This window comes from Megalops cyprinoides, chromosome 3, assembly GCF_013368585.1.
Source record: "Megalops cyprinoides isolate fMegCyp1 chromosome 3, fMegCyp1.pri, whole genome shotgun sequence".
Lineage (NCBI taxonomy): Eukaryota > Metazoa > Chordata > Actinopteri > Elopiformes > Megalopidae > Megalops > Megalops cyprinoides.
In genome coordinates, this window is record NC_050585.1 from 39,138,133 (window position 1) to 39,280,657 (window position 142,525).

At 41.4% G+C, this 142,525-nt stretch overlaps 9 protein-coding genes across 11 annotated transcripts; 6 read left to right on the forward strand and 3 right to left on the reverse strand.

Moving 5' to 3' along the window:
* Nucleotides 1–1,182: 1,182 nt before the first annotated feature.
* On the reverse strand, nt 1,183–7,874 carry ctdnep1a (CTD nuclear envelope phosphatase 1a). Its single transcript, XM_036524924.1, has 8 exons — nt 7,475–7,874; nt 4,509–4,575; nt 4,125–4,243; nt 3,689–3,760; nt 3,219–3,335; nt 2,791–2,902; nt 2,102–2,186; nt 1,183–1,967 (listed from the first exon to the last, which is right to left on the reverse strand). Exons 1-8 carry the CDS (start codon nt 7,577–7,579, stop codon nt 1,907–1,909), a joined length of 738 nt encoding a protein of 245 aa, XP_036380817.1. The 5' UTR covers nt 7,580–7,874; the 3' UTR covers nt 1,183–1,906.
* Nucleotides 7,875–8,973: 1,099 nt separating this feature from the next.
* LOC118775545 (PHD finger protein 23B-like) lies at nt 8,974–13,885 on the forward strand. The gene is made up of 5 exons (XM_036525517.1): nt 8,974–9,256; nt 10,437–10,468; nt 11,511–11,603; nt 12,359–12,959; nt 13,601–13,885. The coding sequence occupies exons 1-5, from the start codon at nt 9,229–9,231 to the stop codon at nt 13,792–13,794; spliced, it is 948 nt and encodes a 315-aa protein (XP_036381410.1). The 5' UTR covers nt 8,974–9,228; the 3' UTR covers nt 13,795–13,885.
* Nucleotides 13,886–20,578: 6,693 nt separating this feature from the next.
* On the forward strand, nt 20,579–32,295 carry senp3a (SUMO specific peptidase 3a). Of its 2 annotated transcripts, none has more exons than XM_036524647.1 (11): nt 20,579–20,656; nt 21,636–22,347; nt 23,939–24,121; nt 25,173–25,284; nt 25,830–25,977; nt 26,511–26,558; nt 27,491–27,568; nt 28,043–28,180; nt 30,141–30,224; nt 30,309–30,359; nt 30,823–32,295. In XM_036524647.1, exons 2-11 carry the CDS (start codon nt 21,678–21,680, stop codon nt 30,931–30,933), a joined length of 1,623 nt encoding a protein of 540 aa, XP_036380540.1. In that variant the 5' UTR covers nt 20,579–20,656; nt 21,636–21,677; the 3' UTR covers nt 30,934–32,295. The 2 variants fall into 2 exon arrangements, with proteins under 2 accessions (XP_036380540.1, XP_036380541.1); XM_036524648.1 differs by having other exon boundaries at nt 21,640–22,347.
* Nucleotides 32,296–35,560: 3,265 nt separating this feature from the next.
* On the forward strand, nt 35,561–46,414 carry eif4a1b (eukaryotic translation initiation factor 4A1B). Its single transcript, XM_036525229.1, has 11 exons — nt 35,561–35,679; nt 37,341–37,389; nt 38,002–38,134; nt 39,659–39,798; nt 40,361–40,529; nt 41,706–41,815; nt 41,964–42,107; nt 42,577–42,714; nt 43,434–43,523; nt 44,117–44,196; nt 44,493–46,414. The coding sequence occupies exons 1-11, from the start codon at nt 35,654–35,656 to the stop codon at nt 44,635–44,637; spliced, it is 1,224 nt and encodes a 407-aa protein (XP_036381122.1). The 5' UTR covers nt 35,561–35,653; the 3' UTR covers nt 44,638–46,414.
* Nucleotides 46,415–48,027: 1,613 nt separating this feature from the next.
* Nucleotides 48,028–52,221, reverse strand: LOC118775133 (mannose-P-dolichol utilization defect 1 protein-like). The gene is made up of 7 exons (XM_036524873.1): nt 52,115–52,221; nt 51,056–51,121; nt 50,540–50,672; nt 49,850–49,935; nt 49,494–49,612; nt 48,558–48,665; nt 48,028–48,291 (listed from the first exon to the last, which is right to left on the reverse strand). Exons 1-7 carry the CDS (start codon nt 52,209–52,211, stop codon nt 48,169–48,171), a joined length of 732 nt encoding a protein of 243 aa, XP_036380766.1. The 5' UTR covers nt 52,212–52,221; the 3' UTR covers nt 48,028–48,168.
* A 4,949-nt stretch (nt 52,222–57,170) lies between these two features.
* si:ch211-137i24.10 (uncharacterized protein LOC565274 homolog) lies at nt 57,171–59,228 on the forward strand. Its single transcript, XM_036525467.1, has 5 exons — nt 57,171–57,534; nt 57,736–57,801; nt 58,319–58,464; nt 58,570–58,756; nt 59,083–59,228. The coding sequence occupies exons 1-5, from the start codon at nt 57,340–57,342 to the stop codon at nt 59,089–59,091; spliced, it is 603 nt and encodes a 200-aa protein (XP_036381360.1). The 5' UTR covers nt 57,171–57,339; the 3' UTR covers nt 59,092–59,228.
* A 1,335-nt stretch (nt 59,229–60,563) lies between these two features.
* Nucleotides 60,564–66,010, reverse strand: slc25a15b (solute carrier family 25 member 15b). 2 transcript variants are annotated; one of them, XM_036524904.1, is made up of 7 exons: nt 65,852–66,010; nt 64,451–64,584; nt 63,600–63,858; nt 62,919–63,056; nt 62,222–62,397; nt 61,898–62,056; nt 60,564–61,764 (listed from the first exon to the last, which is right to left on the reverse strand). In XM_036524904.1, exons 2-7 carry the CDS (start codon nt 64,503–64,505, stop codon nt 61,643–61,645), a joined length of 909 nt encoding a protein of 302 aa, XP_036380797.1. In that variant the 5' UTR covers nt 64,506–64,584; nt 65,852–66,010; the 3' UTR covers nt 60,564–61,642. The 2 variants fall into 2 exon arrangements, with proteins under 2 accessions (XP_036380797.1, XP_036380796.1); XM_036524903.1 differs by having other exon boundaries at nt 64,451–64,587.
* Nucleotides 66,011–66,858: 848 nt separating this feature from the next.
* Nucleotides 66,859–74,422, forward strand: mrps31 (mitochondrial ribosomal protein S31). The gene is made up of 8 exons (XM_036524717.1): nt 66,859–67,023; nt 67,581–67,889; nt 68,688–68,840; nt 69,279–69,425; nt 69,676–69,752; nt 71,127–71,270; nt 71,410–73,004; nt 74,243–74,422. Exons 1-7 carry the CDS (start codon nt 66,908–66,910, stop codon nt 71,643–71,645), a joined length of 1,182 nt encoding a protein of 393 aa, XP_036380610.1. The 5' UTR covers nt 66,859–66,907; the 3' UTR covers nt 71,646–73,004; nt 74,243–74,422.
* Nucleotides 74,423–76,913: 2,491 nt separating this feature from the next.
* Nucleotides 76,914–117,043, forward strand: LOC118774831 (forkhead box protein O1-A-like). The gene is made up of 4 exons (XM_036524369.1): nt 76,914–77,894; nt 112,335–112,526; nt 112,924–114,143; nt 114,517–117,043. Exons 1-3 carry the CDS (start codon nt 77,295–77,297, stop codon nt 114,106–114,108), a joined length of 1,977 nt encoding a protein of 658 aa, XP_036380262.1. The 5' UTR covers nt 76,914–77,294; the 3' UTR covers nt 114,109–114,143; nt 114,517–117,043.
* The last annotated feature ends 25,482 nt before the right edge of the window (nt 117,044–142,525 follow it).

Sequence of the window (142,525 nt, forward strand, 5' to 3'; positions counted from 1 at the left end):
CCAAAATCTTGTGGAAAGCCTTCCCAGAAGAGTGGAGGCTGTTATAGCTGCGGGGGGGGGGGGGGGGGTGGGGCAACACCATACTAATGCCCATGGTTTTGGAATGGGATGCCCAATAAGCTCATGTAGGTGTGATGGTCAGGTGTCTACATATGTTTGGCCATATAGTGTATAACATGAACTGTAGAAAACTATAGATTGGTTATAAAAGGTATGGAAACTACTGAAACAACTCAGGTCCCTTACACAATGCTTCAAATGGACTGAAATACTTGGTTCTTTTAATAAATAATAATGAGGTACTGTGTATTACAGTACAATTAAATCAACCCATGAAATCCCTGTTTCATGAACTCCAGCACAGCTCATAGCTCAATATAGCAGAACAGTCTGCGAGCCCAGTCTGTGGGGGGGGGGGGATCCCACAGCAATTGAAAACACGTACAGTCAAAACATGTCTTCTGCCAAGAAGTATAATACAGACAGACAACATTTGAGCAAAGACAAATATTAAAGCATTGATAAAGCATGCCCTCCAAAAGCAAACAGAAACTAAAAAGCAGTCACGGGACCAAGTGATAGTGACGAGTGTTTTATTGGTAACAACACGCACAGACCTGGAGACTGACCCAAAGAAGCCGCCTGGAGCCTTGACAAATTGTTCAGTAGGCATTACGATTGAGTGGGGAGGCACAGGGCTCATAAATGGATGGGGAGAACAGGGGTAGGGAAGGGAAGGGGTCAGTCAGCTTAAAACGAAAACAAAAAACTTCAGTTCAAGGTAATGAAGTGCAAGTCTTTAAAAATTGAATAATTGAAAACAAATTGCAAAAAGAGAGAGCACTCTAGGTGTGGGTGACAAACGTTTGTAAGTGTACAGCACTGTAGTTCCTTGGTTATGGAGGCTCGAGGTTGAGGAGGGAAAAGGGAGGGCTGCAATTCTTCCTTACAACTAAAAGAAAAAAAAAATTCCGCCACAGAAAAAAAAGCATCTATTTTTAACCATCCTGTTACACTGTGGTTTAATTTGTTCTTCCAGTCTTCCACAGAGAACCATTCTGAGGAAATTAAATCATGAGTAAAAATATATTTTTCAATCAATCAAGTAATGAGACCTCTTTAGATCAAATCCACTGTGCAATTTCCAGAATGTTATGCACACCCCACCACTCCCCTCGCCAAATAAAATCAATATATTCCAAAATCTGATGGGTACTGCCTTCAGCAGACCCCGCATCTCCGCTTCTTAGCCACAGTTCTGCTTCAGCTCATCACATCCAGCTGCTCTATGGCTCTTCATGTTATTCAAGTGAATCAAAATCCACCGACAGTTTGCTGAGGGCTGTGAGGGTAGGAGCGTCCACTCAAAATGGAAAAAGGGAGGATACAGAGATAGCAAGAGAGAGGGTGGGCTTGAGGGAGCAAAAGACACCGCTAAAACACCTCTGAACTGAGAGGAAGTATCAGAAAGCAAACAAAAGGGGTTAGAGTTTCTGGAGAAAAAAGGGCGTGAGGCAGGGGCTGGCTTCCTGGTTTGCCTTCTCTCACTTTGTTTGATGACAGTTAAAAATGTTTTACTGAAAAGCGAAAAACATTGCAGGTGTACTCCCACACATGTACAGATGTATCCAACTCACACACTCAGGATCAGTATTGGGGAACCGTAAGGCAGAGATTCCATTTTGAAGGGAAAAAAAAAACACTGGCCTCTCCACTTGTTTCCAGTTTCCCCTATTGCCCTCACCCCATCTTCACCTTTGTCCTTTCCCTTCTCCTCACTCCTCCTCTCCAAGAGTCAACGGGAGAGATGCATCCTCAACACAGTGCTGGGAAAGGGGGCCAGCAGCCAGCGGGGAAGGCGTTTTAAAAAATTGAGCTAGAAGTAGCGTGAGCCGCAATGGACCCATCACCAGAGTCGATGCTGGTGAAGGTTTCGACTGAGGACGGACCTGACATCTGCAGTGAACCTGAAAGAACCAGAGACAATGAACCAGACTGAGAGATCAAAAGACAGAGAGAGTGTGGGGATCACTGTGAAGGAGCAAGATGCTGATAGACAGGACAAAGTGTACGTCAGGAAAATGAAATTTTTTACACTCACCTTAGCGCATCAAGCATGGGCAACAGATTAAGAAGTGCCGTGTCACTGGGGTCACTGAACCATGACTTTATAGGTATTGCATTGTCTGTAAGGCAAAGACACATACAAATGTGTAGAAAAAACTTACCTACATTTGATTCTAAATATTCATGTTTGCATGGATTTTGCGGATCTTAAAACGTATTAAGATTTATAAATAATGTGCATGACTCAGAAATGCAAGTTTTTAGTATCTGTTATTAGATCGGAAACTGCCCTACTATTGCACATGAGACTATGCTTTGAAATTCAGCACAAGCAATGATCCTAATGAGCCATTTTTGCTATAAAACAAAGTGAATTGGCATTTCAAACTCTGACTGGAGAACTATGCAGCTAAAATACATCCTGGCCTGGATTACAGTTTGTGTCATGCAGTATCAGTGGAGAGAGAGGGTACAGCCTGGTATTGAACAGGATATAAACGAACACCTGATTTCCCCCTTGTGTTTAGTGCTAAAAAGGCACAAAGCAAGCTGGATAATACATGTGTAATCACATGTTATGCTAATGTTCTAAAAGCAGAACTGTTTTCTCAGGGACCAATACTTAAGTGGGCCAAAGCTTTGGTGCCTCTGGTCTTGAATGCAGAGGGTTAAGACCTGGGCCTGAGACACCAGGCAGGACAATGTGTAAGTGACTGCACTCACCTGGGTGGCTACGATAGGCTCCAGGTGAGTTGTCCAGGATAACTATACTGGAAAGGTCATTGTGAACCACCGACAGGTCTTTTATATAACTACCCAGGTCCAGTGTACAGTGCTGCAGAGAAAGAGCAGGGATTGACAAAGAGCAAGGGAAAAAGATTGCTATTACTGTCTATTAAAAAACAGCTATAAATGTTTTATTTCATCACTTACACTTAACCCTAGGTGTGTGTATAGGCCTAGCAATATAACTATAGAGCCCATGCACTGGATGTAAAAAAGTATATATTGTATTCATAAGCATCAATGTACTGTCTATTAAGACACAGACACAGGGACACACAGAAAGACAGACAGAAACAGAGACAAGGGAAAAAGGTGAAGGAGATATGACAGACAGTGGGGAGACAGTGGAGGCAGGAGAGGTTTACCTGTCTGTAGTATCTTCGTTTCAGGATACCCCTGTTGTTGTCCAGCTTGTCTGCCACAGCCGAACCATAGATCTCCATACTGGCAGTGAACACCACCAACTCATACCACTGACTCACCTGAGAGAGGACAGTATGTGTCATGTTAGGATGTAACTGTAACCAGTGAAGAACGTGGTGAAAAATGAGAATTAATGGCAAGTGAACCTGGCATTAAGAATTAAGAGATCATGACAGCACCCTTAGGAAAAAAGCAATCTAACAGCAAACCAACACGCTGCTTACAAAAATCACACACAGATAAACAGGCAGGGCCGTTTTTTTACACCAAGAGATGAACTCAATAGACATATCTGCAAAAATTACAAAACAAGATAAATATCTTAAAACAAGATAAATATCTTAAAACAAGATTCCGGCTCTTATACCCATCACCAACAGAATGCAGGCAGAAGAGTAGGCCTTTCACTCACCACTTCTAAGAAGAAGTCAACGTGTGGTCTTTTATGTACAAAAAACCTGACTGGGTGTTTATCTATTACCACCTAGGAGAAAAAAGAAAGACTATTAAAATAACATCTTGAAATTATGTTACTGCTTGATCAGTACTTATCTACAACTTGACCATGACTGTCTTTGCACATATTTATCTGTATTGTGTGTTACTTGATTGCTTCCTAACCTACAGCTGTTCTTCAAGAGTTAATGAGAGATGATGGGAGTAGCCTAAGTATAAGAGCCAATGCAATCTTTGTGGCGGATATGGTGTGATGACGTTATTGTGAAGCTGTAGCACAGTCCTGTGTGTGGGAGACAAACCAGTCTACGCATGTGTAGCTTGTGAGTATTTATTTGAGACAGGGGCATGTTTGTTTGTGTGTGTGGGTGTGTGGGTGTGTGTGTGTGTACCTTGAGAATGAAATCTGGTGGAGTCCCCGGCCGCACTGTAGGTCTAAGGACCCCATCATGATGGGAGTGGATCAGCGTCTCATCCAGATCCAGCACAAGAATTTTCCTCTTCACGGCATCTGAAAAGCAATGATCAGAGTCCAGTCACCCTCACGCACAGACAGAACTAGCAGACAACACATGCAGCTGGGTACAGGTGGTTTAGGGTAAATGATACAAACCCCTTTAGGAGATAACTGAAAACAAAGCACCAGGCAATGGGAGATTCTGGTGTTGACTGTTGTCAATTTATCAGATAACATTCAATGACCTCAGACTCAGCTCCTGAAACACTTGCTCTGCTGACCCATGTACAGAAGACAGGATGTAGGAAGAGGAACTTACTGAGTCTGTTTCTGGAGATGGGCGATAGAGGTAAAGTGTCATACCGCACTGTTTGGTACTGGATTATCTGCAGCAGGAGAGACAGAGGAACAAGGTTTCTGTTAAATAAAACTAATCCAACACCTCGTGATCACCATGGAATAAGTACTGCTTTTGGTTGTACCGATTTCCTCATCAGACAAAAAACAAATGCTGCATGCCAGGACTCAGGCTGTCATATGAATTCAGCTCAAGAATGCATGACCTGGTGTATGATTTTTGTGGAAGTGATTGGGACAGGTAAGACTGATACAGCCCATCCTATGAAACTTTGCAGTTTTCTGGTAGCCATGTTTTCCTCAGCATTTACCCTATATGGTAATGTCCCTCCCTGACTCTACTTGGATTAGACCACAGCATGATGACCCCTAGAGTCCTCCTCCCTATGTTCCTCCCGTGGTCCTCCCTCACTGTATTATCCAGAACAGACACCCCTCACAGTATACACACTTATGGTTCTCCCTCCACAATCCAGTCTCCCTGGGGCTATTTTTATCCCCCCCAGCTGTCCAAGAGCATCAAAGGGGCAGGAGTACAGGAGGAGGGGCATAAGCGGAGAGGGAAAAGGAGGAGCGCAAAAGAGTGACCAAGAGAGACAGAGAGAGGGAGAGAAGGGAAGAGAAAGGGCGGGTGAAAGAGAGACTGGCAGGGTGACTTTGAGGGAGTCAACTGTTCTGTGCCTCCTTCATGCATCCTTGCACATCATCATACACTTGGCAAAACCTGCTCCCTCTGTAGTACTGGCACAGGAAGTACAGCATGTGTCATTGAGCCACTTGAGACACTTTATAAATTTTGTGGGGAAGAAACCAGGACTCTTCAAAGATCATCATGCTGATTTTCTACGGAAAGTTTTTGCACCCTGCCAGAGTTATCCACCTATCAGATAATGATTACTCTTGGATATACTGTGGACTTCTGATGAAAACAGGCACTTTAAACAACTGAAGATCATTATGACTTGCTTGTCAAAGCAAAACTCCAACCTTGTATGTGGAGTACAGGATTATAATTTACATTTGTGGTAAATCCTCTTAACACACCAGCTATTCTTTCTATAGAGTGCAAAGTCCTTTGGAGTCTCCATCTACATAGACCACAATAAAAACAGCTCCTAGGTTAAGAACTCTTACGGATGTAAAACATCTTGGTGACAACACACAGGTTTTAAAAATCATATATTATAACCAGGCATATACCATTGCCAAATGTTCACAAATATGTATTCTAAACTTTAAAGACACATGACCTCAGATGATATTGTCAATGTGAGTTCAACAGTCAAATGGTCATTTTGACTTTTTTTTATTTGTGCCTGAATCATTTCTTCTCCCATAATCTCCAAAAATATTTTTTCAAGATTTAAATATATCTAAACTTGCTCATTCTAAGTCTAGAGGCCATAAAAGGCCATAAAAATGCTCATACGGCCAATTTTTCATTATTAGATTCGCTATAGACTATAAAAACGCAGATCTACTTGCATAGAGCACTGTGTGCGAGACTCAGTTCGACAGTGAAGTTATTCTTCGATGACATACATTGACCTTCCCAGTAACACATATGGCAGTTAAAAATAAAAATGTCTCAATCAAAACAATAAATGATGTCAACTAATACACTGGTATATATTGTGATGATGTGAACATGTTTAAGAAAAGGCTGTAATAAAGGAAAAGTCGCACAGGTATAAGTTTGGTTGGGTAATATAAGATGGGCTATTGTAATAATTAAAAGCCGAACTGCACCAACATCAGCCATGGGGAAAATCTGGACATCTATTTTCTGTGATTCAGCCAATTGTTAGTTCTAACCAGGGATTTGGTCTTAAAACCAAAACCTATGCCTAGACACACTGAAGTTGATTACCCTTAAGTGAACTGAAGTTGAAACCCTTATTCAATGTGACTGTCAAAGCAAAGAAAAGTATGCATTTTAAATTAATCTTCCAACCATTACAGCCAGGATTTTAGTTGTGGAGCTGAGCAAAGTGCTATGTTAAAGGCTGCAGCAGCCATGTCATTTAAACACACAGCCTGCAGGTCCAGAGTCCAGTGCTCAACAAAGTACTGCACAATACTCAGCTCCTTTACGCAGTAAAATGTTACAGTAACTGGAACAGTTTTAATTCATTGTACTTATTCACACGTCTAGGGCTATCGTCATGCAAAAGCATACTATATTAAGGCAGAGAAGTACTTACTCCAAACTGTAGCATATGTAAACAGTCACCGCATGAACTACCACGTGAGAAAATAAATGATCGGGTAGTTTCCCTGGCTGATAACAGTAACTTATCGTGATATCTGTTATGCCAAGGCTAATAAAATAATAAGATCTTCAATATCTAAAGTAGACTGCTGCGCATTTTACAAATAGTCCTATCCGTTGAGCCTTGTAGCAACTTTGTCTTGCCAAAAACATTTTGCACCTAGTTTAGCTAAAAGATTTGTCCTATTAACCAAACTTTACCTAGCGTACACGCCACGTACTCTCCATACCTACCTAGTTAATTTAAAAGAGACCATCAGAAAGTGAACAAACACCGTAATGCCCTTGTGTGCCCGTTTTACGACTGCTGACTTGTGGATGTCACTTGCTTGACTGTGGTACGGTAGCTAGAGTCGTGGACAACATGTTTTACTTACTGCTAACTAGATAACCTAAATGCCAAGAAAAACGCGTCTGTTTTTGAATGTGCACATCTCAACTACACTAAGTTGCCTAGCAAGCGTTTGTTTCGATGCCAGTTTTAAACAGAGTAATGTTAACTAACAAGCTAACGTTGGCTAGAAGCATTTCGTATTGGTTATCTACTCTACTACCTTAAGGAAAAGCACAACAATTAACTTCATCCAAGAATCCCAAACAACACATATGATTGTGTGATATAATTGAACATATCATTTAACTACTTCTCTGCTCACCGTTCGTAGGTGCTTCCTGAGAATGTACAAAATGAAGCCCCATATTCTGGACGTCACCCCGAGGAAAGTGCGAATCCCAAGTAAACACTGTCGGGTCTTCAGCATGTCGACAGCAACACAAAAAAAAATCGACACAGGAACCGGGCACAAAGAGGGGGTACAGCACTCTCAATTGTCAGGCCAGAGACACCGACCAACAAGCCGGGACCCCTCACCCCCCTCCAGAACCTCGTAAGCGGTAGCTAGCTAGCTTAACTAGCTAGCAATATAAACTGTGTCGTGTCAAATATGTCCGAGCAGGAGACAAAGCAAACGCGTGAGTAGTGTAACACCATTCAAAAAACACTTTCAATTCTTAAAAAACAATAAAAAGAACCAGATCAATGAAAATATTAAAACAGAGAGAAACAGGGAGCAATATAAGTTAGCTGGCTAGCCACTAGCTATTAAGCTTGCTAGCTAGCTATTTGGCTACCATGCGAGCTACCAAGCTTCTTAATCAAATGTCAATAGAAAAGACACACTTCCTCCAGAAACCAGTATTTAAATTGGTATTAGCACCCCGTTATTCACAAAAAATGAGACAGATGGTAAAAAACACCAAAAGTCCAAGCAGTCGCCATCAACACCGCTACTCCGCTCACACCGATTCCGGAACCGAACTGCGAGCCGCCATCGTAGTCTTGCCGTCACTTCCGTGGAAAGAAATCTGTGTTTCATCGCAGGGATTAACGCGGCCGCTACGCAAACACACTTCATCACATAACATGTGTGCGGGAATTTGATCATTGGTGTTCCATGTCACTGTATCAAGAGGATGATCTAAAGATCTGTGAATCTGCGCAATGGCTTCTTTCAACCCATGAATGTGAGGAAACAAATTCCTCTCTCGTCTCTATCAATTCTTGCAGACGTATTTTCAGACGTATCAAGAATTTAAACTCGTTGGATCTATACTCTTCCGATGGAATCTCTAATATAAATACGTTTGTCTCAGTGCACATTTCTTCCAGGAATTATATATATGTATTTGATTAACAGGTGCTCTCATTCCGACAAAATTCATTTAGAGCTAGCTAGATTAGCTAGAGTGGTCCACCTGGGAAATGAAACAAAGCGGCAACTTCGTTACCACTACGAAGCACTCTTAAATTATTATATTTTGCTGTGTAGGCCTATGTAAAAATAAGAAAGGTGTCCCAGAGTAAAACCTAAAAATGTCTACACTAAATGTTTTACCTCATTTACAACACTAACACTGGTTACTTTATGCTCTTATATATCAGATCATCTTGTACACCCCAATCCTTACCCAAATAACTTATTGTGGCATGTTTTGATACAGGGTCAGTTTCTCAGTGCAGAAAGTAAAAAACTTTTGTGGACAGTAATTGAACTACACTCCCCAGCAACGCCTCGAAAAGTGCCACTGTGGCCACAAGGGGCGTCCCTCGAGAGGCAGTTGACAGGGAGACGCTGGGGGGGTGGAGAGAGAGACAGTGCGCAGAACTTTCGTTAGTTAACTAGTTAGCTACGTTTTCTAGAAAGAGCTGAGGGTTTGCCAAGTCTTTAAAGACGGGGAACACAGCACTGGTTAGCCGTTGAAAGTTTTGCGATTTTTGGCTACGCGAATTTCTGAAAGTATTACATTTACTGTTCCAGCTGTCTCATCCCCCGGTCGGGGCTGCAGCTCCAGAAAGCCGGGGAGAAACGTATATAACGCCGGTTGTTGCCGAACGAGGACCTGGGTGACAATGTTTGGGGTTATGACCGAACATCAAGGTAACATTCGGTTAGTTATACTAGTAATATAACAGGATAAGTGTAATAGTTAAGCATTAGCTTGCTAGAGCAGTTTTACACGACTGCTATAAACTAGCTAGCTTACATTAACTACAGCTTGGTAGATTGTTTTTTCTGGACACCTAAATCTAGCCGCTAGCCAAGTAATGTAGATATCTAAATAACGGGTGACTCTCCGCTACTGTGTCAGGCTTTTGCCTGTCCGCATAGCGTGATGATTAACCAGGTAGTTATGTACTGTTATACTGTTATTTTGGCTTGTTATATACTGTTCAGTTAGCAGATTGTGCTAGCTGGCTAGACGGCAATGCAGATTAAGTTGAAACACTAACCTTGCCTAGTTAATACTCAGTAGTCATCGTTTCTTGATTGAAAGTAAGTTCCCTATCGTAACGTTTGCTATCTTACTAGTTGGAGATCAACGAACTATCTAGTTAGTAAGATAAGTAACCGTTTTCACTACGTGCTGGCTATAGCCAGCTAGCTGATGTACGCCTCTTTTGTCGGTATCCAAATAATCGGTGTTCACCAGGCCAACAAAAATATGAACGCTTATCTCGAATCTGTTGTCTAAACCAAACTGTCAGTTCGCTAACGTGGTGTCCCATTTTATTAAAAGCAAAAGAAGCTAGTTAGTGCACCCTGGAATGGAAATGTTGGTCTTGCCAAGCCACATGCTCGGTGGGCTAACCATGGTTAGCTGGGGATGGTAGCAATGACGAAGGCAATTAGCTAGATTTGTGTGTTAATGTATTGCCTCGTGTCAGCTAACTAAGTTAACACGTTAGCAAAATCAATAAAAAAAATTTCCAATTCGCCAACCAAGATATCTTCTACATGTTGATTCGGGCATCATAGGAGATTAACGTTTACGTTATATGTCTAATTAGCTAATACTATGTTTGATCGTTATTTAGCGAGGTAGAATTATTCTATGGTATTTAGCTAGCGTTAGATAATGACTGCATTGAAAATGCCAAAAACCACAATATTCGGTTACCTAGCAAAGTGGCACAGCAAATTACAGTACCCGGTAAGAAGGGTAACACTGCTGTATCTTGAAGTTCTGTTCTGTCTGTGTGTCGTGTGTGTTGTAATCATTAGAGTTGGTTTTGAATAAAGTTATAACAATGTAAATATCGTTTCTCTTTTTAAACAGATGCAATACGGAAATGCAAAACGGAGTCCTCGGTAAGTGCACTTATTTAATGATAGCAAGTAGCTAACAATTGGGTAACTTTCACGTAGTTTGCAATTTACGCACCACCGGTAAGCGGCAAGGTGTTCTATGGTGTCCTTCTGCAACGGAGCAGGTTTTTGCTCAGTCCAAACATGTTACTGTTTTGTCGCGTTAATGTTAGTTACCGTACTCAATCTGTCATTCTGATTATTTTGATTCCGAGGGGGTTGTACATTATTTTTTCTGCTTTGCATTCAGCCAAACGTACGTCATCGTTCTGATTGAAGTAGTAATTATAAACACCATGAAATGTTAAGTCGAACACATGCGATCGATGCTGTCACAATGAAGGGTAAATATCGGTAAATCATATTACAGTCTGCTGAAAAACATTCCATAAACCACCATCCTGCCCATTTTCAATCCGGCCAGGACACTGTAGTGCAGTGCTGTATTCGCTCCCCAGTGAAACAGCAGTTTTTGTAAAAGTTCCCACTAGAACGACGCGCTACACCTATCGAACCTCATACGACACTGACATGTGACGTGTAATCGAGAGCAGTTGCATAAAAGTTGATCGAATAGGATAGGCTATAGAGCTTTATATCACCCATCTTTAAATAAGCTTTGTTGTTGTCATACCAGGTGTTTTTGGATCATGCCATCCTACAGACTGGATAATTTCTTTAAAAGTATTTTAAAATGTAAGGGAAAGTAAAAGTGCAACTTTCTTCAATAATGTGAATTTGGTTAAAAATTGTCATTGTAACTTCAGCTGGGTTTAACACTGCTGCGCTCACACTTGAAATAAAATAAGCTCTGCAAACAACAGGTCAATCAATAGAAAACAGGCAAGGTAATTGTCCGACATTATTTAGGCCAGGAAGACCAATTCAAGTTTTTAATGGGTGAAATAATGTGTTTGTAAGGCCAAAAGCCTGAAATTGTAAGTCTTATCTGCACAGCAGTTTATTTGATGAGGTGCATTACTGGACCACCCATACTGTCTAGTGGTGTATTCAATGTTTATTGTCAATGTTTGCTGTCTGTCAGCCTCCAGAGAAGAGGAAGAGGACAGTGGAAGACTTCAACAAGTTCTGCAGCTTTGTCTTAGCCTATGCCGGCTACGTTCCCTCATCTAAAGAGGTATGGGCTCCTTTGCTGTGCTGATCTTTATATTGTTGGTTCATTTGATGAACTACTGTTTGATTGATAGCTAATGTTTTCAAATGCTACTGCGTGCAAAGAAAAGTATTACTTTTCATTAAGCAAGTTTTGCTGAGGATTAGGATAGAATATGTCTAGTCTTTCATTTTGACTAAACGAATACCCATTTCTATTACTTTGTATAATTTCAAGAAATGTTTTACAAGGTGAAGAAGAAATGTTTTTATTTTTACTAAAGGTTGCTTGCTATTGAAGGAGAATGTTAAGTTGAGCCGACTAAGTCAAACCCGAAGCCCTCATTCAATGTACGGTATTACAAAGGACAATAAAATAAAACCATTGACTGACTACCAATGTAGCTGAGTGCCTTCATGAGGTTGCAGTGTAATCTGGCCATTCAGGCACAATGTGTACTCTGCAATGTCAGTCCAGTCAAAGATAGATGTAAGTGTTGTACAAAGTATGATTGGAGTCACATTCATACTTTGTACTCAGTATCTTGTGTGAATCCATCAACTGTTTAACTAAATAAATGTTGTCAATGTTGACATTGTCGTATTACCACATAAATCCACATATAACTAGTCACTGAATCAGATCTGTGAAGGAAGTCAGTTGTAGTATTTCAGCAGATGTCAGCATAGAAGAGCTGCTGATTGCATTCAGGTGAATTGCATTCACCTGAACTCCAAACGTTTATTTTAATATTTTAATATTGTCTGTTTGTGCTCTAGGAGAGTCCCTGGTCTCCACCCTCCTCCAGTTCTCCACATGGCTCTGGTGCCTCAGGAGATGGGAACAGTAGCACTGTGGGGAGTAGCTGGGAAGAAGGCAGCTCTGATTTGCACACCATCCATACCTTTGTACGAAAGGCTCACAGCAGCAAGGGCAAGGGTCTGCAGCGGATGCATTCGGACGGTTATCTCCTGGAGAAGATGCGCCTGAAAGACTCGTTGTTTGAGCACCAGACCGGAGGCAAGGCAGAGCGCAGGAGGGAAAGGAAGTTAAAGAAGTTGTCTATAGGTGCAGGAGCTGGGGGAAACTGTGGGAGCAGCGGGGGTGACAAAAGGGCACGTGTTAAACACAGCAAAATTCCTAAGACACCCAAAGCTCTGAGGAGGCTGAAAAGCTCCAATAAAAGACAGAGAGACTCAGAGACTGGCCCTGCCCTTAAGGAGGAGCACATCACGGGGGAGGAGTTGGCAGAGAACGGCATGCAAGTGCAGAGGGTTGGACTGGTGGAGATGTCGGGTGGGGAGTCCACCAGGGAGGCGGAGATGAGCTCCAGTGAGTGCGAGACTTGGATTGCGGATGAAGACATCATGGTGGAGTCAGGTGAGTGAGTTCTACACCGGTACACTGGGGTATCTGAGAAAAAGTGAGTCGTCAAACACAATTCACACATCACAATTCATGTGCTGCGTGTTAGGTGCAGGAAAGGTGGCATTTTCGTGACATTGCGATGGTTTATGCCTAGCCTTCTTGTGTTTTTGCAGGTTGCTCAGGATAAGTGCAGGCACTAAATGACTAAATGTAAATGTGAATAATTGTAAGCAGCTCTGTCACAATGTGCAGTGTGATCACAGCGGTACAGAAGGTTTTTGCTTTATGCTCTGCTGATTGTCTGTGGCTCAGTGTAGGCGCTTACTGTACCAGTGATTGATTGGAACATGATGTGAGAACAGTCACCAAAATTGAAGTGTTGTGGAAGTTAAAATAGCCCACTGCTGGAGGCTGGAAGCCTGCCAAGGGTAAACAGCGTGAAATAGGTCTAATTTTTATGTTAATACATCACAATAATAATTTGGTGCTGCCACTTTAGCAATCTGTTTATGGAGAAAGAAATATGAAATAACATTTGTTTATTTAGGAATGCATATACATAGGGATGATGGAGACCCCTGTTACTGAATTTAATTGGCGGCAAGTTGGCTATTGTTTTGTCGTTTTCATGCACTTATCTCTGATTTTAACAGGTGACGACTCATGGGACTTGATCACCTGTTACTGTGGAAAGCCCTTTGCGGGACGGCCAATGATTGAATGCAATCAGTGTGGAGTGTGGGTGCACCTCTCTTGTGCGAAGATAAAGAAGTCCAATGTGCCCGACATCTTCTACTGCAGAGACTGTCGTCAGGACAAGCGATCTGGTCCTAAGAAAGACACTTAAAATCCAGGTGTGGGAAAGGCACCGTTGCTCCCTCTAGCGCCTGGGGTTCCCTGTGTTTTGAGAACTCCTTTCTGTAGTCCTGTTTTCTTAGTTGAGCAAAATTACTCATAAAATGCACATTGTCTGCCTGTTCTCTATGAAAAAAGGTACTTAATTTTCACTACTGCTGGGAAATTCCAATGCTCTCCTGGATTTCTGAAGTGTGTAATGAAGCTTTTGTGTTTTTGCTGAAGCTGAAGATTTCTAAAGATGAGGATCAATGTTAATATGACTAGTGCAATTTGAAAGTCATCCTGAGTTGAGGCATTTTGGAACTGAAGTTAATTTTTCTCTTCTGTATGCTATTTTATACTTAAGCATGCTGCACTGAGAGGCTGCGACAGACCACCACTCAAGTTGCTAAGAGTTGATTGTTGTGCCTTGGGTTTTTTTTTTTTTTAATAACGATGCTACTCTTAGCATCTGGTAGCCCTGCCTCTAATGTATGGCACTAATGGTGGAAATGTAGCTTCATTAATGACTCCTGTAATATATAGTAATGAATAATATTACGCTTTACTGTCTAAAGCTGTAGAATCTAGAAAGTCCCATGATTACCACATAACATTACATTTCTCCTTATCAAACACTGATCATTAAAGGGGCTGCCCAGTCCCCCTGCTTTGTAGGCATTTGAACAGGGAATTTTGAAGAGGTGGTGCATTTTCATTCATCTTTGTGACTACCTACGTCAATTTCATGTAACATAAAAGTAACTAATACATTAAGGTATGTTTAAAATTTAAGGATAAGCAGGGAAAGTGGGAGGATTGAAAAGCCCTCTCAGTAAAGCTGCCTTTTCAAGGAGCATCACTGTAGAATCCTGCTACAGAGATGTAGTGAGGTTACCATTTGTTTGGTTGTGAATGATCCTCAAATCCAGTCTGTGTATATTCTGCATATACTCAGCTTCTAGTCAAGTTGGCAGTATTGCCGTGACTAAGGAAAAATGTTGATTGTAGTTTGACAAGGAATTCAAAGTGCTTTGACAAACTGCAGTATAAGCACAGCTTTGGAATTAGTGCTTTCATGGAATCGGTTCACTGTCCTCTTTCCTGTTATTGTTGTGTTATATTAATGTTTAATGAATGACAAAGTGGGTATGTCTTAATTGTTTTGGCATAACTTGACTTGAACGTAAGCGCAGCCCATAAAACTAATGGCTGCTGTGTATGTGCTGGTGCCTGGCACAAAAAAAAGTTCTCATATCTCAAAAGAATGTACAAGATACATTTTCTGAAGTGTTTTCTTAATGGAAGAAAAAGTAATGATGTTTTACTCTATCACAATATCTTATTTTAAGAAATATCTTTCTATACACTTGTTAGAACAAATTGATGCACATTGTTTCTTTAATAGTAAAACACTTGGTATAAGTATGCATAAAGATTCAATTTCTTAAGAGACAGTTTTTTCTTAAGAGAATGATTATTTTGCTGTATGCAGATCTGCTGGTCTGATGGAAGTGTTGAGAGTGGAGGAAGAAACCTGAGGCTGTGGCTTTATTTCTTTTCATGTTTGGTTATAATTTATTATTATTATTTTTTACCTTTTTGCCATCTTTATACAGTTTGTGTTGTACAGCTGATTGAGACTTCTCAAAGTGTAAACAAAAAAAACTAAACAAAGAGTTTAAATAGAGCCAACACCTGTACCCCCTTACCCAAATCGTCTCTCATTTATTTACAAAATATTTTTCAAATTTCTTTGTCTTAAATTGTATGAAGTAATCTGAAGATGCAGGGGTGTGGTTGTTTTGGTTTTATGCAACATTATTATCATTTTGTGAGCTACATTACATACATATGTACAGTGGCCCCCAGATTTATTTGTATTGTTCATAACCTGAACAAAAATCTGATTTTACTGAGGAAATGCAAGTGTGTGATCACCTTTTTAATGAAATGTGAAAGATATTTTAAAAAGCTCTATAGGCAGACCAGCTCTGTGCAGATGAGTGTTGCGTGTTTTACACATTATTTCTTTAATATTTTTTGGTTTTAATTTAGATTTAATTCCATTCATTTTAAATAGCTTTTAATTCCTTTTCTCTGAAATTTCTCCCCAGTTTTGAAATGCCCAAACTGCATTGTATGCATGCCCTACAGCTGCGATACCCATCATCAGTTGGGGGGCAGAGTGGTGAGACTAACACGCTCTCCTCCGAGAGTCATGCTGTCTAACGCTGCTACTTGGACCGACCAGCAGAGGTCACTATTTAGCTATGAGACAAGCCCCAGGCTGACCTACATGTACCCTCTGGGTATTTCCCTGGAGCCAATTTGTTCCAGCTCTGTGGTCTTTGATGGCTGATGACACCCCCCCTCCCCCCACCCCACACACACACACACACACACACAATGGACACTTGAGAGCCCCTTTATGTGTTTTTAAAGAAAACAAAAGTATAAAATAGTTTTTTCCCCCATAGTTGGTAAATTGCTCATTGTACTTTGACTGGGATGACCGTGAGAACAGGCCTCCTGTTTTCAGGTAGTGCAGAATTCTCTTTGGGGTTTTTGACCGTTAATCCCAGGTGAATTTCTACAGCACCTTCAGAATTTTGGGTTTTCACTTAATGCTGTTTTGATCTTAGACCACAAATGTTGAGGGCTGTCCAGAATATTGATTGTGTTTTCCCTGTAAAATTTCCTTTCTTGGTGGACAGTCTGTAGATCATTATATTGAAATGAACAAGTTGGACCAAACATGAGATTCTTACCAGGGAGTACGATTTTCCACAGCCAAAATAACCTGGTGCAATGTCTGTATGCCCTTCATTATAAGACGTAACACAACCCCCCACAAATTCTCCTTCATGATTTTCTTCTCGACCTGACCTTCAGTTTTTGGTCAGCATTAAACAACAATGACAGAAGTGATTTAGATGTAGGTCAGATTCGCTCTGATCGTCGGTGTGTTGCACAATTTATGAGGCTTCTTCGTTGCACCTGTGCTAGATTAAGTCAGCTCTTGTGGAATGGTAGTGTAGGTACTTGTTTTATAATTGTGCCTTTCTTGAAAAAATCCAGTCATTGCTATAGTGTTGTTGAATTTTGAGCAGCTTTCATAGTGTGTTGTGTGTAGATGGTGACTGACTCAGGTTTTTTTTTTTTTTGGGGGGGTCTTGATTTTAGTCTTCATACGTACTTAAATGGTACACACATCTTTTCCGTAAATGGGTTAAAATTACGGGAAACTGAAATAGAAAAGACACTTTGTCTCTTGTAAAACAGAACACAATGTTTCTATGACAATAGTCTAATGTTGGATAGCTAATATGTTACATTTTCGCATTGTGCACTGTGTAGAGACTCATTATCATTTTTGTTTTTCTTTCTGTTGAATTTTGAATTGTACGGCTGGAATAATATAGGTGAAAAATGCTATTCTACTATCCGTGGAAACTTAAGTAATATTGACTTGAATCATAAACCATACTCGTAGTGTCTGACAATAATCTGAAACAGCTTCTTAAAGTTATATTAGAAATAACTTATATTTTGGGTAGAGATTCTGTATTTCTGACAATTACAAGTAGGCCTACTCCATTCCATCACTGGCATCCACATTTAGGATCCTGAGGATCAATTTATTTTGTATTAGCCAAAATTGTGTAGTGGCACAGATAGGGAGATGAGCTAACAGAAGGTGATAGTCTAAATGGGGTATTACAACAGCTTGGGGCAGGAGCTGTAATGAAAAAGACATTTAAAATAGCTACATACTGCCCTTTCAGGTGTTTGACCATGTATGCAGTATACATGTCTACATGTGTCATTCAGACTAGCAATGTTGAAAATCAAATGTCAAGTTTAGAGTTACAGGGTTAGATACTGATATATATTCCTTAGATAAGTCCAATTCTGTAGCTTTAACCTTTTTGTGCGTAGGCCTGCGGTAACACTGGTGTGATTAGCCGTTCAGCGCGTATGCTAAAACCGGTGCGATTGGAAAAATTCTAGCTAATTTTAGCTTTGAGGAAACAGCAATTTAACATTAAAAATATAGCAAATGCTAACTGAAAACTATGAAAAGCTTATAACGCTAATGAAAACACAACGAACCATGTAACGTAACACGCGTGCTACATAGCATAAAAAATAAGTTGCGTGCGAAAAGGTTAAAGATGACCTAGTTATTAGTTCTCTCTACCTCGTGTCATTTGTGTCACATGCATGATAAAGACAGTATCAGTCAAAGTCCATGTGGGAATTGCACTTCTGTGTGTGTGCTTATACTCTTCCCTTTTATGTGGTATGGGAACAGGTCATAAAGATTTATTGCTCACATTATAAGCTTCTCTTTACTTTTCACTCTTTACTTACCAAAGCAACTAGTTCATGAAATATTTTCAGAAAAAAGCTGCACAGCTTAGTGACTTACTTGGATGCCAGTTAACATAGCAGGAATAGGAAAATGCTTTCAGAAGATGCAAAATGCTTCCTCCTTCCTCATGGGCATTCCATACCCTACACTAAGATTCCATAAACAACTAAGGAGGCTGCACATCATAAAAAAAAACAAATGCAAACCAACACGACACCACTCTTTCATGTTTTAATTTAAGTAAGGGCATTGCACTTTGGCTTTGTGGCTTGCAAGTACTGTCCAAGTTCATGGTGACATTCACATCATTAATGTGAGTCATATTATTTTTGTATTTTTTTGTAGAAGTAGGGCACTTAGTTGATTAAATGAAAAATGGTCTGTAAAACATAAACATCTGTTTTAGTACGTCATTTGGACTTTTAAAGAAACTGATTACCAGAATAAATAATCCTGGATGGATGTGATTCTTATAAGCATAGTCCTCTGTATCATCTACCACAATGTGATGAATTTGCGGGTAGCTAAGTCTGACAAGTGTGTTACGCAGTGCTGTAACGGGAGGATCCATACCACACCTGCTGCTGTACACCCCTTTGACACTCCCTGAAAAATCAGAGAGTGTAGTAAGTTTTTACCAAGAGGGAACTCTCGCTCTCGAACGATTGGTGCACCCGCAACTGCTGTGGCCCTTCGTGCAGTTTTCATGCCGCTGTTGTCTTCGATCCGTGTGTCAAACTGGTCCTGTCTATACCTGTAACTATACCTATGTTTGGCCCTCTGCATTCCTACCTACATAGTTCATGGGGAGAGATGGGGACCGTTCAGTTGGATGGATTGGCAACCTGTGGATTCAGCTTGTGAAGAAAACCTTCACTGACACAGACAACTATGGAATCCAGTGTCACCTTGGCCTAGATGTCAAGATTAAGGCTGTGCTGATTGGTGCCTTTATCCTCATTGTAAGTGATTCTCTGGACATGGGGCCATCATTGTAGGAGTCCCCAGTCTCCATCTCAATATACCATTCATTGATCAATCCATCTCTCAGTGAATCAAATCAACCATTACAATGGGATTGCCAAAGTGATCAAGTAACCAGTCATCACAATAAGATCAGACTGATCAATAATTGATCATTCAATCATCTGATCAGTCCATCAGTTTATTGCACATTGTCAAGTGAAGTAACACCAGTTATTGTACTGGAATCACATAATGTTAATTGAATTTCACCACAACATTCAAAAAATTTGATGTAAATTCCATACCACAATATCAATGTAATTTATTACTGCAATAACTGTGCACTCCTGCACAATTTACCACTGCCTATCAGCTTGTCCATGTTCATACTGATAATTTTCATTGTCTTCTTTTTTTCACCTGACAGGATTTCATGCCCTTTGACGAAGTGAGGAGACAAAAACAGTGCTTCAATATCTGTTTATGAGAGAGAAACAGAGAAACATGGCAGTAAAATATATTCAAAATGCCTTTTAATTATGTTTCTTTGACTGTAAAATGCATGAATGAGCATAAGAATGTGCACCCTTTTTCATTATCCCAAATGACCATTTTCATGGGAAACCTTTGGTCGCCAAACAACACAGAGGTATTTACACACCGCTCACAGCTGTGCCACTGGATAATATTGAAACCCTGTTTATAATAAACCATATCGCGTATTTAATCTGCATGGCAAAGTGGATGTTAAGAGTTTACAGTTTATGTGATTCAGGGATTGTTCAGTCTTCACTAGAAGTACTTTGATTTGGGGGCCATAATACCCTGTTGTATTAATTAGCTCAGTGACTTGGCCTTTGCGTTGCTAGCACACACCACTTTTATGCACATATAACATGTTGTTCATTAATGTGGCTCGTTTCCATATGTGGTTCCAAGAGATCCCCTCCCAAAATGTTACAAACATTCCCTAAAGTTTTACTATTAGTCCCGCGTATTGGATACATACTGCAGACTTTCAGTAAAATCTCATTTTGACTGGGGACTCGCATTACCGCATAACACTGGAAAATACAACTTGTGCAGTCAGCTGGAGGCTACAGCATTACAAACGTTCCTAAAATATAAAATCACTAGAAATGCCGTCGAGATCGGCTGTCCTCGGTTTTAGAATCCCCAAAACATCTGTTGATAGATAAAAGACTTTAGTCCGAATACATATTCTGATTTAATCTTACTCGACGATACTCACAACCCGCACAAGGATTTAACAGAAGCATTCCATGCATCCAATGGCTATGGTTTAATTGTTACCGTGTTCATGCTTATTTACTGATGACGGCAGCGAGACGCGGCGGAAGCTGGTTGACTTCGTTTTAAAGAAGCGCCGGCTTTCATTGAATGAGGTAGAATTTAAAGTGGCGTTTTGTTTTATAATAAATAATTTTATAATAAATAATTTTTATTATACCGAAAGAATTTCGGTTTAAAAAACGTTATAGTTTTTCCAGAAAGCTACAGTTCTACGGTGAGTGGAAGGATTTGCTCTCCATCCCCACATACAGATAAATAGGCTAACGTTAGCTTATATATCGCCGATAGTGGGGTCTAGGAGGCCAAGCGGTGTTTGTATTTTTTGCGTTGAGAGAATATGTGTCACTGGTTCATGTGAGCTGTAATGAGCTAGCTGTGTAGATGATTACATCTCTAGATATCTATCTGTCAAGATGACAATATTGCTTTTCGGCCCCGTGAGATTACTAGCTATCTAGATATTTAGTTAGCTAGCTGCCTTGCCACTAGCTAGCAAACACCGTTAGCTTGCTAGCTAGCCGAAACGATAACGCTGGTCAATAACTCGACAAAATACGTAGCTCGTCTCGTTAAAATATGCAACATATCTAAAATGGATTCCCTAGTTTTCTAACTAGTAGCCGACTTAAAACGCAAATAGTAAATATTGCTTTCCTCAAGTTACCTTGCTAGCGAACCTTTGCTAAGCAGGACCGTCTACATCTTAGTTGGTTCCAGTCCAACAATCACAACTGTATCTCTTGCAGTCCGCTAGTGAGCGAGCTAGCAACATTGGTAACTGATTATGTTGAGGTTTAAGTGAGGTACCTGGCTATATCTTGTTTTTAGACCAGAAATAATTGAATAAATATAGGTAGCGCTTTCGGATGTGACGATAACCAAGTGGTGGTTACAGTTAGCTAACCAGCATTTACATGTCTGAATAATGTCAGCTAGCTGACTAGGCTGATTGTTTCCCTCAGCTTGCTAGCTAGATAGTTAGCTTGATAATAACATAACTGAAACCACAGAATTATTTTACATAGCTGTGAACGACTATCTGGCATTTTTGATGCTTTTATACCAAATGGATGTTGCATAGTAAAGTAACCCTGGTGATGTCAAATGCGAGAAATGACGAAACCACCTCCTTTGTTTTCTCCTTTTAAATTCCTCCATCCCCACTTCTTTTACCCACCCTGTTCTCTGGCCAGGTAGGCGGCGAGCTGGCGCAGGTTGTGAGGTGCCCGTGGACAATGAGAGACAGCGGAGGCAGTCTGGCACAGAACCTCTGGGCAAATGAACCTACCCTGCCAGGGGGGCAAGAGGGTAGCGGGGGCGGAGGCATTGGAGGGATGCATCTCATGGATCCGGTCTCAGCTCACCATGCGCCCAGCCCCATACACCTCAAGCTGGGTCGGCAAGAGAAGGGAGGGGTATGGGGAGCAGAATTTATGGACCAACAAGAGAATGAAGAAGAGGAGGAAGAGGGAGAGGGTGAACAGGAAGAGGAAGGGGAAGAGGAGGAGTATTATGAGGGCCACAGCTGGGATGAAGGAGGGGATGAGGAGTGTGGATTACCACAGCTGCCCCAGGAACTGCAGCGGCAGCAGCTGCAGCAGCAGCCCGAACACAAAGGCTTGGACTCGCTCGGGAGCCCTGCCTGGACACGGCCTAACGTGTTAAAGGTACGAAGGCTGCAGAGCTGGCGGAAACTCAGAAGGAACGCCAGCCTGCGCTCCCGCTTAGCTCTGCACTGGAAGACCTGGCGCCAGTGTGCCCAGTTTGGTGGAACACCCGGGCACAGGCGCGTGAGGAGGCGGCGCCAGCACGGCCTGTATGGGAACTGGCTGAATCGGAATCAGCCAGGAGAGCTGCTATTTAATGGAGAGACAGAAGGGTTTTTTGGGGGTTCAGGACAGACGGGTAAGTAGATCTTGGAGAAAGGTGAAGACCGGGGACCTATTCAGTGGTGTGTTTTTTCATGTTTTGACCACAAATCAGTGACCTGTTTCAGTGGAGCATCTGGCTGACACCACTTGCAGCCTAGCCTCAATTTTCCAGATGCTGGAAAGATGCATTACTTGGTTTAGTATTCATTCAGGGTAACTCTACCTAGTTGTCAAGGTTTGTGCTCTGTCTGTCTCAGGTTTTCATTATTTCTGAACTCACTGCATAATTCATGTTAATCTTCCATTCAGAAATCACATTATTTCTTTGTTTTAAATCCCCCCTGGTGACCTGGTGAAATTCAACCAAATTGAACACATTGAAGGAATGATCTTGGTTTGAAAAATCACCCTTTAGTTTTAACTGTGATCACGTGTAAAAACCTCATTCAGCTTGGACTTGTGCTTTCCAGAACTATGGTCTGTGGTCCCTAACTCATATTTGGGAGTTTTGCAAATAATCAGTCAACTAACAGGTGGTATTCCGATTCCGTTCTCACCCTATCCCCTTTGGAGTCTAAATATGGGTAAAACTTAAGTGACGAGGTCTTTCAGATCATACCAAACAATTTGTTTCCTCCCCTTCCCATGTTTCATTGCTCTGTCAAATTCTGCATGTCTATGAATTTTAGAGCAAAATAACAAAAAGGAATTATTACCAACCTAAAATTATTTGAATATATGATGAAAAGCTATGTGAGAATTGAGAAATCTTTGGTTAAAAATGTTTTTGCTAATTTGCATTTTTGATGAATGATTGAAGTGTTGAAGTTGTGTCCATTCAGTGCATTGCAAATGGTTTGTGAGGTTAAAGAACTAGGCTACATAATGCTAAACAAGCATTTTTTCCAGTTTGCCAGCCTTGAATTTGTCTAGTCTATATAAAAAGTTATAAGTTTAAGATTACTGTGGCCTTGGCTTGAAAATGAAGGGTGTTAAAGTTGCCTTTTTGCGCATTTAAGCATCACAGATGGTCTACAAAAGTTATTACTAACAGAAATTAGTTACGGGTGTTTTTATGGTACCAAGATTCTCTCCAGTTTAATCTTTTTGCCTCTAAATTTAGCTTTACAGCTTACATGCAAGGCAAGTAATAGTTATTAAAGAGAACATGAACTGTTGATTTCATTCATTATGGGGCCTAAAACAATTCAGCAATTAAGAGAGCTAATCTGCTAAAACTGCTGTCCTAAATTTGAGTGGTAGATTTTAATAAAAGTGAAGGCATTTCTTTTCTGTTTTTGAGTACAAACACATCTGTCAGCATATCTTTCACATTGAACTTACAGCAGGTAACTGTCAAGTGATCTGAAGTCCAGATCAGTATTTACAACTCAGTCAAACCTAATCAGTTTAACTCAGCTGGAACTAGAATTGGCGCATACAGTGGTCCGCTAGGACCAAAATGGGCAAAAATACAGCATTTGATGAAAACCACATCTGTACTTTTATCCAGCTGAAATGTATGATCTTCAGGCAGGACAAAAGGACAATTTGTTAATTTGGACTCATTGAAGACTCTCATTTTTCTCTGATGGAGACCATTTATATACTTTGTGTCCCCATAGACCGCCAGCCTTGTGGAATGAATGGGTTCCCTGGGGAGATTCATATCAGCCGTGCAGTCAGCATGGTGGAAACAGGGGAGCAGAGCTCACCTCCAAAGTGTCATGGCAGCACCCCAGCTCCCCCACGGGACAAAGCCCCTGCTCAGAATGCGCTTACTGATGAACACATGAGTTGTATCCAAGGTAATTGGCCTTTTTCACACCGCCATATTGGAAAGCAACAGGGGGTAAAGTTACTTCCGGCCACTTCGGTCAACAATGGCTACCTTCTGGCTAACATTAGATCAAGCCACCTAAATGCTTGTAAATGCACTTCAGTAAAGCTGTGTAATGAAATTATCCAATTGTTCATTGTCATAACATATAACATGATAGTTTAATATTCATTCATATTTGTTATGTGCATGTTCTTTTTGGTACAGTGTCCGACATAGTAGACGGTGGTGTTGTAATATAAGCACGGTGCTACAGGTCACTTTAAAAGAATCAGGAGTCACTACAATACAAATACAAATACAAGGCACCGCATCTTTTTAAATTCTGTTTAGACCACTAGTTGTTGTAAACAGGTTGTTGCTGCGAAAGTGCATGCTACAAACAACTGTGTCATCACAGACGTTAAACAGCAGGGCTTTCTCTCTCTTGATGGCTTGAATCCATACTCTCCTGCGGTCCTCATCATGGGGAAATGCGTGGAAGCTTAAATAGGGCTGTTTTTGTTTGCTGTTTGTACACAAAGATACACAACACCACTTCTTGCTTCTCGACTGTGCCATTGTCGATTCAGTAGTAATAGGGAAGATGGCTAACCGGAAGTAAAGATACCCCCTGTTGGCTGAGACTGTAAAGTTGCCATCTTTATGTGAGAAAGGCGAATGATGATGTGTTTGCATGTGAATTTGGCTGATCATCTTCAGATCCTGTGATCTTCTCATGTCTTTACTTTTTTGGAGAAATAAGGTTTTGTTTATGAGAGCTGGCTTTTTGTGGAGGGATCCTATGGGTTTGGCTTGTGATATTTTCATTTCTATCATCTGCAGGTCAGTGGAATGACAACCATCTGAAGGCCGATTTGTTACTCCATTTCGTTTCAAATATAACTCTGTTCTACCCAGTTTGGGAATTGAACTTAAGCAAAGTTTTACATGTACTGTGTTATAATTTGGGGTGCATGCGGGCGACAGGTCTAAGCTGTTGGTCATTAATGCCATTAAGTCCCCCTCTCCTTTCCCAGGGATCCTAGATGAGTTCCTGCAGCAGTATGGCAGTCTGATTCCCATCCACACAGATGAGGTGGTGGAAAAACTGCAGGACATCTTCAGTGAGAGCTTCTCTCAGCCCCACAGGTCTGACATTCACTAGCCTCTTCAGTTATAACTCAGTGAGATGCTCGTATCATTGCTAACCTTGCGAAAAGAACCATTTTGACAGATGGTTGTGTTCTACATACTGTTGCATGCAGTCTTGAGCTTGACTGTATGATAGCCATGGAATTCTTGGAGTAATTATCTTTAGTTCATGCTGTTGCTGAAATGGATTGATTGCCTTTTAAACACATCAGTTGTTTTTTGTAACAACTGCCAAACAATTTATAAAGAACATCATGTTGTAATGCAGTGCATTTTGCCTACAGGAATCACATTCATCCTTGATTAATTGTCTCTTGTAAGCAGTTGATACTTAAAAATGGAATTACAAAGGAATGGCTGAAATGCTCATGCATTTTTTAGAAACTATTCTGTTTAGAAATGTCCATAGCTAAATCTTTAAAACCTGGAGCAATATTTTTGTACAATCATTTATTAAAGTAGCATGACTCACTGAAACAGAGAATATTTTGGGTCATCAGCCTAAAGATTTTAAGCATTGCATTATTGTATAATCCTCAAAGGAAGGCGGTGGTGCAACAACAAATTCAGTCCCACCAGCGGCTCTCAGGAAGCACCATGGTGCGAGGATTCCGTGTAAACTACAAGCGCCATGTTCTAACTATGGATGACCTCAGCACTTTGTATGGGCAGAACTGGCTCAATGACCAGGTATGTCCATAGAATTAAACTTAATCCAGCCAATCTTTGGTAGTTCTTGGTTATTGCAATTATGCAATATGCTTATCTGCTGTATGCTGTATCTGTATCGTTTATTTAATTAGGTTGTTTTAAGAAAGCAGCATGACCAACTAGTGTAGAACAAGGTGCATCGAACACTAGTGACGGTGTGTCTCGTGTCATTAACACCATAATGGGTGGTGCTGCCATGCGTTGTACATTTCTCACGCATGACCCAATCAGAGTTTGGTTTTCAGAGAAAAATACTGTGATTTATTTAAATTATTGAGTCACTGATAACATGATATCTCTACCCATGATGATGTAATGATCGTATGGCTGCTGTTGCATCAACTGCATGCAGTTTAGTGTAGAATTTTATGCTGCCAATCAATCTTGTTGCCTTTATGAGCTGCCCGAATGCTTGGTCTGTGGTCTGATCTTCCAGTGAGCCTGTTTTGGAGTTTGTACAAACATTGCTATAATTTACTTGTACTCAGTCTGACACTGTCCCTGCCCCTCAGGTCATGAATATGTATGGGGATTTGGTGATGGATGCTGTGCCTGATAAGGTGAGAATACGCAAGCTCCTGTGGTGCACATGCACAAACATGCAGATATTCTTTTCATTCTGATGCAATAGTGAGTCCTGCTCGTTCCCTGTGTCAGACGGACAAAGGTTCCGGTCGTCTTAAAAAAATGTTGATTAATTTTAACTGCTGTTCAAAGCAGAATACCTGATGTACTAATACTGTGAAAGACACTTGTATATGCTACAGTCATGCTTTTAAGGTGCACCGTGTATTGCCTTTCATGTAAAAAATGTATTCATAAGGTAAATTTTCCCATTCTGTTCTTTGCAAGGTTTTGATAGGATCCGTTTTTAGAGCTACTTTTAAGCCAGGTCAGATAAAAACTGTAGTTGTCATTATATATCAGTACTTTTGAAGGGTTTATTAAAATAGCAGGGAATCTTCAGAACTATCGCCTTTCAGAGCGTTAATCAATATATTTATGACTTTTGTGTGTTAGTGTTGTTAAGGTTGTTAGCACGTTGGAGGCACCAGACAAGAAACAATGTGCAGTCATTCTGAAGGAGTGCATCTTTATAGTTTTGTTGAGACTTGAGTCTATGGAGATTTGGAGTTTGATACAGATGAGTCCCATTGATACCATCCCAATTATCAGGCAGACAGATCTTGGAATATTAACTTAGTTCACATTCATTACATAATTTTGTCAGAATATGCCCTTACCCAATTTACAGTGCTCACAATTCATTAAACTTTAAATAACCTGAGATGTTTAACTCAACATCCATATTACAGTGTGCTGACCTATACATTACACCACCCACTGACTCAAAACCTTCAGATTTGTTGAGCAGAGTTTGAATCTGTGTGGGGAGGCTGCATTGGATTGGAAATCCCAGCTCACTTACTCCATTGTTGTCGCAGTGTACTCCTTACTCATTTTAAGTGTTTTAATCTCTCCCCTTTCACAGGTTCATTTTTTCAACAGTTTTTTTTACGACAAGTTGAGGACAAAAGGCTATGATGGGGTGAAGCGGTGGACAAAAAATGTAAGATTTTTTTTTTTCTGAATTCTGATATGCTACTCTGCATTTGTATGTGTGGTATACATGCTGACTAGTTTGCATTTTTCTGTGTACTAATTTCGAAAGTGTATGTTCAAGAATATACAAGTTTGTCCTCACTCGGATCTTAGCATAATGGAAACCTTCAAAAAGCATTTTCAAATCATGAGGAAAGTTTTCAGCTGGTTGTTCATTTCCACCAGCCTGTCATCAGCTCAGCTCAGATGGTTGCTGCATTGAGTATTATCATCTTCCCCTTCTAAGTTTGAGTGTGATAGAATATACAACTTTTAGGTAGTGTTGGCTACATCCAGCACTGGATGATTCAGGTTTATTTTACCAAGGTCAGTGGAAACGCAGGTTAATATTCTCAGTCTTTCATTCACCTAAAGTTCCTTTACTGACCTGTTATCAGATTGTCTCTGATTTCCATCTCTCTCTCTCAACTTTTCTGTCCAGGTGGATATTTTTCAGAAGGAGCTGCTCTTGATACCCATTCACCTGGAGGTTCATTGGTCTCTGGTGTGTGTGGATGTCCCGCGTCGAGCTATTACTTACTTCGATTCCCAGCGCACCCTCAACCGCCGCTGCCCCAAGGTGAGAGCTCTGCCCAGGGTGGCTACAGAGGGCATTAGGAATGGCAGAGTTATGTCTAGGGTGAGGCTGGGACAACATATCTAATCACTAGGCATAAGATTATACGTTCATCTTTTGAGACAGTACATTTTGTGAAATGCAGTTCATGAGACACAATTATTTAGCAATATTATTCCCCCCAGAAATAATATTGATAAGAAAACAACCTGTACAATCATGTTATATTTTTTCTTTTCTTTTTCTTTTTCTTCCCTCAGATATCAAACCCCAATCCTTGTCAATTTTTATGATGTACATCAGATATGAGTGCCATATCGCCTTTATGAAACAGATTCATAATGGCTCAACTCTGTTTAGCTAGGGTCTACATAAAATGAGAGAAGAGACCGAAATTAACACGTTGAATTGATTGCATGAAACTGCCGATGAAAGTAGTACCTAGCTTGTTACAATATTAACAGTAACTTTCCTAACATCTGAATGGTGCTCCTGGATTTGCCTGCTAGCCAGTGAATGAGCTAGACTAGAGCTAGACCGCAAACTGGCTTTTGAGACGTCTTTGCTTACTTTGTATATTATTAATGGTACACAGTAGACTTTAATTGCTGGCTTACTACAAGAACTTTTGACTTACAGATGGTAAATGCAGTTTAACTTAGCTCTTAGTGATATGGAATGGATCAGTTGGAACTAATAGGTGAATATGTGAGGACTAATGGATAGAACAAGTAAAACTTCCACTGACATGGTTTTTTGGGAAAAGTAAATTACATTTTTTTCGGGACACTTTCTGATCTTTACTGTTCTTAAGAAGCAATTTGATATTTATTGACAGAAAGTTTTACTTCATTGGTGCAATAGCTCTACTCATAGGTCTGTTTTCTTCTTGCTAAAAGCAATGTTTTAATGGCACTAACTTATAACCATCTCACATTACATAGGTCTCATCTGGCCCAATAGGAAAAAGTCGTAAAGCACTCAGAACCACAACTTGGCTGTTCATTAAGTTACAGTTATCAATATTCCACTGTTTTATTTTTCTCAGTAACATTATATGATGATAGGTAATGCTAGATGGCTTATTGTCCCAGCCTTAATGTTGGGTGGTGAGCTATGTGCCTCAATGGTTGTGACTAGGGCTCTTTTGCATTTACGTTGCTGACTTGACTCCAAGTGAAGGTCTGTCTATACGTTGTTGAAGGATGCTGTTAGCACTGTGATCTCTTTCTGTGGGTATCTCCTCCTTCTGTTTTTTACCTCTTCCATACTCATCAGATACTGTTCCTATATCTCTGGTTTGCTGTCTCTCATTTTTTGTTTTCATTTTCATTTTCTCTCCTCAACTTTCTCATTGTGTTCCCTGTGGTTTACATTTACATTTACATTTACATTTATTTATTTAGTAGACGCTTTTATCCAAAGCGACTTACAAAAGTGCATACAGCAAGTATAGCGACAGTACGGGGACAGGATGTGTACAGTTCCACAATGAGACAGTTCTCAGCTGAGAGCAAGGTCTGTTTGAGGACACAGTACTATCAGATTTGTACACCTACAGCCTATAGGGCAACTAATACGATACACCTTCAAACGGCGTAATGAGCATCAGCGTAAAGGCGGCAACAAGAAACAATTTAAAAAGCACAGCAATTTACGACAGCACTGATGGGGGGGGGGGGGGGGGGGTGAAGAAGCTGTCTGTAGCGAGACAGGGAATTCGTTCCACCACTGGGGAGCGATGTAGGTGAACCGCCGATGTCTGGCAGAACGAGCACCTCCTGCCTTGACCATGCAAGGAGCGAGGCGTCCAGTTGCTGCTGAGCGCAGGGGTCGGGCTGGTGTGTAGGGCTGGATGGTTCTCTGTACATTTTAATTAGTGTCTGTTCAAGTATTTTATTTAGTCTTTGTCCATTGGGGTGTCATTGCATCTCTTCAATTCTCTCTGTCTTCTGCTTTTTAGCATATTGCAAAGTACCTGCAGGCAGAGGCTGTCAAGAAAGAACAGAGAGACTTTTTATCTGGGTGGAAAGGCTTCTTCAAAATGGTAAGCGTGGTTTTAGTGAATGCGTGTCTCGGAGATGATCTGCATGTCTGTGTGTGTTGACCCTGCTGTGTTTTGATGTTCCAGAATGTGGCCAGACAGAACAATGACAGCGATTGTGGGGCATTCGTACTTCAGGTAAGTATACAGCCTTGCTGTTGTAGGGCTGGATCTTGTCAGAATGCACTGAGACTGAGAACTGAGTTGTTCTACAAAAGGGAGACATGATTTCAAATTAAGTCATGAAAATATTTTCAGCAAGAAAGAAACTACCATTTATTTTATAACTTACCATAAAACTTAGGCTCTTGTTTTTCCATCAGAGGGTAAGTACGTGCAATTTGAGTCTATTTGGATTGATTTGTTACAAAGGCAATGATGTGCTGTCTGTGCATCTATGACGGACTTGGTACTCACTGACTCTCCCTCTGTTTCTCTCCCTTAAATTTCCCTCTACTTTTCCAAAATGTATCTTCTGTTTTGTGTCACCCCCTCTTTTGATCACTCCTTTGCCTCCTCCTTCATTCCATCTGTCTGATCCACATCCACACCCACCTTCTCATGTCCGTACTCTCTGTGTCTCTTTGCTCCTGTGTTTCAGTATTGCAAGTGTCTAGCCTTGGGACAACCATTTAGTTTCGGCCAACAGGACATGCCCAAGTTAAGGAGACTCATGTACAAAGAACTGTGTCACTGCAAGCTCTCACTGTGAGACTCAGAGGTTGAGCAAGGGAGCGGTAGAAGAAGAGGAGAGAACCATCCAACCACTTTCACTTCCCATCGGCAGCCAGGCACTGGCCTTTTGCAAAGCGGATATATATATTTTTTTTTTTTCCTTCCCCATTAGTCTCTTGTACCTCCTCCTTTTCTCTTAACAATCATGATTTTGAACATATGGTTGATTGAGGCCAACTGTACTCATACCCAGTGTCTGTAGGGAAACAATACAGCACATGACGGATTTGGACTATGAGGAACACTGAACGGACAGTCGTTAACTAAATTTCTGCTATCAGAACTGGGACGCGGCAGCACAAGAGCCACGGTCCACGCACCAAAGCTCTAGCAGTGTTCTTTGTTGTGTTTCCTTTCCATTTCCTTTTGCAGAGCCACTCCTGACTGCTCCCCTCCATCACCAGGCCAAGCCTATCAGGGGAGATAAAACAGTTTTTTCTTTAACAAGATGGTGGACAGTCTACTGATACAAAGAATAGAACATTAAATAGTCATTCTTGGAGAAATTTCTGCTCTACGATTGGTAGCAGTATGTTCAGTTTGCAGTATGTTATCTTTGATCTGTTCCGAGATTAGCCAGCTATAACGTGATCATAACTTGCCAGAATCATAGCACTTTGCTGGTCTGTCTTCTGTTCAGCTGTACTTTCAGTCTCTCACCTGACTTTGTATACCTAAGGGGCGAGAGGTGCCTGCTTCCTACCGGGGTGAGCACAAACCGTTATTACATTATCATTGGGTGCTAGATTGTTGTGATGACATCTAGCAAACAATGGTGAATGTTTGAGTGATTGGCTGCCTAAACATTTGAGTAAGCAATGAATGCATATTTGAGCTGGTTAATCAGATCATAAATCAAAGATGTAATACTCAGTACTTATGAGCATTTTTTTTCAAAGAACTGTCTGAGAATTTATTTAAAAAGTGTTAATTTCTGATTTTTACTGTTAGGTTGTCAGCCATCTTTTGAAAGAAAGTTAACATTTCTCAGTCTTGATTGGTGCAACAGCTCTGCTCATAGCCCTGCTTTCTGTTTGCTAAAAAAATGTTTTATGGCACTAAATTAGCATGGTTCCACATTGCATAGTTTACACTTGGCCCAACAGGAAAAACAGTCCTAAAGCACCTGGAACTACAGCTTGGCCATTCCGTTTAGTTCAGTTATGACAGTGGAAAAGCTTGTACTGCTGGTGGTCGCCAAATAAAGCCTTTTTTTGATGTGAGTAACTGTTAAGCTATGTTCACTGAGAAGGAAAGTGTATAAGAGAATATTAAATTTCTTCAGAAAAAAAAGAAACCATACTACTTCAAATATTAATATTTATGTCATAATGGACCACATCAGCTATATACTGTTTTTTTTTGTTTTTTCCTATGTCAGTTTTTTGACTATGGCTACCATATCCGTAAGTTATATGTTGCTGGATAATGGAAAAAAATGGCTGAAAATGGAACCTGATTGTTTTATATCTTTTAAAATGCATACATTGTGGTTACAAAAATAAACAATTGAGACAAAGTAAGGAACTTCATCTTGGACGTTCTTCTTTTAAAATACTTTATTTTAGCACAAACAGCATGGCACAGTGGAGTGTTAGTTCCAGTAAAATTTCACAGTGACGCACAGAAATGATACCATCCATGATTAAATCTCAGTTCTTGACAAATTCATTTTTCTCATTTTGTATATTGCTTATGAAATTGCTGAAAGGAATTACATTGCTGAGTCCATTGCTGAGTTATAATCGTGGTCTATACAGTGTTACAGTCAAGGGGCATTGGTGTTTGTGTCTCTAAGCAGGACAGCGAAAATAATATCAGTAAATCTTGCTATGCACAAAAATAAATTTGAGTACAATTACATTTGCATAACTCCATTTTATTTTTTCTCTGGACACATCAGGCAATAGTTGAATGCAAGGGGGTTCAGTCTTAGTCTGTTTACCCTCTCAAATTTTGAATGATTTTGAAAGCAGTGATACCACATTTAATGTAACACCTTGGAAGGTTTTAGACTGCTCTCTGCTGCCCTTCAGAATTATAAATACTCAAAAATGAGGAAAGGACTGGCAGAAGGTATTACCTAAAGCATGGAACTTGTGTGCTGCCTTGAAAAACACAGATTTCCCCATCATGAAGAACATTTTGGATTTTCAATGGCTAAACAATTTCTGTATCGTCAACTCATTTATGGTCATACTGGATGATTAAAGATAAAATCTGCTATTTTCTCATTGAGTCTGTATCATTACATTAATTACATTCATTTAGCAGATGCTCTTATCCAGAGCAACTTCCAGCGCAAAAGAACATATATGTATCCATTCAAGTTGAATGAGCAACTGTGCCAGACCAGGCTAACAACACTCCCGGACCAGTGAGTGTGAGCATAACACACACAATTTTCACAATTTAACTTGTGCAATCGGACTAGAGAGGCTAAAATCTAAGGGAAGACAAGTATACTGCTAACATACATCACAGTCACTAGATCACAGAATCCAAAACAAAATACTACACATAAAATAAACAGCAAGTAATATAAGTAGCAGGTGTTAGGGTATGGGGACTGAAGTGGAACTGAGATGCAGTCTCAAGAGGTGGGTCTTCAGTCTGTGTTGGAAGATAACTGGTAATTCTGCTGTCCTGACCCCCATGAGGAATTTATTCCACCACTGAGGAACTAGTACAGGTGGGGATTGTGTCTGAGAGGAGCGAACTCATTAGGATGGGACAGTAGCTTGCCCCACAATTGCAGAGCATAGTGATATGGGCGGTACATACAGTTTGAAGGACCTATTATAGGTATGAAGTGTCTCAATGTCTTGTGTGCCAGTACCAAGGTTTTGAACTTGGTGTGAGCAATAACAGGAGGCCAATGAAGTGAGGTGAGGAGGGGTGTGACTTGACTATGTTTAGGGAGGTTGTAGACAACTCATGTAGCTGCATTCTGGATTAGTTGTAGGGGTTTAATGGCACAGGCAGAAAGGCAGACAAAGAGGGAGTTAAAGTAGTACAAGCATGAGAGAACCAGGGCCTGAGCTAGGGGCAGATCCTTCCGATGTTATACAAAAAAGAATCTGCATGACCAACTCACCTCTGCAAGCTGAGAGGAGAAGGACAGCTTGGTCTCCAGACTTTTGACAGTGCTATTGGTGAAAAGGCTTGTAGAATCTAGGCTGAGGGAGAGGTCTTGAAATAGGGAGGACCTGGATTGGATGTAAAGCATCTCAGTCTTAGCCAGGTTAAGCTTTAGGTGGTGGTCCTCCATCCACTGTGAAATGTCATTCAGGCAAGCTGATATGCGCACAGACACCTGTGTGTCAGATGGTAGGAAAGACAGAAACAGTTGACTATCATCAGCACAAAAGTGGTATGACAGAGGCAATAGCTTGCATGTAAAGAAAGATAAGGAGGGGGCCCAAGTACAGAGCCTTGACGGACACCTGTAGGCTATGGGGTCTAGACAATCCACCGTTTCAGAACACCCTGAAAGAGCATTCAGAGAAGTAGAATTGAACCCAAAGAAAAACAGTGTCCGTGACCCCCAATGTAGCCAGGGTACACAGAGGTAGAGTGTGGTCCACTGTATCAAAGGGTGCAGAAAGGTCCAGAAGAATTAAGGCTGAGCAGTGGAAAGATGAAGAGCCTCAGTGATGGAGAATAGGGCAGTCTCTGTGGAATGACCAGCCCTGAAGCCAGACTGAAAAGGTTCCAGAAAGTTGTTCTAGGAGAGAAAGGGTTGGTTAGCTACTGCACGTTCCAAGTGTTTTAGAGAAAAAGGGAAGGAGAGAAACTGGTTGATAGTTCTGGACAGCAGATGGGTCCAGAGTCCTTTTCTTCAGCAAGAGCGTGACTTGCACCTCCTTGAAGGTGGCAGGCACACAGGTTGTGGAGAGTGACAAATTCATCAGAGCAGAGGTGAATGGTAGAAGGCTAGGAACAATGTATTTTCTGACATAACTGCCATGATAAGTATTGCCGTGCCATAGATGCCATTGAAAAGTATTGACATGTTGGGCTAAGCACTTCCAAAACCAACAATTAACATAGCCCCATTTTAGGCTGTTTTCCATTCTTTCCTGCTGTGACCCCAGAACATACAGGTTGATATATTTTACCACATTCCTGCAACAGGTGGAAGGGTTGGAGTGCTGCTAGGAGTGTCTTAGCAATGCATTCCTCCCTGCTATATTAATGGAAGCAGTTGTTTATGATAGAGACAGATGTATATAATAAAATTAAAAACTATCCAAATTTTTACAGAATCGTCCAAATAAAAAATTTCTAGGCGCTCATTCTCCCATGATGTCCTTCTGTGGACTATCTTCCAAGATTTGATGTACAACCTTAACAGGATTTGTAACACCATCTCTCCCGCCTCTGCCACATATATGGGGTGTAACCCAAATGGCCTGTACATCGGCGTTAGAAATCAAACCAATAAATGCCATCTCCATTCTGACTTCGCCCAATCGGGTGATTTTAATGGAGACACCAAAGGTGAAGCCCGCCTCTTTTACTTATGCGGAAACACAGAGGTGGTCGCTATATTTTAAATGGCATGGCGATAGTCCAACAGATTTACAGAATGGGTGGTTCCACAACTGAATGATGGCGTACTACTGCAATCAAAAAGCTGCTTTAGTGACTCTTCAACTATATAGCACATTTTCGCCGGGAACTCGGTCTTTGTGATGATGTCGGCAGATTACGAAGAGAGGTAAGGAACGCATTGTATTAGTATAGCTAGCCAGTTAGTATGTGTGCAGTAGTAATAAAATACGATGTGTAAGACTGGTACTTCAAAATCCAACGTTACCACGGAAATCGTGTTTGCTAGCGACTTCTTTTAGATTTGAGTATAGCTAATGTATCAGTTGAATCACTTTAGCTACATATCCAGCTGGCTAACGTTAGCAGTTGTTCATGTAAAACCGGTGCGTACGATGCAGGTTAACGCGGCTATATGCTTGCTAGCAAAATGCCAAAATACAGCTAGCTTTCCAGTTGTCTGACCTGGTGGCATGACACCCCGACAGGAACGCGAGGCAGCTAACTGAATTGGATAGAATTTTCCATAGCTAAATTAACACGTAATTGATCAAGTAGCCAGCTACACAGCATGCAAGACTTGGAACTCGCTATATTGTATCTTTCTGATTAACGTTAGCTCATCGTTTGGACTGTTTCGTCCGAAATCTGTAATGCATAGCCAGCTGTCATGCAGTTAAACTTGTCCAATCTGATTAACTGTGGTTTAGTTTTAAAGAATTGCATCTTTTGAAAGTTATCTCGAGATTGTTACAGAGCTATTGTGGAACGATTGCAACAGCATAATGTCCGCTGGGTGGGTCTTTTTATTGCCCCGTCTGTGATCAGAGGAGTCCTTTTTAGTTAACGTTAGGTAAATGAAAACCTTGCTAACCATCTAGCTGGCTAGCTACATAGCCAACAAAGTTTTCATAATTCACATAGTGGCTTTGGGTATACTTAACTTCACCACCACTGAGAAATAGTGTTTTATTAACGGTAACCTCTGGCTAACGTTAGCTAGTTAGCTAGGAAGCTAACTGGCTGACAACGCCACCTTTTGAACGCGCTTCGTAAACCGTCTAACCCGGTTTTCAGTCATTCGGCGGAGCACATGGCCTTCGTAGCCAGTCGTAATGAAACAAAAGCCAGGCCTCAGATTCGCTAGATGGCCGTGTCTGAAATTTTAGTAAGCGATCATCAACGAGATTAGTAAATCCCGTGATTTTAACTGTGACCTACCTATCCAGCTAACTACGTCTATTGTATTTTGTCTGAATCCTGTAAGTTAGGTGCTCCTTAAAATAGCACGTTGTGAGCTATCTATCGAAACATTATTAGTTAACCATTACCACGTTAGCTAACACCATAAAACTGAACACTGAACTTTAGGATACAGGAGCCGGCATAGATGTGCAAGCAATGTTAGCTGCCATTGTTTAGCGTAGTTGAGTCTCTCAAACGGAATTAATTCATAATTGGGTTGCCAAGTTAGCTTCCTGAAAATAGTGTTGACGCTGTATGTAATGTGACACTAACGTGTGATTGCGTTGCAATCATGTCGTAATACATAAGGGACCCTCTGATTTAGCGGAATGCATTTTGCTGTCAACTGCAACGTTAACGCGCCTGAAAATTTACTGTCTTAAAGAATGTTAAGTAAGCAAAGAAGCAAAAATAGCTTGCTAATTGCATTAAAGTGGCTGCCAACTCAGCATTTAATTTTGTGTCACCTACCTGCAACGTCGTGCTCATTTAGAACGTCATGATCAGTTTATGTCATTATACCGTGTGGATATCACTTTTTTTTTTTTCTTTTTCAAACATTACAATAACTGTATTTTTTTCCAGACCCAGAGACAATGGCCCCGAGGGTATGGAGCCAGATGGAATCATTGAGGTGAGACCCTGAAAAGGAGTTGTCCTGCTCATTTTAGATGGCATAAAGTTGCTGACACTTGTGACATCATGTGAAGTCTACATGGCTTTCTCAATATGCTCCAGTGCATCTTTACAGTCCGACGAAGCATCTGCTGTGTTACACATTGTAGACTGAGGTGCAGAATTTCAGGCGTTCGGAGCAGCAACTCTTCAGTCCACCCATCCCCCCTGCCACTGGGCAAGGCAGCATCTGAAAGTGGTGCTGAGTCTTAAATCTGGCAGGGGGAGAGGAAGACGTCCATATTCATCCCAGCCAACTCTGCAGTGAGGACAGGCTGGTTCATGCTGTGGGCACAGATGAGCCGTTGCAGATTCTCCTGTTAATCCTGTTGTCCACATTAGGCTGATGTCTTTGCATTTGTTAAAAAATTTCAGGCCATGGCACAAGCACTCCAACAGAATTTTTGAAATTGCTTGAATTGTTACTATGGCATCGCCATCGTTCTGCATTGCAGGGTCGAAATGAGATTCCCACCTCCAATTTCGTAAGGGTACGGCATACAAAAATGGATATCATGATTGAGGGGCGTATTGAAATTGAACGGTTTGGTTGCCCGCTTCTGTGTTTCAGAGCAACTGGAATGAGATTGTGGACAGCTTCGATGAGATGAACCTGCGTGAGACTCTGCTCAGAGGAATCTACGCATACGGTTTTGAAAAGCCCTCTGCCATTCAGCAGCGGGCAATTCTCCCTTGTATCAAGGGTAAGAGCAGCTGACTGCTGAGCAGACACGTCTGTATTTGGTTAATACTTACTCCAAATGACCAGTAAGGAAATTGAAACTACAATTTTAGCTTTGTCAGGTTGTCTTATGCTACTGGTTGTACTGCACTTATATTGCTACCTGTATCTGCACTGGTTTCTTCTAAAGCTTTGTAACCTGCCTGGACTCAGATCAGCTGTCCAATGTGGTACTGATATTGATAGTGAAAGAAGTTTTCTAAGAAATGGTCAGTTGCTTTGCTGTTATAGCAAATGAATGTTACGGTTTTTCAATATTTGCACATTTTGTGACTGTTGCATAAAATGCTTAGGACATGGGGGACGGTTTCTCCTTTCTCTAATATTACATTAAATTGAAGTGATGCAAAAAACAAAGTATTCTCTTAAGTGTGTCTGCAAAAGAGAGCTGTAATGGATGTTGATCGTCATATGAGTTGCCAAAAATTTATTGGTTACTTCAGCTTGTCCAACTCCTTTTTTTGGGTTGTCTATCAATGTCATCCTATAAATGTCTGTATTTAAGGTTAATTATAGACAGTTCTCTGGTTGGACTTCCAGCACTTGTGTTCTGGATGAGTATTTGTGAGTGTGCTGTCACACAACTTGCTAATCAAGAAATTTTTCTAGTCTGTATTGCTACTTTCACCTTCTAGTTTTGCAGGTTTCATGACAACTTAAGAAATTATAATGCTCTGGCTAGTTGAACATGTACACAGTAATGTCTGTCACAGCGGTATGTGTCCATAGGTGTTACCGTAAATGACAAGATTTTCATGCATGAATTAAACATCACTTCATGCAGATGGTTCCACTGGCTAGCATGTGTTTTCAGTGTATACAGCAGGTACTACTTTCATGTTTGTATGCCTGGACTAGGATATTGATGTGTCTTAGCACAACACAACAATAATAACTATCACATCATAATCTCGCAGCTAACTCGATTTTACAATCTAGTCTAAGGCCAAATAGGAAGAATTCATGCATTTGTCCCTGTAGCCGAGTGAAACTTAATTGCATCCATTTTTTTGGCACATGGATGTTCCCAGACTGCTGTGAGTGGAGTTTTTTCAGGAACACACTGTGCAGGATTGTAGCACTTGTAGCTTAAGTTGCAAGTGGATTGGATAAATATGTTGAAAGTTGCATTAGATTTCCAGTGAGGTGAACAAGAATTAGTTGCATGTGTTTGCTTCCCAAAATATATACTGATAGATGGGACACGCAGATCCAAGCCTGCATCTGAATACAACATTACCTATCATTGATCATGTCCTGAAGATGTGGAATTAAATTTACCTAAATTTCAATACTTCCCATTTCTGCAAAGTCTGAAGTGTCACCTTCTTATGTTAATCATTTAAACTCTTACGAAAGTAGGCTTTATTGCTCAAGGACGTCTTTTTTAGACAGTCGACTGTTTTCCCACCCCTACACGCTACCCACATGTGATTGGTCTCCTGCATCTATGTTCCAACGGTAACTTATGGTGCTCTTTCCCCAGGTTATGATGTGATTGCACAAGCCCAGTCGGGCACAGGGAAGACTGCCACCTTTGCCATCTCCATTCTGCAGCAGATTGATATCGAACTGAAGGCTACTCAGGCCTTGGTCCTGGCTCCCACCAGAGAGCTGGCTCAGCAGGTAGGCTATGTGGACAAACTTGCAATGTATATAGCCCAGCCATTTTCCTACTTTTTTTTTCCCACATGGCATTGTAATAAAATGTGTTAAGAGCGTGTGACGAAAACCCCTATGTCACTGGGCAAGGCAGAGTCTGTGAGTGGCACTGAGTCTTAAATCTGGCAGGGGGAGAGGAATGTGCCCATATTCATCTCAGCCCACTTTAATGCAGTAAGTAAAGGCTGGTTCATGCTGTGGGCACAGATGCGTATTGTTCATCCTAGAATAAACCAGAAGAGCTGCACCACTGATCTTGAGTGCATGTAGGTTTAACTGTATCATGTGGTTTTGCCCATTCAGACACTGTTGACACAACTTGCGTAGCATAAGGAGCATCTTGATGTACATGAGACATATGCATTTTACAGATGCAATATTGTAATTTCGAATGCTAGTTTGTGACATTTCTTCCTGTATTTACATTCATTTCCTAACTTCTAGATTGCTATAGCAGAATGCGCTGGAACAGGTATTTAATGGGATTCTATTGACGTTCACCGATTTTCATTCTTTTGATCCGCAGATTCAGAAGGTTGTCCTGGCCCTCGGTGATTATATGGGTGCATCGTGCCACGCCTGCATTGGGGGCACAAACGTGCGTAATGAGGTGCAGAAGCTCCAGGCAGAGGCACCCCATATAGTGGTGGGCACCCCCGGCCGCGTCTTTGACATGCTCAACCGCAAATTCCTCTGTGAGTACTGCAACCTGTCTTTGTATGATTGCACTGGTATGGTTTTCAGTCTGGTGGTCCCCAGTGATTCCCTTAAGTCAGCTTGTACCGGAATCTCCTCTTAGTACTGGTACAGTAAAGGACATTATATCAGTACAAGACACCTAATCCTGTGGTGAGTTTATTTAAGGTGGTTTCTCTTTCCAGGTGACTACAGAAAGTAATTGTGGAGAGCAGCTCCTATCAGTAGGTTTGAATTTCAGTGCAGGGGATTAAAGTGGAGTTGGCCAAAGGCTCATATCTGATTGCTTAAGTCTGACACATCTGAAGAAAATTAGAATCAAAAGTTGTATTTGCCTAACTGCTGTACAGTCTCTACCCTTACACACCATCACAGGCTTGTAACTGTAGGACAGTGAGGCCACTGAAAGTGCAGATTGCTGTAGAGGAGATGCCAGTGATGACTGCTCTGTTGCAGAGGACAGCAGACAGGCAGGTTGTGGACCGTTTGTTTTACTGGACATAGAAAAAGTGCAAATCTTGCTAACGGGGCAAAATGTGTGCTGCTCGAAAAAAATGAAAAGCTCGTGCCTGTTAGAATTCACTCTCGTGTCAGAAATGGCACGTCTGTGCAAACCCCCTCCCCTTAATTGCAAAAGAAACAACACATACGGGGCAAGAGCCAGCGCCTTCTGAATGGCTTGGTCCAAACTGAATTATGGAAGTAAATATTCAGCGTTATTGTGTGTTAAACCCCACCCCCTGCCACTGGGCAAGGCAGTGTCTGTTAGTGGCGCTGAGTCTTAAATCTGGCAGGGGGAGAGGAAGACGTCCATATTCATCCCAGCCCCCTCTTGACAGTGAGCACGGGCTGGTTCATGCTGTGGGCACATGCTGCAAATGCTTGGAAGTGCTGTTTCACAGTGATCAGATTGCTTGTTTGAGTGCTTTCCCTAGTGGAATATAAATATGGCTTCAGTATTGAATAACAGTTTGCCTCTTGTCCCATGTCTGCCGCATGTAACTTTGAATCCTGCTTCTTTATGTTGAGCCGTTTTGAAATGGGTGAGGAAAAGGTCTTGCCTGACATTATTCTTGGTGCAGTCTTAAGATGCGCAGTCTTAGGAAATGTGCTTCAGATTTTTGGATACCTTCTGATCATGTGGTTCAATAATTGTGCTCCCATTCTTCCCGCAGCTGCGAAGTACATCAAGATGTTTGTTCTGGATGAGGCAGATGAGATGCTGAGTCGAGGGTTCAAGGACCAGATCTACGAGATTTTCCAGAAGCTTGGCAGTGACACACAGGTGAGACTTCCTCTACAATGGGAATGATTTCTTTTGATACTTAAATGGGTAGTGGAGGAAAGTAATAGTGGCCTTTCCAGTGAAATGTTCTCTTGTAGAAGACCTGTTACAATTGGATTCACCTTTGCTTTCATTCGTCTGCCACCAGGTGGTGCTCTTGTCTGCCACAATGCCAAAAGATGTGCTGGAGGTCACAAAGAAGTTCATGCGCGAACCGATCCGTATTCTGGTGAAGAAGGAGGAGTTGACCCTGGAGGGTATCCGACAGTTTTACATCAATGTGGAGAAGGAGGTGTGTGTATTGTAACTACTCTTAAGGCCAGGTGTCTCACCAGGGCAGTTGCCTTGCCCAGATCTTTTGATCCCTATGAGCTAGCTTGTACCTTGCCTGGCCAACTATTGAAACGTGGTCATGCAGCACTTCTAATTTTGTTGATTCCTTATTTGGTCATCTTCAACTGCCTTATGTTTAAAAACATGATAATTTCACCTCAGAGAGTGTTTTCCTGCCCAAAGTCTCCCTCTGAAAGAGGAACAGTGAAGCTGTGAAGCATTTTAAGTATGTGAACGTACGTAGCAATGTATCTGATGTCATGGCTGGGATTTTTTTTTTAATTTAAGTATTCTATCTTGGAATGATGGTGGTTCGTAGTGGTTCACTGTACAAATTTGGATTAAGCGTGACTGATCCCCTTTTGGCCCCTCTTCTTCACCCTGTCATAACCTCCAAAGTCTCATCAATTCCTGTTTGTGTTTGCAAGGAATGGAAGCTGGACACTCTCTGTGACCTGTACGAGACCCTGACCATCACTCAGGCTGTGATCTTCATCAACACTCGCCGGAAGGTCGACTGGCTCACTGAGAAAATGCACGCGCGAGACTTCACCGTCTCTGCCCTGGTAAGAGCCAGCACACCCCTCTCAACGGCTTAGTCTAAACTGAATTACGGAAGTAGACATTCAGCGGTGTTAAACCCCACCCCCTGCCACTGGGCAAGGCAGTGTCTGTTAGTGGCGCTGAGTCTTAAATCTGGCAGGGGGAGAGGAAGACGTCCATATTCATCCCAGCCCCCTCTTCACAGTGAGCACGGGCTGGTTCATGCTGTGGGCACAGATGCTGCAAATGCTTGCTGTTTCTCAGTGCCTCGATCTTCAGTGTTCTTCAGCATCTGCCACTCTGCCTTTACTGAGAGTTGAGTGCGGCATTCTGATTAATATAAACACTATGTGATATCAGTGGTCTACAACAACCTTGCCTGGAAGGGCTCATTTAATAAAGTAATGAGGTGGGGGGGTTGTTAGAGGGAAGAGCTCCCCACAGAATCTGGCCCACTTATTTTACAAAGAAAAATGTTGCCATAGTGCTGAGGAGTTTTGTCATAGTTGGAATGTTTAAGTGTATGTAGGACTGTAATCCATTTTCTTAAAAAAAAAAAAAAAAAAAAAAAAGAGGCAGTGATGTACAATAGAGCATACTAATGCACCAGCGAGCTCCCAGTTATATTCAGTCACAGAAGTGACTGGATTTTTAAAAATTGTTCTTCAAAGTGGATGTTTTATGCAGTAAGTGGTGTGTGCCTGGACATGAGGCTGACCTGTGTTGTGTATCTGTTTGTCAGCATGGAGATATGGACCAGAAGGAGCGGGATCTGATCATGAGGGAATTTCGCTCAGGCTCCAGCAGAGTTCTCATCACCACTGACCTACTGGTGAGACATGTTTTCTCTTTCATTGAAGTTGTTTGATTGGCTGGCAGACTTTTTCTGCAGTTACGCCATCCCCCTTTCTCACCAAAGTTCCCTGTCCCTCCAGCTTGTGTGCTGCGGGGGGAATGTAGATCTTTGGTAGATTAGCTCTGCTGCTCTCCACAGTGACAGGGCCTTTTTGTCCCTCTTCACAACTATAAAGCAGCTAACAGATTTGCATCTCGAAAAGGCCAGCCCTGGTTTGGCTTTAGGAATGCACACTGAATTTGCACACTGAATGAATGAATGATGAATTTTACATGGACTGTGGTGTAGTTAAGGTTTTACTTTTCAAAGTTTAAATGGCTTGCTTCATTGTGGGCCTGTCTGATTGGGCCTTTTTGACCTCTGTCTTGCTGTGCAAATTTTTTTTATACCCAAACTTGCCAACATTAAATAACTTTGCTTGCATAAAACCATTTCAGGTTAATATTGTAAGTTGGCTGTTCATTCCAGTTCATTAGAATGGTTTGAATTGTTGGAGAGACTGGTGTGAGGGGTTCTTGGGCCTTTTTTGCATGCGAGCAGTGCTGACCATTTAACCTCTGCCACCCTAGGCCAGAGGAATTGATGTACAGCAGGTATCCCTGGTGATCAATTATGACCTACCGACCAACCGTGAAAACTACATTCACAGGTGAGACCAAGCCAGCCAATTACATTCTCATAGTGTTTTAACCAAAGGGTCATGCTATAGAGCGCTTCGACTTTGACCTGACGTGCAGTATTGATACTATGGAAGTGCCACATCAGTGCAGGAATAGGGGAAGCATTATCACCATCTTATATGGTGATGCTAGTAATGCTGGAAATGCTGATCATTTGCCTGTTCATATAATGGTACAGTGGTGTTTGGTTATGGTGACCAGTCATGCTGCCTTTTCATTATTGACGAAACTGGAGCAACAAGTTTTCTTATGTCTGTTCTCTCAGGATTGGCCGAGGGGGCCGTTTTGGCAGAAAGGGGGTCGCCATCAACATGGTGACAGAGGATGACAAGCGTACGCTTCGGGACATTGAGACCTTCTACAACACCACCGTGGAAGAGATGCCTATGAATGTGGCTGACCTGATCTAGACATCTCACCACCCAAGACCCCCCCCTTCAACACACACACATTGTTAAATTTCACCAAACCCTCCCTCTATGTACCTTACTTTTATGATAAATTGGGGAAGGAGACGCGATAAATTAACCCTCTTGGGATGGGGCTACAAGGCTATAGCCCCCGCTGTTACAGTATAGCCACTTAATAAAATCCGCAGTTCTCCAGACTTGTGGTGCTTGGGCCACCCTGTCCTTTTGCCCTGTTGATTGTGGTTCATCCATTATTCCATAGCCCACTACCTGCACAGGCTTTTTGCTAAACTCTGAACACCCCCCCCTTCTGATGCATTAAGGTCCTGCACTTTCAGCTGTTGGAGCACTTAAACTCCAGGTGGTGCAAAGGAAATGAACTGCATTATACGGCAGTAACATCACTTCGTTGACAACACTGCTGTACCAGTGTCCCTTTTTTCTCTCCATTTATTATTTTCTCAAATGGATATGTTGCTGTTACAGCTCTGAAAAAAAATGCAGTTTTGTGATGGAACGTGATCACTATAATTTTATGATAATGCAGTATGGATGTTTTTATAGTATTCAATTAATAAAACGGTACATTTGTAATACCTGTTGAACTACAGCCCTTGATATTTATCTTTGGCTACATGGGACAATAACATGACAAGCAGTATCAAGCTTGCCCAGAGACATGGAGCAAAGCATGTACAAGGCACAATGTCCCATGGGACAAAGCAGGTTCTATTTTTCAACCTAAGATTGAATTGACAGTTGATGCATGTAAGAATGGTGCAATTCTGTGTGGTGTGTTCACATGTAGAAATGGAGAATAGTTCAGTACTGAGCAGCTATTTTTTCTATGACTATATTTCAAATATTGATGGTATTAGCAAAATATTCAAGGAGTTTCCTGGTTTTTTTTGTGCTGGAAAAGGCTCAAGACAAAGTGCTGGAATGTGGGTGTGAAGCAGTTGCTGAGGATGTGCCAGTCACTTTGCCAGTGTATCGTGTTCATTGATTTTAGCTGAAGCAAGAAAGTACTGAATGGAAACTTTTTTTTTTAATAACCAATGTCCCAGGGTGAAATTGATACAGCATTCAATGTAATATTAAACTTGATGGACTCTGCTCACTAGAGGATAGTATATTTGGTGATCCATCTCCTGAACCAATTTTATCGAGGCTTTGTGGAGCAATATTTCTACATGCAGTGGGAGGATCTGGAGTTTTATTTGGACTCAAAAGATTTGTTGGACTTGTATATCAACCACGTATGGATAAGTATTCCACTAAAATACATTTATTTCATGAATTTCAAACTTTCAGTTCTTCCAAATTTAGGCCTGTGCATCTTTGATCAAATTGCAAGTGAACAAAGAAACCATAAATTGGTAATTTCCCGTTTTGTAGCAAGGTTGTGCTGTTGTATTTGTGTATGAATAAGGGGGGGGGGGGGGTAGCAGAGAAATATGAGCCAATAATAGGAAAGCATAAATCACTGTTTCCAAACTTGCTCATGTGGTTGGATGTTGTGCGTGTTTTGCATTGAGGATGAGTATGAAACATTGCTCAACTACAGGGCACTGTACATGAAATGGGGTGTGTCATTTTTGTAACCTACCTCAGTATGACAGGATATTGTAGGGGGTGTCTTCTGCTGTAAGGACCAAATTGAACTGAGTACTGAGAGGCTGTCTGCTCATTCTGTGTTTAGAGGAAAATGCCTTGGAGGAGTAAAGGCTAGGGCCAGAAAGTTAGGTTTTTGTCTTTTTTTTTTAGATTTATTATTGTGATGAAATTGTTCACCTGTTTTTTGAGACAGAAGCCATGTATTAATCTTTTTTTTACATTGGATTCTGTATAGTATTTATTCAAAGGTCTGAAATAAATTTACTCTTTCCTTTTTAATGTTTAATGTTCCTTTTTTTATTAGTTGAGGACTTAAGTTCAGTTGAACAATTGCAGGATTGAACAGGTCACAGTGACATTCAGGCTGTTGGTGCTAGTTGGGAAATGTTGCAAGGAGTGGTCTCAGTAATGGATAGGTTGTTCTCCACAGTGGACAGCATCAGGATACTGGCAGTATCAGCAGTGATGCCCTCTTTCACCACATGAGGGGTATATTAACTGCCCTTGTGGTAGCCCATTTCCTATGTGCTAACAGTGCAGGTGAAAAGAACGTGACTATACCAGTGACTAGTGCCAAATGATCAGCAGTACTGGATTAACCCATGATGTCATGTCTGTAGTCCCACTGTCCTTGTAACAGGTCCAGTTTGACAGGTCCACATGCTAAAGTCAGATGCACATACCGGCACTTGCAGCATTGAAAGCCATTGGGTGACAAATGTGGCCCAATACTGCTCCATACCACATCAATGCAAATTGTACACGTCACCAGTGAATGCATAGACATGAACTCAAAAAATGAACTAATACTGGAAAGTGGAAAACAATGAGTTTTTCCAAAGACATGGAGTTGTAGTTATGCTTTTCCCTTGATGCTTCAATTGTGAATACTGAAACATAACTGACAAAATCCTTGTCTCTACATGTACTCCTACGCTGCAGATACCTTGTATCTAACACTGTGGTGCCTGACTCCATGTCAGCCTCAGTTTAAACAATTACATACACTACATCTCCAGTCTGACTAAGGAAGACTGCAGTAAATAAGTATGAAACTAAGCATCACAGCTAAAGCTGACAGTATGCATGTGTGTTCTTGGTAAAATGCTGCAGTACTGCAACATGATACTCTAGATTTTTATATCTGTTTATTTTATTATATGTAATTAATATATTGGTGTTTAGAAAAATAAAAACTGAATCCCTTTACATGCTACCAAACAAATGAAGCAAACTTAGAGGTAAAACATGTCTCATATATCCCTGCCCTTCAAAAGGATGTGCAGTTTGCCCAATTAAGTCAATTATCAAAACTGATTCATCAGTTGAGAACTGAAAAATCATCCTAAAATCTCACAGTTTAAATCAAAAGAGCTAATTAATGTTTAACTAACTTAATATAAGAAATAAACTCTGCAGCTGTTGCCTGTACAGGAATCTGGAGAATGTCGTGAAATAAGCGTGAATAGATTAAAGGTAGAGTAAGACTTGCACAAGCAGACTGACACAGACAGTGCATATTACATGCATGCGCTCCAAATGAGGAAGGCCAGATGGCAGGATGGAAAGAGTGATATGGTGAAGATAAAGAAGAGTGATACAGGAGAGAGGGGGCAGGCATACACTGAGTACACATCAGTTTCTTGGTTCACTAAGGAATTGCAAAGCATGACTTCAGGAATGACAGAGGGCAGGAACCTGGGGCAGAAAAAACCCAGCTTATAGACGTCTGTGCAGCCAAAAGGAAGACAATGAGGACACCAGAGAGGGGGGCGGCAGCTGGAGGCCCTGGCGCTCTAAGCCAGGTGCTAGGGTGAACATCCATCTATTTCCCTGAGAGGGTGGGTGAGATTACGTCACATTGCGTCGAGAAGAGTTGGGTCCTGAGTCTGTGCGTGAGTAAATTCTTCCCATCTACTCCTCCTTCTCCTTAGCAGCGGGGCCACGGTTCCAGTAGCATAGGACCTGTCCTGCTATGATTCCATTGCAGCATGAGGCAATTATACAGGTCAAGGTCATCAAGGAGTCTCCAGTCTCCTGTAGTGACAGAGGAGGAAGGACAGTGAGGTAGAGTGGGAGGGGGTGGGGGGTGGGGAGGGGGGGGGGGGGGGTGGTGGTGCAGGGGGTGCAACATGCTACGTGAGGTCCTGCAAAACTGGGAGGAGATAGGATAGAGTCATGGGTGATTATGTTGTGTGAGGAGGGAATAAGAGGTGGTATAGTTGGGGCAAGAGAACGTTTATAGGACAGTTACGTAGATAAATGTGTTACAAACTGGACAGATCACACTTGAAGCTACATACCAGGACAGAGAAAACACGAGCCAGTGAACCGGCAAGTAGCAAGAAGACCGAGATAGCTGACAGCTGGCCAGTGTGACCGTTGTGGTAGTTGGTCCCTGCCTGGATGAGCTGGAACAACGCATAATGGAATTGAAATGAGTTAAGTGGAGCAGTGGTTATAGCTCTGTTGTGGTGGTGACTATGGAATACTGTTCGTATAGCAACATTAAATGAACACTGTTAACAACTGTATGATATCATTTATTAACACCCCAACAAGACCACAATGTAACCAAAGCTCTAAAACGACCCAGTTTTTACCATTTACCAAACACCCCCTAATTATTAAAAACACTTCATGTTGTTCTCCTCCATTGCAGCATTGAAGCCTATGAATCATGGCATTGCTTCTATCACTGAGCATTGGATGACACCACATTATGTACATGAAAGGATACATTGTGATACAAAAACATGACAACATGCATCAAGGAACTGAAATATATTTCGCGGTATCAGCTGCAATCTGTTCCTTATTATTATGCTACTAATCTCTACAGAGGGTACAATAAACAGGTAAATTTGCTCAATCTTGTTTAACCATACTTTATAGCTTGCACTGGAAAACAGTCTGAATGTGCATCTGCTTTTAAAGGCTGAACTTTTCATTTATTTTAGAAATCTTTGTAACGAGATGACATAATTTGCACTTAAAACAATAAATTATGTTTCTATTTTTTTTTTAAAAATGTATATATAAAAAAACATTGTTTTGCACTTTTATGTCTTGGGAATAAATAATGAATCTTGTTCAGACATAAATTGTTTCCAATAAAATGTTGTTCAAAATATTGTGACAGTATTGAACCACAAACCCACTATAGTGTATTGAATCAAACCGAGAGCTGAGTGCATTGTTACACCTCTAATCATTATCATCCCCTTTCAAACCCATACCTGGCCCACGATGGCAGCAGGCATATTTGAGGCATGAATCATCATGACAACTGACATGGGAGTCAGGGGAGAGATGAGTAGAGACACCAGGCAGCAGTAGACTGCGAGGAACCCCACACCTACAGCAAACAAACAGGATCACACTGTAAGCCAAATTTCAAATTAAACACTATGATTGGACTACAGCCACTTTCATTGGCTCAGTTCACATATTTATTAACAGTATCTCTAACTGTTGGGACAGTAAAACAAGAGTAATTAGGAAATGGTCATACAGGTCTTGTGCAAATCGTGGACCTCAGTGAGGAAGTGGGGGGCTGATATAAACACTCAGAGGGGAAGGGGAAAGGTCACACCTCTTACGGTATTTCCTCCAAAATGCTGGATGAGGAAGCCAATGATCAGTGTCTGGATCACAATGAAGAGAGTCTCACCCCAGGCACTGTCCAAAATAGACAGACAAAGACAAATACAAAGACAGGCATGGACCCACACAGCCACACACAGCCACACAGCCACACACACACACACACCATTAGACCAGTATTTTTCAAACATTTTCCACTGGGACCCACTCAATTAAGCTACTCATTGCTGCAAAAAGCATTGAGGCACTAGCATTTTCATTTTGTGACGGAGTGCCGTCACTACGGTTGAGTATGCGCGACCTGGGTTCAAGGCCGGGTGGGGTGACTGCTCTCACCCTTCGCTACACATTTTTAAGCTCAAATACAGTACATTGCATGATGAGATACCAACACTTTTGAAGAAGGATTCTGGAGATGTTGGAGATGACCTCACCTTATTCTGTTGCACTTTATCTTATAGCACTTATCAGTTCACCTTTCTGTCTGCATTGTCTTACAGCTCCCTTAGCACTTCGCGCCTACTACAAGGCCTCCTTTCATACTGTAGCTTGAATGTATTCCTCGAATTGTAAGTCGCTTTGGATAAAAGCGTCTGCTAAATGAGTAAATGTAAATGTAAATGTGATGCAACCTGTGGTCAAGGTCACACTGAGGTCATATTGAATTTGCCAGCTGTACCCGATGGGAAAGTTGTGGGCGATGCAGAAGACCATGCTGCCAGTGATGGAGAACAGCTCAAACAGGATGGAGGTGAAGCTCAGGCCCTCTGCACTCTTGGCTCTCATCAGCTTATAGATCTGGGGCAGTTTCACTGTGAAGCAATAAAAAGGTGTGGATGAGACAATGTTGTAGAGACAAAGAGATATGGATGCACTTTCTTTAATACAGCGAATATGTTCGGATTAGGCATGCATTATTTTAAGATATTCAACATCAACGTCACTGCTTGCAGAGGACCATCACTGATGATCAGAGGTAGACTCACATCCAAGGATAGAGTGAGGAGGGACTCCTAATAATAGAAAAGGTGAAGGTGCTTCTAGATATAAATGCAGGAAAGAAGGCAGAAATGGAAAGGATGGAAGGGGGCATAGGCAGATAGATGGTGGAGAGAACAAATAACAAAATGAGAAAAGTACACTCAGAGGAGGGAGGGGGAGAGGAGGAGAGAGAGAGAGAGCTGTTTTTTCTCACCCAGAACTGTGCCAAGCAAGATCCAGATACCTAGCGTTTTGCCCAAGACAATCTTCAAACATGGCACTATGAGACAGAGAGACCCTGAGTCAAAACCTGTCAATCGCCCTAAATAACAGCTAATAACAGTTGTCTAACCATGACTGCCACAGTGCATAATATGGTGCACGCACATTGCATTCCATTGTTTGCTTTGCAGACTTTTATAGCTTACATTCAACACAAAAGACATGTTCAGTAAATACTCATTAACATAAGTACTGAATGCACTTTACCCAAGAATACAAAAACACTGAACCTTCAACATCTGGCAAATGTTCAGAGCTAATATGCTGCTTCTGCAGGTGTTAGTCATATCAGGTGAATTGTATTACACTCTTTGTCAAGATGATTCCATTCACTACGTTTGCTGTCTGTGCCCATAAGCTGCAAGCAACCTTCTTGACGAAGTGTATGCTGGACCAGACTGGACTTTTTTCTCTGAAACACTGGCGAGGAAAAAACGGTAAGGAGGGTTACCTACAGGACCCAATGAAGCCATGGGCTGCCCTGCCTGTGAGGACGGTCAAATTAACACGGGCAGTAACTGCTCTTCAATCTTACTCAGAAAGTAGCTGTTATTGACCACATGCGGTATATGCTTTGCTCTACAATCAAAATCAAATTGGCAGATCCTTGTTCGAGAGAAATCACGTAAGTACGTTAGAGCATTGTAGGATAGATGCCTTTTAAACTGCCGTTTTAAAACCAGTTACAAAGATTCATTTATTTAGCAGATGTCCTTGTTCAGGGTGAGGTCTACAGCTTATAATTTATTGTTTTGGACCTGACTAATTCTTCAACCTACTCATATGTGACCGCGACATCAGACGCACGGATCCTGCGCACATTTGATTCCCGTGAACGCGACTCTCCTAGCTGTCGGACCTTATTGCGCAAATCAAATTTTGTTTTTTAGTGCATTACAAAGCCGTACGTTACTAGACAAGATTAATAGCAAATTTTTGTCCATAAATTTCCCCTGGTCATTTATTTCAGTGGAGAGGTTGAGTACTTCACCGTGTAGGAAGTTAAAGTTGAGGAATAACTCGTCGTAACATTTTTCTGGCATAAAATACTTTAACAGAAATTCTTTCAAGGGGTCCATTTCATCCATCTTCGCTCAATGCCGACGTGGCATACCGTGTGCAACAGGGAATGTTCTCCCTCTACTCATCTAGAAAACTATCGAAGTTCCATAACTCTCTTCTTCTTTTGCACAACTTTAAATTGCATCTAAATGCATCACTTCTCCTAAACATTTTTTCCTAAACACTTGTTACACTTCAGATAAAGACAACTGCTTTTCAACAACAATACAAACGTGCACCAACCCTGACTTTGTCCAATAGATTATATGAATTCTTTTTGCAGATTGAGACATGTCTACTAAGAACAACAGTGTTAGAAATGAAATCCCCTATCTTTTCACTGTTAAAGTTGTTTTGCAAGTTTGTCAGATGGTGTCTTAGCTCTAATAAATTTCTCTCTGTTAAATGAATCTTAACCCCCCGGCTCAGAAGGCGGTGTGGTCGAGAACCACTCCCAGTCTGGGCCAGCTGGACTGGAGGCTCCCTCCACACTTGTGCTGTAACAATTCTGAATTAAACAATGTTATAAAATAATCAAAGAAAATAAGTACAGAAAATAATCTTCAGAGTCTGATGCAATTGGTTTATTGTATATGTGTGCAAATCACATACAGTAAGCAGGGCTGGTCCACGCAGACACAGACATTCACTCTCCCCAAGCATTCTGAAAAACTCCACCAAATGCACCTTTTTTTATGCTTATTCCCTTAGCTCCTCCTGGAGCTTAGACTCAGACCCCCTCCTTCAGTTTCATAACACATTTTCTGTATACTATTGTTTCCAAGATCACACCTGTCTAATTAAAAATAATTATCCTGCCTTGGCTGTACACCATTATCTCCAAGGCCACTCATATCTGATATATAAAAAAATAATTAAACAATATCAATCCTGTTTTGGCTACCTTCCAGTATTTCCAAGGCAACATATACCTAGTGTATGTTTAAAAATAATTGTCCCTGCTTAGCCTGTTCTGCCTTGGCTGTATTCCATGAAGAATCCCTGTTTAAGGGCCCCTCTTCCCAGAGTCCTGTTCTCCTATCCCACACTCAAGGTCCATCCTCCAAGCAATGCTCGGACAGCGTCCAGCTATGCCCCAATTAACAAGCCTCACCTGGCATACAGATATCTCACAGCTGCTTACCCCTCCTGCAGTCTCCTGTACTCTTCTGACCCTTCCTTTTAGTTTTTACTCACATTTATACAAAGCAAGAAGTTTAAGGTTAACATATTAAATCTATGCATAGTAAAAATAAAGTGGTTAAAATCAAAAACTAACATATACTGGCAATGCTTAGAATTTACATATGGGGTATACACTTAGTCAAAAAATTTTCCACCACAGCGGCCATTGTAAAACCTTTGCTTAAGAATTTTGATTGTTCTAAGTGAATTTAGGCCCATACAAAGTTTGATCTTCCTCAGAAAAATCAAACAGCTTAACGAATTTCTCTGTAAAATAATATTCTTGAAAGTTTCTGTATTTTTTGTCAAAATTGATAGCAGTGAGATTGCATTAGTCAAAGTAGTAAACGATGTGTGGAGTAGAAGAGAGTATCTGTCCTTGTCCCGTTAGACTTGGCTGTTGCTTCAATAGAGCACAGCACACACTTCTAATACACCATCTGAAAATTTTGATAATGCTGTCTGGACCTCTGTTAAACTGGCCTGTGTCCTATTTGACAGGGAAAAATCAGTTTGTGTGACAGACTATTCATTTGAGAAGGCTGATATTACATGTGGAGCCCCACAGAGATTGTTTCTTGGGCAGCTGCTCTTCTTTTTGTATATTCCCCTTTGGCAGAATCATTTGCAACCATGGTGCTATGAATCTCTGTGTTACCTGATAACTATAGTATCAGGTCCTTACTGGAATGCTTGGCAGATGTACTTGCTTGGATGTGTCATAATTTACTCTAATTTAATCAAGACACATCAGAGATTCGATTGGATAAAAAGCATAAAATTTGCTCAAGACCCAGGGCCACTGGCCTTAAATGTTAAACACGAAGTAAGGAATCTAGGGGTTATTGTAGACTCCAGCTTCACATTTGAAATGCAATAAACATAAATTTTTGAATCTGATGAATATATCCAAAATAAGACCATTTCTCAACAGCCCAGTGCTGAGAGACTGATGCATGCATTTGTATCAAGTAATTTATTCTACTGTAGTCTCTTCTCTGCTGTTCTTAAACAAACTGATTGCAGTGAGTTTTTAGACCCTAAGACTATGCAGCTCTATACCTCATTATATCAGATATTTTTCTTATGTTTGTGCTTTTAAAATGTGATCCTAAAATGATCAAAATGTCTTATGGGCTTAAGTGTAAGCATTTTTGGATCTTAAATTGCTAAGCTACTTTCATATATTTACACTGTTCTGTAATTGGATTTTATACATTCTGTTATTTTATTTATCCTGTATTAATTTAATTTATACTGAATTTGCTCATTAATTATTTGAAATGTTTGATCAATCATGTGAATCACTTTGACTACATTGTGTAAAATTCACTGTGTGCTATATAAATAAAATGTATTTTATTATTGTTCTTTTACTTCACTCTCTCATTGCTCTATGTATTTTGGACCCAGTATCAGTGCACCTGGTCAACTCCAGTACCTCGAATACACACATAGTTTGTATGCATTTTATCCCTGTATGTGCTGACAGGCACAGTAGACATGCTTATGACAGTCTTAATCGTGGATATTTTTGTAGAGTGCTTTCGTGGTTAGCTCAGAACTTACTTTGTGTGGTGGAAGAACACTTAACACAGCAACAGGCCCTTGGGGGAGAGAACAGTGATAACACATACGTTAAAAGCTGCTTGGGCAATATTTGTTTATGGCCAAGGCAGTACCAGGTACTGAGTAATAAAAGTGTCATATGTTGATTTAACAGACTGTGAAAGGCGATCGATAATGAGGGGAATGCCTCACAAACCAAGAGCAGTCTGTCCTCTTTCAAATTTGTTAATCATGTGTACACCTTTCATTCTTTCATTTCACCCACAAACTGTAAGTTGGTTGAGCCCACAAAAAATGGAGGATAAAGACTAGTATACCCTACATTTTTGGACACTGATAACTATGCAGAATAGCAGAATTCAATTGCACCTCTGATAATCATGCAGTAATTAAATGAGGAGATAGGGGTGATAATGCACTATATAAAACTAGACAGACACTAGCAAATATATCACTAGGGTCATTGTCCTCACAGGGGAATACCATCAGCTTGTGTTGAGCTGGTGTGTGTGTGGGTAGTTACTGATTAAGACAGGGTCCCAGCATGCGATTGATCATGCTACCCATCAGTTGAGAGTATTCAGTTTGCAAGCTGAGACACACCCATTGCATTGGAATGTCAAACTGTGTACCATTTTGTGACTCATACCACGGACTGGTTCAGTGTCCACACTGCACCAGACAGTCATGCATTTAATCATTGTCCTGAACACACCTGACCAAATATCATTGCCTCTCCACCTGTCACTCAGAATGACTAGAATGAGTCAGAGTGGTCAGAGACAGAGGCAAAGTGTAATGTAAAATACAATATGGATAGAGATTTTAAACACAAATTGAGAACATTGCTCACTATATATATATATATATATATATATATATATATATATATATATATATATATATATATGTATATTCATATAATATTCATATATAGCAATATTCATATAATCAATATTCATATAATATTCATGTATAGCAATATTCATATAATATTCATGAAGCCTTTGTTTCTTTGTTTCCAGTTAAATCCCACACAAACACCATTTGTATCAAAACTACACTTATGTGTAGTTTCCCTGAAATCTTTACGCTTAATATATAATTATATCTTATTATATTACTACTGGCACTAAAATGTAAAAACAAATTATACTTGTAATGTTAAGTATCTTTTAAACATTTGTGGAATTGCAGCCTTGGGTTAGAATTTTAAATGTACTTCTTCATGCATGTAATGCAAAATCAAACTAGTAAATTGTAAAATTGTTCACATTATTGTACTTTATCAACATTTCTCTGCTTTATAAAAAAGACAAAAAGACCTCCAATTCAGCTCCTGAACTTACACCTGAACCATGTCACATTTTCCATGAGTAATTTGTGGGCATTTATATTTCCCCACTAATGTCAGTGAATCATTGTCCAGTACAACCCACAGAAACAGATAACAGTCCAAAGTTCAAGCGAATTTGTTAATAACCCCCACCCCCACCCCCACCCAACGAACAAACACACACACACACACACACACACAGACATGTACAAACTCTTAAAGTCTTCCCTCCTGAGTTCTTATTCTTGATGCCTAAGTGCTTAGTAGTGAGGTGAATGCTGTACACATATGTGCTTCATCACTCTGCACAAAGGATGAGGATCCAGTGTGATTGGTCTAAGCTGCTAGGTCTGTGTTACGGAATAGAATGCAAATCAACACAATGAAATGGGAATTCATTATTGTCTGGCCAAGTTCATCAAGCCTCCACGAGTACCTTTTAGATCCCACAAACCACTCCACCCCAGCCCCAATGCCCACCCCCTGCACACTAATCACGAGGGACAGAACGATGTCCGTGGGTGAGGCACAGGAAGCACTTCTCCCTTTTTAGGCTGCATACTGCGGGGGACATGAAATTAATCCCTCCCAATCATCCTCATTGCTTTAAGTGCAACATCTCTCTCTGACATCACCTGTTCCCAATGATTTTGGTTCTTCAGTATATTAATGCAATAAACTATACAACCTTATTTTCACAGCTTCTTGCCGATAAGGGCTCGACAGTCCCATATTTACATGTGGAGACATTAATGTTAAATTTTTATTACACCTCACTTCTCTCCTATGACAACACCCCTGGGTATGTCAGTTACGCCCCTCCTCTTTAACAAAGATATACTGTGGACAGAGAAACAGAGACAAAGGGCAGATATAGAGGAGATACAGAGGGGAAGAGCAGATCTGTTATTTTGCTGGAGGGGACTCACAGACTGGGCTTCAAGCCTTGAGAGGGTTCTGCCTTTAGAAAATCAGCGGCACAACAAGCAACACATCTACATTCCAAACTGAGTTTTTTCTCCAATTTTTTTGCAGCGTTTCTAAAATTGTGAAAGAGGGAAAGCATGTGTACAGGAAAGTGTGCCAGGTGCATTGGGGTGACGCTGTACCCTTTAGCAGTCATTTCCATCATCTGCAACATCATACTGTTCTTTCCTAACTGGGAAACCCAGTGGGCAATGGAAGAACGTGAGGGGCTCGGCAATCGTATCACACAGGAAGTTAAGTACATGGGAGGTGTCATCGGAGGAGGCATCATGGTAAGTTTCAACTTGCACATATTCCTCTCCACAGAGCCCTGCCACATCCACACAGATAAACTCCAGCGGAGAGGCACATATCTGTAACTAGAGGGAGACTAAGTAAAACTTCCTAAGCAGAGAGAAGACCGAGTAGACAGAGTGCCCGCCGATCTCCTCCTCATTCTCCTCTCATTCTCTTTCTGTCTCTCTCCTTCTCAGGTTCTGATCCCAGCTATCCACATTCACCTTACAGGAAAGGAAGGCTGCTGTGCCAACCGCTGTGGAGTGAGTCCACTAAGGGAGGGGGAAGGGGAACAGTTTGTGGTGTTTGCAGTCTCACTATTTGTCAAAATTACAGAAGAACATCTTAACCCATGAGTTAAAAGCAAGCAAAAACAAAGTAACTTAATTCGGTGAAGGGCATACACAGCAAGGACATCAAGAATATTCCTGACTGAATTTTCACTTCACTCTCATTCATCACACAATTGCTTAAAGGAATGAGAATGAGATCATGTAAATGTTATGAATATGAATAACGCTGTTGATGTAAACGTGAATATGATACAGTATATTCTCACAGGCTGAATTTTTAGTTTACTGGATTTTTTGTTGTTGTTGAAAGGTCTGTAGCTCTTGAAGTGATCTGCAAATTTATGAGAGAAATCCAAGTCAGACACACACGCACAACAGCCATCCCTTAGGCATCACTTTTTTTGCAAGTGTCCAGATTTTCGATCTGTCCGCACTGCTGCCTGATGATGATAATGATGTCTATCTGTCTGTCATCATTTCTCTGCAGATGTTCTTGTCAATTGCCTTTGCAGCAGTTGGAGTAGCAGGCGCCCTCTACAGTTTCATCGTGGCAATACTGGGTCTGGTGCATGGTCCCACCTGTATGATTTTTCCGGAGCTCCTTCCTATATGGACAACACCTTTCACAGACAGGTAAGGGATCCCAGTAGGAGACTGAAAATGACACCCCTGAATGATCAATGCATGCGCCCACACAAACTGACACATGCACCCTCTTTTATCCTATGTCTGCATTAGGGAGGAGAGCTACCTCTCTGACTCGAACCTCTGGTCTATTTGCAAGAAGCCTGAGAATGTGGTGGAGTTTAACCTGGCCCTGTTCTCCATACTGTTGGTAGTCAGCAGCCTGGAGCTCATTCTCTGTGCCTTCCAGATGGTCAACGGGCTGTTTGGCTGCCTCTGTGGAACCTGCAGAGACAAAGGGGTAAAATAAAAGCTGTAAGACTACTTTAGAAAAAAGGTGTATTCAGAAAAATCACAAGGTAATGTGAGTAAAATGTCACAAATCCATTAAATACTTGTTAAAAGAAGTTCACATGAAATTGAGGCAGCAACAATGTTATGAACTGCATAGCATTATTACTGGCAATATTTTAAATGTGAGTGTGTAAAAAATGTACTCCTGTGAGTACTTTGATCACTGTGTAGTAGACTTAATTCTTTATTCTTCCAATATGATCCTTCTGCTAGCATGTTCAGAATCTTGTGCAAAGGCAATAAATGGGTGTCTGTTGTCTTCTCTTCCTACAGCCTGTTTAAGTTCCAGCAAGCTCTTTGGCTCTAGCCCGCCATTCTGAGTAGCAGGACTCTATGATCACACTCCATGAAACAAACTGCTTCAAACTGCTAATGGACCACCTTGTGCCACCTAGTGGAGAAGGACAGAAGTACCTTCACACGCTCATATGCACACATTTCTTTTCCCTTTCAGCAGGGGTGTCCAAACCTCTCCTGGAGGGCCACTTGTCCTGCATGTTTTGGATCTCTCTCTGCTCCAACACAGCTGATTCAAATAATCAGTTTGTTATTCAGCAGCTTCAGGAGTTCATAACGAGTTGATCATTTGAATCAGCTGTGTTGGAGCAGGGAGAGATCTAAAACATGCAGGACAAGTGGCCCTCCAGGAGAGGTTTGGACACCCCTGCCTTACAGCTCTGATGATTTGCAATACCATTATATATTTCCTTATATATATTTCTCTTAAGTACACATGCTTAAAATGAAAAGCAAATGATGCTTGGACAGGCAACTATGACAATAACATTCAAGTAAATGTTGGGCACCTTTACTATGCTTTTGAATGCAAAATTATACAATGATACAAATGTGTTTTAAGTATATGAATACAGTCTCCCTCTCTGTCTTGGAAACAGTCTCTTTGAATTTTTTTATTACTGTGACAATGTATTTCTAAAAAAATAAAACATGTAGAGAATTTTGGCATCACTTGTTTTCAATGTGTACAATGAAAGACTATTTAAAAGTCACTCAAACTCAGAGATGCCCAGTCTATGGGGTTTGGCAAATCATTCAGTCAGTTAAAAGCAGTCTGAAGTCTCCATCAGTCAAAATTGTATTAAAAGTAACTAATATCATATAAAAGGGCATTGCCACTGAGAATCCTGAAGTCTGTTTTCATATTGTCATGTTTGTATAATCCAATAGCATTGGACTCACTGCCGATGTGAAAAATAAGCTGTGACAGTGATTTGAGAGTAACCTAAATACATGCCTGGAGAGATCCTGATGCCAATCTAACAGTACACATGTACAGAACTGATGACCTACAGAGGTGCAGTCTGACACTCAAACTTTTGCTCTTTTTGGTTATTTTAGAAACAGTAAGTAGAGATGGACTCCAGATGTCAGAAAACCATTGAAATGAGAACAGACATCATTTATTATATTTGTAGACAAAACACTCAACATAATAGACACATTTGCAACTATGGATCAGATACGGAGTAACCTAATCTGTCTCATCATCTTAGGAAAGGTCATCCCAAAAGAGAAAGATTCAAGTATTTTGACACAATTCATAATAACAACACAAAAATGATCAATAAATCACATATGACATATTTTGGATAAAAGGTGATATTTTTGATAAACAGGTCATATCACTTCATAATTTAAGAATACTGTTCAAGTCTACATGCTATATGTTTTGATAGATGAATCTTTAAGAAATAAAATACATCTGTAAAAAATAATATGCAATGTAGTGTTTTTTCAAGTGTTTGTGACAGAGACAGCACATAAGCCCTAAATTCACCTAATATCCCTCATTTAAAATGCTACTTCAGTTATCCAGATAAACCTAATAATTTCCTACTTAGATTTATGGTTACATCTCTAATCAAGCCACCTGACTGCTCTTCATCAACACAATAAAAATGTTGGTGAAAACCCCTATTGAACTATGACAATGGGGAAGCAGTAAAATTATAAACACTGGACTACAATGTTACCCTGCTACCCACCGTCCATTTCAGAAAGGAGTGTTTCATTGTCTAAGAATTATATCTGGTAAAGGCTCAAGTGAAATATATATAGCTAAGAAGCAAGGTTTTGATACTATCAATCACATTTCAGAAACTGTAACAATGCTGATATTTGCTATGTATAGTATGAGTGAATTTGACTGAGGAGTGAGTGAAGTTGCTGTGTGTTTACCTGAAACACATTAACACAGTCTGGTCAATGCAGGAGCCAATGACTACTACCACTGCAGTGTTCCCCGCATTCACCTTGGCAACAGCAATATCAATATCAACATCTTATCTGGCACTCCATGTGGATTCTTAAAGCTTCTGTGACTGGAGAGTTGTTTAAGTTTTTTTGTGAATGCATTGCTGCCAGTACAAGTAAAAACACAATCCAAAATGTCAGGTTTTTCTTTCAAAAATGTATACCTCTTCCGAAATTTCTAGTTGCTCATACTGACTGGCTACTACTATAGACGAGAGTTGAGAGTAGAGACTCACCTTTACAGAATAGTGCTGCAATACACAATATTAAGTTTGCAAACTTTGTTTCTACAAGGCAGCTCAATTCTAAAACGAATGACCTGATGAACATTGCTTTTTGGTTTCTGAACTAGAGGAACAGAGGACCCAGACTCCCAAATCCAGGGACAAGCCCACAAAGAAGTCAATTGTACAACACAATAATAAATAAACTTGTTAAAAATGACTTCCATAGTGTGCACGGGGGTACAGGGGAAAGGTTTTGGGGGTTGGGGTGGAGGAGGGTATAAGGTCAGGATGGAACACCTGGGAAGAAGAGAGAGAAAAGCAGCAGGAGCAGATCAGCTGTCGAACTGCTTCATCATCATCTTGCGGCTGGCCTCGTAGGCCAAGAAGAGCGCCCCATTGGCTGGGAAAGTCCGGATCATGGTGGGGGTGAGCCCTGAGTACAGCGCTTTCACACCTGTGCGAAAGAATGGAGAAATGAGAATGGGGAGAGGTAAGTGCTCTTCAGGTCACTGGATGTGCCACTTGTGTCAGTGTATTCCACCATATACTCCACAAGTTGACATATCTCTTGTATGTCTCTTCTTCACCTTCAGTGCGCATGATGCCCATAAAGGTCTTGAGGAAGCCCGCCTGTCGTCCCGTCATAGAGAGCACTTGGATTCGGGACTTGACGCAGTCCATGGGGTAGACCACCAGCCACAGGCACGCACCCCCGAAGCCCCCACTGAACATGGTTGGGACCACTCCTGTGACACAGACACATGTACATTATAGCTAAATGCAAAGGAGCTCAATTTTAAATCCTTCCCAGCAAAAAAAAAAAAATGCATTCAGTTTTTAGTTAAATATTTTTGGCTAAAAGTCTGAAGGATAGGGGTGGGCATTTGAAACACTTGTGGTAAGACTGGTACCTATGTCATCCTTGCTCTTGCCCATATACTCTGAAAAGGCAGAGCGGCTGAGCTCGTAGGCACCAAAGAAGCAGAAGTAACCAGGCACCTCCCTGGCAATGGTGGTGGTCAATCCTTGGAAGAAACCCAGTGGACCGTCGTTCCGCATCACTGTCCTCACCACTGACCACACTGTACTGTTGAGGGGGGTAGACAAAAGTGGATCACGGCACTGGGAAAAAGCAAACATTTAAACTCTTGTATCAGATGTCTAACTGTGTGGTAAAACATAGCGCCTAGAACTTGGCCAACTAAGTAAAGAATAAATGATTGCTGTGCAACATGTTTTTCAATGAAAAAAGGACCAGAGGATCAGAAGCAGCAACAGGGGAAGCAGTGTACCATAGAGGTTTAGGAACTAGATTTATAACCAGAATGCTGCAGATTGAAACCTCATCTCAGGCACTGCTGGTCTGCCTTGAAGCAAGGTGCTCCATCTGAATTGCTCCTGTAGTTGTATAAATGGATGGTGTGAAAATTGTGAGCAGTGGTATAAGGGTCTCTACTGAGCAAAAAAAGTGTAATATCATCTAAGCAAGTATGCAGCTCCCAAAACAAAATCTGTTAATATTGTATAAGCACCTTCGAGATGAAAAATGAGGAATCTCTTTTCTCTCTACTCCGCTTTGTAAAATTATTTTTTTTCTGTCACACTCACTTTTGCCCACTGGCAATCTTGCCTGATGCCTCCATCTCATGCATAGCCTGTAGGCGGCACTTGACCAGCTCCGTGGGGCACAGTACCAGCGAAGAGAAGATGGACGCTACTGATCCTGCACATGCTTTCTGCATGTCACTGTCAAAAGGAAGAAAAAAGGGGGCCAGATGACACGTCTTCTGCGTGAAACTTAAAAAAAAAACACTTTTGGAAATAAAAGATTATTATAAATGCTTCAAGAAGATACATGACAAAAACCATGCAACTGCTAGTGACAGAGGAGTAAAATAGTAATCACACAATTCTCAGAGTCTGGACAGGAGAAGATTTCCATTTTGAATACATCAGAAAACACTATACATTCATACTAATACCAGTTCCCCCTACAGTGGAGCACAATGTAAGTGTACTGGAACTATAAGATCTACACAGAAGTTGTTTCTGTGCTGATGGGGGCTGAGCATTGTTATATGTAAACTCACATCCTGTTTAGACAAGTAAGATGTACGGCTTCTGAAGAGAATACGTTGTCTGGACCTGTGAGACAGCTCACGATTCTTTTCTTGGAAATGCTTATTTCGTTTCTTGGCAAAGTGAGTCTGAAAACAGCTGTCTGTCAGAGTGAGCGAATAAGGTTGCTGGCATATTGCCATGCGCAGTGCCATGCCGGGAGGCCCTCACCTTAGCGCAGCCCCACTGGGCACCCTGGAGACAATGCGTACCACCTCCTGGCAGAAGCCATAGCTCATGAAGAGCACAGAGTTCTCGGCTATGTTGGCCACCAGCGCAGGCGTGGTGCCCTGGTACAGGCCCCGCAGCCCCTCCTGCCTGTAGGTGGAAATGAAGCAGTGCACGAAACCCCGGTACAGTGAGGGGAAGGTCTGCATTTTCACCTTGGCGGTGTCCAGGGGCTGGCCGCTGATCACACAGGCAGTGCCTCCTACAGGATTGCAGGAGAAGTGACACCAGAAGGAAAAGGTATAAAGAATACAGGGGACCTGTAAAGTGCTCTGCAGCTGTCATAGGCTGGTTCCACAGGGATTCAATCACACATTACCACCCTGCCATTCTGTAAGAAATCAGTGGATTTCTTCAAATTGACATTGACAAGTAAACAAGAAAAAGCAGGCACGCAGTTAAACAGCCATCAGTGGTAACATACAGCCTTACTATTATCTTCTTTTCCTCATTTTCTTATTCAGTTCTGATTATCAGGGTCACACACACTAGGCTAATGACATGAAATGAACCATGATGCTGCCTGTGTGCCCATTCACTAAGCACAAAAACAGACAGCTGGAATAACTGCTGGCCTCAGCAATGCCCTAACAGGGCAGCTGAGGCCTGGGAACAATAGACACCTTGCAGTTACGTTTACACTGCCACTGAAAGCAAAATTCTGCCTGTTCAGGCATGCGAGTTGAGCAGGTCCTCCCAACACAGACAACTTCACATTTCATTTTATCTTTAATGAAAATGTAAGCCTCAAAAAAGGTTTAAAAATTGTGATGAAAAGACAACGGGCATATTACCTATGGCTCCAGCAGAGAGGTCAATGGCAGCCTGCACTACTGGGTGTGGAGCCATGTTGATGAGGGCAGGAAATTTTTCCTGTGGAATCCTGGTTGCTTACCCTCTCCTCCTTCAGCTCATTCACAGTGCTGAACTGCTGTAGGGGAGTGCACAGAACAGATGTACAAATGTGTAAAAAACGGTTGTTGTTGGTTCTCCATACAGCAATATGCCTGTTGAGGAAGTACATACTGATATAGTGCATTACTTTATGACTCATATATTTCACTACAAACCAATTTAGGGCAGTCAATGCAGGACTGTAATCTTTAAAAAGACCATATCTAGGATCCATTGATCCATTGTTTCTTACGTCGGTATAAGTCTTGGTTGCATATTCAAATTGTTAAGGCAAATGGGGGAATCTTCATCTGGGCACATCCCCTTGCATGCAAAACTAGTTTTTCCGGGAGGACCTTACCATTAGTAACGCCAACGATCTATGCTTAGGCCACAGCTTTGTTCAAATGAGTAAGAAGAAAACGTAACATTAAAAATGTACCTACACTATTTACAAGTGCTTACGAGGTTGCACACGTTTATACTTGCAGTAACTGTTATCAGCTATCTAAAGCAATACATGCAGTGAGACTCGCTTAAGGATCCGGGACCTGAACGGATAACCCTTTGGGCCACAATAAACATTCCTTAACACCCATCCTGTTCCCCTTTCGTGGTCTTAATTTTTTTTAAATAGCCAAGTGATCAGACATCTTATTTAGATATATTTCATGTCTCCTTTCAAGTAGCAGCTACTCTTGCCAGTGTTGTAAAGTTCAAAAGCACAGCACACGACAGAGAATTCAGTGTGTCAGCTGTCTAACGACATCACACCCAGGCAAGGACACACCACGCGGTGCTCGTAGCCGTAGGGCTAGCTGAATTAAGTAACCAGCTAGTTTGTTAATTTATGAAGAAACGATTGCCGCGACAGCTACTGCCATATTTTAGCTCATTCTTAGACATGCAAAGTGTATTCTTTGCACTCTTAAGGTGAAAAGCGCGCCACCGGTACTTATGTAACTTAGCTATAGATACTAAGGAATTTTGACCCACCGCTCCCCAGCCTTTAAAACCGCGTTCTTTAAAATCTTTGGCTCCCCTTGACTGCTTGAGCCCCTGAACAGCTGCACATGTGGTAGTGGTCATATTTTACGAATCAATCAAAAGGTTCCGGCAAACTACATGACTAGGAATAGAAAGATATTCGCGAACACTGTATTAAAATATACAATTTCCTCGCTAGTATCAGGTTACTCTTACGCAATTTTAGAGAATAAGTAGTTAGCTATCTTAGCTAGCTTCCTCATCATCATATAGCTCGCAGGTAGGTGGCAAAATAATTAATAATATTTACTTACCTGTTATCTTAACCCCAGTGTACAGTGTATGGATACGCTAATTCGAGCGCAGAATAAGACTAGTATGGTAGCATTGCCATCATTCGGAATAACTAGCCCTACCCAACGTTAGCTAGCGTGTTCGCTAGCTAACTGCCTATGTGATGCTGGTACTCTATGACAACGTTTACATCCTCGGCTTTGGGACCGTACAGACTCATCTCAGTTTGTCTCTAGCAGCAGGCAGGGTCACACCACTGCCTTAGCGCTAGTAGTGTTCATTGTTCAGTAAAAATATCTGCGGTAATAGACTAATTAATCTGTAATAACATGGATTAAAAGTGTTTTCTATTTGAAGTATTGCTGTTTAAGATAAAACATGTCTCATTAACTGATGGAATGAAAAATGTCCTCCATTTGCATGTTATTGTCACAGATCATTCGAGGCTTGATTAAAAAACGACAACGTTCAAAGGAATTCAGATGTTCCACTTTCCAACAACTTATGTTGTCCAAATATGACGTAAATGCGTTTATTTCAGGTAGAGATAAGACAGACATCACTCTTCTCCAAATTTACAAAATTAAAAAAAAAAATAATTAAAAAATAATTAAAAATTTACATTTGTGCAAGAAGGTATTCAGATGAGACGTGAATTAACAGTTCACATGTTCATTATTCATTATTGATTTTTTAAAAAAAATATTTCTGTCTTCAAATTACAATATGGTCCGTTATGAGTGCACTAAAGATAACGTTTGTTTTGAGGTACATAAAGACAGTCATAAATTAGATACAAATACATAGAGCCATCAGTTTTAGAATGGGATATTTCTATATGTTGAAATGTGAAATACTTGGACCTATTACATTTAGAAACATTTCTCTACAGGCTAGTTTTAAATTTTCTAAAATAGTTTTTAAATTAAACATTATCATACCCACTTTGAGCCACCTTGTGCAACCCCGGAACTATTTGTATATCAAAGTTTCCCCGTCGGAACGTTTCGAAGTATTGTTACGGGGAATGGAAACGCGTGCCCCTGCGACATTGAAGTGTTTTGTGAGGGCCAGGAATGTACAGAAGACTATTACCGTTGATACCCCAGGGTCGAAACCCTGGTGTTTGTTTTCAAAACGTCTCTTTTTTAATTCCGAAAAATAACGAAACATTCACTCTTCCCATTTCCAGGTGAGAGCAAAATTCTTCTGCCGTCTCCATAAGATAATAACGTTAGCTGGCTAACATTCCTAACAGGTACATAGCTTGCTAGTTAGCATCTCAGTACCAGAAAACTAGCGACTTCTTTGTGATAACGTTGCGCTTTAGATATAAGCTGGAATACAGCTGTATGCGGTATATAGCAGTCCATTTTGTAGTTGTTTAGATAGCTTGTTAGCTTTGGAAATCGTCATATTCTCATCTTAATGTGGACGCAGGTGTTGGCTAGCAGTTAGCTAATTAAACCAGCTGGCTACCAGTGTCAAGGGTAAACCGAACTGTTGACGTTAAGTTCTTATAAATGATAATTGGACAGATCACGGGACTGTGATTGAATTCATTTGGTCATGAATTAACACATAAATCATGTAGAGAATGATAAAGTTGTCTAATTGTAGGCATGCACAAAATTGTTGATGACAGTGGAGACGCAAAGTGTATCTTTAAAAAGAACCTAAAACTGTACCAGGTCCTCATATTTACTGCCAACAATGTTTAATAAGCATTAGCTGTTGTCTGTCTCATAGAACTGCAATCCCAAGGAGGCACAGGGCCTTGAGCACCAGTGCAGCTGTTTCCAGTGAAATCAAAGATGGGCCTGAGCCACCCAAAGAAGAAAAGAGGGATGAAGAGAGAGAGACTGAACCTAAAAAATCAGGAAAGGAGAGTCTTCTGGACCTCCTCGGGGCCATGAAAGTGGAGGTGACCAGCAAGAAGAAGTTTCAGGCCTTGAAGCTGCAGAAAAGCAAGGCACCAGCATCGCGGCCGGCCCCTGTGGTGATGGAGAGCACTATTAGCATGTTCCAGAAGGCCACTGAAGGATCACCTCCTCAAAGGTTTATTGTGATCCTTCATTTGCGAATGAACAATTTAAATTGCATATTTTTTGGTGTTCGTGGGGAGGGGAGTCTGGGAACATCGCATAATTGCTTCAGGGTTATTTCATATGTTTTTTTAATCGATGCATGTATCATTTTGCATACATAGAAGATATTCCTCTTGCATGTTCTGGAAAATTTGAATTTCAGGAATATATGGTAATCTTCAAAGGATTAACCAGTTATACAAAACATCTTCACAGGAGTTATTGAAGTTGAGATGGTCCACATCTCTGAAAACTGAAGGTTAAGCAACAAGTAAAAGAAAAACTCTGGTCTTAGAGAATCTGTGATGAGCAGAGTGAGATGTTGATGACATATTCTGCACGGTCCTCCCCCAGCACATAAAGAAAATGTGAAACGGGAAAGATAAAAGCAAAAGGTGATATATTTCTCAGATGGGAATGAACGGTTAATCAGTATGTCCCTGTTGGGAAGTGGAAAAGGAACCATTGTTATAGCAGTTTGCTGGAGATGTGGTTGTTAGTGATTAGAAAGTGAGTTGTTACAAAGCCCATATGTGTATGTAAGTTTATATTTAAACCATATGATCCTCTCCAGTATCACAGAGTTGATTCAGTCTCACCCAAATATAACAGTGGTGCTGTCATTGAATGATGCTGTCATTGTTTGAGCAGTTTAGAAGTTTGCAGATGTAGACTTTGCAGATACAAGACCCTTGCAGTCTACGGGCAGCACCTTCTCTGCGCTGCTGATGGGCTAGGGCACTGAGCTCAGTTTGTTTCTGTGATGCAGTGAGGGTCTGAATCCTGAGCTTGTTGCTGCAGCCTCAGCGGCAGCCTCCTCCATGCCCAACAGCAGCCAGGCTGAGTCGGAGCTCCTGCAGCAGCTGAGAAGACATGAAACCATCTCTGAGGCCCAGAAGAAGGGAGACGGAAGGAGCATAGGGTGAGTGTGGCCCACAGGTGACTGCAGTGAGTATGACTACCACCTATGGTCTGATTTGAACAATGACCTGAAACTCAAACTCGATTTGAATGACGGGCATGCATGCATAGTCCATGCTGGCAATTCATTCAGATCCAATATACACCGAGAGTTATGGTGCTCCCCCACATACCCTGTAAATATTTGTTTTTCTCAAGTGTTTGGGCATTACCACTATGCATTGCATCATGATTATTATCTACAGCACACTATATTAACATCGTTCCACCCCCAGTGGATGGTACACTCCCTGTAACATTACATACATGACATTTGTATGTATTCATTTTGCTAGTGCAGATTTGAAGTGACTTATAGGTTAGTAAGAAGGTATGGTGTATTTAACAGTGACAGTGACTGAAGCATATGTCTGACAGCTGATGTTGTTGTCATTTATAGGAGCATTATTGCAGACATGAAGGTGGGAAGGCAACCTAACGCCAGACAAAATGCCAAACCAGCCAATCAGATTCGCTTTGATGAAGATGGACAGGGATTTATCCATGACAGGAGTGTGACCAGTGAGCTTGATGGAGTTCGTAGAAGGTAATTATTTGACCCTTGTTCACGTTTTGTGTAGACCTCAATCAGCTTGGAATCCATGCATCCAAGAATAAAGTGCAGATATTGTGGATACTTTATATATTTTCATTTTAAATCCTTTAAATCAGTTTGCCAACCTGTTTAGCACTCTTTATTGTGAACATGTCCTATAGCAAATATTGTTTAATATTTTATTTGAGGTCTTTTTGTTTAGTTTCTGCCTAAATAATCTGATCTCCTTCTTGGTTTTCAGGAAGGGCCTGTTTTTGGGGAAAAGGCTTAACATTTTCTCTCCGGTCAGTGAGACTGATGAACCTGACACTGTCACGGGTAATTTTTGTGTGAATTTATTTATCACTGTGTAAAATGCCCTGTAACTGGCCAATCAAGATGCAGTTGCCTCCCACCCTTCCCCGCACTGGGCCACAAGGCCTCCTTTGCGGGAGGCCTTGTGGCCCAGTGGGGAAGTGGATTGAGGGGATTGAGGGGAAGTGGATTTTGCTGTTAAACAGATTTGACATTAAAATGTATTTACATTCCAAATCTGTCAATAATGTCAGATTAAATTTTGAGAATATCGTTGCTCCATGGCCATTCCAGTGTAGCCACTTAGCTTGCAGTTAACCTTGTGGCTGGGTAATTGACACGTATACACTTGTCAAGTCATCTTAGCATACATGCAAAATGAAACCTCAGGATGTTGAGATAACGCACAAGAAAGTCTATTATTTGCAATTCTTAAAGCACAGAAGACATGATGGGAAGTTGACAGGCAATCTGGGCTCCATGCAAACGCAATACCTCCGGTCCATGCATCCACAATTCCGCAGTATTTCCACACAGCCGTTGATGATATATTGCAATTATTTACATTTATTCATTTAGCAGACGCTTTTATCCAAAGCGACTTACATAGGTTACAGTTCTTTACAATGTTATCCATTTATACAGCTGGATATTTACTGAGGAAATTGTGGGTTAAGTACCTTGCCCAAGGGTACAGCAGCAGTGTCCCAGCGGGGATCGAACCGGCAACCTTTCGGTTACGAGTCCTGCTCCTTAACCACTATGCTACACTGCCGTCCTCTGTCCATAATATGAAATGTTAATAGGATTACTACACAGTCCTCTACAATACTTTATGTGAATGGAAATAATTAGATGAATATGTACAAAGAAAACAGGTGTATAACTGTACAGCACCAAGGGTAGAAGTGCCATGGTAGCATACTGATAAGGAGCAGGGCTCATAACCAAAAGGTTGTTGATTCAATTCCCCACTGGGGTGCTACAGTTGTACCCTTGGAGAGAGTATGTCAGGTGACTAAGGAGATTAAAGGTAGTTTGCAACATCTCAGATAACAATGGACATGACTTTGCCAACATTCATATTGGTACATTTTGAACATGGAACAGCTCAATGTGAAGCATGTGCTAGGGTGTGTGAGGTTGTTTCCTTGAATCTAGCCTTTGATTGTTGCTTCATAACTGGCAGTGATTTTTGTCACTTTGCAGAGTAAAGACTTATAATAGTGTCTAGGGCCATTCTTTATGCGTCATCTTCTCCCCCCCCCCAACACCAGTTAGAGTAGCCTTTATAGGCATTACACTTGGTGACAATTCAAAAGTCAGTCCAAATTCATTCTGTCTGTCAGAGTTTCTGTCCTTATGACCAATCTGGTCTTCTGATCTCATGTTTTACAGGCTTTTCCCTCACCCTATGGGACCTGGAAATGGCCAATCAGATAGCTCAGGCAACGCGTCACCTTCCCCGAAATGGCTTTGAGGAGATGATCCAGTGGACTAAGGAGGGAAAGCTGTGGCAGTATCCAATCAACAATGAAGGTGGTGAGTTCTGGTGCAGTGTTTTGAAAATACAGTTTGTGGTACTGAGAAGTCATCCCTCTACCCCTGTTTACACTCTCCTCGCCCTTCCTTTCTCTATTTCCTGTCATCATCTTTCAACCACCCCTTTGTGCTCTTTCAGGTCTGGAGGAGGAGGCCAGCGTGCCCTTCCATGAGCACGTCTTCCTGGAGAAGCACCTGGAGGAGGGTTTCCCCCGGCAGGGACCTGTGCGGCACTTCATGGAGCTGGTGGTGGCAGGTCTTGTCAAGAACCCTCACCTGACTGTGCGGCAGAAAGAGGAGCATATCGCATGGTTCCGGGAATACTTCCAGCAGAAGGAGGATGTCCTCAGAGAGGCAGAGGTCTACCTGAACTGACCAGCGTGGAGTCTCTTCCTCATTCAAAATTGCATTTACATGCATTCTACCTGCAGGTCTTACCTGCACCTCTGTTGACTAACCCATTTCCACTGTAACAGCATTTCTGTTGGACTCCAGAGAAGTGTACTGATCCAACGAATGCCCTTCTTCTAGAAAGTCTTACATCCTGGTTACAGCAGTCATCTTGCAAATGGACTGAGTATATAAGAAAAATACATGTATTTAAACAGGTGTAAGAGTTTCCAGCTTTTTACATTATTATAAGTATAAGTAAAACCATGTTATTTCATTTTCAGGAGTTTTTGGAACTACACTTCCAGTAAAGTTGGCTGCACTGTGATGATAGACATTTGCTTTTTCTTTTAAGTGCTTTTTGGAGACTTAATGTGATATTTTTATAATCGCCCATGATAGCAACCTTAAATATTGCCTTGGCTCTGAAATTAGGCTATGACTCATTTCAAGCAGAAAGATTGCATGGCCTCAACAAATGGTCGGTGCCATTAACTATTACAGCAGAGGCTATGCTGTATGTGATGAGGTCATATGCTAGCAATTAGCCTGTGAGAGAGCATTTTCACCTTCTGAACCTACTGTTAATTAAATATTGCATTTTGAGTTATGACATCCATGTGTGGGCACAAAGGAATGGAGTACTTTTGCAAAATTTGATTAATTGCTAGTCAAAAATATTTTGGCCATTTCCTATCATTCCCATTTGGCATTTACACGATCACTTTTTGAGGGAAGGCCTTATGGAACAAAAGGCCATCACTGGTGATAACAATACAGCTATGAAAAGGAGAAACACACCATTTTCAATGAAATGGCAGAAACCTAAAACAGTGTGAAGTGGTTGAAAAGGTTTCTCGCTCTGTATTTATCTCTAAACAGGTAAAATAATTTTGTTTCCTATTCTGGCACTGTGACAGGTTGTGCATTTCTCCAGGTTATGAAGAGAGGAGAATTCACATGAGATGCAGCTGATGCACAATTGTGTAAGAGCATAAATGGAGTGTTCAGTGTTTACTGTAATGTACTTTCAACAGGAAATGGGGGTTGGGGTTGATTAAGTCCAAGTCTGTTTTATGAAAACGCACTTAGCTGAATGGAACACCATGTTCAGGATGTAATGGAGAAAAAAGTTGTTTGTGATTGAATGCCTATTCAATGAAATGGGGTTGGCGCCTGGCCCTCTTCATCAGCATTGGTCATGTGTTGCTCTTATCTCTTAAAGGGATTCTGATTACAGCATGAGCTTGTGTTCTTTAGAGAACATGTTACATTTTGCACCTGTAGAAATACCCTTGCCAGCTGTCATTTGGATGGACCAACAGTAGGATCCCACTACTCAAGGTCAGTCTTGATCAGATTATCTCTGTTTCTGAAGTAATCTAAAGAAAGTACACAATGAATTAGTCAGCTTCAGACAGTTTTATTCAAAAATGGTCAGACAGTGGACTTTAAACATTTACATGCTTATAATCTTTGAATTTTGCAAGTGTAATTTTTTATTGAGTTTTTAGTTAGAATTGAGCACTTGTTGCTAAACTAAGAAAGCCATACGTCATAGTTAAATGTATCTGTTGTAACTGAATTAAACGTCCTGGTTTAGACATGGCAATGCTATATAGAAAACATTAAATGTATATCTAATACTAATAGTCTAATCGGGATTTACATAGCCATAAAATTGACATAAAAAAAAGTCTGCTCCTGCATTCATCTTAGATTTCCATTCTGCTCACCATTCATGTAACATGTCCAAGGAATGTTGGTTCAAACCATATCCAGGGCCTGATTGAAACTCCACACTTGTCTATCTCTTTGCCCAAAAACTCATACATATACATAACTAATACACTCAGACCACAAGGAGGCAGTATTGTCCACAAAGTTCCCATGAATACAGTGTGTATGGTAATAATGGCAAGCGCAACCTTTCCTGCTAAACTCTTTTGATTGAAGTTTTAATTTACATGTTACACATATAAACACACAAGTGACAACAGTAATGTGACTTGTGGCAGAGGTATATCATGATTTGTGTGCATGCAAGTTTATTTTAAGAGCTGAGTAATTAACACAGGTGTGGATATTACTTATGACACATTAATGCTGCACACAAGGCAGTCTAAACATCTCTGTATTTGCTTAGGTTAAGCAGTATGCTTAAGCAATCTCTCCTAACTGTAACAAGAGCTCGATCACTTTCATATGACTGAATAACATCAGTCTCGTCCACTTTTATCCAGACCTGTTCACTGTCTGGTGAGCCCAAAAACAGAAATAGCACATCACATAGCATTGGTTACAGGTGTGGTGACGGTTGGTAGGGATCAAAGTTATTTGCTTTTTGTGCTGAGAATGGTAATCTTAAAAACAAGCAGACAAAACATGTTCACTGAATAAGAAAAAAATATTTCTCACAAGTGACTCTTTAGCTCTACTGTTCTTTCCCAGGTAGAGTGAAAACAAATGTAACTGTATTTGATACATTTTCTAAGAAATCTCCTAAGCTCGAGAAAAAGAACAAGTTTGTATAAAGGTGAGACTGGTAGCCAGTCTGTTTGATCTCATGATTTGTTCTGCAGAAAGGATGGCCGCAGCAGGGTTGTCCAGGTTGGAAGGAATCCTGGCACGTGCTGTGAGATACAGCCACAGCACAGGACTCCACACATTGTCTTTGTGTTCTGAAACCTGGATAGAGCCCCCCCACCCAAGACACTGTGGCAACTGACCTGACAGACTAGGTGTGACAGCGGACAGCCCTTTGGTTATACCATGACTACTGGTCAAGATTTTCCAACATCCGGTTATGCAAATTGCAAACAGTGACACCTGTCTTTCTTTTAGTAATAAAAATAAATCATGAAAGAAACTTAGATATCATTCAACTTAGTCTTTTCAGTACTGTTTTTTTATGTATCTGTTTTTGTAGCGTTAAATGTATGATGGAATGCCAGGTTCTATTTTAAAGCAGGTAAAATAATATTTTATAAAGGGAAAAACACAGAAGTCCAACTTCTCGCAGCTCACACTTTGGTCCTCATGAAATGAGAGCTGTGTGGTGGGAAGGAATAAAAACCAAGTCTTTTACCTTCTTCCAGCACAAACACATTGTTTGCACCCCAGAAGCTCCTGATTTAAAACCCTCAAATTTGAAAATGTACATCTTTTTTTATTATCATTGCAATTAAACTTCCACTATTGACCAAGAACAGCCATTCATAGCCATTCTACACTATCTCCCCCTTGTAGCCAAATCTCTTGAATTGAATGCTAACCCATTTTAAACACACCTGACAAATATGTTAGAGTTTTAAGAATGTTTTTTACTTTCTGCACACCATCCTTTTAACATTTTGAATAATGCTTTTTTTTCCACCTAATACCTAGTTTGCAAAGATCATCTGTTACCTGCCGATCTGCGTCAAGTACAAATGACATACAGGAATAGCTTATATCAGTTGGGCTGCCTATGTACCTATTCCTGTTTGTGTCTGAATTTTGTTCCAGTTCTACACCCACATTTGAGATGAAGGAAATTGTTAGTGCTCAGCCCAAGGAAAGGCTGACACTCATTCATAAAAGAGGTTAATATAAAGTAAATATTTTGCAAAGAGGTATGTGAACTAACATTATCATAATGAGATGCAAAATAATATTTACAAATATTAGATATATTGTACGTTGTTGGTTCAATGATTCAAAATGTGAAATAGTAATTTGACCCCACCGTGATGACTTTTTCCAGCAATGGGTTTATCGACTGTGCCAAGAGATGGATATTAACAACAAGATATGAATCCTTTCATTCCTCCCTTAGCAATTACAATCGATAGTTAGTAGGAACTATTTATATGCCAAATATGTAACAGCAAAAATTAATATAGCAATTGGTGTTAGATTTTCTAAGCTAAAGCGTCATTTGATTTGGGTTTCATATCTACGACCTTCCCCAGGAACGTGCGTTTACGTTTACATTTATTAATTTGATAGGCACCCTTGCACAGGGCGACTTGAGTGCACACGTAAGACCATAAGAACAACAGCAGACAATGAACAAGTGTCGTCATATCGACGCGTCACTACGAAACCGTTTTAGTTGCTTGAATCACCTCTAAATCACAGCATTTGATAAAGAGTTAAACCGAATCGTCTAACAGTGATAATGTTTGGATTTAATGCACAGTAATGTGAATACAGATGGTATGACATGGGGACTACTAAATGACGCCAGTTAGTTGCAGCTACTTAATGTTTGGCGTTAAGTGGCGTGCAGGATAAGGCTTGTAACCTGACATTAGTTGTAGAGTTCCTCAAAAATCGGCAAACAATAACGTAAGATAAAACTGAGTGGAATCCGCTCAGGCGGACACGGGTGCGTTCCCTAACGTTTAAAATTCATGACAGACGTCGCACGAGTCAAAATGAGCATACAAGAGTAGTTTTAGTAACCTGCTGCAGCTCTGACCTTAACACATGATGCTACTGCCCAGATTCCCTCCTCATGCCACAGGCCATAAGGTGAATCAGAAACAAACAGTCATTTAATACTTAAATCCTACATAAAATGTGTGTCCAATCAAGAATATTAGTTATTTGGTGTAATCCGTCCATCTACACGTTTTCCAATATCAACGTGATCAACCAAAATGTGCTACAGTTTTGAAAACTAACACTCGGTAACATTTATTCTTCAGATTCTTATTCTTCTTCACTGTATCGTATGACTAAATCATATTTACTTAAAATATTTTTTCCTGGTGGATAGTAAATTCCTTGAACTAAATGTCAATCTGCCTACCCATACTTCTGTAAAATGCACATACTGTATTCCAAATTTATGTCACACTTGGTGAAAATTTACCTTAAAACTAAAAATCTCGCCACGCTAACAGTTCATGTCATGCATTTTATCTATCAAAAACCACAGTTAGGAAGTCCCCACCCCCAGATTTATTACTTGAATTTATTATTTTTAGATTGTTTTGCAGAAAACACACTTGTTTTTTAAGGAAACAACCCCCTATTATACTCCAAGATTCCATACTCTACCACCAATACGGTTTATTGGCATGGAAACTTATGTTTGCCGCACAAAAGTGAAATAGGAAAAAAAGCTGAGCGCTGTTTACTTTTTTGTTACACGTTTGTCATTGGCGGCCTCTGGTTGTCATTCAAAGTATGGGTGGAACTTGTTAGCTAGCTGACGCCTGGTAGTCCCAGCACCGTACCCAAGTATCACAGATTGACATTCAGCTGACTGCGTCTGCCGGTGACAGACATGGTACGAACTGAACACAGCTAGCTGAGAAGCTAAACGAGGATTATAAAACAACAACTGCCAAAGAGCAAAACAACTACCGGAAGATACGACAACTCGAAAGGAGCTGCTTTAGCTAACGTTAGCTAATATATTTAAATAGACACGCCGGTGTCGGTTCAGTTTTTATGTTTCGTTTGGACAGAAGCTGTGCTGCTAGCTATTGCAGGTAGCTTGCTAGTTTGTTAGCTAGCTTGATAGCTAGAAGTTTACGAAGTGACGAAGTTTTTTTCTTTCCATTCCTTTGTTTTTCCTACTTTTGTGGGTGCTCGGACTTCTATGTGACGGTTGCATTTACCTTTACTTTTGCTTGCAATATGGCAGAAGCACCGCAACAACAACTGGTGGACATCGACCCGGATTTCGAGCCGCTCTCACGACCCCGATCATGTACCTGGCCGCTGCCGCGGCCAGAATTCATCGATCCAGCCAGCTCTAACACATCCTCGCCGGCTACCTCCGTCAAGCAGGAGCCGGGCAGCAATGTTGATTTCATCAACAATCTAAGTTTGCTAGAAGAGACCGAAGACTACCAGGAGCAGAAACCCCTCGTCCTTTGCAATGATTTTCAGTGCCGAGAGAACTGCATCCACCAGCAGACACAGCAGCAGCATCAGCAGCTGCAACAGCAGCACCCAAGCCCACAACTCCCGCCACAGCAACAGGTGCCCTCGCTGTCCTCCCCTGTGGGCACTGCCTCCTCGGTGTCCGCCGCCGCAGCTGCCGCCGCTCAGAGGAAGAGCAGCTCGTCTCGTCGCAATGCCTGGGGAAATATGTCTTACGCTGATCTGATCACTAAGGCAATCGAGAGTTCCCCGGAGAAGCGACTCACCTTGTCGCAGATCTACGACTGGATGGTGAAGAGCGTGCCGTACTTTAAGGACAAAGGTGACAGCAACAGCTCCGCCGGTTGGAAGGTAAGAACAGAGTAACTCGATCAAAATCAATTCAATCAGATTATATGTTTTTGAGGTCAAAGACTAATAAATGATAGGTTCCCTGTGGCTATATACATTTAGGGAAGTTTGTATAGTTACAAAAACAATTCAACAAATAAAAGCAATGTTTTTACCTAACGTGACCTTACAGGTAGTGAAAAATATTAGCCCCGGGACGATCTGAGCGGGACATCGTGTGCTTAACAGTATTTAATTTAGAGTAGCTGTTTACCAAGATTGCGTGAGTAACATTTTTTCCCTCAGCGTTTACATAGCTTTGTTCTCCATACAATGATAGTGTTTTCAGATGCAGCAACACTTTCCTTGATGCCTGAAATATAGCTAAGAGATTTCATATTGTTTACAAACTCAACAGACACTTGAGACAAATTGAGCGCTTGTCTGGAGTTTGAATCGGGGACTGAAGTGAAACAATGTCCACCGTAAGTTGTCATTGACAATGGAATCGTGCGCTCTGGTGCGTAATTGCGCGCGTTTCTTAAGCTATTTCGAGTCTCTGCTTTACCCGAGACCTGAGGGTATCTGTGCAACCTCTTCGTTACCGAATCTCACTCACGTCGCTTTGCGTTTGAGCGCACGCTGTTGTTGTCGCTGAACGTGCAGGTCTGTTGTGTGTTTCCATCAGTGATTTGATAAATCTGGGGCCAAGTCCTGAAAAGAATAGTTTGCTATATGCACAAGAATGCTGAAAGGGGGGCGTACACATAAACCGAATGTTTTCTGCAAGGAGATGGCGGATCCAATTAAATTCATGTTGCTTTATTTAATTTGAGAAGATGGCCTTATAGGAAAGTGCATTTGTCTATTACAAGCACGAGACAAGCAAGCTATTTTTGGTCCTGTTAAGAATTGATTGCTCCTGTTTGATTAAAGCAGCTACAGCTGGGTAACTGTGTGTAAAAGTTTTGTTATTGTCATTAAATAGAGAGTTAAGATGAATTAATAGCCATGAGTATTTATCAGTATGGTTTCATAACAATAATTCTCCTTTTATTAGGAGACTCTGCTCTTAGAGGGAGTAGCTATGTCAATGTCCTTAGTTGTTCATTGCTGACAAAAGTTGATATCATTGCATATTAGAAATTTTATGATTTTAAAAATTATTATTGTCTTACACATCTGAACACTGGAGATGACATTTCAGTGGTCGTGAGTGCTCCAATGTAAATAGAATACAGTGCTCTCCTGTGGCCACTTGTGGTTGCAGTAGTCAGAGCTAAACAGCTACCTTTTACATTAAGGTGTACTGGGTTAGTTCACACAATATTGAAAGGAACGTTTTACGCTACTTATGAATGAATGTTTTTAGGAAAATAAAGATGAGCCTGGATATTTCAGATACAGATTTTTTTTTGGTGTGTCGCTAAATCTGATTAATTGATCAATCATGACTTCCGTGGGCCAAAGTGACTCTGACTGTTGCATAAGCACCACAGCACCCCACCAGTGTGACAAAAGGCTTAGAACAGGTGATAAGGTGATCTAACCTGCTCTATGTCAAACTGTCTGAAAGTCAAGAAAAAAAAACACAGAAAGGATAAAATACCACGTACTTATCAAGAGAGCAGTGCTTTTGTGCCACCTGTTTTTTGCAGGCTGGACTAAGAAAACTCTCTGTTGCTCCCTGTCTACAGGCATTGGCATTCCTAGCAATGCTGAGGCCCCATGCAAAAGGAAATCACATGGGCCCTTTACCGCTTATCCAAAAGATTCTCAGACACAATATTAAATAAGAATACATAGGCAATTAATCAGAGCAATGGCTTAACATTGGCCATGGAGGATTCACTGAAAGATTTTGTCACTTAAAGAGTGGGTGTTCCATAATGGGTTGTGGCCACTCTACAAAAAAATGCATGCATCACGTAGATTTTAGTTACGTCCATTTTTTTAAACAAAATAAAGTACTTCCCCCTATCAAGCAGTGATATAAATCTGTACCTAGTTACCTAAACAACTCAAAGGGCCTCCCCAGAGAGTGTTTTGAGCTCAGCACACCTGCCAGACAAGAGGCAATATATTGTGATATAATGCCTTTCTGTACACCTCCATACTTTTATAAAATGCTACACAATACACAAACTCCACTGTCAAACACTAATGATATTCAGGTAATTTGGGAAATATTAATTGTGATTAATTATTTTCTCATCAAGGCAGTCATATTCTCTTTTAAAATATAACAAATAGGTTATATATCAGTATCTTTACTGCGAGTGAGGGCAAAATCATAGGAAGATGTATGACACATCCACCATCCTTGGACGAACAGTACAGTCATCCTCACTGAGATGGAAATTTATATCCCTGTGAAAGATGTTTCCCTAGCTCAGCCCTCCCTGCCAAATGCAAATAAGCATTGTTTGAATTTGTCTGCTTTCCTGGTAACAAATATTCACCTGTTTGCTATTGTAAAATATCAAGTGCATACGTGGTCATACAACACAATGTCCCACTTCCTTGGAAAGGAAAACATCTAAATATCAAATTAGGATGATCTGAGAACTGAAAAGGTTCAGATGTTGAGATTTACAACTGAATATGTAGCTTTTGTAAAACTGCCTGACCTGTGCAGTGAAAAGATCAAAGCAATCTCCACGCCAGGGACTGGCCCTGGTGTTCGTGTGCATTAAAGTAGGGTTTTTCCACACCAGTTTCTTGCAGCCTGCGAGATGAGAAATGAGTTGAAATGGTCCTTGCCAAAGTCGCCTCTATTTTTCATTCATCAGTGCAAAGAAAAAAAAAAACCCCAGCACCTCTAGCCCTGTGCCAGTGTGAAACCAACCTTTCCATCAGTTTGCTCAGGGCGCGCATTAGCAGTGTGCAGATGTAATGCTTAATCTCATTTGCCGCTCAAGTAGCAAATGTGGTCGGAGTGCAGAGCCAGAAAGACTGGAGTTGGATAGGCCTACGTCTGTGATACCGAAGCCAAAACACGTCATCTGCAGAGGCAGCACGTCTATTGTACTGTACTTGCAGGGGCGCAGTTAGCCTATACTTGATCTATAAGTCGGTTCATTTAAAATGGACCTCTGCACACCAGCTGTGTGTCTGTTGTCTGGCCACATGCAGCATCGCTTCAGCCCCGATTTTCCCGTGCTGTGCAGCAAAATCAGGAGGTTGGCTCTTAATGATGGCATAATGAAGCCAAATCAAACCGATGATTACATTTCCTCTTCATCTTTTTTTGCGAGCATTGTCCTATATCTGTTCCTTTGCCTGGGCTGGCAGATTGACCTGGGGATTTTCGATCAAATACTCTTAAGGCTGACAGAACCCCCGGCGGGTCCACGACATTGGCAGTGCGCTGTACTAAGTGTGCTATACTCTGCACGTAAGATGAGCCCGTGCTCCTGCGACCAGTAGGTTTTCGCTTTGAGAGTTCAGGGGCAGATGAGTTGGATGAAGGAATCCATAATTAAATTAATAATAATAATCAGCTGCTTGTCTTTATAAATCATAACTACAAACATGAAGATCCTTTGAAAATAATCATGGCGAACAGCGGCTTAAAGATGATGAGTCTTGAATAGATCAGAATTAGGGGTGGGCATGAAGTCCATTAAAAACATAATTACCTTCATCAAAGTGGCTTGATTAATGCATGTCAGGGGCTTACTCATTCACTGCTTTAGTAACACTTGAGATTCTGCTGTGAATGAAGAGGACAAAGAGAATGGTTTTACTCCCACAGGCGACCAAGTATGGCCCTGTTCCACGCACAATGCTGGAAAAGTTCACTGTCGTCCCACACTGGTATCATTTTGATCTCACTAATTACCTGATGGTTGTGAATGCGCGGGGACGTCACACCCACATTATGAGGGAAGAGATGCACGGCAGAGGACAGACGTTTGACTGATTGCTACCGCAAATGTTCAATATGTGCACTGGGACTGAGCTGCAGAAAGGGCGATGAAAGCTTTTTTTTCTGTCACTGCCAAACACAAAACAAAACACAACGAAATTAGTGTAATTAGAGGCCCCGTAAGGCCTGACGCCTCCCTGCATTTCTGCTGTGCATGTGAAACCAAAAGGCTGCGTGATTTCGCCTGCGTCCGCATCTGTTTCTAAAGTTTTCCACATAGCCGCAGCTCCCAAGTAGGTAAAATATTTGTTATTGGATAATTGGGGGCATGGGGTCAAGACATGACTGTAGTTCCTATGAGTCTGGATTGGGCCAGTGGAAATATTTAAGGAGAAAGTGAGTGTGAATTAAGCATATGAATTCTACAATAAGATGCTGGCTCTGAAATCTCTACAGCTGTCAGCTGTTTTTTTTTCTGAGTGGGTGGTCAGAGTTCTTGTTGTTAGATGCTGGTAGTAATTGCTGGTAGTGGGGTACTGGTGAATTACTGTCATGACCACAGCTGATCATCTGACTTCTCCCCCAGAGGTAAGTAGTTTGTCTCGTGATTTAAAGATAACTTGAAAATCCGGTGAGCTTTGTGGTGTCTGGTGACTTACACAGAAAATCAGAGACTGAGGTTTTCCATTTTTTTCCCCACCCTTCTCTAATTTCTCTTACGGCTAAATTAGATAACTATGAGACATGTACACAGTGAGAGCTGAAAAACTTCAGTATGATGATAAAAAAAAATATTTTTAGAATACTTTTACAATCTGTAGCACTTATCTTAACTGGTTTAGACTCTAAATAAAGGTCAAGGCATACAAATCATTCTGTCAGAGCTAGTCATAGCAATAATAGAAACCGTCTCATAGAAACGTGAGGGAGGGTAAATTTCTCTAGCATGTTGTACAACATATCTAAAAATATCTTGACGACTGCCAGTAATTACAAGGAAGACACATACTTCAGAGAGGTGTTTTTACTATGTAATCGTCACAGTCTACACATGCCGTGACAAAACAATGTCTGCACCTCTACCTTTGTGACGTAATGGTGTCAGCATTCTTTGGAGTCATAGGATATTTCTGTTGCTTGATGGGTTTGGAAAGTTGGATTAGGCTGGTACTCTCTTTGACTGGCAGACAGAGAAAGACACGGAAGAGAGGGAGAAAATGTTCACCACTCTCCAAAACATACTTTGAGCTTCCATGGAGACCTGTGTTCTTCATCCCTCACAATTTAATACAATATTGCAGAGCAGTGGATATGTATGCATTTCACCATTTGCAGGCCTTTCAAGACACAGGAAGGTGGAGCTGGCTTGTGTTCCAATCATATGCAACAATGACACATCATTCCTGGTAATGACATAGGCAGTCTTAATCTCACTTACTGTCTTTCTCTGTGTCTCTCTTTTGCTCTATCGCCATGTTTTACAGCATAACAAAAATCCTGGCCTTATTTAACTGACATCTCTCCAAGCTGCGATTTGGGAAGTAAGCAGGTCAATGGGAAAGTGATTGTCATTATGCCTTTTTTAAAACGAATCCCCACTGTTGTGTCGGTATGACTGAGATATCTTTTGCTGTGTGCTGCAAAGTGCGATGGATAAGTACAGACTACAACAAGGGCCAACTGTGTACCCAGCATGAACACTACAACATGAGCTGAGTTTCATTGCCACCCTCATTTCTCTCTCTCTCTGTCTCTCTCTCTCTCTCTCTCTCTCTGTCTGTCTGTGCTTCTGTACAACATTGGCGTGTAAGGAATGTGAGTTGCAGTGTAGCACATCATCTCCCTGCCAGACTTTTGGCGACCTGATGGGCACCGTGCCTGCTCAGGGTGGCACATCACTCCCATCGGCCTTGGGCAGGCGGCTGAGCCTGTGGGAAAGTGAGAGGCCATTCACCACTCCTAACTGGGTTATTCATAGTCCACCTCCTGCCAGACTGTGGCTGTTTTGTGAAGGCTTGCTTGGTGCAGGACAGAGCTGCGAGTGGGGGGAGGGGTGGAGAGGGCATGAGGGAAAGACGGGGAACAAGTGCTTGATTTTCTTTTTTCAGCAGCAGCGTGGTTCCACTGACTATGAGCACTCTTGAAAGAATGACACCCAAAAGATGCAATGATTCCCACCTAATTCAGGCTTGAGATACTGGAGGAGAGACTCTCTTGGTGGGTACTGTATGTCTGTTTGTTCTGGCACTTCCCCTCTAGGGCCCATATTTGTAATCCAAATAATGGACTCACTTTGGAGCTGCTTTGGAAAGGTCCTGTTCCGAAGCTGTACACTGATACTACCAAGAAGATCACAATTTAAAGAAGGCACAGGATCACATCGGTATTTGAGGGTGAGCAGTTTGTATGATAGGAATGTCAGAAATACCTTGTGGAGAGTTGTTTTGCACCAACTATTTGATTTTTATAACAATTTCACTGAGATGTTGTAAGTAACAGCACTGTGTAGGCGACCTATGCACCGAGACTCAAAGAAAATTGGGGGATCCACTTTCCGTCAGGCTCCCTGATGTGTGGTTAGATGGCCTATGGCTGTGCAGGATCAAAACCTGCCTCTTTGACAGCACAGATTTTGAGGGAACTTGGGAAAAGCTTTTCACAGAGTGTAGAAAAAAAACAAAAGATAATACTTGGATGGGTACTGGTGGTTATGTCTAACTCTGTCTGGGGTGAATCACAACCTTGTTGTTCTAGTCCATAATCGACTCGTCCAGCTCCCTTTTTTGGAACAACAGGACCCACCACACAAGTGGACAGGCTAGAGTTTATGAGTTAGGAGTTGGAGTACATTGCCCATATGGGGGAGGGGAAAGCTTTAGAGGGCAAGGTTTTGCAAATTGCAAACTTGCGCCCTTATCTGTCTTAAAAATACTCTGGTGTTATAAGTAATACAGTTTTCTTCCATCAGGCATCTGCATCATGTACATGATTTTATAATGTGATCTGAATAGTCGATATGGTTAGAAAGAGATGTCAGTTAAGTGCATATGTAAATAGTACTCGAAAACAGGAACATGAGACTCTGTCAGACTTAGCTGTTCTTTGTACATTAGCTGACTGGCTGACTTGGTTGGTGTCCTTAGGTGGTGTACTGCAAATATTTAGAGATCGGCCTTGATTCTAGCAAATGACCTCTATTACCTGGGTGCTCTTTGAAGTCCTGGATCAATTCCCCTGACCAGCAGTAGCACTTGCTTCACTCCAGTCGCGTACCCCCCTCTTTACAAACAGCTACCGAGTTTCGGAACAAAGAAATATGCCTGGCAAGGTCATCCCACAACAAACAGAGTTTGTGGCCGGCTACTCTGAGGCATGTGGGGAGAGGGCAGGGAGGGCAAACAGGCAGGATCAGAGCGAGCGAGTGACATGTAGGTTATTGGCACTCAAAGGCACTCGTTTACTCCCATGACTCAGCGAAGTGGTCTGGTGGCCTTGCCGAGGTCAGGTGAGAGCTCATATCCACTCCTCACGCAGCCCTTATGCCTTCATAGTGCACCATTGAAAGTAAAAAAGTGAAATGGTTAAATATGGCGAAAATGCTAAGCAGAGGCCCCTCCCTCTGTGAGAGAGTGGTGAGCTGTTTCCTCCTGTGTTTCCCGGCCTGTGCGTCAAGCAAGCAGCGGAGTTTGATTCATGCTTAGTACACACTGTTCTCACCTTTGTGCCTGTGGTCACAGGTGAACACTCTTTTCACGCACTCCTCAGTGATACAAGCTGTAGCTTGAAAATTGGTACCTCTGTTGATTTTTTTTTCTTCTAAATTCAGATTGTGTGGCTTGAGTGACACAGTGTAGCAGTGCCCTGCCTTTGCGGCTCAGGCAAAAATGACATGTTATAAATGGTCAATTCTCTCCTAACCGTGGAGCCTTGCCTACCGCTATTTGGATCACAGCAAGAGGGGCATTGGTGTGTTTTTCAGGGATTGACTAGGCTTAACCTTTGTGCCAAAAAAACAGTCCCTCTCAACATGCTTGTAAAAAGCACAATTAAATTTCTCAGAGCCCCCCAATTCTCAGAAAGCGGTTCATTGGTCCTAACACTGATATACCATCAGCAGGCTAGTAATGAAATTATCATTTTGATGTCATTTTTAGTACATACACTCACAGTTAGCACACAGATGGAAGTGAAGAGCATTCTTCAGTCCTATTTGCCTAGACTTCATTTCCAGTTGTGTTTTTCTGGCTGTGGTAAGAAGGCATAGGAGTGTGCAAGTTCAGATAAGGTGAGGATTATTAAATTAATTACATAACAAATCATTTACTGGGTGCAGAATGCCTTGGGCCAAAGTCTGCAGCCAGTTGTCAGTCAGTGGAATTCCATGGTGCTGGATGGGAAAGCCGTGGAAACCAATGAACTGTGCAGGCCACGTGAGCCTTATTTTTAACCCCTGCTGAAAGATAGATCATCATACAGGCGGCCAGAGAAAGAGACCTGAAACTAAGCCTTTTGAAAGTTTGTAGGCATTTCTTTCTGCTTTTCTCTCCATCTTAATGTCAAGGACCTTTGATTTGATCTTTTCTATCTCTTCATCTATCTTTATATGCAAAGGCCTGTCTTGTGATGTGCTCAGTGTCCAGTCCTGGCACCAAAGAGACATCCGTCTAAAAACTGGTCTGTGGTAGCAGGCGCATGCTGATGTAGTTCATTGGTTTTTGAACAATCTGCTAGACCCACATTTACCCTCCTTCCACTTCACAACCTGCTGTGTCTTCTTCCAGCTTCCCCTGATCGCACGTTTGTTTGTTTTGGCTGACTGAGAGTGTGCAGAGGCAGGAGCACTTGTGATGTCTGTAGCCCCTCTGCAGACTACATGTGAAAACAAGGAAAATGCCAAAAGTACAGCAGTGTATTGTTGATTTTTTTTTTCAGGTGTTTTGAGAATGGGATGTTTTTGACAGGTTCAGCTTGATGTCTGTCTTCCTCTCGTTTATCTGGGAAAATCTGGGAGAAGGAATCTTCTAGGAGCCATGCAGTGACTTCACTGCAGTGGGTGAAATGCACAGCGCAGGGAAGAATAACCTGTGTAACACAAAAGAAAACATTTTATCAGTTGGTAAAAATATAAAGAAAGTGCTGATAACCTACCCGGCTATCCAGAATGTATGGCAGTGTGAAAACATGTAAAATGAGTTTGGAAAATACAGGAAACACAGTCCCCTGCATCACAATCCACAAGAACAATTCTGAGAAAAAGGCCATGCTGAACACTTGGTGTGGAATTGTGCTGGAAAAAAGGCTTTTTCCTCTCGTTCTGTGCTCTCAAATCTGCATGAAATTCTTCGAGATAAAGTTTCCCTCTTTTCAAACATGGGCAAAAACATGTAAATTATTTTTAGGCTCAACAGTCAGTCAATGAAATGTTCTTGGGCTGCTTGACAATAACAGGAGACGACACAAACACTTCAATCATTTGGGTTGGGGGGGGGGCGTGTGTAGGGAAAAGCGTCAAACATCCTCCATTCCAGAGCTGTGAACTCATTTCCCTGCGTCCGTCTCCTCTCGTGTTTCCGCAGTGGACACCATTGCTTAGCCCCTGACTGTGGACTGGACAAGTGACTGCATGGAAGGAGATGGCACTTTCTTGCTTTGTTTGTTTTTCTTTCGTTTGGATCTGGAGGCTTATTTTTCGGGTTGCATGGGGGGGGGGGGGGGGGGGGGCAGTGGCACTCAGTGACAGTGTATGAGGGTAGCCCATTTATGACTGTGATATATGAAGTCTGGTGAAAGAGGTGCCAAGCAGGACAGACAAGCTCATACAAGACCTTTAAAAGCATTTGTAGAATGCTGTGATACGGGGCCAATGGGGTGGGGGATGGATTCTTCTCCTGTTTCAGAACTTACTGGGCAAGCAGAACATTCACATAACTCCTGTCTCCTCGTGTCCCTGTGGGATTCCATGTGGCTCCCTGCGGTCGTGTGTCCATCAGTCTGTCTGTCAAACCGTCAAATTGTCTGGCATGAGATGGACCTGAGCTTCAGCAAAGGCAGACTAGATATTACAGTGCGCTGTCTGACTGGGGCTCCAAGCACAGGACATCATATCTCATGATTCCACTTAGATGATTTAGGGAGGCGGTGGTGAGGGGGCGGGAGGGGAATGTGGGGTTTGTGGGGGGGTGGGTGGGGATGACAAAGCTACCGGTCTCAGGCACTTGGTGAACCAGGGAAAAAACACAAACATTACAGCCAACATTTATGGAAACAGGAGATAGTGCACTTCAGGGGCCAATTGTTTTGCCATTTAGTGGAAGTCTGAACAACATTACATAATTTTTTTTGGCAGACACACTTATCCTGGGTGACTTAACAGCACTTACATGTTTACATATTATCCATTTACACTGTTAGGACAAATCTAGGCTAAGTGCCTTATTTAATGAAGCAATAGCAGTGTCCCACCTAAGATGCAGACATGCACCCTTCCAGTTGCATGTCCAGCCCGTAAATCATTATGCCACACTTCCTGCTTGCATCAGGGAATAGTAACGAGGGGAGGTCATAGAATAGTGTTTTTTTTTGCAGCTTTATCTGCTCTCCAAATGCAACAACTAGGGGAGGAAGGGAGTGAAGATGTACGTTTAACTAGATGTGTCGGCCTAGTATTGGGAAATATTTTGATCCCAGAAATTGACCCCAGTTTGTTAATTAGGGATGCCCATTATTAATGTAAATAGTGACCACCGCACTGATAACATCTCAGAGTTATAGAATATTAAACCCTACCCCCCATCAGGTATTTGTTATATGGTTACATCTTTTTTTTTGGTAATGTGTGGATTTTAATGGGGTTTTAATTGGGAAGCAATCTACCTGAAAATGCTGCTGTTAATCTTTGCGAGGAATATTTTCATATTCCTCCATTGGCAGTTTTTTATGGCATGTGCTCACTTCCAGCCTATTTTGTAATATACCTGTACATGAAAAAATTAAATCTACCAATGCTAAATATCAGTTACTTCTGCCTTGCATGCCAGAATGCATTCCAATATCAGTGGTTCTGCAAGATCTGTTTATTTTGTCTTTAAAGGCAGGGTGAACCTGGCTGGGTTTTGACTCAGTGCAGTAGGTGTGCAAGAGTACAGCTGGACACAGGTTGAATGGTGTTTTCTATTTCAGAGTACCAGTCATGAGACCGTAGTGAATGTACAGTGCAGGAGTTTGTGGAGGCGAGGGCGGGGGCGGGGGCGGGGGCAGATTGGTTTTGAGTGAGCCTCCCATGACCCCTCCCTCCGGCTTGTTTTCATGGTGCTCTCTCTTTCTGTGTTGTGCAGCTGTGTGCACCTCATTGGGTGTTCGAATGGCACTCGCACGCTGAAACGAGTACACACAGTAAAACAAAGCGCAGGGACTGAATAGTGCATTCTCACCATTTTGAGCCAAAATGGCCTCTTCTTCTAATGAACGAAAAAGATAACAGCAGCTGTGTCATGTCATGTCAACCCCAGTGGAACCGCCTGGGTTATTTTTACTCCTTCCTGTAAAAACAGCAGCCCTGTCTCCACAATATGCCGTGATGCATTTCCTGCTGAGTGGCTGGAAAATAGCGCCATTTGTTAACATCACCACCCTGAAACACAAGGGGTATGGGAAGGAGAGGGAGGGTAGAGTGTCCCCCTCCTTTCAGGGCTCTAGCTCTGGGCACTTTCCAGGGGCAGATTTCAGGCTCCACCTTGGACACATGGCACCCTGGGGTCCTGGCCTGATTAGCGCCGAGCTCTGTTGCGTGTGTGTATTTATGCGTGCAGGGAGAAGAGTGTCTGCACGAGGGGTGAATGGAAAGTTCAGAAGCAGTTTTATGGGATCGGCCAGCCCAAACCGCGAGTATTAGCCACACCGCGTTGTAGTGCGATGTCTGCCCAGCAATTATTCATGGTGCCTGTCAGGCTGGCCTGGCATTTTTACACACGTGCACACACATGCGCACGCACGAACGCACGCACGCGCATACACACACAACAAATCTCTCTCTCTCTCTCTCTCTCTCTCTCTCTCTCTCTCTCTCTCTGTACTCTTACTTTACAATTCGATAAAAAGTGTCTGTGAGACATCTGTAAATGTCTCTTTTACATGCACACACACAGTCTCATTCTCTTGAAATGTGTGAATTGATAGTGCTTGAACACTTGTTGTAATGGTACCGTAGGTTGAATGTAGTTTTTCTCAAACTAAAAAATAAAAAAGTGTGCTGGTAACAGTGAATATATTGTTTGTCAGGATCTGCAACCACTGTCTTCTTGCCCCCTGTTCATTTGCATGGGTGAGAGCAGCAGCTGAGGGAGACGGACACCTCAAAGCTGACTGCATAACAGTCACAACATAAAATTCACCCAAGTAATCCTCAGTACAAAGTAAACAGATATGCACATGTATGCTAACGTTGTCTATATGAATCACAATTTGTTGTGTTTCAACATGTGCTAAAGGGGATTTATAAAAAAAGGGATAAAAAAATTGCTTTTTTGTAATGTTTGATCATTCATCATTTATTGTAAGATTTCCACTGCTCTTGGCAATTCTAAAATAAGAATAAGTGACCTAAAACTCTAAGGCAACATTGTGTGTCTTATGATGCTTCCTAAAAAAAGCCATTGCCGGTTATTATAAATGCAGATGGAGGTTAATAAGTACAAAGTCTTCAATATCAGCATAAGTCATATTTGCAAAATCATTTGGCAAGGAGCTGTGCAGGAATATGCAAAGATGCTACCTGCTATACAGCGGAATACCTGAAGAAGTCAGGCTTTTGCGGGGGATGCTGAAGGCAATTAAACGGACCGCTGGTATCCGTGTAAACAAGGTTAAGGCAACTGTGCAAGGTGCAGGGAAACATGAAGGGCCGGTGAAGGGGGTGAGAGATCCTTCTCTGGCGTCTCACTCTCCTCCTTGCCATTCGGTCCCTTGCTGTCCACTAGCCATTCGTCACCTCACCGCGGGCGTGTGACGCCGGTCCTGATCAGGAAGCTGGCAGGAAGATGTGACACTGCTGACATCGTTTTCGGAGTTAATGAATGTAATTTAAGGCAGTTTGATTCGAGGTAGGTCCTGTCATTGCTCTTCCATGCTCTCTGTCCTCCTACACCTTCAGATGTCCTTAGGCCTGTCTTACTCTGTTTGCTACAGACCATGCCTGAGGAGATATACAGTGTTGACTTGTGAATGTAGTGCCATGGATTCAGTTGCTATTTTTTGGCGAAATATGTTAACACTCATCATTATAATTGACCTCTTGTGATTCACTGTACATACAGTAATCGGTAAAATGGCTGAACAAATATAATGAAGGTGACACAGTACTAGCAACTTTATCGAGATAGGTGGAGTTTTTTTTTCCCCCAATTACAGCAATGAAAATAATAACACTCTCAATAAAATTATTAGGATAATAAAAATAAGAAAAATAAATCCAGACACAGGCAATGATAATGATTGTAATGATAACAGTGACCGTAATAACAGGCAGGGTGGGCAGTGTTGTTTTATATGTGGGATAACACTCCACCCCAGATCTGGGCCTCGCAGCTCCTGTCATTTCCTGCAGCCCCCATGTTGAGGTTATTTATCACACGCCGGTGCTGTCTGTCGCTGTGTGCGCCAGCTGGGCGTTCCGGCCGTTTGCCCTGGCAGTGCCCCTGACTGAGTCCCGGCTCCCCTGGGACGGGCGCCGTCGGCAGGAGAGCGCCATCTTGCACGGCGCCTTACTGGAACTCGCTGTTTTTCTCAATGGACTGTGACCTGAGACCTTCCCACACGTGCAGTGCTGTAACTGGCACAAATGCTGCTGACTCTCTTCCGCGTGAGTGTGTTTGTCTATGGATAGGGATGCCTTTTATGCCTTAGAAACCCACCTGCAATAGCCCTCTGCTGAGATATTATACCTGCTGAAAAAAACGGACTCATATACAAATTTAAAGAGCAGAAAATTAATAGTAGGAATAGTAGGACATTAGGTCTAAACCTTTTGGTAAGATTTTCATTTCACTGGCTATGTATAAAGCATTTATTCAGCGTTAATGAGTAACCAGTTACCACATTATTCATTTCGTATTACCTGGAAATAAAGGGTTGTTACAGATTTCTCATTAACTTCGTGCATATTATTCTTAAGGAAACCTCTCATCCAATAAGACCAGTCCCAAATAGAGGATGATGACCAGTATATTCTTAATGCACTGAAATAGCCCTACATTCCTAAGATGCAAACTTACAGATGACCCTGTGAGACAAGGGCTTCCTGCATCACTATCTGCATCACTGTCTCTCTGTTTATCTATTAGAACAAGGCTACCGTAGCCTTGGTCTCAGACTGCGTTTGTCTATATTTAGCACAGTCTGTGATGTCATTCCTTGCTGTCATGCCGTGATGATGCGGTCGCAATACTGAAAGACACCGTGGTGATATCAGCCCCTTTCTCATCAACCATGTGGCACTGCCATAGTTTCCTTTTTTTTTTTTACTTTTCACGGTGCCAGAGCTCTTTATCGACACCCCATACACCTCTTGCATCAAGTAGAACAACTGTAAAGATGTTGAGTTTTCTATTAATTATGGAGCTTTAACTATGGAGCTTTTTAAACCATTTTCAACCATCAATACAACATTACTTCACTGAGAACAATCTGAGGTAACCATTTATTCACTGTTAAACAAACAATTAAGATTAAAGTTCTCGACTAGTTCAGAAAGTTCTCTGAATAATTAAGATTAAACTCTTGGCAATGGTAATGGAAGGTAATGTATCGAATGGTAATAGACTGCAAGGTATTGACTGGGGTCAGAATGTGTACGGATAGGGTGACTCAGATCACAGCTCGCATAGTTTTAATACATAGTCCAGTTAAAGCCGTGGGTCTGTTGAGGTTTTACACTATGGCTGCTGAGCATGGCTGCTGGTGTGCCTGGATGAGCCGTTTGGTAAATGAATCTCTCACAAAAGACAACCGGTCATACTTTCTCTTCTCTTTTCTACTTCAGACCTTGGACCTAAATATAAAACGAGGGCTTGGCTGGAGATTTGTGATTGTACCACTGCTGCCACTGCGTCGGGTTGGATTTGTTTGATCTTGATTAAAAGTGAGCAGGGAGGCACAGAGCCCTTTTTAATTGCTCTCTGGGTCGTGGCTGTGTGGACCTGATTCTGTGCAGCCCTAGAATGTTTCGTGAGAGTGGAAGGGGTCTGTAAAAAAAAAAAAAAAAGTGAAATCCAGAGAAGGAGGAGGGCAGTGAGGCCCTGAGAGTGGGATAGGACAGTGAGAGCTTGGGTGGGTAGAAGAGTGGCATTGAGGCAAAAGATCTGCGGGGACTGATGTTTGGGGGCCAAGAGGGAGGTGCGAGGGCTGCGGGGAAAGAAAGCTCAAACAGGGAGAGACTACATCTGGCTGTGGAGTCAGCTGACTGCCTGTGTGCAGAGCAGTGCTCTGGTCCCGAGCGCAGTACAGTGAGGGGTCTGTGTGCGACTGTGGAATCTTTGGCATTCAGGCCGTTGCATTGTGCTCGGGACAGCGCAGAGTAATCTCCCCTCTGCCCCGCGGGTCTCCAGACTGCCACGCTAACGAGGCAGGCCATTGGAACTAATTAAGGAGAACTGATTAATCCGAGTTGATTCCAGGGGATGTGGGGCAGGGGCAGGAAGGGGGACAGGGAAGGGGGCGTGGGGCGGGTGCACTGCTCTGGTTGTGGATTTTCTGATGCTGGGCTCACCGCAGAGCACAGATAGCATGTGCGTTTTTGTCACCACGTACACGTTTCCAGCCTGTGTTCTTCACACTGTGGGGCGTTTGACCAAAAGCCAATGATAAATCTCCATAGCAAAACAGTCGCACACATTCGCTTCACTGTACCCGGGTGCATCTGAGGTGAAACGCAGGGGGAAAAAAAATTTAGAACGAGTTTCCCTGCCTCCACCCCCTGCACTCCTCACATGTCTGTTTCAGCGCAGACACGCTCTCCTGGCCCGGTTCAGATTTCCAAACCTGCACGGCTCGGAGGAGGACGCCAGGCAGCCAATGGAATCTCATCGCCACTATTTCATTCTGCTGCTTGCCAGAGTGGAACTCCTCTTCAGCAGAGAGAAAATGGGATATACTGCTAAAATGCTTTTTGCTCATCTCTCACTGTGTTTGAATTTAGTATCCATCCACCGAAATCCCCCAGGTGAATGTGTGTTTTGTTGGGTTATACTCGGGCAGGTTTTCCTTTTGTGTTCTGTACCACATTGGCAAACCCCTAGAATCACGCTCATACTGTAACATGAAAAAAAAAAAACTCAAGCCTGAGAGGGAGATGGGACTTTCTCTTTCATAAACAATCTGATCTTCATGGCTGTAGTTGCATGAATGCATGTGAACAGAGGGAGAAGAAGAGGGCACTGAGATGTGAACAAGGCTTCTCCTTATCCATACAAGCAAGCCATGTGTGTGTGTGTGTATGTGTGCGTATGTATATGTGTGTGTTAGTATGTGTATTTGTCTGTGTGTGTGAGTCTGTCTCTGAAGGGGTGGAGGGGCAACAAACACAGCAGTCACAAATCTGCCCTTCCTGCCCTGCCCCACCCAGCCACACAGACACCGGACAGTATGTGTGGACCTGGGGCCACAGAGGAGAAACACTGGGCCTTTATCCCAGAGCAGAGTGTGCATGGAGGTGTTAGCACAGCATAAGCCTTTTCTGATAAAAGCCTTGGTCAAATATCACTGGATGTCATAAGTATTTTCCAGCGTATTTTTCCCTGTTGAAAACAGTGGGACATATTTCAGCATGTGTTTAACTCACACACACACATCACACACATACACACACACACACACACACACGCACATGTACATATACGCACGAGTGCTGACAAACACAAAGTCAAAACTGAAACAAAAAGCTTGAATACACACACTAAAACCTTAAAGCGGACACAAGCTTTGGTTGTGTTTGTAACTGGCTTGCTCAGTGCAGCTGTTGTGCACTCATTCTGTGTAAGCAGGCTAACAGGAAGGGACAGGGAGAAACTGTCACAAACTGAATCCAAAGGACACACAGTAGCATGGTCAAGTCAACCACAGGGCCATCAAATGTCTGCGAACGCGATTACAAAGCTGTATTGTCTTTGAATCTTATTCCTTTACTGTCTCTCAATCTGCAGTGGCTCTTGTAATATCACCTCAGACTTGCCTCCCATTGGGCAAGAGAGGAAAGCCACATTGCAGTCACTTCCTTGCAGAAGAGGATCATGGGAACACGTACATGTATGCACATCTCTCTCTCTGTGTTTCAGCAGTACAGGCCTGGGAGCACTGAATTGTAATAATCCTTTATTTTGTCCCTCATTTACAAATCTGTCTTTATCTTCCTGTTTGACATACGGGTGGTGGTAGCACTTTGCAGTTCTTCTCCTCTTTCCTTTGTCATCTTTTGAGTCCATCTTTTCATTTTGTTTTTTATTCTTTTTTTTGTGTCACAAGTGCTCTTTTGCAATACAGGATTTGATGAAAAGCAGCCTGCTTACCTGGAGTTGGGCTGCTGCAGAGTTCCAATTCATTGCTGTGGATTGAGTATTCAGGACCCATTATGGAAAGATGGAAAAAGAAAAACAGATTGGACAGAAGACTATTTCAGTGTTTGTTATTCATTGTAGTGCATGGCATATACTCAAAAGAAAGAGGTCTAAAAAACACGCAAGATGTATTTGGTCTGGTGGTGTTGGGCTTGATAAAATACTATTTACTTTGTACTTATGTTCAGCGTTGGAAATTTCTTTCTGCTCTGATTTTTCTCTGTCTTGTTGTGCTCATTCAAAGCTGTTTGCTTTGATTAGAAGGTGTAGGATTTTGAGGCCTGTCTGTCCTCTGATTTCGCTCCATGCCGCTACCCCCTTTGGGGCCAGCAACTCCTGTGTTTTGCATACAGGCGACTGGCAGGTGGGGGGTCGGTATCAGCACAGGCCAGGACTTCCTGTGCAGATACAATGGAGGAGGAAGTCTGCTAATAGCACTGTGCTTGGCTGCTCTGCCTGGTCTTTCGGCCTTGTGCTTGATACAGCAACTCTGTGGGTTCAGGGAACATACTCATGTATGTATATGTCTAAATCCACACACACAGATGCACACACACAAAGATGAAATAATCAGTGTGCAGTACCATTTTCTGGCTTAGATTGTTGTTTAGGTTTACAGTACATACGTACACATACATGTTCATACAATCATATATACATATACAGCACATACATGTGTTTTGTAATTTTGAAATCTCTGTTTTCTGTATATAATTCAAGTTTTTGAATCATCAGAGAACATGGAGTGACGTGATAAAGTGCCCTTTTGAACGCTGATCATGTGTTCCTTACTGAATGAATTCTTATAACATATTCTCACCCACTGATTCAAATAATTCACTGGAAAATAATGAATATCTCTGTCTCAGAATGGGCCAGCTCGACTGTGAGAAGGAGATTTTCAGCGTTGGGTGCACAAGCATTTAGGAATTTTTTGTGAGGTTGTGCAAAATGTAGCGAAAACCACCTCTTCCCCGTTCCCTGACTGGTGTCTCCTGAACTGCTGAAACTCTGAGAGGAAGTCCCGGGGTTGTGCAGGCCACAGGACTGCGCTGGAAGCGTGCCACTCACATTCCACAAAAACAAGCCTGTTCCTTTAATATACTTACAGCACTTGAAGGGAAATATGGTGTGAAGGAAAAAAATGTGCAAATCAAAAACAATTGAGATTAGAACACAACCCGCTTAATGTGTTTAACTCTTTTTATTCCTTGAGTGGTGGGAAGAATGGGAACTATTCTGCAGATTATGTCCACAGAATTAATGTCAAAAACTTTCAGCAGCTGGCTTTTGGTTCACTGGGCAACTGTGATTCATGTTACATTTGCACAATGTAATGATTCTGTTTTCATAAAGAAAGTTGTTCTTTGATAAATTTATTTTGCATTGAGAACAGTGGCCAATTCATGTTGTAGAATCTCAATAACAACAGTATGTTTCAGCCTGTTGGACAGCTGAATTGCTATCTTCCTTCACTGAAACTTAATTACAGTGATCAAAGTTTTACTTAATTAACCAGCCCAGCAATTTAACAATGTCTTGTGGGTTGATCAATAATAAAATTAAGAGTGTAAGAAATGTTATGTCCCTTAAATGCTTTGATGTGTGTAATGTTATATAAAGAAGCTTTTTAAAAGTTATATAATATCTTGAATTATACAATCTAAACCTATCACACAATGGTAATTATATACAGATCTGAATATGGCCCTAGTTTTTCCAGAACCTTAGTGCAGCTTTGCTATGAACTGGAAATGTCATGTTATCAAGTTAAGAAATAATAATGAATAAGAGGTGTGTATAGGACGGAGGTTTGTAGTGCATTGTGTTGTACAATAATGTTACAGTATCTAACAAGTGGACTAGCTAGCTGCTTATGAACTTCAACATCAAGATAATGTGCCAACCAACCTTGCTGATGTTGCAATTAGTACAGTAGCTTCTGTGAACTTTTTTCAATACTTTATTTTTCAGTCTTTCAGTATACTTTTCAGCATTTTATATAGGGAGTAACAAAAAAATAAAGATGTGTTGGAAAATAATGAAATAAGAAAGTCGTTACAGTGGGTCATTGTTTACAAAAATGAAAGTAGTTTCTATATATGGTTCTATTTACTGAACCTCGTTGCACAATTAAATGGTACAGGAAATGTTTTCCTAAGTATTGTTGACCTGAACAAGTCCATTAAAGGTCATTAAGGTCACAGATCACCTCTTGAATATACTGAGCCTTATGGAAGGTCTCACTAAGTCTGTATGGTGTATGTCTGTGTGTCTGTATATCAGGGTGGAGTAGCTACAGTGTGCGTCCACCCTCTTTGTTATCTTTGAAAAAATTAGGGTCAGAGGGTGCAGTGGTCCCCCTACGTACTTCAAAATTGGATTGTGAGATCTCCTAACAAAAGATAAAACTGCTCAAAGTGTTTTTTTTTTCCTATGATTCTGTTCACCCCCTCCCTCCACACAGTGAGCCTCTCTCCATTCTCCCAAATTGAATTATTGGAAGTTGACGTCAGTGTACGACAAAGGGTATCCTTTGTGCCTGCCGCTTGGAGCATCGTGTATCTGTGATCAGCTGTGTACAGTGCTGTGTGAGTGCTATTCAGAATGGGGGCTGGGAGCAGATAGAAACAGTTCTTAATCTTGCCTATTATTTTTTAGTTTGACTTTGTCTTTGGCAGTATTTTTTGGATCAGCTCACTTACTTCTATTGCCAACTTAAATCCAGGGCTGAATATATACTAGCGTGGTTAGTGCACAATGGTCCCCGGGGGTGTGTGTTTGAATCCCATGTTGGACTATTCAGTACCTCTCATAAGTATTGTCGTTTACCTGATGTATCCACCAATAAAAATGGATCACATGTTGCGAAGAGTAAAGATGTGCATGTTGCCTGGGATCAGAATTTTTTAAGCAAATAAAGGGGAATGTAATTTAGAATTCTATTCCTTGTGAACGATAACTTGTTTTTCCTCTGTGCCAATCCACTACGAAAACCCCCCACAAATGTCATGTTTAATAATATAAGTAGACAGTGTTACTGACACTGTTAAAATATTGTTTGTGTATGATTGTGTATGATAACATTCAATATTTAGTTTATATTTTGCTGGATTGTTTGCGGCTTCTATTTTTAGAAAACGCAGGTGTTACGTTTAAGATGGCTCTAAGGCTTTATAATTAGGGCTCTTTGACTTCTGAATATAATAACGGTTAATCTAGGTCTGTGTGCTGCCTTCAGCTCTTATTTTCAGTGTCTTTTATGAGCAATTTCTTAATTGATTTTTGAAAAGTAGGCCAATGAATATCTCTCACAGCTGACCACGATAAGCTATCAAAGAGCAAATATGAAGTGGAAGGAGGCAGCATGATTGTGTTGGGTCTCTGTGTCCTTCCTCATAGGTTTTTTTTAACCTTTCATAAAATGTGTATAAAGGGGATTTGCTGCAACTACTTTCCATCCACACAACCGGTTTAAACAGAACAGATAAGAACATCTGGCAATGAACAGTACACCGGGGAAAGTGAGAAAGGGGGCATATTACTCTTTTGAAGCACCCTTGTATAGAAAAGGTCTTTGTCAGTTCTGGGGTTTGAAAATGGCTCGTTGATTCTGTGCTTATCATGGGTAGTTGCTATGAGCTCTTGACTTGTTGCCTCGCTCACAACCAAGCAGAATATCCTCTGGGAAATCCTAGACCATATTAACTCTTTGGGCTAAAATGAAGCCCTGGTAAACAGGCAATAACAGGGAAAGGGTCCAAAGGACTGAACCAGAGGCCCTGTTTTGGTTTAGAATGGCTGGCCTCATTCATCTTTTCTCAAGCTGTCTAGTGTGATGAGGTTGGCTGTGTCAGAGCCATTGTGGGAAATACCATTCTGTGTCAAGCCGTATGGCTGGTGTCTTTTACCCGCCTTTTTACTACCTCAGCTTTGAATTTGAGTGTGCACACCCAGCAGCTGAGGCCGTTTTTTTTTTTGTTGGTCTTCTTGAGGGGAGACAGGGTTTGTGATGGCTGTCAGTCTAAGCTGACAGCAGGTAGATCTAACAGTCAGTGTGGGCACCTGCAAGGCTGACAACAGGGATATCATTGAGGCATTACAAGAACGCCTGATATCCCATGCACAGTACCCGGCCCTGTTCCTCAGGGTCCTCTTTGGCTGCCCAAGATGTGTGTGTCACGTTGATACAGCTCCAGTGGGCCTGCTGATGTTGCAGGGATGTTCGCCTACACCCACGCGTACGCCTTTTCGTATCACTCTGCTCTTGCTGCTCTTGCTGTCCCTAAGCTACAGCTTTTTGTGAAGCGAGGAAAAAATGTGACGCAGGAAGTGTGTGGCAGGAAGCGGTTAGCCTATTGAATCTGTCATTGTGGGCTTATCTATGCAGATTCTGTCACCTGTTTCTCATTTTTTATACACCATCTCATTTTAAGATCCACTCTCCCGCCTTAAAAAAATCTATGCTCATCATCAAAATCTGGCCCGCTTGGATTTCATTTTGGTTTAATTAATTTTTTTATTTGGCTGAGATTAAAGCAGCCTGCATTTTTTTTTCCTACAGATTTTTCCACCACTGCGTACAGCAGTTACCGTTAAGTGATAATTATCAGCCTACGACTGAAATCTTCATTGGCTTGATGAAACAACCGCTTAGGTTGACTGGCAGAAAATGTCTCTTGCTAGATGGTACTTTGTTGCTAACTTGTCTGAAACAGCATTAATGCCATGTTTCAGTTTTCTGTATGTCATCTGTAGGATACTCTCTGTTCTTGAAGAGCGTAGGATTTGAAAATTGCAATACTCTACAGTTTCTGCATGCGTAGTCTAACCAATCACCATTTCAAAGCCAGTAAACCAGAGGTAAGGTCTGACAGCTAGCTGGCTATCTGGAATGACTGTGACTGTCAGGCATCAATGCAAACAGAACTGAAAGTCACTTAATAGAAGTGATTTCCTTTTTTCCCATGGATAAAGTATTTGTAGACAGAGAGAGAGTGAGAGAAACGGAGAGAGCAGGCAGGCTGTATGAGGTAAATGCAGATAGTGATGTGACTGTGCTTTGTTGACACGTGAAATCTTCTCATTGTCCGCTGAATGGCCAGGCATTCCATCTCACCCACAACGCACCTGGCTTCTTGTGTCTTGTTTACCTACCCTGACTTGGCAGTTGCTGAGCACGCCAAGCTTCACTTGTCACAGCACAACAGCTGTACAAAAGGGCTTTGTGTGGGGATGTCAGAGGATGGTTATACTTTGAAGTACATCATTAGGCATTTGGTGCTCTACTAGATCTTAAAGATTTGGACATATCAGAACTTCTGACTCATACCCTGATCCAAAACTATGAACTCTAATTCCAGTGTTTTATTTTAATTCTTTCTCTAAAACTAAAGGTAGCCCCATACAGCAGTACTGCTTGTTTATTTGCAGTGATAGAGATCAAAGTTACACTGTTTGGCTATTGTTTCCTTTTGGGGTCCCATTCATGCATGTCGACACTGAGCTGGTTTTTTTTTTGGCAAAATGCTCACAAAGTTGTGTTTTCAGATGAGGCCCTTGTGTCACTTTGGAAATAATTTACAGAGATGGCATAAGCAGGTGAGCTGGGTTTTCTGTTCCAAGTCTGAGTATTCTGGAGCACTTAGCTTTCTTTCACTGACAGCAACAGTCTCAGTCATTCCAGCCTGACTCATTTCTCTCCAGACCTCGCTGAATGCAAGCTTTCATTTGCATGCAGCCTCGGAGGACAGAAGAACTGTGCACTTTTATTTAAGTGAAATGATGGTATTTACAGGTAAGCGGTTACTCCGTCAGCCAGCTGAAAGAAGCACTGTGGGGTGCGCGGTGGAGTGGGGAGGCTGCTGCGGAGCAGTGGGATAGGAGAAGGGACAGGGGTGATGTAGAGGAGTGCCCCAGAGACAGGATACAGATGGGGACGCAGCCACAGACTTGTTGACAGTGACGGGGTGGCGAGACTCACACCAACTGCTCTCCTAAATATAAACTGCATTAGCCACGCATAAGGCAGCCCAACAAGCATAAACAGACTTCTGAAAAAAAAAAAAATAGGCATGTATTCGAGTGAACTCTGTTTACAACTGTCAAGACACCTGCGGCAACGAATCAGTTGGTTTGAGAGAGATGTTTCTCTGTGGTGGCTTCTCCTGTTATGTCTCATTCATGTCAAATGTTTTAACTCCTAAGCGTAAAAGCTTAAAGTCCTAAGTCATGTAAAGAAAAAAAAAACTTTTTAACACTTCAACTCCGAGACACGCTGAGCCAGTGAAGCTTTAATGACAGCTCTGAGTTTCTCCACCCTCCTGTTCCACTCCACACCAAACTTCTCTCTCTCTTTCGATGTCCACAGAAGGCGTCAGCTGCAGATACGAGCAAATTACAGCTGAGAAGCAGGCTGGATTTCACTTGAAACATCGTTGCATGGAATCTGAATGAAGCCACTGTGTGATTTTTCTTGAGAAGCCATGGATGGTGTTAGATTGTAATAGGCAATACCCGAGTTTCTGGCTGTAAGTTACTAGGCTCCCTACTGATGGCTATGTCTGTGTCATGGTGACCTTTTCTTCCATGGTGACCTGCTTTTGCTTTCAGGGGATACATGCTTCCCTTTTAGTGTTTCAGACAGTTGAAGGGCATAAACTTAAAGGCCGTGTGTTATTACTATTGACATCTGAGATCTGACGAAGGGGGCATTTCTTCACAAGTTTCACCCAGATCCACTCATCACTAGAGCAAAAAGCATTTCACTGGGGGCGGGAGATCTAAGAGAAAGGCCTCTTCCACTGCCAAGCATCTCTTGTTCTTATAGAGCCGCTTTCAGGCTTAACCTCGGATTACTCAAATCAGCCAGGGTTGGAGGTTTTCTGCTGTCTGTGGAAGATTTTTTTTGGTTGACATTTAAAAGGTTTTGATAGGCTGGGGACCCTGATGCACTCATTAGTCAGTCAGTAGACTTCTCTTGCCTCGTGCCCATGAGACCCATTTCCAGTAGAGAGCTACCCAGAAGGAAAGGGGAAGAGGAGTGAGTGAACAGTGAGCCTTTTGAGGACCCCTGGAACGAAGCTTATATGGAGCAGCACACTGTGTCCTTGGCTGGCCAACAGCACAAAACACATGACCTCAGCAATCTTTGGAGGTCAGACACAGTGATGCACAGGACAGAACAGCACACACGTATACGGGAACACACATGCACACATACAAACTCACAAATACACACTCACGTTTATGCTCATATGCAGACAGATGTATGTTTCTGTCGTGTCAATCATAGGGACAAACACAGAATAAAGAAGCACTTTTTCACACTTTCAAACACAGATTCACACATGCACAGTCTCTCACACATGAAGGTTTCATGCATGCATTTTCTTCTGAGCAAAGACAGGAAATTAGAGTGGAAACGTGCCGTTTCTCTTTTTGTCATTTACCTTTTTTCCAAATGTCAAGGTGCAGAGATGTCTGCAGTGATTAGAGGGGGGAAAGCTGACTGTTTCAGATCTCAGTAACTCCTCTGACTAATTTCCTGCATTGCGAGTTTCACTCTTCAAGTGAAAACTGCCAAAGCTGAGAAGATACAGCACATGGAGAAGCACATGCACTTAAACAGAAGGAGAGAGGGTACAACCAGCGCTTGAAATGAGAGAAGAGAAAGAGTGATAACAGGAGCCAGGAACTTCTGATCTTACACTTTCTCTGTATCTCGCTCCCTCGTTCTCTCCCTCCCCCACCCTGTGAGGAGGAAACCTGAGGAGACATGGGTAAGGCCTGCTCTGACTTGGCAGACCGCGCTGCAGCAAGCCCTAGCTTGCAGTTCCAGGAGACTTTCATTAATGGTGTCAGCCTCTGAATAGGGAGACACCCATGGAGCAGGCACTGTCTCTGCGGGCCAGACGGTTCGCAGACGTCACGTCTGAAGGCCCTCCTCTGGCCTGTTTGCATCTGTGCGTCCGGGTCTGTAGGAGAGCTATGTTCATCGCTGGGTGAACCCACTGACCCCATCTCTTGCAGGGAAAACAAGCCCATCTTCCCTTTGCACCCTCCCATTTGCCTCCCAAGCCCTCCCATTTCTCCCCCTTTCCTCTCTCTCTCTGTCACATGCAAACAGGCAGACAAAGAAAGGCAGGCTCAGCCTATACCTCAGACTGTTGTGGCACATTACCATTACACTGTCGGACCCGGGCTGCTTTGGTGGCCATGATCTTGATCCCTGCCCTCTCTGGTAAACACTGGTATGAACAGTGTAACCATGAAGACAGTCATTTTGTTTAGGTCACAGTAAGTTAATGTCTGTAAGGGAAAATATCTTAAAGTATGTTTTTATGAGGGTACACTTTCCTATTTTTCCACCATGATTTAACAAGGACAGACATCAATATGCCACACTTAATATTTCAGCTCCATTACAGTGAAACTCGTATTGTTTTCATGTTCTTTTTTTTGATTCAGTGTTTGGAGAGTGTGACTGTGACTCTGTCACTGCCTTTTTAGTATTAGCTGTGAGTGAGGTGAAAATGATATGGAACCCTGCTGTGGTGGACCCCCTCTGTTTTGCACCTTATAGCAGAAGCAGAAAAGTAACTGAAGTGAAGTAACTGAATGTTGAGAGATTCTGTGAGGTTTGTGAAGTGGGGTTTCCACGAGTGCTGGAGCTCTATGACACCCTCGTGAGAAAAGCGAGCGACCTTCTGCCATTTCTTCTCTCTACTCTCCATCCCACTTGACTCACCTTGCAAACTTTTACAGCTAGCTCTGTTACAGTTGCAGTAGCTCTCTCTATTTAGGGTAGAGGTCAGGCTATAACGCATCATTAGAGATGTAAAAATAGGCAGTTCTTTACAGTTCTCCCTGTCTGTCAAACTTAATGTCCAAGAACATAATGACCATGCCTGCTGAGCGAATGAGGAAGCTTTCTGTTGAAGGATATTATTAAGCCATTTGTGTGGCCGTTTTTCCACAAAATAACATTGGTTCCACATACTTCCACTGTGCTAGCCCCGTGTCAGTGGGACTGATTCTCAGAATGTGAAAGCTGCTGGGATCACCCCTGGAGCCAGCCCCAGGGAGCCTTGATGAAGGGGCGGACTTGGCCTAGCTGTAAACTCTCTGTGGTCGGCATTCCATGACTTTTTTTTTTTCTTTCCCTCCTAACCACTCTTCCTGCCTGACAGGAAATAAGCCCCGCCTCCTGTGTCAGTCCCCTTTCATGTGGTCACTTCCTCATTCTTTGCTAAGCTGTGGACTTCCTGGCTGTCATGTTAGCGTGACTCTTGTCTGCACAGGCCTTCAGAGTGCACTCTGATTGTGGCGCCTGTGTATATGGAGAGCGGGAAGCAGAGACTTGGTTATACCACTAATCCATATTCCTTTCAGTCAAGCTGAGTTGTATGATATTGAATATATTCTCATACCCAGTATAAGAAATTAGCACACATTCTAACTGACTTATTCTGCAATTACAGTGTGTCCACAATTTTAAACAAAAACAATTCTATGTATTCCAAATGCACAGCTGTAGGAAGTGATGTCCATGAGAAATATACATCTATGGTGAATTAAAGTTGTGCATTTGAAATGAAGTGCACTTTTTGTTTCAATTCAATAGCAAATTTTATTTATTATTATATTGCATCAATTTTATAAGGGCCCCTTTTCAAAGATCTTGAATGGACAGGCAGCCAAAAATAACTCTAATTCTGAGGTCTGACGTTTTTACTCTCTGCTGACTGTAGTGTCATAAGCAACGTTAGCTATATTAAAGCTATTATCTCCACTGCACACTGTCATAATGGGGGAATGAGAAGAGCAATTTGAAAAAAGACAATGGCAGTTTTGATAAATGAATTCAGATTATTACTCCTCATTGCTTTACTACAGTGCCCCGGAAGAGACAGTTGTTGTTGTTGTTGTAAATAGTCCTTTTGAGCAGACTCAGCTGTGGGTCTTTCCATCCACATGTTTTCAGGCAGACTCACCACAAGTGCGCAAGTGTGCTCTCAACAGGTTAACCTGAGCTCTGTCACGGTATTTCCCTGATGATGACTAGTCTTAGATTCCTGTCGTCACATGCTGAAGTAACACAGAAGTAAATATGGTGATAATCAGAAGCCATATTAGCAATGTTGTTGATATTGGCATATATTGAAAGAATGACTCTGTCATCTTACGTTGTTTTGGTAACTGAGCGCTGAGGTGTTTGATTCATGCATTACTGCATCTCTGTGATCTTCAGTATGCCTCTGTGCAGAATTTTGTGGTTGTACGCACCGTGGGTTTGCTAACTGGGCGAACTTGCAGCTTTAGCCGCTTGTTGTTTTGGGAAATTCCCTGGTTAGTGCTTTATTTTCTTTCAGGAGTCAGTTTTATTTTTCTTCTCTGTGTTCACCATGGCAGTAAGTTGATTCAGGTTTCTGCAGCGTTAAAGTCTAGTGTCCCTGTGACACTTCTGTTGACCCTGCCATACCATAGTGTAATTATAGAAGAACAGTATGCTATGACCGTCTGTGGCAGTTCTGCAAATCTTGCAGTCCTTTCCAGTTCAGCTCAGGTCTATGAAATGAAGCAGAGTACTCTACACTATTATCAAGTGAAGAGCTCTGCAATTTAGCCAAATACAGTTATTTTTCCAGTTGAGAACAGCACAGTAGAACGTGGCCTAAAAAGCTTTTGGTTCTTGGGTTTGCTTCTCCTATCTGATCACCTGCCTCCTCTTCCCATCCTCTCTCTCCTGTAGAGGGCCTCCTTCATGTGGAAGCCCGTGGCTTTACTTTATTTTCTTTAGTTAGAGGCCAGAAATGAACAGATTGCTTTTCCTTTCTCTCCCACTTTTTCTCTATTCCCTAATGAGCAGTTTTTCTGACATTTTCTTCATTATATTCAGGCCTTACCACAGTTACTAAATGATGTGTCCTGTATCCCTGTGGATTGTATAATGCTTTCAAGAAATGGCAACGTATTAGCCCAGCAGTACTGTGGCACCCACTCCTTGGCTCTCAGACCCAGGGTCTACTATACGGAGGTTGGCTGGGCTGGATAAGTGTAGCCAAATGCACGCTGGAGATCCTAGTTGTGAGGAAGTGAGTCACGCACAGGCTGTTTTTACTCAAGCCTCCTCTCCACTCACCTACTGTATCAGACCTTTGCTCGGGTTGTAAAAATCCACAGTGCATCTGTGTATCAACTGCACATTTTTAGCATGCTGTTTTTCTGTGTCACACTGTGGCGGTCCTTTCCTTTGCCATAGAGAATCTGTTCCGTCAGAATAAGCTGGAGTGCTACAATTTAGTGAGAGTGCTGTATGTATGTCCCTAAGTGCCATGTAATATATGAATTTAAACATGCATAAAACATGTATCTGGAGAAGAACTTTTGGTTGTTCCTTCATACAGTCCCATAAAGCAATAGAGACATATGTTGAGAAAAAGAACATAGTGTTCTCCTGAACTCCTAAACAACAAAAAAGCAAAAAAAAAAAAAAAGAAGAGAAAAAAACCCTGGCTCATCAGGTCTTGAAAGTAATGGGCATGAGGTACATTAGTGGATTAGTGGAGGATGTTGCAGTTGCCAGGACAACGGGATGCGTATTAGACAGAACAGAGGAGACAGTGGGATGAGAGAGGAGATAAATACACACAAACTCACACTCACTAACTCTCAAGGGTGGTAAACACACAATATGATTTAACCCATACTTAGCTCTTTTAAATGGCCTTTCAACTTTGTCATCAATTTGTTATGATGCTTGTAGAAATGTGACACATGCATGCTGCAGTCGTATTTCAGATCGTGTGGTGTACCAGGTCCTAAGAGTGATAGGTCCTAATGTTTGACGTTCTGTGCAGCTTACCAGCTGTGAGTGAAGGATTGCCAACAGCCAATGAGAAATAACCATTCAATAATCACAATGTGCCAAAAACATAAAAAAATGAAAGAAATAAAGTCACTTTCTATTGCGATGGTAGTGTTTCCAGTTGGGCTGTAGCAGAAAGCAGAGAAAGAATTGTAAAGCGAGCAGAACATTTCCCCTCTTGAATGAATTGAATACAAGACTAGATGTTTGATTTTAGATTCTCAAAATATGGACAGGTGACTGGACTGGACACATATTTCAAGTAGTTACAGAGATACGTTTCCGTAGGATTTCAAGTGAAATGGATTGTGCCTCCAGTCCCCACCATGCACCTCAAAATTTCTACTGTCCAAACTGTGAGACAGCAAAGTGCATTCTGGTTTTTTACAAGACTGTATGTGCAGCTGTTTACAAAAACCTCTCAATTCTGATTAAGTTGGCTAGAAAAAAAACAGCTTACTGTTCTTCCTATTTCTTCTTATTTCATCCAATGTGTGGGATTGTGTTGCTTTTACTTTTTTGTCAATACCTAAAATATTTTTGAGATATTTATGTTCCATTAAAAATTTTCCCATTGGCTATTATGGATAGAACGTTCAGAATCTGAACATTCTAACCTGTGCCCCTGATGTCAAAATGGGCCTGCGGCCGGAAATACTGGCTGTCCCTTTAGCAAAGCTTGCCACTGTTAGCTACTACCATGCTTTTTCAAGTCAATTAAGTTCACAGACTTTCCTCTCAAGTTTTGTTTTATTGCTTTGAAATGAATTGAGCTAAAATGATTGTGCGGAACAATACATATTTATAAAGTCACATTTGAAATATCCTTCACGCTTTATGACAGCTCATTTAATCCTTCCACAAACAGCTACCGCTAAAAACAACAAACATACCAACTGGAAAGGAATAGACAAATAACTTGACTGAAACAGTTAGTGACTCTGTGTGTCCTGGAGTTATAGAAATTTGCTTTATAGCCTTTTACGGCAATGTCAGTGGGCAGATCCGTATGTCTCTGAATACAGCACAATTCCTGAATCTCAAAACTTATTTGGTGTATCAGCTCTTGCTTCCTCAGTTCTGTGGCAGCCCACTTATAATGTGTATTGGGTTAACTTTCAGTATTTAACAAGCAATTTTCAACAATTGTAACATGTACAAGAGGGAATGGTTAGCCATCTCTGCAATTTAAATATATGTTTAAGATTTATGGATTCAGTCTGCTATTAAACACCCTGATCTTTCATGGATAGGTCCAGGCCGTAATAAAAATGTGGATAAATCACCTCTGAAACATCTGCAAAGATTAATTGTGAAATGTAGCATAAATCTGTTACAGTGCACATGGACGTATTTCTTCAAGGTTATTTTTTGTTATCACGACAGAACATGATGTGTAGTCTGTATCGGTGAGATTCTGAGAAAAAAGTGTTTGTTTGCGTCTAGTTTTCCATGTTTGTGGGACGTTGTGTTTGGAGCCATAAAACTGCATCTCTCATCAGCTCTGAGAGCCCCGCTGTGTGGAGGAGTGGCACACGAGCAACAACAAAAGAGCAGAGTCAAGGTGTTGTTTTGGTTCCCCTGTTTTGGAGGGAAACTGCGGAGCTTTAAGGTGTTCTCTTACTGTGCCAGGAAACCCAACCACTCACCTAGTAGAGAGCCATTTTTTTCTCCTCATTCTTTTTTTAGGGATGTTTTTTCCCCTTCTCTCTATGCTTAGCGCGGGGATCAAAAACATTTCCTCCATCTTCCTTAACCAACACTCTGTGTGTGTTTGTGTCTCTGTGTGTAAGAGTATTCGCCTGCTTTCTTTGTTTTCTCTTATTTTCTTCTTTTTTTGATGCTGTTGAGGATTAGGGTGGAACGGTTGTGAGGTGGGAAAGGGTAGTGGAGGTTAAACTGGGTGTTCAACAGGAAACTGACATTTGAGTGTTATTGTGATGAAATATTAACCTGGCTGATGAGGACAAAGTTTTAGAATTAAATTGCATATCTTCACAGGCAAACACCTACACACATCTGTTTTGCTTACAGATAAGAAATGTTAAAGGATAGTGTTGTTGTACTGTCCTTTGGACAGTGGATAAAAGCCCAGTGAAGATGATCTCCTGTTGTTTTTATGGGTTGCCTAGTTTCAGATCTATTAAAATCGCTACCACAGCTTTTCCTCTTCCAGACAACACCTCAGCATAGAACTTGCTTTAGTCACCTATGGCAAATGTGAAGAAGACCCTCTGGTTGAAATGCACAGAAACCCAGTGCAAAGAATAATATGGAAAGAAATGAATAATTCACTCTTTGTGTTGTTTCTTTGCGAGCGCCTGATGCATTTACGACACGGTTTCCAGGAATGCATTGTGTTGTAAAAGTGGGGCCCGCTTATACTAATTTTAATCCATTCAAGACAGAGAAGCAAAAGCGCCCAGTGTAACATAGATTCATTATGGCAAAGATGGTTTATTTTACAGACACAGTTATGAAATTCAGAGTCAAAGAATTCAGTTGGATATGATTGCCATATTGTCTCATTTTAATCAATCTTGATGATGATCTTAATACATGATCACCTGTTTATAACTTTTCTAATGCATTCAAATTTATAATAGATGTTTGTTATGGTAATGTTTCAGCAGGGCCTCTTGTATTACTTGTGACTCTACTTGAAAATCTTTGTGCTGTAGTTGTCAGAGTTGCTTGTAGTCAGGGTTATAGTCCCCAGAGCTGATCCCTAATGCAGTTAATTGATGATTGGATATTGGCTTTAATTGATTTCATACATGTATTTCTTTAAGGCAGGTGTGCTTTTTAGATGTGTCTGTGTTTAATTCATTTCAATAATATCCACACCTGTGAGACTTGCCTTATTGATGCTATGTGTCTAATCTAATTTGGCATTATCTGTAATTTATAGTGAAAATAAAGTGGTATTGTGTGTGGGATTTAAAAAGCAGCCCTATAAGCATTGTTGTGTGCGACTGGCTAAATACTTGCATAAATATTAAAAAAAACACCCTCATCCCTACTTCCCCCCTTGTCTAGTTGCCTTTGCCAAGAGAAGTCTCCTCAGGGTGTGAGTGGAAAAGGCTGGGCAGACAAAATATCATTAACAGAGGATGTGTGTGTATATACATTCAGCATATTGTGAGTCTGAGTTGTTTATTTTGATTGTGCTCAATGTCTCCTTCATAAAAAATGACAAATTACTTTTTTCCCTCCAAGCTCAATAGGCCATGTCTCCACCATTTAGCCCAATTTAAACCCCAAGTGTGTTACTCCCTGTGTGCACATTTATGTAACACACTCCACAAACGTCTTCCTGCTTGGGGAAATTGGGTTTTATTGTTGGCAGCATTATGAGTGCATGGCCTTATATGCCCCCGATACACACACACCCATCTCTCTCCTGTGTAGCTTAAGAAAGCATTGGATTTTTTTCAAGAAATCAAACAATTGCAGTTCCTAAGGCTATGTGCTGTAGCTGGAACAGCATGGTGCCGTGTATCTACTGTACGATGCTATTCATTCCTCGTGTAAGGTTGTTTCTTCTTCCTGTTTATGCACAGGTGGTCACACGAGGACAGTGGGGTGTCATATCACATATTTTCCTATTGGAAATTTGCCCTGTAGCACATACCATCCTTTTCTTTTGACATGCATTGTGTCAAAGGAAATGAATAAAACGATTAACACTATATTACTTTGGTGTTTGGTGGGATTTTTACATATATACCTTTTATAAAGCCTTAACTTTCCTGTATGCAAAACATGCTTAAACTATTGACAGCTAACAGGATTGTTGTACTTCTACAAAAAAAAATCCATGATAGCTCTTCTCACAGTTTGTAAGCTATACACCAAAAACATCATATTACCTTGTCCAGCTTAGAATGCTTTTATATCTGACATATTTTATGTCTTAGACATATTTTATATGTGCTTTACTCACTTTAATAGTATTTGTGCACATTATATGATTTTAATGAGTTGGAGCCAGGCAGTCTGTCACGTAGCCAATCTAGCAATGGTTGAAAGCCAGAAGCCTACCAGGTGTTGCCTAATTTGTTAGGTATTTGTAATTTAATATTTACCAGTTTTCGTTGCTTCAAACTTCTTGACTAAAACCAGCACATTTACAGTACATCAGAAGTTAATTCAACAATGGCTGATGAATGATTTTATTGGAGAATATAGAATATAGAAGTAGAAATTATAGAATTAGAAGTAGAATATAGAAGTAGAAATTACTATTTTGTTTATTTAGCTTGGTAACTAGCTTGCTAACCATGTTCTGTAGTTGGTGATGTGATGTATTTTAGCAAGCTGTTGCCTGTGCTGTACTAACCAGTAACCCAAATGATCAATAATTATCTTGGTAACAACTCTGGCCAGTTTATTTTTTAACTGTTGAGATGACAGCATAGGGGGGAGTAGCAGTAATTATGGTGATTAATTTACCCAATGATTTTAATGCGCATTATCATATTTATCCTACATGCTCTAAACATGTTATAGATGAATTTGCCAGGTGTTGACTAAATGTAGTTTTGATCAGTAGGATACTCCAGCAGTGCCTTGTTACTCCCCCTCCCCTAGTTCTGAAGCTGAAGACACCGTAACAGAACACCGTAATCGCACAGTGACCTTACATGAGGATTAAGCCATAAAAGGTCTGTAGTGGTTCTATAGAACAAACCCTTACACACACCCCTTGTGTGAGCTGATAGTGAGGGAATATGGGTGTCTGCCAAGAAAAAGTATGGTTATTAAGCAAAAGAGATAGGAGAACAAGAACAGAAACCAAACGTGACATTTTTTTCTGTTTTTGTCTTCCCTCTGTTGTTTTTTGATGCAAGACAACTGATTGACTGCATTATTCTACATGGCGAATAAGAGTTCCTCAGCAAAATAGGATCTGTTTTTGAGATGTGCACATTCATAGACACAGCAACAATTAAACTGAAGAACATGGGTTCTGTGTAGCAATCTATTTGGGACAGTTATGCCCAGCAATTGAAATGTCTGTCTGTTATGTCATTCTTTATCTTCATTTATGTGTTCAAATAGAAAATGGGTGCACCAGAAATGGGCACGCTGACCCTGTATTCGCCTCCTTACAGAACTCCATCAGACACAACCTATCCCTGCACAGTCGGTTTGTCCGAGTGCAGAATGAGGGAACGGGGAAGAGCTCCTGGTGGATGCTGAACCCAGAGGGCGGAAAGAGTGGGAAATCCCCGCGCCGCCGAGCTGCCTCCATGGACAACAACAGCAAGTTTGCCAAGAGCCGAGGACGGGCTGCCAAGAAAAAGGTATCACTGCATGTAATGCTGTGTTATTTATATACCCGCAACTGTTTGTCAACAGAAGAGGAAGTGTGTTTGTACTCAGCCCTTGTGTCACATCTGTGCTGAGCGTCCCCCATCAGTCCTTTTCCTTGCATCAAAGTGATCTCTTGTAACTGTTGGGTTTTCTGCACTTTGTACTGTTATTATACATAGAGCTTACTGTTCCTCATATTCATGCTTCTGGTGTTATGTTCAGGCTTGGTACACTGTATAGCAGTTCTGCATTCACTGCTTACATGCGGTTGCCATACAGTTCCACTACGTGAACACAGTGTAGCTATGCGTGTTCCAGTGTCTGCAGTACATTGTTGTGGCTCTGCTCACGGCTTCTCTTTGAACTCACTCCTGTCTACCTCTTCAGGTGTCCCATCAGGGTGGGGTGGAAGGGGGAGCAGACAGCCCTGGTTCCCAGTACTCTAAGTGGCCTGGCAGCCCTAACTCTCACAGCAATGATGACTTTGACGCCTGGACCACCTTCAGGCCCCGCACCAGCTCCAACGCCAGCACGCTGAGCGGGCGACTCTCGCCCTTCATGCCTGAGCAGGATGACCTGGGTGACGGCGACGTGCACCTGGTGTACCCCGGTGGCTCAGGGGGTAAGATGACTGCCACCCTGCCCAGTTTGTCAGAGATGACCCCCACGCTGGGCCATCACAGCTCCGAGAACGTTATGGAGAACCTTCTGGACAACCTCAACCTTCTCTCCCCAAAGAACTCTCAAGTCGGGGCTGGGGGCGCCGGCAGCGGGTCCTCCCAGTCCTCCCCATCCTCCATGATGCAGACCAGCCCTGGATATCCCCCCTACAGCTCCCCCAGCATGGCCTCACAGCCTCCCCAGGACTACCGCAAGTGCCTGTACGGCCAGGCCGGCATGAACACCCTCTCCCCCATGCCCATGCAGACCTTGCCAGAGAGCAAACCCAGTTTCAGCCCATATATGAGCCAGTACAACTGCCCGGCAGGCCTCCTCAAGGAGCTGCTGACCACGGACGCTGACCCTAATGGTGAACTCATGCCCTCAGTGGAGACAGTGGTGTCCCAGCCAGGTGGGGGTCATATGCTCCCCACCTACAGCAGCCAAGGCCAGCCAGGGCACGGGAGCAAGATGATAAACCAGCACCCCCACCCCCATGCGGTCCACAGCCAGGCCCCTCCCACGTCCGTGGGCATGAACGGCCGTACACTTCTGCCCCTCACCAGCATGAGCCATAGCAGGGTTCCCGGCCGCCTGGCCACTGTGAAGTCCCACATGCAGTTGCCGCACGGTCACCCAGCCCATCTGGGCGGGGTCATGCTGCCCAACTACTGCACTGTCAACAGCAATGGCTATGGAAGGCCAGGCTTTCCCCAGCCGCACCACCCCGAAAAGCTGCCCAGCGACCTGGATGACATGTCCATCGAGCGCTTCGAATGTGATGTTGAGTCTATCCTGCACGACACGCTCATGGATGGAGACTCCCTGGACTTTAACTTTGACCCCACGGTCACCCCTCAGGGGTTCCCCCACAGTGCAAAGACCACCACTCACAGCTGGGTATCAGGATAGAGGACTCAACAAAGGAAAGAGACACACACTGACAGGTGGGTTGCTGTGCTGGTGTGCTCATTCCACACAGTGCTTATTAACTAATTGTGACTAACTGTGTATATTAGTGTTTATGCAGATCATGCGTAAGAAAAAATGTAAAACTGATCTGTAGCAGGGAATGAAGAATACCTGCGCAATGTGTCCATAGCAGGACTCCTTTATTGCATTCTCATTTTGGGATAGCTTGTTTTGGATATGATCATCCACTCATGAAAAATGGAGTGGAAATTCAGTCAAAATAAGGATGGGCTCTTTAAATCCTGATTCTCAGACATTATTTCACAATGCAAGCTGTAAGGCCATTCTTGTTATACTGTAAATGTAAGACAACTTGTGCTATTGACATTTTCTATTGTTATTTTTCAGGTTAAATCTTAAAAAGCTCCCCACACACAGCTGGGCATTCATCAGGAAAATGGAAATAAGCAGTCCAAAGAAGCCATTCTCCTCCACCACCCTTACTCATGATCTTTTTTAAACAGAAGGAAAAATAGCTTTTTTTTTCACAATCTTAGCTCTCGTCTTGTCAGATTTGGCAGCGAGTGGCCGTTTTCCTGTCCGGGACATTTGCGCACTGTGTTCAGGTTACACGCTGCTTTCGTTCATTTTTTAAACCTTGATTGCCATTGAATCTCACACAGTAAACAAGTGCCAAACTCTTTGCGCAACTGTCAGAACAGAGTTTATTAACACGTTTTTGCAGAGTTCAAAAATCAGTGATACATGTTCTCTATAAAAAGTGCCTATCTAACCTCTGGTTTCCAGCCACAGTAACATTGGACGAATGGAAACATACACACACACACACACACACATACGCACACACAAACATAAACACAACCAAGAACTTTGAAGGTAACCTAGGACTTGTCTCCTGTTGTTCTGTTTCTTTCTTTAATGTGTTTTCTTTGAAACCTTATGTGTGTCAACATTGGAGATGTCCTTCAACGGTGACTGTGGACATATCATACTCTACTCCTGCAGTACAAATAAATAGCACTGTATGAAAATAATTTGCTCAACCTGCTTCGGCCAGGGTTGCCATGAAGGAAAACTGACGTGAGAATTCAGGCTGTGGGGGAGAGTGGCATGTACAGTAAGCACTGCAGTCTGGCTGGGGTCGGCCAAAGCAGGATGTGGAAGAAGTACACGAGTCTGCAGGGACTCTTGGACGTGTTTTCATCATAACACATTTTGGTGTTGTTTATTCTATTTAATTTTTTTGATCATACTGTTTTAGGTGTACTACATTAAGGAGTATACTGTATGTTTCTTGTACAGCAAGTTTACAGAACCATGACACAAAAAAGACAGAAAATCAGAGCAGCAGTGAGACGTCATTTTGAAAACAGGAAAAGAACATCGAAAACTGGATTTGACTCAAAGTTACATTTCAAGTTTGATCTTTTTCAAACTTGAAGGTTGTTTTTAATGAGGCTCTTAGCAAGTTTTATGTTTTTCTTGTAAATAGTTTAAAAACATGTATTAGACATATAAAAGTGTATGTATTTCAGGTGCAGATTATATCATTTGACATTTCTCCTTATGTTCTTGTTTCTTCATTGGAACTGAAGTGTCTCGACAGTGCTGGAGTCTTTGCTACTTTGAGAGCAAAGTTTGTTCAAATTTCTTCAAAATACCGATGTTTTCTCTAAAGTCCTCTTGGTAGCAAATAAGGAGACATGTCATGATCATGTCTCAGACACATTCAGAGGGTTTTCAGGCATTGTTAGAACCGTCTGGCTGTTTCATTATCCTACAGTGACAGACATGAAAGGTATTAGTAACTCCTCATTGTCAATATAAATGTTTAGCCCTCATGGTCAGTAGAAATGCTATTTTTTCTTGTTTTGCTTTTGCAAGGTGGAGTGTTTGGAGTTATTCCTTGAAAAGGTGCCTAAAGTCTCTTGTGTGCTTCCCCTTCCTCTTGTCCAGCATTCTCTTTCATTTTAAAAGGACTGATAAAGGAATGTTTGCCTTGCTCTGTAGGAACATGGTAGTATGGGGGTGTGAGTGTTTTGGAGAAGAGGTTGCTGGTGAGTGCATTAGGTTTTACACTGAACATGGAAAGCATTCATTGAAGAGTATGGAATCTTAGGGAGACAAGATGAGGTTAGCACAGATTTAGTAGGACTACGTCCTCCAGGGGGGGTAGTCTGTTTGAATCCATTGAGGCTGTTGGTGTTGATTTGCTCTTGTTCACATTGTTCAGGATGAGAGTGAACATGTTAGCAACCCGTACTTAATCCAGATCATTCACGTAGGTTACAGCATAGTGTAGTTATTTACTCAAGAGCTGATGTACTGCCCTTTGCACTGTGATTATAGATGATCGGAGAATACAAGCAAACGTTGTCCAATATTTGCCCCGCTTCAGCTGGTTCATAGAAGTACCTCGGTGTGTACGGTATCTCAAACTGAAAAGTTGTGGAGGCACTGATGCCTACTGGATCAGATGATGCCAGGGTACCTGTTTTTGCTCCATTCTGCCCCCTCCTGCCGCCAACTCTTTCCCCTTCTCCTTCCTTTCTCCCTCTCCCCTTCTCATCCGCCCCTTCCCCCCCACTCTCTCCTTTACTCAGTGGGCGTCACGGCGCTTTGTGCATTAGTGATGTCAATCGAGGTAGGGGTAATGTGAGATGTTGACGCAGATAATGGATTCTAAAGTTCAGCTCACTGTGCTGAATAGATAAATTTAGCTATTTTCTCCCCTTGCTTGTTGATTACCGGAAAGTGTTACCTAATCTAATGGGCGCTTGTACATTGCATTTTAAATGTTGTTTTTTTCCTTGGATCTTTTGGAAAATAACTCAATGTATATTTACTTGAATATTCATGTACACACAGTACATATGTATTAGTGCATGGATGTACTGTATGTACATATATGTATGTGTCTGTACGTAAGTGTACACACACACACACACACACACACACACACACACACACACACACACACACACACACACACACACACACTCACACACTCACACACTCACCTTCATATACATGTGCAGCTTGGACTTCATATAAAATTGTGCACACAGCTATGCTTTTTACCTGTATCTTAAACTGTCTGAGGGGATTCAAGAAATAGTCTATTGTATTGTTTATTTTTTATATGAAGTAAAGGTTTACAGTTTACAAAATATTATTTGACAATATTCATATAAATATACCAAATTAACAATAATGTCATTTAGTAATATTCTTTTACTCTGAAACTGTGGGAATGAGAAAGAATTTTAAATTCACTTTCTAAAATGTACAGTACAGTATCTGCATGATGAGGAATAGGGGTCTTGGTAGAGGAGATTAATAGATGTACATGTTTTTGTTTCTTCAGAAGTTGAGATGCACAGTGTTCTCTCATTTCAAAACATTAAAATATCATCTTTTGAAGAATAAACATTATGGGTCTTTCATGTAAGCATACATGGCATGATTACAAGTAGATTAAAATGAAAAACAAAATCAGATATTATGTATGTATAATATCAAATTTAAAAGTATACAGTTGTTTTTGTGAATTGTGCAAATGATCTCACCTATGCATTCTCATACTTTTTTATGTTTTGTTTTTACTGATAATGAAAGGTTATGTTGTAATATAGAGCTGTGGAGATGTTTATGTCCCAGATGTATCTGTTTCAAATAGTTCTATGAGTAAAACAATGAAGTATATAGATATTAGATGATACAATGGTTTAAGCGTTCTGCTTTTTGGTAAACTGACACTGTTATTCTTGTATTTAGCTGCGATTTATAAGAAAAAAATTGGAAAGAGAAAAGATGATGCTTAAAGTTGTTAACATATACAAAAAGAGCTGTTTGTTGGACAATCCTTGTCTAAATGGTGAATCTTTGGACCAATTTTTGTAGACTGATAAAAAATTATGATATTGCACTTCTTTAACTCATAAATTTTATTACCAGGGTGAATTCTCTTGAACAGAGAATATGAGTGAAAAAAGTTGCTTATTCTAAAAAACTGTTACATTTCTTATCCTGTGTACAGTAAATAATTAGAATTTTATAGATTGATTTGCAATCAAAAAGGAAGTAATGGCAATGATGTTGATTTATGAATTAAGACAATATATATATATATATATATATATATCTACAGAGCAAGTATATGTAAGAGAGAGGACTATCAATGTTTAGAAGGGGTTTTTACAGAATATTCACCAATTGTTTTGTGCTGATACTGACACAGACAAGAAATTCAATCTGCTGTTTATATCTGGGTTGGTAGGTCCTAAGCACAACACATTTGTGAATAATCACTGCATAGTAGAGTGACATGAAAAACCTTAATAGTTAAACCTTAATGCTTTCTTAAATTGCTCATTGAGGTGTAAGTGCCTGACATTATTGTATATAATAAAAAACAGCTCAGTCAGAAAAACTTGTGCAACAACAGTCTTTTGCAATCGCTGTATGAAGCCATAAGTGTACATAAATTACGTTACAAAAAAGTGGTGTCTGTCTCTTTATTTCACATAAGATTTGTGTCTCTTGTTTAATTTCCAGTGTGGGGTAAAATATGTTCTTTGTCTTTGGCCCCGATTTACTAAAGAATTACATGTTCACTATCAGTGAACATGCAAAAACATATGTAGCATTTACTAACCAACTACCTAATTTGCAGCTGAGAACTGTTTTGTAGGGATCGTGATGATGTGCACCTTTCTGCTTGATACAAATGCATCTTTTATATGCATAAGTATATCTGGAAATAATGTGCCAAAACTGTGTGTGAGGGGTAGCATAGCAGGTTCATTCAGTTCAGTTTCCATTAACTGTACTATACCCATATTATGCCTTACCCTTCAAAGCTGCATGGAAATTGTACAACCTTTGAAAACTAGGCACTAATACTCAATTTTGAATTCAATGTATGGCTGTTCTGTATAAAGCTGAACACCATTAATAACAAATAATAAATATTCAATGTGGACATCTAATGTTGCTGTCCCATCCATAATGTTTTACTTATTTCACATTATAGATCATAACTTAATATGATTGATGTACATAGATAATTGATATACATAGATATAGCATTAAAACATTATGTGTTACTTCAAAATATGTGTTTTTGGCACATAACATGGAAAAAAGCATAGCCCTAAAAAAAAAAAAATCAATTCAATTTAATCAATTTAAAAAAAGCTGAAATGAAAAATAAATAAATGAAAAATATTTTACTGGTGTATGTGGTGCTTTGAGCCTCATTAAACTATTCTGGATAATCACTTAACTTTGAAATGCAACAATAATAATTACTGAATGACACTGTCAAAATAAGTTTTAGGTCACTGTAATTTGTGTAAAACAATGAAAATGAAAATGCTCTGTCTGTCGAGTTCCATGTTACCAATTTTCTGAATGCACAGTATCGCTAGGCCTGTACTTCGGCTGCATGTAAAGATAATTTCCACTGGTGTGCCTCTGAGTGTCATGCAATCTGTATTTGTAGAGCTGTGCGTTTTGTATTATCAAACTAATTTATTTGTATACATTTGTGGATTCTTACATTTCATATGTCAGCATTGTAATGCATTTCTCTAATAATCCTCATTTGACACAGGTTGTCTGCATGACTTTGACCAGCTAACAGGCTGGCAGTCTTGGGCTATTTTAATATGAGTGCTGTGAACTCTGTGAGTAGGATGTTTCTTTAGAGTGACTGCATAACTACCTGCTCTACATAACTAGTCTTAGTAGATCAGCTTGTAACCGCACTGTGGTCTGCTGTCGTCTCACTTACATAGCTAGTGTCAGTCTGGCATTTTGATCTCCCTGTCTCACTTGCACACACCATCTCTAACACTATCTGAGAAAGTCCCTGACCTTGCATTTCAGTCTGACCCTGTGATTCAGCGGCTACAGGAACGTGTTCACTGAGCCACTGAAGGTGGGTTCTGCATGGTTCCGAAGGAGAAGGGATGTAGAGTTTCACTCCACATGCAAAGCAATGGAACTGAGAGGCCACCAAAATCACCGCAGTATTATCGGCACACGCTGTCCCATGCTCCCACCTCTATGTGCAGAGTAATGACTAGCTGGGGTTGTGTGGTGGCCTGGAATCACAAAGTGGCCTCACAAACGGCATAAATTCCATCACAGGGGGACTCTCAACCCCACTACTCCTGGACGACTGACAAGTCCAGGCCAAAGTTAGAGCAAGGCAAACAGATGAATGCGTGTGGAGCAGGAGGGACGGGAAAGAGGGCTGCCTGTTTCCGCTGAGAAGTGAGATTAGCAACAGGAATTGTGGTTACGCTCCTGGTAAATAAACTAGCAAAGAGCCCCTTTTTTTCCCTGATTTCAGCCTTGAGGGCATGTTTATTTCAGGAGAAAAATCTTAAGCTCTGTCAGTGGCCGGCTCAAAGAGGTGGAATTATCTCTGCGAAAGATGGCATCGGGAAAATGAGGGGAAATTAGCTTGGCCTGGCATGTGATCTCCCCCCCCTACCCATGTTTCCCATGGGAGGCCGCACCCTCCGCCCCTGCTAACCTGTGTCCTCACTCACAGAAACCATTCCTTCCATACTATCACTCTAGCTTGGCTTGAAATATGATGCTGGTATAATCACACTGTTCTTTGAGATGGGTTCTCCTGAGGAATCTTGATTAAAAAGGAATCACTCTGATTGGATTGATGGCCTCTAGCATAATAATAAGTTAACTTTTCAATGTTAACGCTTTCTTCTTGTTTCATCGCAGCTGCTTTCCCAGCCCATTTGTTCTATTCATGGGCTCCCAGAGTCTCTGCTGAACCCAGTGTCTCTGCTGATATCTTCAGCAGTTGTTGGCCAGATGGTGCGGAAATGTTCAATATAAAGAACGTCTGGGGTCTACTTTGGTATGTAGTAGCATAGCCCAGGCAAGCATATGTACAGTCAGCACTTTTGTTTGTATTATGGCTGTCTCCTCCCAGGGTTTTCAGCTGATTTCTGATCTCCTCCTCCAGTTGAGCTTCATTAATATCGAGTGAATGGGAAGCCGAGTTGAAGAATGTGATGTTTTCTGTGAAAGGCTGTAAATCAAGCATATCAAGCCGAGGAGTTCATTGGATAATTGTAGAACTGTAAAGTCAAAGGTGAGAAATCTCCTCCAAACTTAAGATCCACATTTTTATGTGCAGTATACTTAGGCCAGAGAGAGAGAGAGAGAGAGAGAGAGAGAGTAAGAAAGAGAATATGAATGTTTTTAATTTTTCCTTTTGGCGCAGCACAGCCTGGCAGTCGAAAGAGATTGCTGGCTGAGAGAGGGAGCGTGGAGGGTATGTATCCCTATTAAGGGCCTCCACATGCAGGCTGCGCAGGAATGTGGCTCGCTGGGTGTGAGTTGTTGCCAAGTACATATGCAATCCGTATGTTCCCCCTGGAGCGAGGCAAGCAGGCTGGGGTCAAGCGAGGACGCCGAGCCTGGGAGACGAGTTCACCTAGAGGGTCAGTGGATCTGGAGCGCTTCCTTTGCCTTTTTTCTCCTGCCCCCCTATCCCACGTCACTGGGGTAGGTTAATGCTTTCCTCTATCACTGAAACGAAACAATCAGATCCTCAACATTATTCATGGTTGCTGTGTCATTATCAGCTCAAATGAAAACTACACAAATACAGGCGTTTTTGCTAATGGGATTAAGTTAATATACAGGGTAGCACATCATTCATTGGACAAAACTTTCTTTTCTCATCACATCCTTGCAATTTTACAGCATAATGTTATCCTTTTTTAATTTAACTAAATGGATGTATAGTGTATGTCATAAACCCCAGCTTGATTATAGGATCAGGACATGCATAACAGCCACTTACAATCTGTTTATTCAGGGGGGATGAGGATAAGTGAGTCAGTGGGCAGATGTGTCTCCGGGGCTCTGTGTCACGTTAGCCATAGCGGCGCAGGGGAAACACGCAAAGCCAAGGAGCTGCAGGGAGCTACACCTCCATGGCTACAGGCACCCCGAGGTGAGCGGCAGGAGATTCGGCTTGGTTGGCTGTGAAGGCACACCCATGGGTGTGAGGGTCACCATGCTCACCCCAAGGGCCTGATTACACAGCATGCAGTGAAACCTCAAAGGGGAAGAGCATAAAGTTAAGCATAAAGAGAGCGGAAAGAGAGAGAGAAAGGCTGGGGAGTGCTGGAACAGTGTTTCAGAGATGGCAGAATCTGTACTTAAATCAGCTTATCCTGTGATAGAGAGGTGCGTATGAATTTTGGAAATCAAAATGTAAAATTATACTTGTCCAGACTTACACTTGGTTTCTGTCTTGTGTATCAAAAATACGATGTACCCTGTAAACACTTCCTTCTAAATCCTACCTAGACAAAATGCCCCTACAGACTATTTATTCTGTAACTTCAGTGGCAAGAGTTAGCATGAACCTTGTACTTATACAGAGTAATATCAGGAATTTAATTATTTTTATTTGTGCCAAAACATCTTGAAAAAAGTTTATGTTCCAAAATTTGTGAGGCTTTAGAATTTGTGAACTATTTGCTTAAAAAGAAGCACCTGGAACACTAGCATTCCCTCTGATATTTCAGGGCAGTATCAATGCCTGTTAAATGGAGAATGATCAAAAAAAAAAAACTGCAGAAATCATATCCGCAGTGTTGGAAGTCCACATGTTCCAATAACTTCCAATAATTCAAAGATGTAATGTTCCAATAACAGATATGCCAGACCCCTCCTCCAGATTGCAGGTCAGTAATCAATCCCAACAGAAATCTGATCAGTCTTGATTTCAGGCTAGAACACTGCTTGATTATGTTTTCAAATTATGGTGCATGCAGGTCAGGTTTCTGGATCATCTAAGGAGAGAAGCTCAGACAGACACCTCTCCTTGGCAGTCACACAGCTAAATGCACTGTAGTTTACAGAACAGCCTCTTTATAGAAAGAGTGGAAGAAATAGCTGAGCTCTTCTCCTGGCAGAGAGCCATGAGGTGATTGAAATTTACTGGGTTTTTTTTTTTTTGGTCCCACAGAGCCATGTGGAACTGGTTAAGAGGCTCAATAACGCAGAGCATTGCTTCGAACATGCTGAGCTTAAAGCAGACGAACATGACAAATTCATCAACAAGAAGAAAGAAAAAAACTGAAAGAAAGAAGCAGATGTTGCCAGCATTGTTGTGTAAGTGGAGGGGAACCACCAGACAGCGGATATGATTGGTGTCCTCAGCTGACTCTTCAGCCACCATTGATAAGAAAGAAAAAAAGCTGGAGTTCATACTTCACTGACACACATTGTGTGAGTGTCTTTACTTCTCCTCTCATGTGTACCAGGTGGAGTACATGTGTTTCTCTGGCCATAACCCTTCTGTGGCTTTAATGTATTCCATTTGTGAACCTATTTACAGATGGTTTTTCATTTCAGCAGTTCAGATGAGTGCACTGCTCTAGAGTGAGGTAGCAGTCTCTCAGCAATCTTAGGTTTTTAACTTACTACCTTCCAGCTGCTTTAGAAGGGAACTTCAAAATAATCTCAGGGATTTAATTAGTTTAAAGTGGACTGAATAGTGAAACCCAACCGCCAGACTTTGTCACAGACATGCTGATGTCATATGAAGATTAGTGGGTTTACAGGCTCCTCTGTTATCCAGAAAAGGCAAATTATTATTGAAAAGATCCCTCAAAGGGTCAAAGTCAAGTTGAAGATCGGTTTCATCTGAAGCGGTCCCATCACGTATCTGTTTTGACTGTTTTTTTTTTTTATCATTTTAGTATTTACAGCTACCCAAGGCATTGCTGTGTGTCTGTGCATCTTTTAATTTTTTTTTTCCGTCTCAGCAGCTGGGCTCCTGTGGACAATGTGGTCACAAACTTGCATCGCAGTGTTTTTGGTGTTCCTTGTTAAAAGCTCATTTGCACCAAGCTCACAGTCTATGGTGATGCACATTTACTTCGTACCAGAAATTGACGAAGACTATAGTAAGAGTACTTGAATCACTAAACTCTAAACTAACAAACTCACTAAACTAACAGTGTTCTGTGGGGCACTGCAGCCATACTTTGCTACCTGGAAAACTACATCCTGCATCTCATCCCACAGTTTAGGCTGAGGTGCTATGTGGGAATGTGGGGCAAGCTAGAAACACTTTATCCTCCTTTTGGACTGAAGCAGCTATGGGCTGCTTTTAACCATGGGTTTAAAACCAAGTGTTAAAAACTGATAGTAGTGATTGTAGAGGTATTCTCTGACAGGATTGCTTGGATATACATATATCCATCATTATCTCCATGTTCCAGCTTAGAATTCACATTGAAAAGGCCAATATCAGTGCTGAAAAAGAAAGAAATAGATGAAATTAGGTTTGTGAATTTAGAATCATTTGGATAAGATGTTTCAGCGGGCAGAATAAATGAATGCATTCATTTGTGTTCATAATGAATCAGACCAAAAAATAGAGCAAAATAAATGAAAAAGAATCAGCACAAAAAGAGAAGATGGGAAAGTAGATTCTTAGAGACAGAATGATGAAGGAAATCAAAGAAATGGGAAGTTGATTGAGAAATACCAGCATGCTCTGGCAGAGAAAGAGAGATTGAGAGAGAAGGAGAAAAAAAGATTGTGTTTGTGTGTGTGTGTGTGTGCACGTGTGTGTGTGTGCGTGCGTGTGTGTGTGGGTGAGGGTGCATCTATGTGTGTGTGTGTGTGTCAGTGTCTGTCGGTGAGTTGTGTTGTCAAGGAAAGGAAAGGAAAGCAAACAAGTTCTTGTGCTCTCCTTCCCTCCTGTCACAAGTGCACAAGTGTATCTAAAGCTTCCCTTTCGGCCTAGTTGCGGCTTGCCTGCCATCATTTTCAGGATGTGCATTAAATATTCACCCCCCCCCCACCCCGACCATGTTTGGTCTGCGGTTTTCTGAGACTGACATGGAGATCAAAATGTTTATATAATGTCAGCATAAGGAAGAGGAATATATTAGAAGTCTCGTGGCAGGAAAAGCAAGGATGTTTTGATTCACACCATTCTTTTATGCTGTTGTTGCCTCATTTGAGCTGATGTAACTCAGACTTAAAGAGATAGCCCCAGAAAATAGAATGGATTGCCCACACAATCTCTGACCATTATGATGGTAAGTGGTGAAAAACAAAAATCAAATATATATATACATACATACATATATATAAATATATCATATAATATATTTATTCTTGCAAATATATGTTGAAAATATTTTATATACACAGGTATTTTTTTATTGTTGGGTTATTTTTCCTCCAAATGTGTGCATGTAGACACTGAGAAATGTACATTGCAAGCCGACCATAGACTGTAAATAGTCTTTCTGACATGCAGAGTGGATATCTTTGGTTTGTGGAAAGCCAACACAGATAAATAAAGTATTTGTGTGTACGTATACTGTAGCTCTCGTGACACTGCTCCAAGCTCTTGACCTACATTGCTCACTTTTAAGCACATGTGTTTACCTCCTTTTAGAACTTGGCCTGCCTCAAAAAGGCATTTATTCACTGGCAGTCAGGGAGACTCATACTTAGTGCTAACAACCTTGATAAAGTTTATCAAGAGACTTAATTGGTGATTTAATCAATGTCTTGGTGAACGCGGGCAGACAGTGTAGATGGCAATAACCAGTCGCCAACTGGCTGGTCATGACAATATGTCTCTGTGTTATCATTACCTGTTGTCAATTATTCCATTGCATGATTTATGGACCCAGTTTTGAATGGACTCCCTGATTAGTGTTGTCTGGGTTTCAGTTTTGATGAACACAGAAATCCCTTGCTCATGTTTACCTGTGCTCTGCATTTTGAAGCTGGGGCTGGCTTCACTGATTAGATCACTGGTCAGGCCTGGCATTTTGTGGGAGGTGATGACAGTTCACAGGTGCACCAGGTGAGATGCTGTTTATCAAATATGTGTGGTGGAGGTGGTGGAGTGTGTGTGTGTGTATGTGTGTGTGTGTGTGTGTGTGTGTGTGTGTGTGGTGTAACATGATTCCCTGACAGGTCTCAGTGGATGCTGGGAACCAGATATGCTGAAATCAGTCATTAACCCTTAACATTGTGGCTGTGATGTTGTGTTGCAGTATTATGTGCACCCTGAAGTCTTGTCAGCAAGTAATGTGGGATCCTTGTGGTCTGATTTAACAATGCAACAAAATGAGAGAAACACACTAGAGCTCCACTGCAAATGTTGAGATTCAACAGATTTGTAGTATCCCCACCACTTGCCCTGTGGTGTCAAAGGCTGGTTCATAGGGTTTAAGCATATCCTAGTATCTGTGTTATACAACGGCTTTACAAATAACTATGACCCCAGGCCAGAGGTCAATCTATCACTTGTCCATCACTCAGATTTATCTCTGAGTGTTAATTGTGAAGCAGAAGGGCAATCAACGTTGTTCTGTAGTTTTCATAACTTAGATGTTCCACATGTTTTCAAACTGAAATAAAACAAGAAATGCTTTGAAACCATTAAAGTAACACTGCTAAATTATTATTGCCTTCATGTTTCTTATCAATTGTATCCTAAGGTATCCTAAAAACCAAGTTTAATGTTTTTACTGTAAATCAAGCATGCAACTACCTGCTAAGAGTTAGTCCCAAATTAATTTATAGGGAGTACCTGCTTTTTAAATGTACTTGTATATCCTGAATGGTTAATGGTTCATTAATATTGTAAATTCACCTGGTCCTAAAATGATAAGCCTATGAGTTATAGCTTTGGGATTTTTTTTCTCTAGTGTTGGGATGTATTGAAAGGACAGAACTGTTCTTCAAAGTCTCCCTCCAAAATTTTACAAACCTGACTCTATACATTATATTTCCTTTCAAGTCCTGGTGAACTTAGGTCCACCAGTTATATTGTGCTTCCAATATGCATCCGTATTTACCTGCATGCTAGGGAGGGGTAGGGACATTCACTGCACAGTCCTAGAGAGAAATAAGCACTGTGACATTCCAGCATTCACATAATGGTCTGTATTCCTTCATTCAATAACCATAATGCTTTCCTTTTCTGCCTCTACTCAACATACTCCGTTCTCAACTGCCATTTATTGATTATTAAATGTATTTTCAAACACTTAAAAAAGGAACAGCTCAGAAGAAACAGGAAGTATTCTGAGCTTGAAATGGGCTGATGCCTTGTTGGGGTATGATGATTAAACATGCCATGCGATCAGGGAAAAGCGAGGTTTGCACGGTGGGTACGGTGGGTGGTGCCATGCCACTTGTCTTGTGACTCCTCTCCATGAGACACAATGAAAAGCAGCAGACCATGATGACTCTGAGGACCGGAGCTGTCCACCCTCGGTCGAGTTATGAAATACTAACATGGCCCTTTGCTTCACAAGTATTAGGAGAAGAAGACAGAATTTATACTGAAATATGTGTTGATAACGTTGCTGAAAGTTGTTTTATTTAATTTAGGTTTTAGAAAACTTTATCTGATAGCTGGTCAGCAGCATGTGGGACTGATCCCTGGTGTATACCTCTCTGTCAGTACAGGCAACATCCCATTCAGTTAGGTTTTAATGATGGCCTTATTTTGTGTTCTCTATAAATGACACCTAAAGGGGGAAGTGTTTGTTGCCGCTACGCCATTCAAACAGTGATGCAGTTATTAATGAACACTTATTTTCCACCGCTGATTCATACATACCCAGCTGTGAAAGTGCTCCTGTGGTTGTTTTCTGTTGCTCAGGTACACACGCCGGTAACCCAACCCCTCACCTAACATTCTCTACATCTGCTCAACTGTCAGGGATCCACAGTCACGGGGTGCTGAAAAGGACAACTAATACTAAAATGAACTGAACAAAACAATACGTCCATGCGTGTGCCTGTGCTCTCAATCGGCTTCCTTCCTTTTTTTGTTTTTCTGTTTTGTTTGGGATTCATTTTTGTTTTGTTTCAATCAGCACACACATACACACAAAAAAAATGCTACAATATGAAAAGCAGAATAAGCACTTCAGCAGCGGCAAAAAAAGTTTTGCCTTATGAAGAAGGGGATCCTGTATTTTTCTGCCATCAACAGTCACATCAACCCATGGAAAAAACTGAAATAAAAGTGTCCGACAACCAAATGTACTGTGTAATAGATTTGTGTCCTTACATTAATTACATCCATGGTAATGTACCTTGCTCACTTTTATTTTCCACAAACATATATTTTCAGCCTACTTTCCTATTTTCAATGTGCTGTGCATTTTCAGAAACAGAATTCTGCATACTTGCATGGCAAAATGTATACTGCTCTAACACCATTTAAGCAGACATGATTTTTTCATACAATAATATGCCATTCTGTTGATGTGTGTATAGGGGTGTTGAGGAGATGAGGAGGGAACATCTGACACAAAAAGGAAAAAGTGAGAGGGGTTTTTATACTTGAGAATGGGACGAGTTTGTCAATGGCATATGGATTGTCTAAAAATTCTCCTGAATCTTCATTTGGTATTTCAATAATTCTCTTTCTTGTTGTGGATTTTTTTCACTACAGTCTAGATTCATGACGTGCTGGAAACTTTTACGCTATAAAATGCAGTATTATATCAGACCTCACACGTTTTAATCTCTGCTAGGATCCACTTATTTTACTCAGCCTTGCTAGTCCTTCAAAGGACATATGTCAAGGCGGAGTTTAAATATGATATACGCAATTTATAATTGTGAGAAGAAAGTGGGTAAAGCCTCAAGTGGTGCAATGGGAACACAGAGAAGCGTGAGAGAAGCTGGACAGAAGCGGTGGCCTCAAAGCCAAGAAGAGACAGAGAAATATACTGTGTGAAATATATTACATTCACATTGATTCATTTGGCTCTGTCCAGAGCATCTTAGCAAAAGTGCATTCAGTAGGGACAGCCAATCAGCCCATGCGTTTACTGCTCTGCTTTAGCCACTGAGAAAATCTTAAAAAAAGCTTTGGTAAACACATTGTGAAATAAGCAGACAGACATCAGATGCTGAGCTGCACCAGTGGAGCGCTTATACTGGAGGAAATGCCAAGCTAAGAACATCTGCATTTTTGTAATTACAGTGTACAATTCCACAGTTTTTTTCATTCAATCAAGCTGAAATCGTTAGATTTTTATCGTTAAAAGTTTTCATGTGGGTTCTGAAGAACAATTTTGTATCTTTATAATATGATAATTTTTGGAAGATATACAGTATAATACAACTATTTGGAAGTTCAGTGTGATCCAAATACATGTGAATAACATCTGAAAACCATCATAAATGAAGACAAGCAGATTTTCACATTTGCTTGTGTTTCTTTGTTATTGTTTTTATTTTTATTTTTTTCATGTAATGGTCAATACAGGCAAATATGTTTATATGGTTGCATTCATTGTGGTTACTCATGCATTTTCAGTACCTTTCCCATATGTAACAGCCTATTCCAAAATATGTATTCTCAACATGGCAATGGTAGTATATGGTGGTGCATAACCCACTTGTATATACCAATACATCCTTAAAACATGAAAAACATGAAAAAACTCACAACCAAAAAAGGCAGAGAGTGAATCATACATACATAGTATGTTGAAGAATGCACAGGTACCTTCAGCCACCTGCATCTTCAGGAGCAAAGCTCTAATTTAATCCCCACATAGCAAAGCAAAATTTACACATAGCCACCAGCTATTTTTCATACTACAAGTCCCACAATGCACTACAGTGAAGTAGTTGCAAATTGATGTCATCCACACAACTCTTAGGCAGCTAGCCCATTATCAAACAAAAGGTAGAGATTAAAAAAGAAATTGCCTTTTCCTTAAGACTTTGTGACTCAGATTGCAAGCATTTCATGAACTACAATCTGAGTGCCAGTGATCCTCAAGCCTGGACTCCAGGCTGGCTCTTCTTCTTGTGCTCCAACATACCAAAAGTGCATTAGGTAGTCTCAACTTTCCTCACCACAAACAACGTCAAAACCAACTTTTATTTTTCATCGCATTTCCCTGCATCCTGCTGCACAGGAAAAATTATGCGTTTGTGATGTCTGTTATCTTATTCCTGACACATTAAATGTGGTGTCCTTTCTGATTTCATCCAGGTGTGCATTATAATGACAATAGTGTCATTTCATGTCATGGAAAAGCGCAGTACCACACTGGAGGTGGACTATCACCCACAGAACAATTCCAAAAAACTCTTTGATTTGAGAAATACTTTGATTTGACTGGCTGACAAATCAAATTACTGTCTGGTTCAATGCTGGGAAAATGAGATTAGTTGTTCAAGCAGAGGGCCCAGGCCAGTGCCAGACAGTAGTATCAGAGCATGCCTTGGTGATAGCCAGCTATCAATAATGACGTAACTCTGAGATGTGGTGCTGGCAGTCTAACGGGGCTAAAGTCTGCTCTTAATGAGAGGTTGTGTGTGGTGTTACCCTGGTGATTTAGGATGTGGAGGCAATTGCAGGTTATGGGCACCTTGATGTAATTCGGTCAACCTCTGCACTGTGGCTGTTTATTTTAAGCATAAGGGCCCTGCTAATGCTCTTTGCTCCAGAAAGTCACATGGTTCCCCTTGCAAATAAAAGGGCGCAGTGCTGTTTTATCTTAATATGAAAGGGGGACCTGTGTAGGGTGCTCAAAACAGGCAAATGTGTATATCACAAAAAAGTAAAAGTGTCTTTTATATTTGCAAGAAAAATTACATATATACTCATTAATTCACCGCAAACACATTTCCAAACTTTTCAAACATGTTAAACTGGCAATGTTAAACATGTTGATCATTTGTGGTCCTTTATCATGTTTCCAAGAATATGCTTGCAGTGAATACCTGTTTTCTTGCAAATATCTTCTTTTTTTATCTAAGTATGATAAATATAAGAGCTTAAAAGGTCAATGCACACTTCCTCATTGGAAAGATTCCCTGTTGTGCTGATAACCTTCCATTCCTAGACATTTAGACAGAGAGACAGACAGAAAAAATGAATCACAGGTCAAAGTCCACACCTCCACACTGGAAAATCAACACATTTTGTATTTTATTTGGAGAAAAAAAAATATGCTGGATCCTTTTAACTCTCTACAGTCTGGTCATAAGCCTTTTCGTGGCTCAGCATCAAAGGGACTGAGGTATATTTCATTTGTAAAGCGTTAAAGAAAAAGAAATGATTTCTAATGACAGCTGGCATGCTTCTCCCGCCCTCACTGCCAGCCCCCATCCCCTCCTTTCCTATCACTCTCTTTCTCTCACCTAATAAACAGATTACCAGATGCTGTCTGTTTCACACTCAATTAATCTTTCTAAAATTGATCATCCAAGTGTAGAAAAAGCCATTTAGCAGCAGGAAGGCAATTGACAATAAACTCCTTAATTCGTTGTTGTTTCCAGGGATGAGAGCTCCCTCAGTTTATCTGTGCTTTCTGATTGGTTGATAGAAAAGGAAGTCTGGTGGTAGTCCACGTGCTACACAATATATGTGTTATCACTGTGTAATGTTGTTTGGAAACGGACAGGCTAGAAGCATTTACTGCACAATGAGTGCCCTGAGGGGAATCAAACAAGCACAGATGATTGCTATTTCACACTAACCTTGCCACTGATACATGGATTTGGGAATGCTATGCTCATTTTTCCTGTTCTAGCCAAGTCTGTCTGGTCTGTTTCATTGGTAAATGGACAGTAACAACCCAGCCATTATCCTCTGCTTGTGTCATGAGGTTTTTCTGAGCAGCACAGTGGCTTGTAGGATTGGAAAGGTGACAAAATCAAGGGGTTGTGGTACATAGGCACTAGATACTGTGAGTCTCAGAAAGTTTCAAGTGCATCAGATTTGACTGATTAGGGCAAGATGAGGGAGGAGAGTGGGTATAGGCCTGTTGTTGCCTTGAAGGTGAAGTTAATGTTTTGATCCAAACGGCAGAAAAGCTGGAGGAGTTCCTCAACAAAGGACTGTGACTGTATGCTTTTGCCGTGATAAAAAGTAGGATAAAAAGAGGCAGACAGGCTCACAGATATAGTTAGCATTTAGTGCGTTTGGTAATATGCAGTCATATATCCCTGGTGGTCTTCATGTGGTGTTTTTTGAAGAGGTGATACGTCAAGAAGAGCCTACATTCTGTGCCATTTGTCAGCAGTTTTGTTGTGGTTGAAGAATTTGAAACTAGAAGGTTATGAAGGTTATAGGTTTGCTTTCCTTGCGGCAGGGGGGGTGATGGGGGGGGTTAGGTCACTACAGCTGTATCCTCAAACGGGTTTGTTTTCCTGAATTGCCTTGGTAAATTCTCATTGGTGTATACAGACAATATGTGACACTTTAGCTCTTTAAGATGACCTGGATCATACCATCTACTGAGAAAATATACAATGCAGTACATGTGAATGGTTGGTTTTGATTAAAATTAGATTTAAGGTTTATTATCCTCCCCATCATAGTCGATTCACAATTTAAATGTACCCGATGAAGACCTCAGACTTTATTTCGAACACACTGAATTTAATCTAGCAGAGTTAACTTTCCATACAGGCCCTGTGAAACAGCAGGTTGTCTGCTTCCCCTGGGTTTTCCCTCCAGGCAGCGGGCTGACACTGTGGTCCTGGGGGGGAGCTGTGCTGCTGGGGGTGTGGGAGGTGCTATCAGCCATGGGAATCACATGAGGAACCACCAGTCTAATTGGCAAATGTTTTTCAGCAGCTGCAGTGTTCCCATGGCAGCCCAGGCTGGTGGTAAAGCATTAGGGGACCTTGTGTAAATTTGAATGCAACTTTGATTACTGTGTTAATTTGCACAGAAAAAAAAAATTCATTGTTGTATTTTTAAGTTTGTTAAATTGCCTAGATGTCTGTCTAATTTTATATCTAACATACGTTTCAAAACTATCACGTTCTCATGTTGCATGATTTATATGCTTTCCTTCAACGCTGTTGCCATTGGTCTGAGCATCACACCGCAAGAGTGAACGCGTACCGCTGCTCCATGTAAACTGCACAGCAGGCTTCATCTGACCCTGTTAAACCATTAAGTATGTCGAAATGATGTACATAGGACCCTAATCAGCACTCAGAGAACCAGGTCAGGCCAGTATAGCTGATGCCGGTTGATGTTCCCTCATTATCTTCTCTTAGGTAAAGTCTGTTGAATGTTATTGATGTCCTCCCCCCTCTGCTTCACCTCCCGTATCTCCTGACTTCCTAATCACGGTGGAGGGGGAAAATGCTCCTTTGCTGGCCTCAGGTGTGTGCTTTAAACTGACCTGTGCCTCAGTCATCGGATCAGGCCTAATGGAAAGCGCACTGAGTCAATAAGCCCCAGTGCGCCAGTACGGGTTGCGCAGTAGGCGATGGCCTGGTCATAATGCCGGAGACTGGCCAAGGCATCGCGCCAGGGAATTAAGGAGCCAGGCTACCAGAGTCAGCCTAATTTGTGCAACCATGTGCAGAGGCATGCACTTCCAGTCTGGGGTTGTTGTGTTGATTGTTCTTGCAAAAGAGGAGGAGGGAAACACACACACACAGACACACAGACAGACAGACACACACACACACACACACACACACACACACACACACACACACACACACACACAGCAAAAGCACCACCAACTGCAGCAGTTTGCTTTCAGATTCTTGAAAAGAATCTTGTGGAATAAATGCGAAATAAAGATGAATTGATTTATCTCAAAAACATGAAAACAGTGCATAAACACCTGTAGATGAAAGAACTGACAACTAAAAGAGTCTTTCACAAATCTTTAAAGAAAGCCTTGTTTTTTTTCTGAACATCAGCTTAGTGTGGAGAATAAATTTCTTACAATCTCTCAGATTACTTTTATATACAGTAGTCTCATGGAAACGTTTCAGATTTTTTAACAGGCTCATTTGTTCAACATTACAATGACTATAAGACAAAGAATACCCCACTCTCCTTGTATAATTCTCAACTACTGTATAAATTACTGCAAGAGCAAATGTGTTGTTTTGGAGCTTTTTCCCTCCTCTTTTTGTGTGTGTGTGTGTGTGTGTGTGCATGCGTGCATGCATGTATCATGATGCCACTTTAAAAGATGTCAAAATGACAGAATGATACACAGAATAATATTCCTCAGAGAAGCCAACACAATATTTAATTGTACAGCTCAGAAAAAAAACAAAGTAGACTCTGCACTTGCTGAAGGAATGTCTGTCCTGTCCCATTGTCACTGTAACCTACTGTAGACAAAAGGAAATTGATTTAAGATAAGTACAAGGAAACCCACCATAACAATCGAGCATAATTCTTTCAAAGGAAATGACACACTTGGAAATCTTAGTTCTTTTTTTCTGATGCTTGCTGACAGATGAAGAGAGGCTGGAATTTGATTGAGCTAATCAGTGTATAATGCAGGTTGATTTTTCCTTAAAATATTAATACATTTTTATTATAAGACAAAGACTTATATCTATTTTGCAGAAACCTACATGATCTAAATGATTAGGTTTTGGTTCATAGTGTTCAGTTTAATTATTAATGTTTGTGACAAACCTACAGCTTGACCGCAACGCCAAAGAGCCAGGCTCGTTGGTATGGCAGTCAGAGCGCATACTCAACCGTAGTGACAGCACACCGTCACAATGTTGTTGAATGTTATTGAAGACATGAAGTTCATGTATTTGAATTTATTGTGTCTGCCAGCTTTAAATGTTTTGGGAACAAGCATGCATATTTTTTTCTTAAAAAAGATCATTTGGAAACTATGATTTGTTTTTCATACTTGTGCTGCATCATCAAGAGATCCTTTTTTTGTTCTGTGTGATGTCTTTATTTCACAGCCTGGTACAATAGTTATAATTTTAATGGGGAAGTCTCCTCTAGGAGGCTGAAACGTGGCTGGTCTCAAAACCATTTAGTATTTAGTTTTATTTTATACATTGTTGACTGCAATTAACTCTAAGAATATTGTTCAATTATTCATAAAGACTACCAGTAACTGCGCAGGAACTGTCACCTGACAGTGGTAAGGTGCAGTGCTGGATTGTCACGGTTACAAAATCCCATGAAAGGGGAACTCCAGTGTTCCACAGCAAGGGGGTCATGGGAGTTCCAAGAGTTTGCTGCTGTGAAAATGCAGTTAATTACTGTTCAGAGCTACTTGAAAACCAACACAGAGAAAGTTTCCTGTAAACATGACATTCTCATTGTGTTTGTCTGACGACTTAAAAAACCACAGTTATGCTGAGAGAATTTTTGAAATACAATCTTAAAACACAAAGGCATGTGTTTGGTCTTAACACATCCAGAGTTAAAATAGCTTTCACTCTTCATGTAAAAATAAACTTGGAAGATGATCTCACCAAAGGTAGATTTGAAACTGGTTTTTGCCCTCATTTATTGTACGTAAATAAAAAAAAAATGAATGCATGTTCACGAAAATACAAGTCACAGTGCGCTACAAAATAATGTAATGGATAATTAAGATTTAAGGCTGCTGTGACATGCCCTTTGTGAAGCTTTGGTACTGTGTATGAACATCTCTCAAGTCTCAGTTACAGATTTACTTTTCTGCCATGTTGCTTTCTTTTTCATGCTCTGTGATTACACTGAAAAACAAACACACACTGCGGTTTTCCTACATGTTGATTTTTTCCACAGTTTTGATTTTAGGGGCTCAATAACAACATGTGTAATAACACAAGACTCAATAATAATTGTAATCATAGTATTAATCCAATGCAGAATTAACGTTTATTTTTCTCTCAAGCACACCTCATGGCCCACACACAAATCTCTGAAAGGCCACCCCTGTTATACTTTTGTATGTGAGGCAGGAGAGGTGAAAAGGGGGGTGGGAGGAGGAACCAGGTGGTCTAGCTTGACAGGCTGAAGCTAGTGAAGCAGTGACAGTAGGAAGTACGGGACCGAGGACAGTGGCAAACCATTCTGGGTTGCTGATGACTGCGGTCTCAGCGGTCTAATCAAAGATTTGCTCATTTAATTGCTGTCAAGCCAGCTCCTGCCACCTGCCATGTCTTGCCACATCCCGTCACACACAGCCTCTCAGAGAACCATTCCAGAACCATCCATCATCCCAGCCGAAAGAGACCACATTGTCTGCTAGGCAACCTGAACTCAGCACCCTGGTAACACTGCATTACCAGCACCTGTAACGCAGCACACTGTGGCCTCAGTGTATCTGCTGCTTACATACCTGCGAAGAGGCAGAAGACAATAAAAGAACAAACACATCTGCAAGCAAAGAGCCACACACCCACGTAAACGCCCCTGTGTTGTGGATGTAGCTAAAGAATTTCAAGGCTATTCTTGCTGTATGTCTTTATCGGAAAGTAACGCATGCTTTTTGTGGGTCGTGTTCTTCGGGATGAAGTATGTTTCTTTTCTGTTTCACCTCTGCCCGGGTTTCGTGTCCTTATCCTGTGTCTTATGAGAATGTGAGGTATATATATGTATATCCTTTACCTCCCTTGTGTAGTGAGATCTGTGTGTGTGTGTGTGTGTGCTTAAAAGTCTCTGTGGAATACATGAAAGGAATCAATCTGTGAATCTGCTTAAGTGCCAGAGAATGGTGTTTGGGGCATTTGTGGTGATTTGTATATCTTTGGTTGGATAGAGTACACAGTGGAATGTAGATCTGAGTATCATGTTTCAGTCTCAGCTGATCCTCCTGAGCAGCATCAACAAGCCCTGGCATTGGGCAGCACCTCCATGTCTCCAAGGAGGGCTCTTGAACTTTAATTGAGAGTGCCTATCTTTGCTTAATGAATTCCAGGCTTAATAGGAGTGGAATAAACTGGTCTCCGAGGGCCTTATCCTTCTCAATCACAGAAATGCAAACCCCTCATTAGACCAACAATGGTAGTCTGCTAAGAGAGGTTTCCAATCTGGAGAAAAAAGGGAGGAGAGGGCAAAGGTTGGGTCTTTCAACATGCTCCATTGTCTGAAAAACTAAGGTGGAAAATTATTTGTATCAGAATTCTTTGGAAACTGAGTGCATTAAAAGTTTTATTTTAATAAACGGAATAGGTGGACGGTAACACAAAAGTGGTCCATTTTGATGAAAGATGTTTTCTCAGACTGAGTTATTAAGTACACTTTTAGCATGAAACCTGCAATACAGTTTACATGGAGAACTGTGTGCCCCCAGGTAAATACACATTGAGTGTGTCTTGCATTCACCCAAAGGCAGAGGAGTGTGGTTGATAGTAGCAGGAGAAACTTATTTCTCATGGGAAAAAAAAATGATCTGGACCTGAAATTTATTTGGGAAAATACAATCCTAATCATGTGTTTGGCGACTTACCTGTATAAAAGTATTAGGTCTTATTTATACAGTGACGGATATGAGAGAGATTTTAATTTGCAGGTGTCAAAGTAATCACTGACGTCTCACAAGTAAAGAATTCCAGTCTAGACTTGTTTATCATCTCGGCCTAAGCAGTGCATGAACATAAGGTGGCTTCAAACCCAAGCAACATTTCTCACCTCACCTCACTTAAAACAAGGTATTCACCCCATGGACTGATACCTCAGAGGACACACCACAGAACTTTTGGAAATTGTAGGAGCCATTTTGAACCTTAGCTAAAGTTTATCATTCACTTACTGTATGGGTTAAGCACAGAACTGAAAGGTAGTTTTTCTGTTATATACCTTTAAATGGGTTTGTAGAGTATGCCAAGTCAGTTGTTGCCTTAGATATAATTGGTTCAATATATTATAGGTCATGCCCCTCTTGTGTTAATTAGACAGGGAAAAGGAGGGAGAAAATGCGCAGTTAACAAGTTTGTGCATGGGGTGAGCATACAGTTTTTCGACCATGTCCGTATTCTTATTCATGACCATGTATGTTTGCTCGAACAACCTCATAACAAGTAAGGACAAAGTCAAATTGGCAACACAGAGCAAAGGGAACAAACGAAAGAATTGGATAGTTTCTCAAAGGCTCGATTCGAGTTTGTGTTCAATGGGATGCGCTGTGTCTGCTACTGAATGGAAATGGGACTGGCGACTGTGAGAGGTGAACAAACTGGATTGTTGTGAACAAATTGAACAGGATACATGAGTAATAAACCATCTTTTGAATTAACTTGTGACTCCGGATACCTTTTAGTTTGCTAGAGGAAGGACATGCGTCAAGAATGTAACTTGTGCCCCGATGCAACAAACTAGCAGAGGTGGCTAATTTAGAATTGGAAACAGGAAGCCGCCATAGAAATCACTGGTCACCATGGCGACAATGCATATAAATGCACCCCATGTAGGATAGTGCTAGTGAAATATGATCATCACTCTGAGCAATAGAACAGCAGTCTTTTATTCCTCCCCCACTTAAAATGAGAGAAAGTGGGGAATAATTTTATTCAACAGGATAAGATCATAGGATAATTTTCTTATTTCACAGGCACATTCCAATTAATTTAAGATGAAGACTGAATCTACCATAAAATTCATCCCACATATTAAATCTCTTGCTTGGCTTGGTGGTGACAATATACTCTTATAACCACTCTTTTTGCACCTCTTGGTCAAGCACAGCCAAAGCAATGGCACTTTGATAAAAGTAATATTCTGGAGGGAAATTGCAGGCTTAAGTGCTTGCTTACACTACAGTTTGTCCTCAATTGATTTGGCACATTCCTCCAAAATAAGGTCTGTGTTCTCAGAACAGTTAACAGCCATCTAAACAGAATTTCCACTTTGCAAAACAAACACCTTCTACTGCAAAATTAAGTATTGTTTACATTCTGATAAAGTCAAATATCTGCACCAAAAGAGTAAAAACATGTCACCTATAGAGGGAATAATATATTCACCTATATCCACACAGGACTACTAATGGTAAAGCATGGTTATCAGAACAGTCAGCAGTCCCTTTCACTGGGTTATGTGTGCATGTATGCTGTGTGTTTTGTGGGGTTTTTTTTGTATGTGTGATGAAATTGTAGATTGTATCACTGAATATATCATGTAAGTCAGTAAAGGATATAAGGCCAAAGGGGCACTGTTTCTGTAGTTGGAAATTCCCCAGCTAAGACTGGTAAGTATGATTCTTTCTTTAACAATTGTAAATGTGCTTCAAAACACTGCTACCATTTTGCAGCTATGTTGGCGGATCTATGTTACATGCGAGTTGGACTAATATCTCTGTCCAAACACAGCGCATAAGGCAGTAATGAGGACATCTGCCTTCAGACGTGAGCAGTGGTGAGTCACTGGGACAAGCAGAGGGGATGAAAGGATGAGGAGGATACTTGGGAGATGTATGATCTCTACCTGCAGTTATGAGCATTCCCATGATTCTTCTCAAAGGGAAAGGGGGGGTGGGTCCCATTGGGGGAGTCTTTATAAATAAATAGAGGTAATGATAATAATGATAATGAGCAAAAGCCTGTGTCACGCTACGGGAGCTACTGTTCTTACACAGTAACCACCCAGCAGGCACAAAGATGTTAAGGGGGATTCGGCACCAGCTGTGTAGTCTGAATAATTACCCAGTTTAAGCTCCGGGTAAGGCTCAAGTAAACAGGCCCCACTGGGAAGAGAAGGATCAGGCAAGCCAAGGCAGGCCTTGTTCAACCAGAGATGGGACTTAACAGAGAAACCTCCAAGGACCAGATGGTGCTGGGTATTGGTGGAAAGTGTATTTGTACTTTGTCTGAGACTTGTTGCCCTCGTTGAGTTGACTGGAGAAAAGGCCAGCCCCTTAGGTGCTTGTGAATAGGAGCATATTTTAGGAACATGAATAGAAACATATTTTAATAGCTGACAATTCGAGGGAGTGTAAGTACCATGCCCTTCTCTAACAAGATCCAGGATGGTCCCTCATTTCATTTTCTCATTGAGCTTAGAATAAGGAAAAAAATCTATTCAAAGAAATCAATAGGAGAGACTGTGTTTCAAAAATCAAATTAAATTGAGTCTACTTTTGAGAGCCAGAGGCTAATGGAGTGGTTTATAATAGGACTCTCTGTTAATAGATAAGGAGTGAGAAAGCGAGAGGGTAGAAAAGAGGGTGCTATTGAAAGTAATATGGAGGATAAAGGGAATAATCACTACTCTTGTTAATACAACGGTGGAGAAGAGTGTTCTGTAAGACCGGCCTTAATTAGCCAACCATTATTAATACAGGTTCACCTTATCTTCTTTGTCACAAACTCATATTCCTATTGTGTCTTTACACAAAGGTGCATAATGAACCAAAGGCTGAGTGACAGAGAGCAAAACACAGTGTTGCGGCTGAGATGAGAAGAGTGGCTCTGCCGGCTATTGTGCGGTTTGAGATCATCAGATGGATCAAATCAAGCTCCCAGCCCCATGGCTCTGGGTGTCAAACACACGTGGTAAGTGAGATAATTTCAGGGGAGGTATCATTTGACATCCCCTGACCCCCTATGATCACCACCTGATAGGATAAGAGATACTCATATTCCCCCCCTTTTTATCTGAGAGGTATGGCTGAAGCAGTGCAACACAGCATAGTACAATACAATACCACAAAATACTTTTAAGATTCGATCAATAGGGTATTAACAAAGGGCTCTTCACAGACAAGCACCCTCAGTCGCTGGTACACACGCCTTTTTGTGAGAAAACCTATGTAATGTAATATGCAATGTAAAACTTGTAGGTTGGTTTCCAGTGGGCATGCTGACCTGTGGTCCAAGTTCACGCTGGACTGGTTAAACAATCAGCTGTGCTCCCTTAAATTACCTTGAGGTGCAGTTAGCTGCATACGTAGGTCAGACATCTGCTCCTGTTCCGCTCTGCCTCTCTCACCGTGGTGTTGCTCACAGCCTCCTTTGTGGACCTTCTACATTTGACAATGAAACAATGATCTGGCCCTTTACCTTAGATGGTAAAAATTTCACTGGGGCCGGAGGCCGTGGGCAGTCTTGGCAAAGGGTGCACTCCTGTAGTAGGTAGGACTTTATGAAATCAAATATAGCTGGCAGATGTGTGTTGTAAATTTCTCTAAGATAAGTCACTACAAAAAAATATAACAAATCCACACTTTCTTTTGGAGAAATGGGAGAGTTCATGTCCCAGTCTCTGAAAAATATTTTTTCCACTTTCCTTTTGACAACACAACAGATGATGTTTACTTGTTGAGAGACAAGGTTGAGGGTATGGGTGTACAGGGGAATTTATTCCTATTTCCTCTTACAACTCCACGGTTGGTGTGCAGAAGCAATGACGGATGTTCTGAAAAAAAGTGAATGCGGGGAAACACTTCAAAGCCCTTCCATGTTTATGTTTCTTGTGCCAGTTTTCTGGTGATGCATTGTACGCAGGCATGACTGTGTCATGAATTTCTCTGAATTTGTCACTGGGTGACAGTGAAGGAAGCCATTTTTCTCACTTTCAGGAACAGCGTTCGAACTAAAACTAAATGAAAATCGTGGTCATACAGTATAATTTTTCCATTATTATTGACAAATTAAAACTAGCCTATTTCCTATTTAACACATGGTCTAATTGAATTCACTACTTATTCACACATCACACCTGTATGACCTACTAGCTATGCACCTACATGAGACCACAAATTCTAATTGCTTCCCTCACACTACTACACTTCAGTGAAGATAGTGGAAGCAGACTGGCACAGACAACGCCTTTGCTTGCTTCACTGCTTAGCTTTCTCTCCTTAGTGCTTTCAGAGAGTCATGAGTCTGATGTGTCACAATTGTTGGGTTAAAGACAAACAAAAACAAACCCAAAGACAAGAAGACAGAAAACTTCTTCAAGTGGTGTTTTAGGGCAATCCTATCTGCCATTGGAAAATGTTGAATTTTTGAGAGATGCTACTTATTGGGCTAGAATGTTATGGATTTTTTTTATTATTGTCAAACACCTTATTCTACTACATTATCTGAATTTGTGTGGGGGATGGCACCAGACATATGCAGGGATGACACAGTTTCAAATCCAGGCTGTAGGACATAAGTCTGCTCTCAAGGCAAGCACCTTGCTGACTGAGGGACCAACTGAGTGGGTTTTAACCAGAAATGACCACAATAAAGACACATTTAGAAAACAGCATCATCGGATGAAGACCTCTCAAATTACAGAAACCACACCTGAGCATATTCGTGTGGTCTGTTCTTTTCACTTCCATTTCTTGTTGATGAAAACAAACTTCGCTAAAATCAGAACTTGTTAACATGTTTCCAGGACAACCATTACGAAGGCCTTAATGCTTTTCAGAGACCAGAGAGCTCTCCATTTTCAATTTTATAAAGTGTGTAAATGTATCTTTATTAGACCTTTTCTATCAAACATTGTGAGGTAAGTGGAGAAGGGAGCATGTTCTCTGTAGCCTAAGAGGAAAAAGCCAAAAGGGCCAGCAAAAAACATATTTTAAAAACAAGCACAAGCAGGTTTGGCCTGCACTTGTAGTATAAATGATATATTAGATTAGATTTCAGCTCA

Bases quoted from the DNA above. Each gene is read 5' to 3' on its own strand.
- ctdnep1a (XM_036524924.1), bottom strand. From the start codon at position 7,579: ATGCTGAAGACCCGACAGTGTTTACTTGGGATTCGCACTTTCCTCGGG. The intron at 2,187-2,790 runs GTGAGTGCAGTC...TTTGCCTTACAG, and splicing joins AGCCTATCGTAGCCACCCAG to ACAATGCAATACCTATAAAG. The intron at 1,968-2,101 runs GTGAGTGTAAAA...TGGTTCTTTCAG, and splicing joins CCCATGCTTGATGCGCTAAG to GTTCACTGCAGATGTCAGGT.
- LOC118775545 (XM_036525517.1), top strand. From the start codon at position 9,229: ATGTTTGGGGTTATGACCGAACATCAAG. The intron at 9,257-10,436 runs GTAACATTCGGT...CTTTTTAAACAG, and splicing joins GGTTATGACCGAACATCAAG to ATGCAATACGGAAATGCAAA. The intron at 10,469-11,510 runs GTAAGTGCACTT...GCTGTCTGTCAG, and splicing joins AATGCAAAACGGAGTCCTCG to CCTCCAGAGAAGAGGAAGAG.
- senp3a (XM_036524647.1), top strand. From the start codon at position 21,678: ATGAGAGACAGCGGAGGCAGTCTGGCACAGAACCTCTGGGCAAATGAA. The intron at 25,978-26,510 runs GTATGTCCATAG...CCTGCCCCTCAG, and splicing joins AGAACTGGCTCAATGACCAG to GTCATGAATATGTATGGGGA. The intron at 27,569-28,042 runs GTAAGATTTTTT...TTTTCTGTCCAG, and splicing joins TGAAGCGGTGGACAAAAAAT to GTGGATATTTTTCAGAAGGA.
- eif4a1b (XM_036525229.1), top strand. From the start codon at position 35,654: ATGATGTCGGCAGATTACGAAGAGAG. The intron at 40,530-41,705 runs GTGAGTACTGCA...TTCTTCCCGCAG, and splicing joins GCTCAACCGCAAATTCCTCT to CTGCGAAGTACATCAAGATG. The intron at 43,524-44,116 runs GTGAGACATGTT...CTGCCACCCTAG, and splicing joins TCATCACCACTGACCTACTG to GCCAGAGGAATTGATGTACA.
- LOC118775133 (XM_036524873.1), bottom strand. From the start codon at position 52,211: ATGGATGAAATGGACCCCTTGAAAGAATTTCTGTTAAAGTATTTTATG. The intron at 49,936-50,539 runs GTACAGCTGGCA...TATTTTGGACAG, and splicing joins GCCCACAACTTTCCCATCGG to TGCCTGGGGTGAGACTCTCT. The intron at 48,666-49,493 runs GTATGGGTTTGA...GCGTTGTTCCAG, and splicing joins CTGCTGCCATCGTGGGCCAG to CTCATCCAGGCAGGGACCAA.
- si:ch211-137i24.10 (XM_036525467.1), top strand. From the start codon at position 57,340: ATGTGTACAGGAAAGTGTGCCAGGTGCATTGGGGTGACGCTGTACCCT. The intron at 57,802-58,318 runs GTGAGTCCACTA...ATTTCTCTGCAG, and splicing joins GCTGTGCCAACCGCTGTGGA to ATGTTCTTGTCAATTGCCTT. The intron at 58,465-58,569 runs GTAAGGGATCCC...TGTCTGCATTAG, and splicing joins ACAACACCTTTCACAGACAG to GGAGGAGAGCTACCTCTCTG.
- slc25a15b (XM_036524904.1), bottom strand. From the start codon at position 64,505: ATGGCTCCACACCCAGTAGTGCAGGCTGCCATTGACCTCTCTGCTGGA. The intron at 63,057-63,599 runs GTGAGGGCCTCC...TCCTTTTGACAG, and splicing joins CCCAGTGGGGCTGCGCTAAG to TGACATGCAGAAAGCATGTG. The intron at 62,398-62,918 runs GTGAGTGTGACA...CCCCCTCAACAG, and splicing joins AAGATTGCCAGTGGGCAAAA to TACAGTGTGGTCAGTGGTGA.
- mrps31 (XM_036524717.1), top strand. From the start codon at position 66,908: ATGTACAGAAGACTATTACCGTTGATACCCCAGGGTCGAAACCCTGGT. The intron at 67,890-68,687 runs GTTTATTGTGAT...TCTGTGATGCAG, and splicing joins GAAGGATCACCTCCTCAAAG to TGAGGGTCTGAATCCTGAGC. The intron at 68,841-69,278 runs GTGAGTGTGGCC...TGTCATTTATAG, and splicing joins GGAGACGGAAGGAGCATAGG to GAGCATTATTGCAGACATGA.
- LOC118774831 (XM_036524369.1), top strand. From the start codon at position 77,295: ATGGCAGAAGCACCGCAACAACAACTGGTGGACATCGACCCGGATTTC. The intron at 77,895-112,334 runs GTAAGAACAGAG...GCCTCCTTACAG, and splicing joins ACAGCTCCGCCGGTTGGAAG to AACTCCATCAGACACAACCT. The intron at 112,527-112,923 runs GTATCACTGCAT...CTACCTCTTCAG, and splicing joins GACGGGCTGCCAAGAAAAAG to GTGTCCCATCAGGGTGGGGT.